The sequence below is a fragment of the Trematomus bernacchii genome, unplaced genomic scaffold, assembly GCF_902827165.1.
Source record: "Trematomus bernacchii unplaced genomic scaffold, fTreBer1.1, whole genome shotgun sequence".
NCBI classification, from domain to species: Eukaryota; Metazoa; Chordata; class Actinopteri; order Perciformes; family Nototheniidae; genus Trematomus; species Trematomus bernacchii.
Genome location: NW_022987469.1, coordinates 2,709,225 through 2,853,403, shown reverse-complemented (window position 1 = coordinate 2,853,403; position 144,179 = coordinate 2,709,225). Strand labels below are relative to the sequence as shown.

The 144,179-nt window shown below is 41.6% G+C and overlaps 5 protein-coding genes across 5 annotated transcripts in view; 2 read left to right on the top strand and 3 right to left on the bottom strand.

Annotated features, from left to right (window-relative positions):
- LOC117493999 (dihydropyridine-sensitive L-type skeletal muscle calcium channel subunit alpha-1-like) overlaps positions 1-2,910 on the top strand; it is a 73,825-nt gene extending 70,915 nt beyond the window's left edge. Inside the window, exons 40-42 of the mRNA XM_034144619.1 lie at positions 833-949; positions 1,477-1,622; positions 2,565-2,910. Coding sequence (XP_034000510.1) covers positions 833-949; positions 1,477-1,622; positions 2,565-2,574 — 273 coding nt within the window. The 3' untranslated portion in view covers positions 2,575-2,910. The remainder of the gene's footprint in view (positions 1-832; positions 950-1,476; positions 1,623-2,564) is intronic.
- Positions 2,911-3,235: 325 nt separating this feature from the next.
- On the bottom strand, positions 3,236-20,436 carry optc (opticin). The gene is made up of 7 exons (XM_034144413.1): positions 20,304-20,436; positions 12,702-12,923; positions 6,317-6,464; positions 6,022-6,180; positions 5,732-5,934; positions 4,913-5,008; positions 3,236-3,696 (listed from the first exon to the last, which is right to left on the bottom strand). The coding sequence occupies exons 2-7, from the start codon at positions 12,894-12,896 to the stop codon at positions 3,529-3,531; spliced, it is 969 nt and encodes a 322-aa protein (XP_034000304.1). The 5' UTR covers positions 12,897-12,923; positions 20,304-20,436; the 3' UTR covers positions 3,236-3,528.
- Positions 20,437-27,164: 6,728 nt separating this feature from the next.
- kiss1 (KiSS-1 metastasis suppressor) lies at positions 27,165-28,188 on the top strand. The gene is made up of 2 exons (XM_034144527.1): positions 27,165-27,252; positions 27,821-28,188. The coding sequence occupies exons 1-2, from the start codon at positions 27,165-27,167 to the stop codon at positions 28,054-28,056; spliced, it is 324 nt and encodes a 107-aa protein (XP_034000418.1). The 3' UTR covers positions 28,057-28,188.
- Positions 28,189-32,337: 4,149 nt separating this feature from the next.
- On the bottom strand, positions 32,338-35,542 carry golt1a (golgi transport 1A). The gene is made up of 5 exons (XM_034143697.1): positions 35,455-35,542; positions 34,429-34,520; positions 33,250-33,428; positions 32,851-32,914; positions 32,338-32,725 (listed from the first exon to the last, which is right to left on the bottom strand). Exons 1-5 carry the CDS (start codon positions 35,477-35,479, stop codon positions 32,696-32,698), a joined length of 390 nt encoding a protein of 129 aa, XP_033999588.1. The 5' UTR covers positions 35,480-35,542; the 3' UTR covers positions 32,338-32,695.
- Positions 35,543-39,267: 3,725 nt separating this feature from the next.
- plekha6 (pleckstrin homology domain containing, family A member 6) lies at positions 39,268-142,211 on the bottom strand. Its single transcript, XM_034143686.1, has 27 exons — positions 142,089-142,211; positions 116,337-116,417; positions 115,093-115,207; positions 114,409-114,525; positions 108,966-109,038; positions 78,040-78,140; positions 63,753-63,934; positions 61,009-61,524; positions 59,594-60,080; positions 59,126-59,212; positions 57,446-57,499; positions 57,108-57,188; positions 54,604-54,675; positions 54,205-54,285; positions 53,835-53,984; positions 53,587-53,682; positions 53,141-53,252; positions 52,885-53,024; positions 51,125-51,292; positions 50,148-50,196; positions 49,771-49,865; positions 48,942-49,100; positions 48,008-48,160; positions 46,650-46,783; positions 45,723-45,868; positions 43,269-43,373; positions 39,268-42,647 (listed from the first exon to the last, which is right to left on the bottom strand). Exons 1-26 carry the CDS (start codon positions 142,118-142,120, stop codon positions 43,276-43,278), a joined length of 3,579 nt encoding a protein of 1,192 aa, XP_033999577.1. The 5' UTR covers positions 142,121-142,211; the 3' UTR covers positions 39,268-42,647; positions 43,269-43,275.
- Positions 142,212-144,179: the final 1,968 nt, after the last annotated feature.

Genomic DNA, 144,179 nt, shown 5'->3' with positions numbered 1-144,179 from the left:
ACATTTTGCCACTTTGCTATTGTTCTTTAAAAATAAAATAAATGGTATCTAACAGGAATATTATTTGGGTACTTTACTTAAAATAATTAATAGGATCTTTAGAAAAATATGATTTGTATTAACAGTGTGAATCTCAGCAGTCACATTGTACTCGCTTAAAGGTTCACCTTCTAATTGATGCACTTTTCTCCATATACTGAATATATTTGTAAGTTTCAAGGTTTGCTAAAATATACATCATGTTTGTGATGGTCCTAACAAAATGGTCTGGTTTTGAAATTATTTAAATTAATAATAAAAAGGCTCTAGGATTGCTCTTAGACAAAGAATCTGAACGATGGTAAACTAGGTGGTTATATCAGTTGATACCAGGGAGTCACTCAGCGTTGGAGCAGCAGTACTGAGCAGGGCCTACAGCTGCAGAGCGCACAGTGAGGGCAGCTTATGGATCTGTTGCCATGCTTACTGTAGTGCTTCCAGTTTTACTTCAAAAGTAAAACAAATATCAGGCAGGCCTTCTGTGTATGTCCCCGAGCTCCCCTCCCCTCAAAGGCCCCTCAGTCAGACGGGTAGGTGCCATCTTTAAAGGATAAGCAAAGGTAAAAAGACTGAAAAGTCAAAGTAGAATCCACATGATGCTAAACAACTAAAATAAATATAAAGAAGAAGAGGGCATGTTTTATTTAACAGGGAATTTCAGGACCTAGTTTGGTCCTCTGCTCAAGACCCGCCCGCACTGCCACCCTGCAGATGATGGTCTGCACACACCCATTGGCTGGAATGACTTTGGTGGTAGTTTTCTTCAATGCATATGTTTCTTTGTGTCCACCAGGCAGGGTTGAGGAACATAGAGGAGGAGGCGGCTCCAGAGCTCCATCGGGCCATCTCTGGAGACCTTGTGACTGAAGAGGAGATGGAGGGGGCTGCTGACGAAGAGGGCATCTTCAGGGTAACAGGACAGGATGAAGGGATGACAGAACGAAGGATCAGCCTTCCCTGTCTTCACTCACAGTAATCTAAGAGATCTGATATGATACAGACTTTTAAAGTATGCTCCCTTACAGAATTCAACATCACTCCACCCGACTGACATTTCATTCCGACTCAATGTTTGATTTGAAAATCAAACACAAATCTTATGATAATAAATAGAGCCTCTTACACCACAAAACCAGGCCAGCCGTTAAAGGAAGACCTACAGATCTTTAACCCTTAACCCGACCTAACAACAATTATAAATGCAAAATGTATTGTTTTAATCTATAATTCATTCACGTTTTTGCAGCTTTAGTTGGGTGACCAAGAGTAAGTCCTTGCAAATAAATACACAGGGGCATAATGCAAATATAAATGTTGCTGTCATCTGTAAATACTGAAAGGTCAAATGTTTTTGTGTTCATTTGTATTGACATCATTTGACATATGTGTTAATTAAGAATATAGGCCACAATAACTGTGCTCTCTTCTCTAAAACAGAGACATGGAAGTCTTTTTGGAACCTCAGACCCTTTCTCTGCAGAGAGTGAGGCAGCCAATGGCAGCCAGGCCACCAGCCAGCGGCCCCTGCAGAGGGCAGGGGTCAACAACAGTTTGAACATCACCAACGGCAACACAAGTCCCAGGTCTGCGTGCTCACACTTATGTTTTGGCTGGATCCTTAACTGTAGTGCATTATAAGCACATGGCTTTGTACTGCTCTGGAGAGACAACACAGCACAGTATTGGTGTTGTTACTAATGAACACAACACAACTTTGAACAGGATTTCACTCGCTGCTTCGCTGTGTTACAAAACATTTTAACTGAAGGGATTTTACATATATATTAAATATATGTCAACAATCTCTGTGTGGGCACAATGTGACTGCTCCTCTTTTAACTGCAAACACTCACTAAACCTCTAATGTCTGTTCATAACAGCAAAGTAAAATAAACATATTTACAAGATAAAGGAGTGAAGAAAAAGATGGAAAAACACCCAACCGCTTTGCAAGAAAAGTCTAGGATGGGAGAGGATGGAAAAAGGAAGGAAGAAAAGCTTTATAGTAATAGAGTACATTTACTGTGTGCCTTCCTCTCTGCAGTCACGTACTCCTTGTGAGGATTGTGTTGACCACTGCCTGAAACTCACTGCAACATTCTGATCATCTGCACCATCATTCTTCATGTCCTGTGACCTAGTATTATAATAAAAGATATGTGGTATAACAATTGATGACACATTTGTTATTAGGTAAATAGTAAGGCCCTGTGTTGAAATCGATGAGCATTAGTAACCTGGTTGTAGCTAAATGAGACATTAGTTATTACTCCCAAAAGAAACGGTATTGTCCCAGATGTTTAAAACAATGTGCACAACATCACTGACTCACACCCTGTTGGAGGCCATGCTGTGTCATACTGTCTCTCTTCCTAATGTGTTGCGCTGTTCACACACAATGAGCACTGTCAGTTATATACATATATAGTGTTAATGTATTATCATCATGTAATCGTTATTTTATGTGAGATTCTCATATTCTGAGATGATTTGACTGTTAAATAGTTTTCCCTGTCTTTTTTCAGCCTTTATTAACATTAGATTAAAGATTTGATCCTTGATCTTGGTCTGAGCGCTTCAGAGCCGTGGAGGAGGAGCTTCTCACCGGATGCAAAGGAGTGATGCAAGGAGCTGCTAGGCTTAGAACCAAGAAAGCTCCAGAGCTGACCGTTACCTTGTCATGCCGCACAACCCCGCCTGTTACAGAAAAAGCGTTCCTTGTCTTTTGGAAATCACCAGCATGGTGTAACTGCAAACACAACATTCACATATCACTTACACACTTCCAGCCATACACATCGTGCACAGGATCCCTCTCCTGCAGGAAGTATCAGTTCTAACCTTTTGTGTGCAAAATAGCAATAAAGAATTGAACAGTACATAACTGTATCTATTGTTTCACTGTATCTTGTGGTGTTCACTTTGGAGTGTTCTAATCGTTGTAATGTTCTTACTGACATACACATCACATCAAGTCGTCTAACATCTATCCCGTATCTCAACAGTTGCATGCCTTGAGCCCTGGTTCACTGTTACTATAGAGCACTTCCTGTTTTAATCACACACCCACCAGCCCCATATGGAATCTGCAGTGCAAAACCCAGAAAAATATTCATCCAAAAATGTCAATACAATGGAACAAAGTAGAAAAAACCATGAACATTATTTTTTAATATTTATAATTATTTATGTTATTTCTCACTATCACAGTATTTCAACAGCGTGACAGATTCCCATTAACATGGGTCTTGTATTGCTGGAACACTAACACTTGCGTCTATCTTTGAAAATACAGGCGTTTTGTGTGTGTTGAAAAGTTGGTACACAGAATAAAATATATCCTAGAACATTCACTTACCACTGACATAACAAATAAAGGTATTTCTGAGTAACCGGACATTTTCCAACCCCATGACAGTATCTATAACCTCCATCCCTCCTCAGAGCCTCCTGGCCTCTCCAGGCTCTTTCTTTGGTTTCTGGCAGCTCTCAGTGGCTCCCTACAGGCAGGCGGGGCAGGCAGACGTAGGCCTGGGGAAATAGCTGGATGTTTAGGGGGTTGCCGTCCAGGCGGATATCCTCCAGGTTACGGCGGATGAAGTGGCGATCATGGCTGTTACAGAAGGAGTCCTCGTACAGAGTCTGGATGTTGTTATTCTGATTGGGGCACATGAAAGATACAGTTTATGTTTTAAAACCGAGAGTGTTAGCGTTCATCATTTGTGAAGGGTCTGCATTGAAGCTACATCATTCCCTAAAAAAATAAGAAACTATGGTTTGAGTTAAATGAAGTAAGTCTGCATAAGTTAGATTGCTGTCACAAAGTATTTTTCTAAAGAAAGTGCAAAGCAGATAATGCTATGCAAGTGATGCACTATCTTGATCAACAAATACAGATCATGTAAGTTACGGTGCTCATTCAGCATTTTCCATCTTATGCCCTATCTTGATAAAGTGCTTTTATATTTCGAACTTTCCATTTTTTTAATTTAAAATCTTTGTAGTGTTGTGTAGTGCGTACAGAGAGGAGGTCAGAACCCTGACATCTTGGTGCCAGGATAACAACCTCCATCTCAACATCAGCAAAACAAAGGAGCTGATTGTGGATTACAGGAAGCAGCAGGGAGAGGGACACGCCCCCATCACCATCAATGGGACTACGGTGGAGAGAGTCAGCAGCTTCAGGTTCCTCGGGGTCCACATCACTGAGGACCTGACATGGTCTCTTCACACCAACACCATCACCAAAACAGCTCGAGATATTATATTGCATTGTTGTCATATCATATATCATGTAGTTGTGTATATGAACCTTTTGAATTTGTTCTTGGCTTAGTCAACATGTTTTCTTTATAAAACACTTTCCTCTTTATGTGGCAATCTATTGTCTCAGTTTAATGGTTACTAGTTCTTTTGTTTGGATTTGGATTCCCATTTGGAATTGTTTTGTTTTGTTTTGTGTTGTTGTTGTTTACTTATTCAGTTGTGTGACGTGGAAAATTAGGTATGACCTACTGAATAAAGCAACGATCAATAAAACAGGTTAATGACAGAACGAACAAGAGGCCATTCCTTTTTTTAACAGCAACAGACCCCAGCTCTGTGTCACTATTGTTTCCCAGAAATGTGTTGGTCTAACAGTGTGATTGCAGAGCCATGTTGAGTTATCCTGGCATTTTGTAGCCAGGCTAGTTGTTGGTGAACTGGCAGTTTCTTTTTTTATCCATACTGTAAGTAATCTAGTTATTAATCACATCAATATTGAATTTACCGAAACCCAATTTCCCCCCGGGATAAATAAACTATTCACATTCTGATTCTTAATTTCCCTTTGAAGGCAACAAAGAAAAAGAGGCATGACATGAATGTGCACCTGCAGGTGTAAAACTCTCAGACCCAGTGGTAGTGGTACAGGAATGTAATCCAGTTTATTGTCAGACAGATAGAGGAACTCCAGCTGGCTCATGTCCTGCAGGAAAAAGAAACACACAAAGGTCTCACAAGAGGGAGCAACACGCCCACGTGATATTGACTGACTACAATTCCTTGAATTGACCAAGTAGTGTCTTAACATGTTCCCTGTTTCCCAACATTTTATTATTGTTTCATTAAAAAGCCTGGCAGCCGGCCTGTGGAGGAAGCAGCTGGAACCCAACATAATAATCAGAGACTGCTGGAACACAGATCCACATCAATCTCCATATACCTCCATGTATTGGGATTCACTGCAAGATAACACTTCATTGCATGCTTTAGACATAGATGTAGAAAGTTGTAATGTTACGTTGCGACTGATCTGATTATAACCGCGGTGTGTTACACCTCTCTTATACGCCACGCAGGAACGAGGAGGCAATACATTAAGAATAGAAACAGGTCTACAGTATCTTCCTTTGTGGATGCAGCTGTTGACTTGAACAACCAAAAATACAGAATTATACATGCTACATTACCAATTACAGATTTTTCTCTTTTGGTTATTTTCTAAATATATGCTTTTTAATTCCTTTTAAACTCATCAGGGGCCTCACTTATAATGTTCAAGAGATGGCATACGGCAATTTCTAAGCAACGTTTTTAATTTATAAAATGCAAAATTGATCCAGATCCACAAAACAGTGGTACTAATACAACAAATAAACTAATCTTCATGTGTAAAATAGGATTTTTTAAAAATGTATATGATATTTACCTTGAATCCCTCAGAATGTACCCCATTACTGATCAGCCTGTTGTTGCGTAGATCGATGTATTTCATGGTGATTGGCAGCTCAGGCATGCTCTGCAGGTTGTTATCAGCCAGCAGCAACTGGTGAAGCTGCGGCAGAGACAGAAACACATCCTCATCCATCCCTGAAATCTGGTTCCCTGTCAGATCAATGGACTGGAGTTGATCTATATAAAAAACAAAAAAATATCTTCAATCATACATCATTTATCTTAGAGTGTATGGTGGTTCAAATAATCAAAGTGATTCCTTACTGAGGTAGTTAAAGTCTGTGTTCTTGACATGTCGAATGTTGTTGAAGCGGCCATAAAAATGGGTGGTGTCTTTAGGAAGGAGTGGGATCTGATCCAGGCCTGTGTCATCACAGTACACACTCCCACCAATACACACACACAGCAAGCAGGTGGGCATACCTGCACATACAGAGTTTAGATTGTAATACCTGTGCACACACATCTAAACATATGCAGAAACACAACACAGCTCACACATTAATACTTGTATTTATTCTAACCTGTAGCTGAACACACAGTTGATGCTTTAACCTACCAAGGCCAGTATCAGGGCCAAAGAGACCCGGTCCCTTGAAGTCCAGAGTGACGGGAGCTGGGGGCAGGGTCAGCTCCTCCTCATGGTACTCAACTGTGGGCAAGCTTGCTGCAGAGGGGGGGTCTGGAGCTACGGTGCCCACCTCAATCTGTTCTCCATGGGCAGCAAGGAAGAGAGAGACCGTTTAAATACATTTTCATTTGAATGGTACAAATATATTTTAATCTATTTTTGTATTTGTTTTATTATTTTAAGTACCATTGTTTGGGGGATCAAATAACAGACATATAATATAATACTGATAACTAGTTTTCATTAGTGTAAAATTACAAAATAATGTTCAATTGAAAATAAGAATATTGTATTGCCATTAGCTTAGAATGAGCCCTTCTGCCACCGAGTCAGACATTGATGGAGTGCTCTGCCATCCGTCATTAGGCAAGAATTGCAAACCAAACTCTGGCTCTAAATACTGCACTTAATCCTACACACTGGAAACTCAGACTGGATATTAAAGCTTTCTGTGTCTAAGCTTTTTTTAATTAATATTCCAATTGAAATATTATCAGGATTATTGGATCGTATTATTGTTTGCAGAGATGAAATAAAAAAACACTGAAAGACAAGATAATTATTTATAATTATCGAGCCTTGCTATCTTCAGATTCAGACTTTGGCAATATTTTTGGAATTCATGAGCCGATAGCTAATAATACGGAGGAGCTTAGCTCCACATGCACTGCTGCTATTGACACTGTGGCTGCATTAAAAACCAGCTAACCTGAAACTAAATCTGAGCCCTGGCTGGATGACACGACTTGTGATGTGATAAATGGAAAAAGGACAAACTGCTGGTCTCATTTCAAATGTTGGGGAGTGTTGGCGTCAATCAAAGAGGCAAAAAGACATCTGACATCATTCGGTCAAACCGTCACAAGCCTCGCGTTCTGTTTCAGACTATCAATCTAGTTCCTAATGCCCCTTAGCCAGTTAAGCCCCAAGCCTGTTTTTCAGGTCTCAGGCTCGAAAATAACATATCTTCACTTCTAAAAGGGGTCAATTAATAATCTTTTTTCTCAAAGCAATGATAAACCTGTGAGTTGGATGTAGAAAAGTCAGAATCAATATAGAATTTTTTTATTTTAAAGTAAATTCAGTTTGAACATAGTAAAACATTTTTAATTATAGTGTCCGTCCAAAAAAAAAACATTACTTATAGTGAAAACCACCCTTGAATGATGGGATAGTAGACTAAAAGCTTAAGGAATCCAAACTATAACATATAATAAGTACCCTGTATCAAGATTGACGCAAAACAAGTGAAATTTGACCTTTTTAGAGAGGTTTAGAAAACAAAAAACACTTCTCAGGTCATTTGGGTGGATTTTTCATATCTCTGGAACCCATCGGTCGATTTTGATGATTGACACCTGTTTTGAACCGTTAGAGCCAATAGAATCGAGGGGAAGTTCCTAAAATCCATCTAACCATTACCCATTGGTGAATGAGTGACTTGCAGCCATAATGCCCTAAACCGGAAGCTGGGTTGTAGCTCTCATAGCTCTCATAGCAGCTTGATATGAAATCTCCGTTTTTGACATAAATCTTATGATGGATTATCAGTAATCATTTCAAAGTGACACAGACAAATTGGATTAACCTTCAGCAGCGTTTTTATCGTTTTAATGCCATTGAACACAACTTTTGATGAGAAAACAGCAAAAGTAAGACGTTTTTGCCGTTTTGGCTCCGTAAAGCTAAGTGGTGTGTTGTCTGGATTTGCCTTAGCTGCGGTGAGTTTTGGTCGCACAGTGATGATACTTATACCTCTGGAATCTGTGGAATCTCAACTTTCATATGATATCTTGTTTGTGCAGGTCCGATAAGTAATACAATATTTCTACCGTGAGTTCTGTGCTAAGTGCGTTAGCATATTTTAGCTTAGTGCTAATTCCGAGGCTTGGTATTACCCTTGTGTTTCGTTTAGCGAAAAATTGTTAATATTGTCTGATAGCTGAGTTTCTTCCCGTTAAGTGGGTATGACGCATTCATAACATAAATGTTAAGAAGCCCTCAGCTCAGACGCTGTTTCATGCAAGATGTTGCGTTTTGTCCCCGGTACCGGGGGCATGGGGCTTCACTGGCCCCTTAGTCTTCCTGTATGGAGACCTACCCGAGGTGTGTGAGGTAACTTCCACTAGGGCTCAAATCACTGCTACTGCAAATGTGTGCCCCTCGCCTTGCTGTCTTTGACCGTTTTGAGCCTATGACTCTGTGGAAGCATTCAACCGGGTTCAGGGGAACTATCTGTTTTGTGTTTTGGACAAATGTGGGTTTGGACCAAACGTTGCTTTGTCGATTAAACTACTACTTTTAAATCAGCAGGGCTGCCCCCTGAGCCCCATGCTCTTTGATCTAGCCATCGACGTGTAGATCATGACCATTTGGATTCCCTTATTACCAGTGTTGGGCAAGTTACTTCCAAAATGTAATATATTACATATGACTTATTACTGTCTTTTTAAAGTAATAAGTTACATTACAATATTACTGTCTCTGAAATGTAATGAGTTACACTACTTTTATATTACTTTTGAGTTACTTTACCAAAATACCGCAAAAGAATGGCTAGGTATTTTAAATGCTAAAATGTAGTTCAGTGCAGCTCATTATACATCCAGTGAAGGGCGATGTGGTATAGCATAACAACTGTGTAGGCCATTAAGGCTAGTAACAACTTGTATTACACGGCTTAGTTGAATACTCGATTCTGATTGTAAATTCTTAACATGTACACGTTGTTAATACAGTAGTACAGACCACTGTCAAGGACTATAATGAAGGTTGCTAAGGAGGATCAAGAAAGAGAAAGGAAAAGAGGTTAAAAGACGGAGAGCTGGATGTCAGATAAATCACCAGAAGAAGGCAGAGAGGAAGTAAACAATAACAGGAACACGGAATGGGCTCTGTTGTTTGTTTAGTATATGGCCATGTACGGTTCCAGAACAAAATGACTTGGGGTGCATCTGAGATTACAGGGGGTGCAGCAGTAGTAGGTTTACATGAGCAATAGTGGTCGGCAACAGCAATGAAAAATAGCATTGATGTTATGGTCCCCAATGAACAGATTATGGCATTTGTTATGTTTTGAAACCAAGCAAGTGAGAACATTTCAAGTGTGTTAAAAGTGCAATCCTGAGATATTTCATATAGTCCAAAGTGGACTATGGCAAGGAAAAGCACAAAAGCTTCAAAACTGTACAGATAAAACAAATGAGAACATATTTTAAATCAAGGCAAATATGATTTGAACCAGCTCATGGTTTGAAATGGCAAACATTGAAAAGCAAAAGTATTATTAAAACCAGGTACTTCATCATCACCTTGGTCCCATCATATACTCTGGGAAGAGAATATTCACTGTGCTTGAAAACTGGTATCACATCATCATGTGAGGTTGACTTTGTGACCTGGAGAACATTTCAGATGCAACATTAGCTTGTTGATAAGCTTGGGATATGAGATCTTTTTGTAGCCATTCGTGGTGAAGGCATCTGTGCTATTGTATATGCATTATTTTTGACCCAACATTTCTACAGGCATGGCAGAATATGGCACTATTTTTACATGAATATTCTAGCCATTGTCTATTTTTATACCACGAGCTGACCGCCTTACCCCACTGTACAGGCGGGTACTTGTTTAATATACCTGGGCAGGCTCTGTTTTGCCGTGGTATCCTGGCACCTGCGGGCCGCAGAGGGGCGGTGCAGTTTCGGGCGACGAAGACTGCTGCTCCGGGGGCGAGGGCGGCGAGTCAGGCGGGAGTGCTAGTGTCCACAACGGACAACGTGATGTCCCCATCTGACCTGTTGCTACTGTCTGCAGTAGATGCAGTGGTGCTGGCGTTTAGTGATGGTTGCTTTAACCATTTTCGTATAAATGATTATCCACAGATGTGTGTCACTGCTGTGGAAGCACTTTGGAAATGATGCACACGCAGCGGAGCAGGTCAAGCGCACCTGACACAATTTGTTGTTTGTATTTTTCGCTCCGTTCTCTTTTTTGAATAGAGGGTGCATAACATTCAACTGGGGGTGCAATGCATGCCTATGCACCCCCGAAGATCCCGACGCGAAGCCTGAAGGGTAAACACCAGGTTTACTAATCTACCCGCACAATTTTTCTCTGGTGTCGGAATGTCTCGCTATGTTAACTTAGTACATTCTTAAAAAACAAAACACCATTTAATTTCGGGTTAAAATGTGTTGTAACTGCTTTACTGAGCATTGTAACGGGTAATATATTACCCAAATGTCATTAGTAATGCGTTACATTACTTCGTTACAGCAAAAAGTAATATATTACTGTAACTCCGTTACTTTTGTAACGCGCTACACCCAACACTGCTTATTACTTCATATATATGGGTAATCTCAACAAGGCCCATCTGCAAAAAGGCAAGGCTAATGGGGTATGGCTCTTCCCAACTTCACAGGAGTTGCACTCAGAGGATATATTGCACTGCTTGGATCAAAACTTCCACTACCCTCCATCAAATCTATCAGAAACCCAGTGGTGAAACATTGGGATACATTTAGGAAGTACTTCGGCCTTTCTGACTTTTCTCTTCTGAGTCCCATCATACAAAATCATTTATTCAAACCATTCATTTTGAATAGTGGCTTTCAAGAATGGTTCAGGAAAGGAAGTCATCGTTTCAAGGATATTGTCATAGATAAAACTCTGGCATCATTCAAGCAAAAATCCAATCTCCCTAAGTCTGATTGTTTTAGATATCTAAAAGCAAGGCATTAATGCTCTCTAAATTACCCAGCCCTTCTATATCTACCGATGCAACCATTGTTGATACTGTCCTCTACTTAAACCCATCCCAGAAAAGGCTTATTTCAGCCCTCTAAAATAAGGTGGATGAACTGGAACCAAACCTTCTAAACCTCCCTATTTAGTGTTATATGAATGGAAATACAAATAACTGCAGAAGGATGGCAGTAGATCTCTGTCCTTTGCTCTCCTACTTGCTCGTTGAGCAATCCTGCTGAAGTGGAGGGACAGTGTCTTCCTACTAATTTACAGTGGTTAACAGACATAATGTCTAAGGGCGCCGGCTGCTGGTGTGAAGGGAGTGGCTCGGCCGGATAATCAGTCACTGAATAAAAGCATGTGGTAACCTGGTTCTGGTCTGTTTGCAGTAGGCGGGATCCTGGAAGGTCGCCAAAGGACCTGTGAAGGATCCCACACGGGCAACGTTTTGCAACCCGTGTTGTACACTTTGTTTTGGTGCTAATAAACGCCTGTGTTCAACCCAAACCCTGCTCTTTCCGTCCCTCTTTGAACCCTGTGTGAGCGGAGAGGCTCACACTCATCTATATTCAAACAGGACTTTTCAGGAAGCCTTGGACTCCCTTTTGCCTTCAGAACTGTCTTGTAAACATCTAATTTAATATGAATAAAACACTTTAAACACACCACCCGGCCACATCTGGTTACAATCAGCCCTGAGGACGTATAACTGGATGTGGATATCGAGTACACCATTGCACTTTATATGCTGCTGCTAATTGGCCGTCTTTGTCTGCTCGCAGACTTTCCCATTGGTTGGGTTTTATTTATAAATCTCTGCTTGGGTTGGTTCCCTCCTACATTTGCACATTATGTGTCAAAGAGAAAGTCTATATGGCCTGCGCTCCCAAGATTTGATTCAGATGCTGGTTCCTACAGTGAGAACAAAACTGGGTAAAACAGCTTTTAAATATGCTGCCCCCACAGCTTGGAACAGAAGGAGCTGAAACTCTCAGATGTAATCACTATGGGGGAATTCAGGTCCATCTTAAAGGACAGAGAACATGACACCATTGGTAGATGTGAGTGCTCGTATATCCTAAAATCGTTTTAAAATGTTGCCAGATTTTAATGATTTTTAATAGTTTGTTTTATTTCGCATATTGACTGGCTAATGTGCCATTTTATTTGTTTTTTACAGCTGTATTTGTCTGCCTGTCTTGTCTGTGTTTTATCTGTTGTAACTTCGTTCATGCTGCCCTTCTTGGCCAGGTCACTCTTGGAAAAGAGATTTTAATCTCAATGAGTCTTTTTACCTGGTTAAATAAAGGATATATATATAACCGTTATGTCGCCTTACAGATTATCCCATTACAACAGCCACAAATAACTCAATACTGCTCATATTATTAAAGGCAACTTGCATTCTCAGCATTTTGATCAGCTCCTTTCTCTTCTCATTTGACAGATGGACAATGAGCACAATGTTTGGCGAAAGCATTGGAATTTGAAAGTACTTGTTCTCCTCACTACTCATTGTATAGATTTATAACATATTGATTATATTTCATCCGCTCCTCACCTCTTGGTCCAAGTCATCATAATCATAACTGTCTCCGTAGATGTTGACGTCTAGGTTCTCCCAGTCCATCTCACTGTTCAGGCTGTAGTTTTCAAGGTCAAAAGCTTCATCATCTGTCACACCTGTAGGGGCTGCCATGTTAGGGGAGGGGCCCATGAAGACCACGGCCAAGACAAGTGCCATCATCAGAGACATCCTGAGTTCAAACAAGGGGGCTACCTGCTGTAATCAAAAGAGAATAGTGAAGGGTTTAATAAAATGCAAACTGTTCAGTAAACAAAAGATTAAATAAATATGGAAACTTAAACCTGTCCCAGAAAAGGCTCTAAAATAAGATGCTTGATTCAATTCAAGTGATACATAAAGCTCATATTTCAAAAGTCAAACTATCTGTCATGTATCCTGAAGTCAATCCTTATTGTTGGAACCCAAGGAACAAAAACTTGGAAAAAGTGATGTTTATTACTTCAAGACTGGACATTTGAATGTATACATTTTAAAGATAATAGAAGAAAAGATTGAAAATAGATAGAGGGAATAAACAATAAGCATTACATTTCATTTAGCTGACGCTTTTATCAAAAGCGACTTACAACTACTATCTGTCTATTCTGTGGGTACCACAGATGGGCAGACGTTACAGAGAGCACAGCAAACTGTTACCATCTTATCAAGGGGTATAGGCTTCTTGAGTGGCTGCTTGGCAAGGAGACAGCGGGATGATGTTCTGAAGGATTGTGTCTTTGTTCCTGAACTTCTTTATCCTCTGAGGATGAAGTTGCTCTGTTCCTGCATTTGAGATCAATTTCAATTGTATTTAACTTTCTTTATTACTTTTAAAAATATAACAAAGGACAAATGTGACATCAATCACCTTAGGTTAATAGAAAAAGGTTTTCTCAGTTCTCTTCTGATCTCAGTCACAAAACGGCCCTGTAAATATTAAAGTAAGACAATAATGGTAAAGTGTGTGACAAATGGAGTACCAGTACCTGATTGGTCAGGAGCTGGGGAGGAGCGTGCTGTTTATGTGATAAAAGCGTTCTAAACATTTTAAATGCTGTGCCTCTTTTATCTCAACGCTCGGATTCTATGATCCCCATAGGGGAACTCTCTCCTTCGGCAACCCTGTCTCCTAAAAAATACGTTCCCACAGAACTAAACTGCATTCTCAATTACGTTTAGCTAGAAACATATTTTCTCCCACGTTACGTTTGTTATGAACGTATCTTAAATACGTTTATTTTCTACATATCTTCTAGAAACATATTTTCTCCCACGTTACGTTTGTTATGAACGTATCTTAAATACGTTTATTTTCTACATATCTTTGCCATTTATTGTCTTGCTTATAATAATGATAATAGTCATTTATAAATATCATTTTAGAGCACACATTTGAAATCGACGATCGGGCTCGATATATGGTTAAATTAAAATCAGTAGGCGAGGCTGTAATTTCGCCAGCTGTTACTCTAACGTAAATTACATGCCAGTGTTTTATCTTTTTATTTAGCGATTTGTTTCTGTTGTTTAACTGGGAATGTTTTCATGTTCGCTGATTGGATGTTTTAGCCGCAATGCACGTTGGGATGTGGTGTTAATGCGATATGATATCCGAAAAAAATTCAGAGCTTAGGATGGCCGAAGACACTACACTACCCATAATCCCCAGCTATCGTTTGGGACTATAGTCCCGTTGACAGACCCCGTAATTAATCTTCAAGCTCTGGGATTGGATGTTGGAGTGGCAGTGCGCCAAGGTTACGCCGAGCGTCAAGCTCTTTGAAATGGAACGAAACCACGGCAGACTAACCAAAACTGGACTCGAACGCCCCCCCAGAACTACACATGCTGGCTATTGTGTTTCGCAACATGTTCTATGGCACGTCTCTACTGGGAATTGTAGTTTTAAAAGACGTTTTCGTTTTTCCCAAAATTAGAAGTTGACAGTATTAAACTGTGTACAGCCCTGGAGGTTTAGGAAACAAATGGGTGTGTACAAATGTAAAACATGTAATTACTAAATGGGTGAAAATCGCTTGTGTCCATAATGGGCAACATTAATATATACCCACATGACAGCTCATTGTTACTTTGCAATTCTACTTAACCTGGTATTTTTACTCCACTACATTTATTTGAGTTACTTTGCAGATTCTGATTAATGATGTGAAATATAAACAACCCTTAAATCAGACTTTAGTTACACCTGAGTAAAATTCAGGGAAAGGTGATTGTCAAGTGCCAACAATCAGGAGATATATTTGATAGTTGCTGCTTGAGAAGACTAAACATTTATCTGCAGATCCCTATAAAGTATATTCATTACTCGTTATTCTCTACTAATAGTTAATTAAAAACTGTATATAATGGCTATTTTGCATGTTACATCGTTTCAGATGTTATGTTTCAGTTGTGCTCTTGATAAGCCATTCAAACAGTAAAAACACGTTCAGTTTCCTTTTGCTTTTTGTGTCTCCTCTACACCAAAACATACCCATCTGTGATGGAAAAAGAAAGTAATCCAAAAGTAATCTAAAAGTAATCTGATTACGTTACTTTTTTAAGACACGTAACTGTAACTGTATTCGGATTACTTTCAGAGCCATGTAATCAGTAATCAGTAACTGATTACATTTACAAAGTAACCCTCCCAACCCTGACTATACACAACTACGGTGTAGTTATGCAATGAATGAACAACTTGGGTCGCAGGTTCCTCAACAGTGCATTACAAGACATCTATCAATATGTGTGTATACCTCCACCATTAAACTGTCAAATTCTGCACATGTCTTATACTATCTACATACATAAGAGTATAATTAATATATATATAATATCAGTTAAAATAAGTGCTTCAACACAGTTAACATAGCAGGAAAGCAATATATTAGACGTTAAGTACTTTGTCAGGCTTAATATGTATGTGTAGATAGATACCCCAAAGCTTTTTTCTTAGTTGAAAGAAGACCTTAACCTAAAGTATTCTTTAATGTGTTAATAAAGGTTAATTAGTTTGTCTGTTTTACACATCCTCATATTAATATCTTTGGACATCCGGTACTAAACTGTTTTATTGTAGAGATCACTTACAGTATCTTCTTGATTTTTTATATTCTATATTTCTATCATTGACCTTCTACTTTCCCCCTATGAAAGTATGTACTCTTAATATTTTTTTCATCAAATAACATTATTCAACAAAAATAACATTATTCAACAAAAATAATTCAATAACGTGCTTTAACCACTAGGCGGTGCACACAAGGTACACACAGCATACTAATAATAACTTTGTATTATTAGTGTAGGACACTTATGTATGTATAACATCTGAAGATGTGTAGTTTTATTCATGGTTTTACATAATTTTACAGCATATTGCTATATTATTTCTCATGTTTTACTTCTACACATTAATATCTGATTTGTAAAACATCACAGACAGAAAGGTATATCCGTCATTTAATGGTAAGCTATTGAAATTGTGATTCCATAGATGTGTCTCCCATCACCCAAAACCCCTGACTATTCTCTCAACTCAGTATTTACATTCTTATATTCAAAGAAAATCAGTAATATCTTTAAAAACTACAAGTCCTTTTCTATCAGCTGTGCACCGTTATGGTGTAAATTTAACCTATCTACCAATTGGATCAAATATAAAAGTCAGCCGAATTAGTATTGATACTGCAAGGAGACGTATTGTGTGAAAAGAAATGTAAGATGTTGTTTAATTGATGATATATTTATGATCCACGTCACGTATTCAGTTTCGGCGGCTGTTCTTCCAGTTTGTCCAGAAGTCTTCTCATCAGGGCTCTATAAATAAATAACTACGGCAGATATGTAATATTTAATGCAGCCGAACCGTGTATTACAATGCCGTTATGTGATGACTTCCAAAGAGAAAAGCAAGAACACTCGGAATAAAGTATTATTTTATTTTTTTTATATGTTTTCGGATTTCACATCGCATAAACACCAAATCCCAGCGTGCATTGCGGCTAAACCATCCAATCACCGAGCTGAGGATCTTTCCTACGTCTGTTTCCGGTATTGTTCCTGTAATGAGAGTTCACATTTATGCTACATTGAAGGGTGGACTTGACTACACATCTTCAGAAACATAATTTGCTACAGATATAACTCATAGCAATATTGTAACCATTAAGAAAAGCCAACTGCATTAAAAACCCAGTTAACAAACACTAGGTAAAGTATTTTCCTTCAGTAATGAAGATGTATTTCCACCTGGGGTCGCTGTTCAGTCTGTTACGCTGAGCCATGCATTAGGGCTGTCCCGAATACCAATTTTCGGGCTCCGGATATTCGGTAGTAATCAGCAGCGAATATTCGAATATTCGGCCCGCGCGGGGGGGGGGGGGGGGGGCGTAGTAATCAGCAGCGAACCGCTTCAACACGTGTATTTCGGTGTATGCACGGCATTCATTTTGTTATTCTACAGTATTGTTGTTTTATAGTTATTTGTTAATGTAACCCAATTTGTGTTCTTTGAAATTGAAAAGGATATCGCATTGTGTTTGTTACTTTCGTTGCAGTTGTATATGTCTTAAGTGTAATTTGGCTTGGCTTCCTATTTATGGACATGCTTTTATTAGAGTTAGCGCAGTTGACAGGAAGTTGTTGTTGCTTTGGAAACAACGTGACGGAGATTAACGGAGAAAAGTAATATCTACATATAAAGACGGAGAAAGTAAACGATAACGTTTATGGTTAAGTGTTAGCACGTTGATATTGGAGATTTCAATAAATTCAATTTGAAGAAAAAAACGGGAAAAAAAACAAAAAACAAACAAAATGAATATCCGAATATCGAAATTGAAACCCGAATAGTACTCCAACGAACGAATATTCGGATATTCGGGTACAGCCCTACCATGAATTGTCTGGAACGTAAAAGGGACGAAGAAGACAAAGTGAAGTGACGTACTTCCGGTTCAACATGAAAACATTCCCAGTTAAAGATGCAAAAACAAATCGCTAAATAAAAAGATACAACGCTGGCATGTCATTTACGTTAGAATAAATAGAATGGTTTTGAATAATAGATGAGAGTAAAATCTACGTCACTTTACTGCCCCGCCCACTTTTGGGGAAACCAACGCTGTCATTTGAACGGCGATCAAGCCTGAAGCCACAGAGCTCTACTGCTGTCCTTTCTTCTTAGAGGAAGTACAGAAACACGTAACTCTGGATTTGTTTTAATGTTTGAGGTGCAATAAACGACACAGCAGCTTTTTGGCATGTTACAACTATTATTTTCTGCCTCGCTCATGAGAGTAACAGCTGGCGAAATTACAGCCTCGCCTACTGATTTTAATTTAACCATATATCGAGGCCGATTCTCGATTTCAAATGTGTGCTCTAAAATGATATTTATAAATGACTATTATCATTATTATAAGCAAGACAATAAATGGCAAAGATATGTAGAAAATAAACGTATTTGAGATACGTTCATAACAAACGTAACGTGGGAGAAAATATGTTTCTAGCTAAACGTAATTGAGAATGCATTTAGTTCTGTGGGAACGTATTTTTTAGGAGACAGGGTTGCCGAAGGAGGAGCCAGCCTACGTCGACCACAACGTGGCGCTGCTTTGGTTCAGCAACATGCTAGCAAATGAGCTAAAAAGCTCGGCTGAAGAGGATCCAGAAATTGCACTTTCATTTTTTCTTTAATCATTTATTTCAGATCACCACCTTTTATTTATGAAATAAAAGATGACCCTGGCCAGGTGAATAAGATTAAGCTGTTTACCTTTAGCCACCAATATTGTTATATTAGTTAGTTAAGTAATTGTTGAATATGGCAAATATGGCAGTAATTTAATCATGACTTTATCATTTGATATTTATAATAAATTCTGTAATCTTTTTTTTCCACTCCCTGCTCCGTGAACAATACACAACTTTTTCTATGGCCTATTTTTTGTAGGCTGTTTAATTACCTGGATATTTCTTATTATTCCATTGTTTATTTACTACATGTTGTAAATAATGGTTAAAACCTCAGTAAATGAATTAAACAATGTATTTAACAGCTAGTAGTTTAATAACATTTTTCATTTTCATGTATTCATAAAGTAGAGGTAAGAATATATGCATCATCTGTCTGCAGCTTCATGTCTTCTATTATGAGCAGCATGGAATACTTTCATTTCTAAGACAGAGGAAATCAATCATGTCATTTAATAAGAACAGCAGCAAAACAAATATCAGCAAAAGTGGGTTTATTGCGTTCTTTATTTTTATTATGTGTGATGCAAGTATAGAGAAGCAGCTGTTTGATGATAAGAATGTTGGGGAATCAGACTCAAGCAATGCTCATTAAATATCTATGAAAGAAAGGACACAGAATACATCTAATTCTGAACCTAAGACAGAAAGAAGTGCAAGATAAAATATAGATAAATATAAACAAACACAATTTAGATTAAGTAATATAAGTGTCTAGACAGTATTGCAAATGTACAAACTGTTAACAGCTATTATAATAAGTATATACAGTATATTCATCATGAGAAGTACTGTATGGCACACAGATGTGATTTCTTTGAACTGGTGAGTCTGCTCTTTGTAGCTTCCAAAAGTCACCTGCGAAAGTTTGGGGAATAAATAAACTCCGTAGCCAGCGGTTTGTACATACATGTCATCTGTTTCCCCGATGTGTGGGGAGATCCCACGTTTCTTGTTCAGGTTTGTTTTTTGTTCTATTATTTTTTGCTTCTGAAAAGATCAAATATAGCAATACAGTTATTTTTTAACCTTTTCATATCACTTCATGTTATCTTTTGCACAAAATGATGGAGAGTAGTATCGATAAGGAGTATCAGTTTCGGTATACCCATCCCTGTTACAAAATGCTTTGCTAAATGCAATTGTTGCACTTCCTTTTCCAATGTTGATAATTCAATTCCATCATACATTTTGTGAAGTTTATGCAAGCTACTGTCTACCAATGCCAGTGCCGACATCACCATGGTATCCTCGCTTTATTCATTGTGCCCATTAATCATCACATTTCAAATGGCTGATTAGTGAGAAGCATTGTAGGCTGTTTGCTCATAATACCACAGGAATGTTTGCTTAGAAGGCTGGCAGCACTGTGTGAATGTTGGCCTGCTGGGACAGTTCTATGGTTACTGCTGGGTTTCACAAGAACTTTTTTACTACTCATGTCATTTTTTGTGTGTAATAATATAAGCACACAATTCTGTTTATCTGAATGGTAGCAATCAAGACCACTGACAACATAACTGCAGATAAATACCTAAAATGTTACACAACAATTATAGTATCATGCAATACACTCTTTTAGTTTGTCATAAAAATCAGAGGAATCCTAAATCTTACACCGTTTATGCTGTTAAGCAGTTTTAGTACACATAACTAATTAATTATTACACCAGTCACTGCAATTGAGGCAAATGTCGGTAATAGAGCAGAATCAATCTATTGTTTTTCAGGCAAGTGAATAACAGCAAATGATCATCACTAGACTCAGCACTTACCTTCCTGCATAACATGAGGAAACAAAAGAAAAAAATGTAATAATTGCATATAACTTACTGCCCTGTTTCTGCTGTATGTTGAAGACTCCACAGCATTCAGTTGTTCTGATCCTGTTGCTATTCTTGGCTGCTTTATCCCTGGGTGCTCAGACTGGTCCCAGAGTCCCTGCGGGCCCCTGTGCTTCACTGGGCTTCGGAGTGGCCTGTGGACAATGAGGTATTGTAAGGTTAGAGGAGGAGGATGACGTGGCAGAAAAACAGGGGGGTTGTGCAGGTCATTTCAGTCAATGTATACTCAGCTGTCCCCAGTGCCCCTTTCAAGACACAAACACACAACACACACTCACACACAGTTAGCAGACAGTTAGCAGACAGTCACCAGAATTAGTGCTAAAATCACAGTAGGTTTCGGATAACTAGAGCTTCAGTGGCCTCTAAGAACTCCTCAATGATCCAATAATAAATACAAAAATACACCCTCACTTACCAAAGTGTCCTCCAAGCTTACAGGATAGGTTTTTTTCTGGTCTATTAGGGATAGGGTTAGTACAGGGACACGTAAACAGCTAAAAGAAAATGAAACAAGTGACAAAAAACAGGACACCAAAGGGGTCTTCCATGTAAGAAATTAAGATTCCGTAACACCTGGATATTTCCTTTGAATTGCTATGTTTGTTCTCACTGAACAATAACTGGCCCTATAATATATTGTTCAAATATAGCATAATAGTCTAGCTTAGGCCCAGACACACCAGGCAGTCACCAGAGAACTCACCGACACCGACAGTTCCATCGACGAGTTCTCCTGCGTCTTGGCCATGTGTCGCACTGGAACACACCGCAAAGACTTCAGCCGAGCACGTACGAACTGCGCATGCGTGAGTGGCAATAACTCTCCTTACCAGCAGGCGGCGGTAGTGTGTATTCGTCATTCAAAATAGGCAACAACCGGAAGACAGAGAAGAAGAACAGACTGATATAAACAAACAACAAATAGCGTGTGCGTTCCATTTTCACTCTCGTCCATCGAAAACATGTTTTAGAATATAAAAATACATGAATGATGAAATGAGCACATAAAGTGCAGACATACTATAAAATCACAGTTAATAGACCTGCATCTGATGATCGCAGTGTTCTGGCGGGTGTGTAGTTTATTGAGTCAGCAATGTAGTAATGTAATAATGGCCACTTCTTGCTAAATTTACATTTCCATGTGATGCTTTTATCCGAGGCGACTCACAATAGGTAAATGAACAGCAGTAGACAGTATCTCATTTACTTAGACACTGTACTTAAGGACAATGTTGAGGTACTTGAGACTAATCCTGCAACTTTATACTGACAAATAAACCGATGAAAAACCGGACTTGACCAAACAAATCACGGAGCTCTCAGCAGAGGACAGCCGGGGACGTTCCCGCCAATATCAGAGATGTCCCTGCTATGTGTGGGAGGTAAGAGAGGACATTTAAGGGCTATGTTTGATGTCTTTAAGTATCACCTGCTGGGGTTTAGCTCCTGTCCTGTGCCTTTTTAAATCGTTTGTTTACGTCCCTCACTTCCGTTTCGCTTCTCATTTGCTAGCTGAACAGCTGATCAGAGTGGTTTCTTGGCCCGATAGCTTGTGTCGACCGTGAAAGGCCAAATAAGGCGTGTCACGGCCGAGGGTTCGGGACACACCAAATTGACTTTGGGCGACAGGGCACGCTTCGTCGCCAGACAACCGAAGACGGCCGATATCGGCCTGGTGTGTCAGGGCCTTTAAGCTGAAGTAAAAAAAAATCTGGTATAGAAGTAAACAATTGCTCTGCCTCCCCACACACACATACACAGAGTGGAGCAAAGGAGAAGAGGAAAATCTCCCTCACAAATGATAAATTGCCTCCAGAGTCTGCAGCATGTTTCAAATGAATACACGTCATTAAGGGCATAACGTTCATAAGAAATTGTATTTATTCAATATTAAACTCCGTAACGGTCCTCCTGTTTCAGACTGTAGGTTAAAGTATTACTCCGCCTCAATCGGATCACTGCTCCAGGTGCACAGAGTTCCTCCACCAACAGCATTAGTCCTCTAATTTAGATCAAAATGTGTCTTTACTTTAGAGTTCATTGAATAAAAGAGACAATGTAACTTGACTAATTAAAACAGGAATGTAATGTTTTACAGTGTATGTAATGCTCGAGAAATATCTCGAGCATTAGGTGGAGAGAATTTCAGCGAGTTCTCACGTCAAGAATGAGCAGGTGTTGAGTTAAAAAAAAGTAATCAGTCGTGTAATCTTATTCCCCCAAAATGAATAAGTAATGTCTCCTGATTACTTTCTGGTACTTTTGGATTAACTGATTTGTGTCTTTTTTTTCTGTTACTGTAAAATACTTCGACAATTGGGATCTCGATTTAACATGGTGTAGTTATATTCACTTGAAATGTATATTTTAAAATACAAATGTTAATACCTGAAAATGCTTACAGTACAATGTATTAGAAACATTTAATACCATTCACAAGAGTCAAATGAATGTAACGCAATTCAGTAAGTGCGCATGTCCCTGCTGTGTATATTTTTAGTTTTTTATTATACAGGCCACTTCAATATTACTTTGGGCTTTTTGTCATGACCTCCATGCCTTTTTCCTTGACCACAGACCTCATTTCAAGTCTATTATGGAAAGACTAAAATAGTGGCCAAACCAAATATGAGTGTGCTCATGGGAATACACATTTTGGAAGGTTACAAATCTTTGTACGATCAAATATCAAAATAAGTGGTGGATGAAAAGAAGGAAATAAGGGGTAATGGTGTGTTTGTTGGTGCATGGTATCACACACACACACACACATACACACACACACACACACACACACACACACACACACACACACACACACACACACACACACACACACACACACACACACACACACACTACCAACCAGTGATCAATGATGACGACGCAGGAGGTTCAACCTATAAAAGATCCCTCTGGCTCAGGATAGGGCAGGGGGTCTCGGTCAGTGCTCGCCTTCATCTCACAGGTAAGTCGCAGCATCACATTTCATATCCATTCATGTTCTGTTTGTATCTCCACAACATATGAGGATGTGGTTGCGGTCTTTTACAAAGTGCCTGTTGGTCTGAATGAAAAAAATGATGTATTAGAATTCTTATGCATATGAAGTCTATGTCTAATCTAACAGTGGTCAGTGCGACAGCAAACGTCAACATTATGAAGGAACTGAGGATGGAGGGTTTGGAAGGATCAGTCATAATGCAAAGTGCATCATTTGAAAATGACTGCAACCTTTTCAACAGCTGTTCAACATGGGTAGAGATTGATGATGGCTGTATCTGAATGGGAATAGATTTGAGGGACTAAAGTCTTCACTCTGCGAATGACAAAACAACAAAAAATGATATCTGTCTACAGAAGCAACTTGTTCCAGCTGCAATGTAAACAAAACTAAAATAGTTGAGGCATAATTGGCAAGAGGGTGGAGAACACATGTCAGACAGCTTTTTCATGTCTTTTTTAAAAGAATTGTGACTAAAGAGAAATGATCATAGATAGACGAGTGACTCACTGTGGAAGGTTACAAATGTCTTATAAGCTGTAGAATTTACAGGAAGAACCAAAAAACGTTGTGATTTATTAAATGTGTTATGTGTTCTATACACTTATTATTCAAACTGAAGTTAATTGTAAAAAGACATTTGATTTAAATGAGTGATGCTTACATAATCACTTTTGGTCTGAGCTAATACCCGTAAATGTATTAAAAAACTGATCTGTGTCATTAAACTGACAGTTTGTATTGTCATGTCCTCTCCCAACTCACCTAATACATGCATCTCTTCTGGCAGAACATTTTCCTGTGGAATATATTCAGCTTACATACCTCGATTCTATTATTATTGATGGAGTGTATGTTGTTTGCCATATGCTTATATACAGTAGGTCTAATACAGATCAAAATGAGTGAGCAACATGGCAAAGAAACATATGGTGTTAAAAACAAATAGTTACAGGTGATCATACAGTGTTGGGAAAGCTATTAAACTGTAGCATGCTTCAATACCACGAGGACAAAGGGACCACGTTCTCTATTTGTCTGGGTTCTATTTCTTTTTTTGTACATCTTGGGGGTGGGTGGGGTTCCGTTTTTTATGATGAACCCTTGGTCTGAGACGTAACATTATTTTGATTACTGCAACAACTCTTTGATAATGAATCCAACAATAATTAAATAAGCCACAATGGTACACACACACACACACACACACACACACACACACACATTCCTAACATCAACATAGAAGTAAGCAGAAGACACTGATGAATTATTGATCAACAAATAGCATGCTTTTCATCTCTGTGGGGTGTGTTGTTGCTGAGGTCAGAATGACGCGCTCTGCAGCCACAGGTCCCGCTGCCCTCGCTCGGCGAGGACTTCCTGCCTCTGTTTCAGGAAAGGGACATGGCATGGACATGTTTCAGTGCATAAATACACAAGATCCATTTACTTCCTCACTAGTTGATTGTGACAAATAAAGGTCTGATATTTCTTGAAACTGTCATCCACATAATGTCGATAATAACAGTTATTTGTTTTAAACATTAAAATAAATCTTTGTGGTTACAAATGTTTTTCCTGGCAAAGATCTGACATTTAATAAAGCTAGTTTAAGTTTGTTAAATACACTATCAGTCAGCTTTTTTGTGACAAGCTGTGGCTGACATGGAATCACTGCTAAATTTGATAAACTCACACAAACGTTTGAGCACTTCCTGTTTCTAAGCTGATTCACCGCTCTTAATCTATTGCCTATCAACACAGATACTGGCAGGGGGGAGATGGTGCGCGTCTCTGCTTCGATGATTCTGGTGGGCGTCGTTGAGGGACGGGGGTCAAGGACATGCTGCTAACCCTTTGTATCGCCTTCATATTTTCAGTGAACTCCAGGAAGGAATTGGTGGCAACCCTGTGTATTTCCTTCATGTGGTCATCGAACTCCAGGAGGGGGGGCGAGTGTGAAAGGGTGAGCGGAGAGAAGAGAGAGCTGGGGGGTGAAGGAAGAGTATCCTCAAAGGTGTTGGTAGGGGGGGTGAGGGGCGTTGGACACTCCTCCATTTGTGTCAAAGGTCTCCCAGAATCAAGACATTCCTCAGGCGGGTGCAGTGATACTTCTTCAAGGTTGTCTGTGCGATGTGTTGTGTCTTTCTCCTGTTTTGATTCCTCTTGCCGCTTGTCCTTGGCAGAGGGAACAGATTGATGACGCAGGCAGTTGAATATGTTAGAGATAAACAAGTTCACTCCTGCCTTGTTCAGGCAAACTCCATCTGCCTTAAAAATATGTCTGCGGTCCCAGAAAAAGTTAAAATTGTCAATAAAATGGACAGAATGGTCAGTACAACACGTGTTCAGTGCAAACAATCTGCTTTACATTAATTTCTCATCTTCAATCACCTTTCTTCATTCTCATAGTTTTCCAAAAAAGTTTTTCTGTACATCCTTTCCATTCATATATCATACTTGATGTCTGCAAACCTTTTTTACACATATTGGTGCACATTGTAGCATAAACCACAAATATCAACAAAAGAGGCAAAGTCAAAACAAGGTTCATTTAAATTATTTATTTAGGTGCAAAACGCTCTAAGGTCTCATTCAAACCTAATAGTCTTCTCTGGTGCGCACCAGACGACAGTTTGTTACATTGTTTCATTTTTCAGAAGGTTCGGTTTGTGTTCACACGGGCAAAACTCAAACGGACTATAAACTTTAAACACAAGTCATGTGCACATTTACTACGCCACTGAACATACTTACATTTAAATGTGTACTACCTGGATTCAGCCATTTTCCGCGCAAAGCATTGTGGGGCTTTTAAGACCGCGGAGGATACACATGTGCATCCTCGAAATTTCCCGCAACGAAGGACTCAGTCCTCGGTAGAATTCCAAGGATCCTGGACATTGGAACAGTCCTTCGGCGGGATTCGATGACGTAGCATCCTTGAAATAGTGTCTCTGAAGGATCCTTCCTCGACATTGAGAAACACCCAGGGACAAACAAACTTACTTGATCAGTCCAGCACAACGCCACGTGTTCAGATCTCTAGTCAATTTAGTTTTAACATTAAAATAGGCAGTCTTTCTCAGGAGGTTAACTTACCATCAGACACACACCTAATATATACTACGTAAGCTATTGAAGATTTTGAATTAACAGGCTCTGTCTTACCGTATTATTGGGCCCAGCGTGTGTGTCTGCTGGTTCGTAAAAACTCCTTCGAAGCTGCAGTTCCTCTCCTGGTATCTTGGTATCACGTCGGGGTTTCACTAATTTGTAGATAATGTTCTTTGTTCCAAGTCCAGGAGTAAGGTAAAAAGGAGACGAATGGAGTCTCAGAAAGTTCAAAAGAGTATTTAATAAAGTAGCGTTGTATTGGATCAAACAGGCAAGTATCATAGCGGAGAGGGTGAAGAGAGAACGATTTTCTACGTGCATTCGAGTATATCTGATTCCATCCTCTTCTTCTCATTGGCTGCTTCGACGAGGGGCGGGTCTTCCTCCCGGCTTCGTTCCTCTGTGATTAGTATTGCATCAAATAAGAGGATTTAGACGTTGTGTGTTTATTGTATAACTCCACAAGCCTTTACTCCTCATATTGTCATTCATGACATTCTGTTTACTTCTTTCTAACGGCTGAAAACAAAGATGACGTGCATCCGGAAGTGACGTAATGTAAACATCCGGGTTTACCTTCAAAATAAAGCTTTTCAAAATAAAATGGTGCATTTATTTAATATTCACGTAACATATTGATTTTATTTTCTTACAGATTTAACACATTTGATCATTTCTGTCTGCTTGCAGAGGAACTTCAGCAGCTGAAACAAAGTGACTGTCATGATGCCTCGACTCATTGTTATGCTGATGATGGCCTCTTTGTCAACAGAGGTCTACACCACCATCAGCTTGGAATCCCCCAGTGAAGGTATAGTCAAAAGCTTTAAAAATGTGTTGTTTGAACACAGCGGATATAAAGTGTTTATAGGTTGTGGCATAGGTTTTATCCCTGAAGGATTAAATACAATTTGGGCTCCAGACAGAGGAATATTGTATATCTCAAAAATAATAAGCTTAATACAAAGACACAGAGGGATAGCCCGGTGACCTAGCCACTAAATGTAAAAAATAAATCGAATAATAAAGCAATTTCTTTTCAACATAAAAGGTCTGTATTTTTAACCAAAATGATAATCAATACATCAAACAAACAAATCACATCACAGACTCATTACCAAAGAAAAAGCTTAAAAAGCCCAAAAATGCAAAAACCAAATAAGACTATTTAATTAACAAAACATCAATGAATTACTGGAATCAAAGAGGAATCATTCAATCCTGGGGAGTGAATGTGAATGAGTGTGTGGGGTGTGAGAAGCTTGTTTTGTCCTTTGTCACTGAATAATTAATCCTGTTGTATTATCTCTCAGTAATGGTTTAATAGTTTCACAATCAAAGGATGGAAGTCAGAGATCTTTGTCTTGTTCGTGTTTCAGATCAGGCAATACTCAAAGCCCTGAGAGATTTAAGCCACGCATCAATACTATCATCAGCAAAGACTTCTGGAAATATACCTTTTGGTAAAGTTCATTCAGCTGATGGACGTTTCCACGGGACAGGATGGTGGATCTCCAAGGTGCTCCTCCCTCAGATTACAGGGAAACGTCAAGACATGTCCTCTTACAACTTCAACTCGTTTGGTCTACGTTACGGAAAAAGACAGGAAAACTGATAGCTGTTGTTATTCTCTGTAAGATCTGATACTTTAACTTATTCATAAGTATTACATTTGTGTATTTAGATTGGGGAAATCAAATAACAATGTAAAGGTTAAAGGCTCAATGAAAACTCTTAAATATTATTAAGGGTATTTTTTTGTGTGCCTTTCATTTATTCTTTATTTTAGACGGACCAGTACACAAAGATTCTCTCTCTTTTTGTCCTGATTCATCTTTATAAAAATCTGTCTGAAAATGAGTTGATCAGATTTTGGTCACTTTGTGATGTCACAATGTTTTTTTGGGTTGTGCAACAATTAGTCAATAACCAACCAAGGTAACCACCTTATCACCTGAATCTCCTCCTAGAGCACCATTCTGTTTTGCTTTTTTAACCAATCATCTCTCAGAGGGGCGTGGCCAGCAGCAGCTCATTAGCATTTACAGCTAAGACCCCATTTACACGAAGACGTTACGGGTTGTATCCGCATAGTTTCTCTTGCATATAGCCCTTTCGTTTACACGAGGCCGTAACAAAACGATAGAAACGGACCCCTCAAACGATAACGGGTCCCAAGGTGGATAGATCTGCAAACGGAACGCTCTGGGGGGTCAAACGGCTCCGTCTGTACGCCTCTATACGATCATTTTCTGATAACGATGAAATAGCCCTGCCTCCCTCTCCCCACGTCTCCCTCTCCCCACCTCTCCTGCTCAGAGATCAGCTGCTGGGCTGTCAGAAGAGGGGGAGGAAAAGAGAGGCTCCGTTTATTATTCTTATATTATTATATAGAGTCGTTATCAATTTGTTTTAAAGCTCAATAAATAACGAAGAAGACCTCTGACCGGCACTTTTCTAATTTTTTCGGAAGATTTAAACTTTAACGGACATGTTGACCGGCGGAAACATTTTTTAACGGATACTCTGCCGCATGGTTCCCTTGTCCCTTGGAAGAGGCGGAGAGGTGGGTGTTTTTCATCTGCTGGTGGACTACCGGGGAGATTTACAGCAGGAGCACACGCCGTCCACCGCGGAGAATAAACCGAAGGGCAACCATGCTCCAGGGTCTTCTTCCCTGCTTTTGGTGTATTTTGTGGCGGCAGCAGCGCCATTTACAGGCCCGGCATATGTACTACAGCGTTTCCAGCGGGTCGAGCGGTCTCGTGTGAACGGACACGTTAATTGAGCCGAATGTGTGTGAACGGAAGACTTTTTTGAAAACGCATACGGTGCGTAAACGCAAACGTTCCCGTGTAAATGGGGTCTAAGACACAGGGCTGAGGGGTTTATGGGATGCTACAATGATCTGTTTGGTGTTTCAGCCAAACACTTCAGAGACATGTTCTGTATATATCTGAGACCTAGTATATTGTGGAAAAAGAGAATAATAGGGGACGTGGTGGAAATGTTGTTTGATTATTGGAGTATTGGTCTGTAATAATATTTAAATAGCAGGTCACCATAATTTTACCAAATGTTATAATCCTATTTCAGTTGCTCTCATGTGTCTCTTCATTATTACACTTTGTATTGGGGCCCTTGCTACCCTCTTTTATACAATTTGGTCTAATATTACCCCGGAAATATCACATTTGTTATAACTTCCCTTGTTGTGGGATTCGGCGCTCTCACCGGCCTGGGTTCCGTTCCCGGAGGGGAACTACTCTCCGGGCGGCAGTAGCTAAGTCTGTAGGGACTTTGCTCGGGAGCCAAACGGTTCCAGCCTCGAAAGGACCAAAATATGAGTGTGGACTGCTGGCTGGAGAGGTGCCAGTTCACCTCCTTCTCTGCCGTACAATGCCCTTGAGCAAGGCACCGGACCCCCAACTGCTACAGGCGCCGGACAGACTGCCACCTCTCCACTGTCGCATGTTGTCCTGTTTCTGCATGTCTGCATGTGTATATCAACTATGTGTGTATTGTAAAAATAACACCAGAATGGAACCCAGAATTTCCCCCTGAATTTAATTAATAAAGTATGTATTCTTCTTCTTATCTACTTGATATTACTCAACAACAATGACATAATTATTCTCAAACTGTAGCCCACTATTACATGTCTTGACTCAACTGTAATGTAAAGTGCTGCACATTCTCATCATGAGTTTAGATAAGTTACACTGAACACAGGTGTAACTTATGTGTCAATCTCTTTCCTTTGTGTATATAATGTGTTCTTCTGTGATTATAGCACAACCAGTAACTGATATTTTTAATCTCTCCCTGTCCACTCACACACTGCCAGCTGTGTGGAAGCAAGCTCTGGTATCGCCCTTCTTGAAAGCTGGTGATCCCACTGAGTTGAATAACTATCGTCCTATCTCAAATCTTTCTGTGTTATCAAAGATTCTTGAGTCCCGAGTTTCTACTCAGCTAAAACTTTTTTTAAATTCACACAACATCCTTAACCCTATGCAATCTGGATTCAGATCAAAGCACAGTACTGTGACTGCCAGTCTGAAAGTCTTAGACGATATTAAGGCTGCTTTGGATAAGAAATCAGTTTGTGTTGCATTGTTTATTGACTTAGCCAAAGCATTTGATCACCACATTATGTCTAATGTTATGTCGGTGTCTCGTTTCGGTCACAATGCCATTTGCTGGTTTCAGAGTTATCTAACCGACCGTACTCAATGTGTCAGGTTGGGTAGTACTGTCTCTGATCCTGTCACCTTGGAGAAGGGAGTTCCACAGGGCTCTATTTTGGGGCCCTTGCTTTTATTATATGTAAACAATATTTGTAATCAGATGCAATTTTCTACCTATCATATGTATGCTGATGACACTATTGTATACTCATGTGCTCCTTCTCTGGATATGGCCGTTTCCAATTTAAAATCAGATTGTATCACGCTGCAGCATGCACTTCTTGATTCGAAACTGCTATTGAACAGTAAGAAAACCAAAGCAATGCTTTTTGCTCCCAAGTCAGCGTCCTCTTGCCTCTCCATTGACACCCTTGATGGCGTCTCTGTTGAGTTTGTTGATACCTACAAATATCTGGGCTTTTGGTTGGACAGTAATCTGAACTTTAAACACCATATTGAAGTTTTAACAGAAATTGAAATTCACTCTTGGCTTCCTTTACAGACTCAAACGTTGTTTTTCAACTTCTTCCCATAAAAGGTTGGTCTCTGGCTTATTCCTGTCCCAGCTGGACTACGGTGATACCATTTATAGATTTGCCTGTCCCACAGTTTTGGCCAAACTTGACCCACTCTACCATGCTGCACTGCGTTATATATCAAATGCACCCTATAGGACTCATCATTGCACACTGTATAGCCTAACTGGATGGTCCTCACTTAGTATGCGTAGGATGCAGCATTGGTTTTTATTCATGTATAAAGCCATTTTAGGTAAGCTTCCACTGTACATATGTGCCAGATTTGCTCTAGTTTATGACTCTTACAACCTCAGATCCAGTGCCTGGATACGGTTCCAGGTACTGGAAAAAGGAGTCTTTTTTATTATGGTCCTTGGTCTTGGAATGACCTTTAATCACTCAAACTGACGGCACTTGTCACTATAGCCTGTTTTAAATTGAAGTTGTCTGAGGTCCTTACCACCAGCTGCTCTTGCAGTAATAAGTAGTGTACCTTTCTTACTGTCCTAATGTGCACAATGTAGTGACTGCTTTTTCGTCTTTTGTTTTCTTAGTTATGTTCTCTGTATTTTATATGTTTGTGTTATGTGTTATGTGTAACGTTGCTGCCTTCTTGGACAGGTCAGCATTGAAAATGAGATTTTATCTCAATGCTTTTTTATCTGGTTAAATAAAGGTTAAATACAAATAAAAATAAATACCTGTTAAGGTGTAAGGAAGTTTATAATAATGCTTACACATGAATGTTTGACATATTAATTACAATTTTATAAAATTACCCAAAATAAATGAGAGCTGCAATACATAGGTGTTTCAATTTTCTTTTTTAAATAAATACACATTTTGCATATAACCAATCATTTTAGCCGGCCCGGCTAAAATAACGGATGGCCTACCTGCCTGTCAGCCTTCCATCTGTGCACAAACTTATCTCGTGCCCTCATTGGTCATGTGCGCGTTCGTGTGTGTTGCAGGAGGGGCTCTATAAGGAAGTGGCAGATTTTCTCCGGTTGTGTATTTTCAAATTCTAGCGATCTCGAGCCGATTTCTCAAACTTACCTACCACACCTTTAAATATATAAAAGTATTAATTTTAGAAACATTCTTTAAAAGTAAAACCTAATTTAACTATATTGCCTTAGTTATTCATTTAGATTGACCTTATTAATATACAATAAATTCAGTATGTATTTCCTCGTTTATTTATTTCAGTACATGTGTTATAGGCGTATTTATTTATGTGTTATTGACGCTATTTTGACTGGTTATCTATACATGTATAATGATCCCTGTGTGATATTCTGGTATTGTACAGTAAGTCGGACAATATGGGAATATTTATTTGTCTCAATGAAACAAACAACAACACAATATAAACAATCTTAAATAAAATGATAAATGATGGAGATGGAAAACATCCTGTACAACAGCATGATTTCAAATAATACGTTTGTGTAGTTTCCAAGCAGCTGTTACTCTGCCCTCAGTCTGTGCTGTAATGTCTAAAGACTTCTGGCTTTCCTCCTGCTGCATCATGTTCTTCTGATCACACCATGGAGGGGCTGCTGGAGAAATACTGACACAAACATGAGAGTTCATTAAGACTGTTAAAATCCTGTAGTGATATTCCTGAGGTATTTCAAACAAAAAACATGTAAAAGCCTTTTTGGTTGAATCTACTAGGCAAATAGCAAAACGTACTGCACTGAGGAAGGGGATGTTCACAGCTGACAGCAGGAATCCCAGTGCCATGGGGAAGAAGGACCTACAGAGGAAAACAAAAGAGTGTGAAGAGAAAAAAAACGATCTCTGTGTTCACCTCTTGCCAAAGTGCATCATTCAAAATTTCCAAGAAAAACAAACGTAATACAGAAATCAATCCATTAAACTGAGATAGACTAAGCATAAACAGCACACACCAAAATATTTGCATTGATTTCAAATACACACATTTTGTTGTTTATTACAATGTTATTATTACATTAGTATTACAAAAATTTCCCAAATTGGGATCAATAAAGTTCTATCCTATCTTATCTTAATATTATTATTATGTTAGGGGAAAAACAATTATTGGGCTCCCTTGTTTTTCTGTCTTACCTAAATAAAAGCACAAAGCCATAACTCTCCACCAGCATTCCAATGATTGCCCAACGGCACAGCACCAGAGTCACGCCTCCAAGGAAGAAGAAAGAACCCCGAAACTTCTGTCTTTGGAAGAAGAAGTGGGCTGTCCTCCTGAAGCCGATGATGAGAGCCAAACCAGTCAGAAAAAGAATCTACAGGGAGTCATTCAACCAAAACAAGGGAAATATTTAACACATTATAATCAATGTTATATATTGCTATTTGTGTTCTTTCTATAGATGGATCCACACAGTCCTGTTTCAAGATTTGGTCCCTGGTTTATTTTACAAAAAAAAAACCTGGTCTATTTCACCGAAAATATACCAGGGTGTATTTTACAGAAAGTAGAACAGGGGCAGGTTGCCAGTGGAATAGCCTCAGGTCCAAGCTCCGGGGCTTCTGAGTCCGGCAGGTCCTGCCCGATGGCCGGGGGTTTGAGGGCATGATGGGCGAACACAAGAAACTGAACACCGTACCATCCCATCTAGTGCTAAGGAGTGCATCCCAGTCACATGCCATAGCTTCATCGGTATTTTAAATTAAATTCTTTGATGATGGCTTGTGGTCAGAACGTTGGAAGACCTAAGATAAAGGTCGGGAGTTTATTTAATTGATTTCCTCCATTTTTCTCCATTTACTGTGAGGTTTCTTTGGTTTTGTCCGTCCACTTAGATGCACATTGGTCATGAGTCTTTCTAATGTTTAGCCTGACACTTTCTGTTTGATTTTTGTGAACCAAATCAATTTTGGAAAGTATTTAATCAATCATCTTTTTAAGAAGAGTTTTGAGGGAACTTTAGAACAGTAGTTAAATAGAATATATGTTATACTTATACTCCTCTAAATTTCAAAGGGAAATACTGTATTACACTTTTAATTTCAGTACATTTAGTTGAATGTTTATTTACAGATTAAAGCTGCACTAATACATTTTTAAGATGAATGAATGATTCAAAGTGTGATAAACTAGGTCAACTATTGTCTGAATGTTAATATGAGTCAGTGTTGGTGTGAGGTGTGATATGTATACTGGTGTGTGTGTGTGTGTGTGTGTGTGTGTGTGTGTGTGTGTGTGTGTGTGTGTGTGTGTGTGTGTGTGTGTGTGTGTGTGTGTGTGTGTGTGTGTGTGTGACACACACAAATATTACTCACATTCCCAAAGGCCAGCAAGACTGAGTCAAAATACAGCAGCACACCAAAAAGCAGGAAGAATAAACCGAATCCCATCACACCAATGCCAATCTCTGGAAGACACACACACACACGGGGACGAAAACAGAACACAAACATAATCAAATTAAACAAAATCTTGAGATGCAAACAAAGACATCCAAAATAACCCCTCAAATATGTTCTGTAATGATTATTATACTGCGCTCTAGGACGTGATGCGTTGCACGTAAAAAGGTATGAAGACAAACATTACATGTTTGGGGGAAATATGGAGCTAGTGTGCACACACAGCTGATTGAAAGCTGGAACCCCCAGCACAAAATAAATTGAAATATTTTGTTGTGAAAACTTTGAACCTATTGTTTTAGTACAGCAATGCGTAAATACAAATTAAATGCATTTTTTTATTTCTTAAAGAGTGATCCCTTTTCGTATTTAGCCTTTCTTTAGACTTTTAAGCAATCCAAATTTAAGCAATTGAGAAAACATTAAGATCTCATCATGCATTACATCACACAATTGTGTTATGGCAGAGGGTCATCAGCATGAATGGTCACATTCATCATTAATGAATACATACAGTAGGAGGTCTGTCATTAGCTGATTCAGCGTTTTAGGGAGGGTGTAGGTAGAAACATGTTTGTTGTCCTTACTTTACAACACAACGGTTACATACTGAACAGCAGCTCAAGTCAGGTTTATCCTCTTTAAACAATGCTCCTCGCTCACTATTTAAACCATTTGTTCAACACATTGGGCCAAAGATTAGGACCGATATTAGATCACTGCTGAATAGTTTTAAACATACCAGCACTGCTCCTTCATTTAACACACTTCTGAGTGATTATGTGACACTCATAGATAAGAGGAACTGATCAAACTGAACATTTTCACAACGCTTTAAAAAGCCCATTTTTGTATTCTGAAATCAGACCACTTCTCTGTGCCATGACTCACGGGATCACAGCTCCACCCTAACACTTTACAAGAAATGGAAACACTTACTCTGTAACTCTGTGATGGCCAACATGGTTAACACTTATGTCCCCCGTCCTTGTGTAACCAGCTTAGTCTCTCTGTGCCTTTCAGAAACAAATGAATCCCTTCCTTTGCTCAGAAGTGACCTTTGTGCACTGATGTGTAAGTTGAACATTAACCATAGCAGGCACACGTCATGATCCCGGAGATTCTCAGGTGAAGGGTCAATTTCCTGAGTGATATCATGACCTTTTTTGAACATTTAATGGATTAATGCTTTATTTTGTGTTTTGAAAACATCAGACTGTTTTAGAAAGTTCAACTGCAAGGTTTACATATTTTAGTTAATTATTCTCCATACCATTCACCATCCATTCATCCAGGTCCGGAGCCCGAGTGAAGAGAAAGCTAACATGTATTAGTTCATACAAAAATAAGAAAATAAGCTTATTATCTCCATCCTCTCTTCTTCAGGAGTCATTTCAGTTGTGGTGTTTTCACACGAAGGCCAAAGGAAGCCAGGCTGCCCCTGTGTTTTTAGGCCTCAGTTGTAATTTTAATAAAAAGCTTTGTCTAGTTTTAGTAGTTCTTCTGTGCTGTGTGATGCTGCCGTGTCTCCCTTATTTTCATTGAGTATTGTGTTCAGAGTGAGACAGCGCCCTTCTAAATGTCATGGTAACTGTGTGGTGAAACACAGTATGTTCCTCACTCCAGACTGATGTCAGGTAGATCAATTTTTTTATATTAAAAAAAGTCTCAAGTCCTCATTTCTTTCTTTTTTTCCGTCTTTCTTTCAACATAATTGAGAACCTTCATAATGCCACAACCATACAGGCTTGCAATAGTAAAAAAAAAGATGCCCCATCCCCATAAATAAATAGCCTGAGATGATGCAGAATATTTCAAGGGTCGTGGTCGAGGTCGTGCACCCACCAAACATTGCACCTGTAGAAAATGCTTGTTTCACTTTCTGTATGGTATTACAAATGATTAGACAAGCTCCTAAACAACTGAAACATTTAATGTTCGTAGTAATTTGTTTGGTCTGTGCTATATTTAAAATGAATGATAGCACTTATCAAATGGAACTGTGGCCGGATAGTTCCTGTGTCACAACTTATTTTTATTGTACGGTATGGTGAAAACTTTTGCCAGCATTTTAACATAAAATATTAACTTAAAGTGGACCTATCATGCTATATTTGAATAATATATTGTAGGGCCATACCTATATAAAACATGTCTGTGAAGTTTTTTTTTCAAAATACCAAACAGATCATGCATTTTAGCCATGCCTCATTTTGCTCTATTTTGCTCTCCGCCAGCCTGTCTTTGCATGAGCTGCAGCTGAGCACGCCCCCCCTGCAAAGGAGGGGGGCGAGGCACGAGCGTCATGTTACCATGCTGTTACCATGCTGTTACCATGCTGTTACCATGCTGTTACCATGCCACGGCAACCTCTCATTCCCCTGATAGGTGGAGAGTTGGCCATATAGGCGGAGCTCCTCCGTCCTGACGTCAGAGAAATGTTCAAATCTGGATCAGTCTGTATCAGATCCGTTGCAGCCCCCTTTTTAGAGATTTTGGGTATGGAGCAAAAGAGAGAGTGTTGTGTTTTCTGACACTTGGTGAGTTCCCTGGAACACCGGGGACACATATTCATGTATAAAAGACGTACAAAAGTGCATTTTGCATGATAGGTCCCCTTTAAGTATTCATGATAGATGTTTACACTTTTCTTTTTTAATACATTAATTAATTCTGTATTACAATGTGTACATTGTAATAGGCGATATGTGCTATCTTTAATAAATAACTGACTGTTGATTTGTTCCTCTAAGTCAGGGGTTTTCAAAGTGTGGGAAGGTGAGCCTCCCCTCAGAGAACATAAGAACAGCCGCGCCCCCCCTCCCAATTATTTAGTGGGAATGCTGATACAGCATTCCCACTATATGTTATTCTACGGACAAAATTATTATTATTCCGCCGGAATTTTGCACCTCTTCTCCTTCTGCATTCAACATCGCAGAAACTCCGTTCAAACATCAAAACGTTCAGCTCGGTCGGGAATCGATGGCTATCATTTGGATTATTCATAACTTTCATAATTCCAGAGATACATCCCATAATTCATCACATTTTTAACCATTGAAGTCAATGGAGAAAATCTTCAGACTTGAACAATCTTCATGCGACTTCAACTGCTAACTGTTCATTCATACTTTCACTCAGAAACCTCATTCCAACTTTAAAATGTTACACATCTTTCTGACATTATTCGTGTAACACAACTTTTAAATCTGATTCTTACTTTTAGAGATATTAAACATTGTTCAGACCTTGGTAAAGAGGCTTTCTTCAAATTTTAACATTAACTAGAGTGTGTGATGTCACAGCTAGAGGGTAGGAAATTTGAAATTTGCCTTCATATATTTTTTTTAAACTGCCATAATTCCCAAACCCTACATTCCTGAGACATAATCTTTCATGACAAACGTAGGAAAACATCTCGTAGCTTGAAAAATGACAAATAATTACGCCAAAAATAATTAAACAAAATGCCTCTTGAGGGCATGAAGTGACAAAAACGTTCAACATGTCTCAACCCATTGTAATTTCAGGCTGATATTTCCTCACAGCAGCAGCCGCACACCTTTAGAATAAACTGCCAAAAAGGCCACATTATTAACCCGAAAGTACACAAAAATTACACTTCAGATACTCAACTTCCTTGACATGCTTCACGTTTTGAAATTTCACAGATATCTGTTATGGTTCTTCCACAAAACGTTCACATGTAAGAGGTTTATCTCTCATTCAGAACAATGCAAACCTTTGATCTCTACAGAGCTCGTTAGCTCAACTATAAACACCTGTGTAATGGAACACGATGATGTCATCACTCCAACTGACAGCAGTCAGTTCTAACTGTTCATTTCATTCAAAAAATATATTTACACACGTAAGGTCATCATCTTAACAGTTTGTTATGCTCATCGAGTCATCCGTGAGCAGAGCATCAAGTTGGCATGCCTATAACAGCTGAATGCGGCGATTACCATCTTGTTCAGCAAAACGCCTCACAAACTGATTAAGATCTAAAGCTTTAGTGCGTTTTGATTCAATGCTGAGTACAGCCAAACTTGACAGTCTCTTCTCTGCCATTGTAGACCGCAAATACCTCATTCCTTCCGTCTACTTGGGTCCGAATGCTTCTCGTTTTGCGCCGTCCCGTTCAAATGAACTCGCCGCCAATCACATTTCCACGCTCGCGCCAGGGCCGGGGGGGGGGGGTTACAAGGCTTGCGTCTTGTGCTGCATTCACTTGGACTCGGACAGTAGGGATTTTCTCTCATAAATGTCCGATGAGCCACAACTTTTTTTTCAAAACAAAGCTGCCAACTGCGGTGGCAGATGGGGTGGCAAGGCCTATTTTTAGGGTGGCAGTTGCCACCCCATGCCACCCCGGTAGATCCGCCCCTGCTTAACCGGTACTTGCTTTTGATCAAAGTCAATGCGGAAAACCCGCACTCACACAGGTAGGCGGAGGTGAAGGGAATGAGCACTTTTACAGACTTTTTGGCGAGGTGGGGGAACTCGGTCTCCACAACAGCCAAAAGTGTGCAAGTGACGTTTTCTGCCAGACGCTGTCTCCTCTCTCACTTTAGGTAACTTCACTAAAAATCGATCCATGTTGTCTTGAATTTAACTAGCTGAAATTCTCGTTATTTTTTTCTCACGCTGCACCTCCCCTGAAGCTCTCTGGCGCCCCCCCGGGGAGGCGCGCCTCACACTTTGAAAACCGCTGCTCTAAGTGTATGTGAAAATAATCAGTCGGTCTTTAGTTTGCACTTTATTCATTCAGAAATACAGTTTGATCAAACACAGACTGTAGGTATCATCAGGGAGCCTCCTGACAACCAGCGGCTGGACCGCAGGAGTCTTTGTGGCAGTGAACGTCAGCAGGTGGGTTAAACTCAGAGCAGTAAATATATCATCATTCCAGGCAGCCATATATTATTCTCCAAAATACTTTGATAAATCCAGAAGCATGTAGAGAAACACATTATTTGTATACATTCACTTTATTGCATTTTTTTTTCTGAAGCAAGCAGATTATGTGTCTATAAATTTTAAATAATTTGCATAGTTCAAGCAGAGTCTATTTTCCAGCAAAATAGCAATGGTTATATGTGATAGTAGGATATGCTTAACTGAAATAAAAAATAGTACATTAAATAATGTACGTGTTTATATTATTTTTCTTCTTAATCCACAAATGCTACATCTAGTATCAAATATTGGTCACCACCTGTCATTTCTTAACACATCAGATTCCAATTTATCAAAAAATATCTATGTTCTGCTCCTGAAAACATTCCTGCAGAGCAATAAAATAAAGTATTTTTCGTGAAAAATGTAAAACGTAATTAAGTGTAAAAATGTTACCTGTCAACTTGTCATTGAATATCCATGCATCTAAAAAAATATGATCTGCCTCTTTTGAATGCATTCCCTTTCTAAAAAAAACATAACACAAGAAAAAATAGAAGTGTTCTCTTAAATCCGTGTTTCATTATTTGCGTAGTGCTTTTAATGGTTTCAGCGTAAAAGTATTTTTAAAATGTCTTTGCCATATTGTCTCAATAAGAACAGCTTTATACAAAGGCAGGTTACTTGAACCTTGAAGTGTGTGAGGGCAAACATAGCATCAATAACATACACATCAAAAAGAGAGGTGTGTGTGTGTGATTGTGTGTGTGATCAAAGTCTTCCAATCTGGAGGAAGTTTAACGTCGAGGCATGGCCCAAACTTAAGAGTTGTAACATTTGAATAAAGACGTTTAGAAAATGTTTGGGCCTTTCTGTGCGACACACTGAAAAATAATACAAATAAATTACCAGCACATGTAGTGTAGTCACCAGTACCACCCAGTCGCGTCATTAATCTGTTGTATCAGTGGTTTAAAATACACACAAGGAAATGGCATTAAAACATGATTGGCGAATGGAATTATTGAATTTGTAAAAAAAGTGTTTTAACATTAAATGTGTCATTAAATAGTAATGAACTCCAATAAGTACTTGTATAGTTAAGAAAAACAAATGAAATGAGTGATTTTCTTATTAATTATTGGGGTTCCACTTAAAGCCACTGTGTAGACATCATTGCATTTCCTCCATGTCCATAACATGTCCATTCATCATGTTCAGATGTATGGCACTGCATGACTGGATGACATGTTGTTGGGATATGTTACATGACATTGTTTTCCAGCATATCATTCCTCTGACTGCATCATCAGCTAACTCCTCTCAACACAGACAAGTGCTTTCTAGCAGAGTTACTCTTCTAAGGTCACTTCTATTTTTACTTTCCACATACACGGTACAATTTATAAGCAACATACTTTACCTATACATCTGCAGACAAGCGTTTGGGAATTTCTTGAGCACTACGTGAAGGCCCACTGAATTTGATCACAAAAATCTTCCCGATATTTCGTTCCAACACAGGTCAGAACTACCATGTTCATGTCGAGCAGGTTACAGAGTAGAGGTCCGTGTGGAGCACCGCTGTGTCAGTGTTCAAGAGTCCAGGATCTCATCACATTTCCTGCTGGAATCTGTGCACATGTTTCCTTGTGTAACCAGATGACCACCATCTGTGTGTGTAGATGAGAGAGGTTGGATCATCTCTGTCAAAACTAAAGTTATAAACCAAAGTGCCATGGTTGAAGGTATCCTGAAATGTTATATAAGGAAAAGGCTTCTGGACTCATATGAAACCTTGTCTTAGAGCAAGTCCTGTCTCTCCTTTGAGGGTCAGATGTTGCCTACATCCAGGGGAGAAGATTGTGTCGGTTTTATGTTTTGAAAAAAGCTATTGTAAAAGTTAATATAGTATACCTAAGAATGTAATCTACCTGGTGGTAGGCTCTTTATCATAATGTGTGACCCACAACATTGGGGAAAACATACAACAGTAGATGTGTAAACTCCACCATGCACAGAAGACAAATCAACCAATCTGACTGGCTTCCACACTAAAGAGCAGATAAATAGGGCACAGAGCAAGGTGATTGTTTCCCAGCCTTGCTGTGCACACTACTTTGATGTTCCTCCTTGGCAAAAGTACAACTAAATGTAATGTGACCTACAAACAGCCTACCTGGATCAATGGCACTGCAGCGATGGCAGTGAGCAGAGAGTGGACTCTTTCATGGAAGAAAAGGGTTCAGCCTACATCATGCTTTCTGTGTGACAAACATTTGATCAACCGCATGTGTCCGGCCTGATCTGAACAGAATGCAAGCGTGCCCACTACACCACATCTGCTTCACCTGATGCCTTACAGAACTATTCATCTTGGAATATATCAGGGACCTAACACTTCTACCAGTACATGAGTAAAGGGCTTCCATAATGTTTGTTTAATGTAATGCTAATGTTTGCACATACGCTTATATAACAGCAGAGAAGGTTTATAGATGTGTGTGTGTGTTGGGGGGGTCGGTGGAGGTCTAGGTAAACAGGCATCACAGTGAGTTTTCAGCTTCTTACAAGAGAAGGGAGGATTCACTCTTATTTTGCTCAGTTCTCAAAATGTCAGTATATTTTGTGTAGGGGAATGCCCTCAGTCTGTCACTAGTACCACTCCTCACTGCGCCTCCAGCCCTGGTGTGTTTCTCCCAGGTTGATATGGAGATTAGAAGATAATGAATATTGTCCAGAAGCAGGTTCAAAGCCTCTACTACTGGTCCACCTCAGTCCTGGTCGCTGGCCTCTACCTGGACTCGGTTATTTCTGCAGGTCTTTCCTTGTCCCTCCTCATTGGGCCTCTCATGTGCAGTTTCCCTTGTAAAATGATCAACACTGAACAGTAGTACTGACATGTTGTCCTTATGAGTGTAAAATATATCATTACCAACATGGTCATCCTTAATATCTACTTTGTAAAATATGTCCTGAGCACAATTATTTAGCAATATTTTACACCTCAAGGCTGGCGAGAGATCTGGAGCCTTCCACAGTTCCACATAGCTTCCTCTCAGCTTTGCATTAGCTCTCTTTCCTCCTTAGACAACGTTCCCTGCTTTTGTGGTAGCTCAGTTTAGGTGACAGAAAAAAGTCATTTGTCCGGGGGCCATCTTCATTGTTGTGTTTGTGCAGTCCTCAGAAAGATGCTCCATCAAACTTGACAGCCACCAGGGCTTGAGCTACAGACAGCAGGAAAGCAGAGCAAAGTTAGAGAAATACAGATCTCATTTGTGGTGATTCAAATTAACTGGCTCTTGTCATATTTCAATAATAGGATTTGTGAGCCATTTTAAGAATCACAAGCAAACAAAGGACAGCTTATTTTTTTTTCTCAAATATCTATGCGAGTAAAAAACATTTTGTCAATGTAATTTATATCTGGAACTCACCCCCCAACACATCCATGACTGCACCAATCTCACCATGTTCAAATTACAAATCAAAACTCACCTTTTCAGAACTTTTAATCTGTAATTAATGTTGTGTTTTATATAATTTGTTGTTTTAATTAAATTTGTATACATTTTGATTCTGTTAAGTGTCTTTGAGTTTCTTGAAAAGCACTCATATATAAAAGGTCATATTATTATTATATCCAATTAATGTTACAAAGTTTTGCTGAAATGGAGCAATTGGACAAAAACTGGGTCATCGGCATCTTTGTGTAATCAGGTCCAATATTAGTGAAACACCATGTGGTATCATAAACTCCAGTAGATGGCATGAGGAGAAACATGCAAAAGAAGTCTCAGAGAGGGAAGCAGGCACAGGGCGGGGGGGCTGTCGGATCAGAGACTCACCTTGTACTCACGCCTTCATGGTGTGGGCGGAGTTAGGGACGTCAGCAGAGGAAGGGGGGTGGGCCAGGCTGGTCGGGGAGGTGGGGGGACTGGGGGCGCACTGTGCTGGAATGAGATGGGGGGGTGAGAGGAGTGAACACAAGGCAAAAGTGAACCAATCAAAGGGAGAGTACAGTGAGGAAGAGAGGAAGGGAACCTGAGACTTGTCATAGATGCCTGGCTCAGACTGTGAGCCTCTCTGTCTTTTAATAAATGCATCCTTCCGATCTACCGCTTATCCGGGGTCTTGTCGCAGAGGAAGCATTTCCAGCAGAGGGCCCACAACTTCCCTTTCCCTGACCACATTAACCAGCTCTGACTATTTTCACAAATCAATTTCAATCTAAATTACACAGTAATACAGTTCCTAAAAACAAAAAACAAATGCTTCTTTTAATACAAATCCAGTTGTTTAGCAGGATATAGGCCCATGCATTGACATGTGATGCATGATGAAGTGGAATACTGAGCATCTGTTACTTCTAAAGATGAGCATTAGTTTTCAGATGTGAGTAGAGTTAGTAATGGAGGTATATGTGCACGAGGCAGTGTGAGGGGTGAGTGCAGTGTGACTGCTGAGCAGTTAGTACTCTGTTTGCAGCTCAATGAGCCCTATTGTGAACCCAGAAATGAAGGGTACCCCAAAGTTTTATGTTAGAAATGTATAGTACGGGTGCCCAGAAACTGCCAGATTCTAACTTGCAAGTGTGGGCAATTTGCACAATTAGCATTAAAGCTCACCTATTATGCAAAATTCACTTTTTGATGTATTTTATACATAACTATGTTTCCCCGGTGTGTAAGGAGACTCACAAAGTGTCAACAAAATAAAACCCTTCTTTCCTTTCCTCCTAACCCACATCTCTAAAAAGGGGGTACAACGGAGCGGATCCAGATTTGCTGTGTCATGACGACATTACTAAAATGTGGCAGGCTTTATGTCCACGGCCCTATCAGAAACATCGCTATCAGAAACAATGCGCGACGTGTTTTGGAAGTAATAAGGGTCTGCGTTTACATTAGCAAGCATTGCTAACACTCAGAGCTAACGCTGTACTGGAGAGAATATGTGTAAAAAAACAGGATAAAGGTTTTCACCTTGTAGTAAACCCGCGAGAGAAAAAGCGTTTGAGCTCCACACTGTTTCAGAAATAATGCTTGATGTGGTTTGGAACATAATATGGCGTTTAATCACGGCAGCGTTTAGCTGAGTTTCTGCTGGTAGACAGCCTTCTCTTCACAGAGCTCACTGCTTGCATGCGGACGCTCCAAAGGGGTGTGGCCAGCAGCAGCACCAAAGGGGCGTGGCCAGCAGCAGCTCCAAAGGGGCATGGCCAGCAGCAGCTTGGTTACATTTAAAGGGCCAGACCCAGAATCAGCACTTTAGTAACAGGGCTGAAATAGAGGCGTATGAGGCATGCTACAATGGGTGATCTGTTTTTGAGCAAAACACTTCAGAGACATGTTTTGTATAGATATGGCCCTATAATATATCAGTGTTTCCCCTAGGTTTACTGGGGGAGCATTGGGATATTTCTTTTTAAAAATCCTCTGGAGCAGAGAGGGGAGCTGTGGATTATTGTTATTGATTAATGCATCAGTGTTTCTTAGGGTCAAAAACACTAAACTCACAACTTAAAATGAAAGCGTTTAGTTTATTTAATAAAAGAGCACATGTTCAATGCAAAAAGTGACAGTAGATATAGATTAGTTGCAATTTGGTGCTATATATATATATATATAAAAATAAAAAACACCTTGAATTTTAGGGGGAGCGCGGGGCTCCGTTGGCGGGGCGCAGCGCCCCTCCAAGACAATGGTAGGGGAAACACTGATATATTGTTCAAATATAGCATAATAAGTGACCTTTAAATTGCATTATAACCCATGCAGACAATAGGTAACAAAATAGCTTGGCCCATTTGGACAATTTTGGAGTGGTTTGCGGGTGTTTGAGGATGTTGAATCAGTTTCTGACATCACAGTATCCAAAATGGCAGATTTAACCTGAAAGGGGCCTTGTTTGTACTCCCTGTGGGCTGCTTTTGAAAACATTTTTGGTCGATTTTGAAGTTTTAGGGGACAGATTGCTTACTTATTTGAAAATAAATTGTTCACATTAGCGATAATCATTTTCATGTTGTGCTCTCTATATCCAAGTGTTGCAACACTACTCATGGTAGTCAAAATCAGCCCACCAGGGGTACAAATATGACCCATGATTCAACAATAACAATACAATAACCCCCAAAACCACTCCAGAGAGTTTAACTATTGTCTGCATAGGTTATCATAATTGTAATTAACACAACTTATGCTAATTGTGCAAGTTGCCCAACATATGCAAGTTAGCTCAACAATTCAGGGTTCACAGTTCTGGCCACTAGAGGGATGCGGAGGTGGAGCGGTCCTCACCGGAGAGGAGGCGGCTGCGGCGCGACGCCTCGGCAGCCAGGGCGCAGGAGATCTCGATGCGCTTCTCCTGCTCCTGCAGCTGCTGCTGGGAGCTCCCCGCCCCCCCCTCCACCGGCCCGTCCAGCAGGGGCACCATGTTCTGCAGACTGCACGGGGTGGACGAAAAGAGACACGGAAGAAAAAGGTAAATAATGGAGTATTTGTTTGTCATAGATCGTGATACATCTGACTTTTTTAATACACCATCATCTGCATACTGTATTAGGAACTTGTGTATTCTTTGTTATTAACATTTATACCTTTAGTTCTATCTGATCTTTTCTGTAAGCAAGCTAAAATGAGCCGTAATGAAGACAGGGGAAACACTTCTTAGTTCCTCGGCAGTTAAACATAATGTGAGCTCTGAGAGATGGAGGCTGCGTGTGAACCCACAATACAGATCCTGCTGAGTGAGCACTTTGTGAGGGTTCATTTAATGCCGCTGAATGCTATCTTGGTAACTCATGCATAAGGTTTCTGCTGAATGATTAAGCAGCATTGATGAATAAACTGCATTTATTAGATCATGTTTAGAGAAAAAATAATTATATTAAATAATTTACCTTCACTTTGATATTACATTTTAGCTGTTGCTTTTCATTTGAATTAAAACATTCATCTCATTATTTTTACAAAAACTTTATTTGTATGGTTACATTCTTTTATAATTCTTCTCAATCTACTTCAATGTAATTGACAATGTAAAACACGTTAAGGAGCCACACCGTTGCCTTAAGTGACATATTCTTTTATCACTGTTTACACACAAGGTGCACTTTACAGAGATACGAAGACGGAGGAGCATGCTTTATTTGAGCTGAGGGTTTATAATGTTTAGAAACAGGCCAGAAGCACAGCAACAATGACGGATGTATGAGTGAAACCCACTTGGATTTAGCGATGAGGGTCTTGATCCGCACAAGTTTCTTCTGCTTCTCCCTCTGCTCCTCGGGGCTCAGCGGGGGGCTGTCCTCCACATCCAGGTAGCGCTCCGGGATCAGAACCTTGTCAGGAGTCAGAAGCTAAAAAAGGTAATCTAATTAAATATGGATCCACACACATATATCCTACATGCACATAGAAACACACACAATTACATCTAATTATATTTTAGAAACATTTTAGAAAAATATGATTGTTTTGGAATTAAGAAATGATGTATCAACATGTCTCCTCTTGAGCTACGACCCAATGTTCAGCGAGAATAGGCCGACACAAGAACAACAGCAGCTGAAATCATTTTCCTATATACAGCTCTGGAAAACTTAAGAGACACCACTGCAAAATGATCAGTTTCTCTGGTTTTACTAGTTATAAGTATGTGTTTGAGTCAAATAAATATATTTGTATTTTTTTCTCTAAACTACTGACAACATTTATTTTTGTTGGAATTCAACAGACACTGGAATGGAACGGCTGCCATCCATGTAGAGATTGAGATTCAAGAAAATGTGGAGAAAAATCGTCAAGTATTGTGTTGTAAAATACTTTTGCCAACACTGTTGATCATCTGTGTTTTTGTATGCTCAAACACCCCGTGGTCTGTGCCATTATTAAGGTGTGGACTGGTACCTGGAGACGTGCCCTTGAAGAAGGCACCGAACCCCCAGCTGCGCCCTGGAGCCGGACCGACTGGCTGCCTCCTGCTCTGGACCTCCCCAAAATGCACGTGCATGTGTGCACCTGTGTGTGTTTGTACCTTGTATCTGTATAACAAAAAAGTGTGTGTGTGTGTGTGTGTGTGTGTGTGTGTGTGTGTGTGTGTGTGTGTGTGTGTGTGTGTGTGTGGGTGTGTGTGTGTGTGTGTGTGTTTCTTCTTATCTATATTCCCATCTCTGGGCTCTACCTAAAACTAGCCACAATGCATTGGCACTCGTGTAGCAGAGTAAGGCGGCAGCCATTTATGTCTCAGTCTTTCATGTAGTCTATGATGTTTACTGAGAGCATATATTTGTTTTCCCTTACTTGATGCCTCCTAACAGGCAACATACAGTAAGTACCCAAATAACACAGCATTAATCATGGAAAGTGCTGACAGTGCTTTGTATTTTAACAGCTATTATTTATTTTTGTTTGTAAAACCTAAATAAATAATCAGTTGTTGGCGGTCAATTTTTAAATGTTGCTGAAGCAGAAGTATGAGTCTGGCCCAGTTAAATACACTGCCTACATGCACCTAGTTACATTCCACATTACATTACATCAGAGTAAACACAATGTTCATTTGGCAAAGGGTAGCCCCTCACCTCCCTACTGATGTCCAGGTGGTACGGCTGGGCCTCCCCCTTCACCTGCCTCAGGCGAGCGATTTCCTCCCGAGGAGACTCCAGACCCTGACCTCGCACTGCCAACTCCAGGTCATTAATGTCAATCTCATGAGCTGTCAGCCGCCTTCGAATCTGTCACACAAACACACACACACACACACACACACACACACACACACACACACACACACACACACACACACACACACACACACACACACACACACACACACACACACACACACACACACACACACACACACACACACACACACACAAATACAGTTACAATTAGCAGCTGTGGCTCGGAGGTAGATGGTCAACCTCAAGCCGGAAGCCTGTGGTTCGATCCTGAACCCTGCTGTCAACATGTCGATGTATGGCAGCCTCTTTCTCTTTGAATGTGTGAATGCTGATTTGTAAATTGTAAAGACTGGAAAAGTGCTATATTAATGCAGTCAATACACCATAAATGATGAATAGCCTGTTAAAAAATATTTGGTATTGATTTGTATTTGTATATGAATGCCAAGTGTGCTGTTGACCTGCTACCTCTGAAACGCAGGGTGTCAGCAGGGTGTAACACATGACGCTATTCACATTTGTATCTGTTCATTCCATATGAGATAAAGAAATGCGGTCCATTTTCAGTCAAGTTTCATGCTGTCATGCACAAACAAGTTGATATGGGTAAACACCTTAGTGTTTGCTCCGTATGGATGTTGTGTACAAACAATTAGCCAAATGACTTTGATTCGTTAAGAACATGTCTTGTTCTCATAATTAAAAGACATGTGGTTAACACAATTGTACATGTAGGACTACAATACCCAGCTGGAAGCACCTGTTAGGTTTTTCCTTTCTGGCACTCAGTGTTTTAATGCTTGACAGGATAATCAGATGTAGATCGTACCACTTTGTAGTTGGCTGGAGACTGGCCTCCGGAGAGGATCAGACTCCTCCTCTTGTCCCTCACAGAGCTGCTTTGGTTTCGTCGGATTCGCTCATTCTGCTCCTCCACACTCATTTTGGATTTGAGCTCTGCAGGAAACACAGCGCTCTTTGGACGCTCCTGTGAAAAAGATGTGGCATACAAACACACTTCAGTTCAAGCAAAATGTCCGTCGTAGTCCTAATGGCATTTTCTGGTAACTTTAAAATGTTTGGCCCTTCAATAGTACTAGCTAGAAAGCAACTAAAATGGACAGAGAGCATGAGGTTCAGGTCCTATCAGCATAATGCTGCACACTGTTAAAAACATGACTTACAAATATGAGGTCATTAAGTTTAGAAAACCCGTTAATAGGAGAGGAAGAAAGAATACTGATAACATGGCAGATATTTGACCAGGACCTTCATGACATTCCTTGACTTGTTGTAGATGCTCTATCGTAAGAATAATATCCCCAATATCTAAATATCAACTTCTCAACCCCTGAGCAACTTCAACGTGTGATGTTATTTCTATCATGCTGGTTGTTGGTGTTATTCACAATGCTGTAAGACTGTTTCAATTTTGAACATATCTTATGTTTACATAACAACAAAATATTTGAGTTCAAGCTATCAAAAGTTATCTGCAGTTATCAGAAAATAGTAACACAAGACTTATCTAAGTGCTCAGAAAACCTGAACATGGTCACCGTGCACACTGAGAAGGGTTTCATTTCTTCACAGGCTGTGCTTGCAGTATTTAAGTCAGACATCTGGATATTCTTTACAAGTAGTTTGGGTTGACATACCCTCGATATTCCATTGGGAACTCTCCAGCTCACTGCAGCAGAGCGGCTGTGGGACTCTGCGGTCGGGGACTTTGTTCTAGGAGGCACAATGCCAACTGGCAAAGAACAACAGATGTTGAAACCATGGGAACAAAGATGGGGCTTGATTCTCAAAGGTAAGACTATGGCATACATAACACTTCACAGACTGAAGTCTGAACTGCATTATGGTGCTTCCTTCATCTGTCATTTAAACATGTCAATAAGAGTAATATCATCAGTATAATCCTATGCGCCAAGAGGTTCTGTATACCATACCAAGGGTTTATTGCTAGATTTTGATCATCAGCAGAAAGGATTATTATTATTACATATAACTAGAGTTTAGATTGTTTTACCTTTATTCATAGTGGATTGTCTGTCCTGGTCCTGCATGTCACTGATGAGCTGCAAGGCAGAGAGCTGAGATGATTTCACATGTATGAACCTCAAACCTGAAGATGGTGACAATAATCCAGTACATCCAAAGCTGCTGAGCAAACAGAATGCACTAGGTAATGCTTTGGTGTGTATGGTGATTACTATGTCACGTCTTGGTAAACTTGTCAGGGCAGGATCAATACGTCACTTGCAAACAAGGTACTGATCCTGATCACACCAGCAGGTACAGCAGTGAAATGTCACACCAACGTCTTCTGTTGGCCATTTCCTAACTGTCTTCACTGTGCTCACCTTGAGGGACCAATGGCAACCTGAGAGTCCTGTCCCAGCCTAGTTATTGCACATTTTGGAGCGGTGGTAGAAATGTGTTGAATAAATGTAATCTGGTTAGAGAGTCACAACAATGTTACCAGCAGGACCTGTTACCATGACAATTTGTGAATTCATTTCACTGTGCTGCTTTCTGGTGTGACCCTGTACTAACTACACTTACTACACAGCTACCAGACACACAGATCGGCACATGGAGGGTTTGACTGATGATCATTGGCTGTAAAGAACTGAACACTAGGATTAATATCAAGTTTTAAGTGCTGCTCGTCCTTGGCAAAGCAATTGAGTGCATTATAAACTGAAATGTACATTTGAAAAAAGTACACTTCTGGTTACAACATGCAGCAGGCATGGCTTTTAGTGGCAGATGCACTAAAAAGAGCGAAGGCAGAGCAAACACTTACGGAATATATCCTATACAGGACAAATACAGCCTGATATGACAGAGGGGTAATCAAGGGGTGAAGTGCTTGAACAAATGGAGGAACAATGAGTGTTCTCTGGTGGTTGACAAGGTTAAGATGTTAATAAAAGATGAAATTGGACAACAGTTAAGACGAGGTGAAACGAGGGCAGGACCGGGGCAGAACCACCCAAATACCTTTCTGCTGTGACAGTCTTCACCATCAAGATAACCATCGTCGACGCCCAAGCTGCGCAGCCAGGCGGTGCTGTCAAAGGGCAGGGGGGGGATGGAGGGGGGGAAGGTGGGGGAGGGTTCCAAAGGGTAATAGGACTTAGGGAGGGGAGGCCTTGGGGGAACACTTTCCTAGATCACCATAATGGCAGGTGGGAGGGAGGAAGGGAGGAGAGAAAGGATAGGTGGAATAGAGAGTGCTGCACATCAGGAGTGACAATCAGCCAGGCAGAGCAGAGAGAGGGTCCCGTGTGAGGCCCACCTTCTCATTAGTTCCCTACAGTACACTGAAGAGGGCCACTTTAGTCATGTATATTTGAACAGCATTGGATGAATTGATAAATGAAAATGCATTACAATTGTAAAGCTATTTAAGAGAGAAGGTATACTGCAGTCAGAAAGATCATTTCACTTGAAGCAGTTCAAGTGCCTCCTTAAGTAAACCAAACCAGTCATGCACAGTCATGCGAACAGATCAGCAGGAAACCTCACTCCATACCATGAAAGGTTTTACAAAGGATTGAGAATCTATGAGAGAACATGCCAGCACAAGTGAACCCTTACAGTTCCACACCCTGGCCAAATATTATCACTTCAAGACCCCCGCAGAGCAGTTCATGAAAGTGCTCTAAAACTGCCAAGTTAGATAACGTTGTGTCTGCAAAGGAAGCTACAGCCCCAATGGCTTACTTCAGTGTGATGCCAGGATGACGTTATGCAAAAGCAACATTAAAAAAAGAGTCAATCTCTTTACAGTATTACAAATCCAAACAGTTGTAATTGGATGTGGAATTGTAAGAATTAACTATTATGTGGTGGATTTATTTTTAAAGGTGGGTCTGCATGAACACTTTACTTGAGTGACTACTTGGGGATTCAGACTGTGTTAGAGTGCAGGCCACTGGATCAATGTGAAGTCCGCTCTGATTGTTGGGGTAAGTGAGGGGCCTGGCAGCTTGACATGATGACTGAGAAACTAGCTGACGATGGACTGGGGTGTCATGGCCAGCACTTTTTAAACAAGCTACTGAAGATGTTATAAGATCTGGGTTGTAGCATAATGATAAAACATCAGTCCGATAAGAGTCCTGGAGAAGCAGGATCTGGGATTCAGGAATAGAAAAACATTTGTTGGAGTGCAGGTCTCCAGAGCCACCAGCTGAGCCATGATCCCAGCTGGACTCTGGATAGACATCCTTTCTGAGGCCAATCTTGACTTCTTGGCTGCAAACATTTGAGGTTAACCAACCTACTTTCTGTAGGGGCGATACGGTTTGGACTCTGTCTGAATGCTGATTGTCCAGCCATTTTTCTAGGATATTCTCTCCTGCCCTGGCTTTGGCTGCGTTTAAAGGTTGGTCAAAGCTAGAGTTAGTTCTGCAGTGGAAGTGTTGGTCTGTTTCCTCTATCACAGGGTCTAATCTACCCAAAGACTCCTCAAGGTTTTGTAAAACTTCGGAGAGCTGAGGGAAGGTGTGTTCGTGGCTTTCACAACCACAGTAATTCATATTTTCTGCATGCAGGCATGTGTCAGGTTCCCGGTAGCTTGTGGGTCTACATCTAGGCTTAGGGTCAGAATTGAAATGAGGGACTATACATGAATTGGGACGGGGTTTAGTGCTTGATTTTTTACGCACTTCAGGGATTGTTCTAGAGTCCGAGCATGGACCTGTACTAGGTTTTGGATTAGGGTGGGTCTCTGGCTGGGTGTGTCCGGTGCTTACCTCCGGGCCCAGCTGTTTGGTGGGGGAAGCCTGGGAGCCGGGCACTGGGGAGAAGGGGCTGAGTGGGCTGGTGATGCTTACTGAGCTCAGGGGACTGGCTGGACTATTGGTGCTAAAGGAGCCTGAAGCACCGCTGGCCACTGCGAGAGAAAGACAGGGAGGTTGGGTGGTAGAGATAAAGTCGTTAGAATATACACGATAGAGACACTGGTATTTAAACCAAACATGTGAATCTTCCCTCGCAGCACTGTGTTACCTCTGTGCTTGGCTGTGTCAGTGCCTCTGGATGAGTTATTCTTGTGCAGTCCCTCTAACACATCCTGGACTCTCCAAAACTCTTTCTGGATGTGCCGACGAACCAGCTCGCTCTGCAAATACACAGACAAAGTCATATGAGAGAGGGAACGTTAACTACTATGTTTAGAACCCATTGGATGTGAGGACCATGGATCCAAAGGAACAGAAACTTTCTTTTCTGGAAGGAACTTTTGCTGACCTATTCTATTTTTTTGTATTCCTGAGCACCAAAGAACAGATTCCAATCATTTCTATTATGATGCAGGCAAAGTTCTAAGCAAGAGATATCTGATCATCTGGACAGAATATGAACAAGAAGACATATGTTGTAAACAGTCATTCCAAATTCTCAAGGTATCTCTCTGGGAACATGCTTTTCTTTTCTCTTTATGAGAGAGCCTCTACCTGCCCTCCTGCGTTCAGCTGCTCCCAAAGATCTCCATGAATGGCATTGGCCTCATCCTCTAACGCTTCAAACTCCATACGAGTGGTGGTTAAAGCCTGAGTGAGATACAAATAAAAGCAGTCACTCAGCAAATGCAGTATTTATGAAAAACAAAGACCAAACAAAATATGTTACAATTTAAAGTTCAAGGCTCTTTACAACTGGGCTCTTGTTCTGTGTTTGGAGGCGGTGTTCTGCAGTGACTTACACTGGAGGCCTGAGAGAGTTCCCCTCTGATGTTGATCAGTTGGTTCTGCAAAGTGTCCTTTCTGTAGTGCAGCTTTTCAATGGCCAAAGGCTGGTTATGATACAGCTCCATCTCTTGACGTGTCCCAACCAGCGCCTCCTCTAGGCTGTCCTGGGAACAGCAAGCAGGGGAGGCAAGAGAGCAAGCGTTTATTGGAAAGGAGCTTCCTTCTCCTTTTTCCTCAAATCAAACAACAGGTGAAGAACTCTCAGTGATAATGTATATTCCAGTTTAATAAAAGGGTTGTGGATTTTATTGGAAGAGTACAAATTCAGTTAGCTTTCCAAGACATTTCTTAAACACATGGTATATTTTTGTGAAAATGAAGTACCTTGTCCATTCTCAGCCTGTGAACAACAGCCTCGTGGTCTTTCAGAATTCGGTTCTGCTCACACAGCCTACCCAAGAGTTTCTATTTTAGACAGGAAAACAGGTAATTATCACATTTTTATAGAAATAGATAACATGTATATTTTACATGCATAGGGCAAAAAGTATATGGACGTTAGGACATTTAACCCATATGAAATGACCGAGGAGTATTCAGGTTGTTTCGAACCAAAAGAGCAATTAAAAAATAATCTGTTACAAGTGTTGCATTAATGATCGTTAATAACCAAACTGAGGAAAGATTTTCTTTGCGGAAATGGCTTTCTTCCGTCAGGTGGGCAGATCTGAGCAGGGTGTGAGTGTATAAATATGTTTATTGTGTGCATCAAGTGTCTCTTACGCTGGTTTCAATCTCGTTGAGCTTCAGTGTAGGATATAACTCTCTGCTGTAGACATCATGGAAAGGCGGCACCTGTTCAAACAAACATTGATAACATTTTCTAAATCAACATTGATCCAACAGTGGCGACACCAACTAGCCTAAAGAGAGGAAAGCAACATTCAATGTTTACTTATGTTCTTTATTCTGAAGAATATAAAGCTTCATTTATTCAGAAAATCAGCGAGAAAATATAGCTTTGTTTGGTAGAGAAATAATCATCAGTCCTATAACAAAGCTATTATTAATTATTGTCATGGCTGATTGTTCATGTTAGCATATGGCAGATGATTACGTTTTTACAAAATACAGCATTCCAAATCTGCAATCAGTAAATGGAGGGAGAAGAACTTCACTCTCACACCTGATAGAGACAATGTGTTGGCATACTGATAATGCATCCCTGCACATCGCCTCATTTATAGATGTCCAAGCTCTTTGGTTAATGTCTCAGAATGAAGAAATACATTGAAATATTTCATGCTACAATTTGTGAGTTATATACATAACTGATAAAAAATAAAAGTAAAACCCAGTACATCTCTGCTACGACCTGAACACTGCTGCTGCATCAACAATGTGTCCACACAAGAACTGTGACCCAATGGGAATGTGAACATAATGTTGAACACAGTAATGCCTGAGGTGCTGTTTACACGAGAATGCAAACGGTTGTATCCGCTACTTTTCTCTTTCGTATAGCCTGTTCGTTCACACGAGGCCGTAACGGAAACGCGGAAACGGACCCCGCAAACGATAACGGGTCCCAAGGTGGATAGATCTGCAAAGTGCAAACGGAACGCTCTGGGGGGCCAAACGGCTCTGTGTGTACGCCCTATACGATCATTTCCTGATAGCAATGAAGCCATAGCCCCACCTCTGCTGCTCATGTGTAGCATGGTCAGTAGCTACTGTCAGTAGCTACTGCTAGTGCTACTGACCATGCTACAGATGTTAGTGCAAAATCTACAGCTCCTCTTCCACAACCATCAGCAACAAGTGGACATGGAGAACTACATTAACTACATGTTGCTAAATCTACCGCGGGGCATAAACAGAAGGGCAACCATGGCAACCATGCTCGGGGGTCTTCTTCGCTGCTTTTGGTGTATTTTGTGGCAGAAGTACAGCGCCACCTACAGGCCCGGCATATGTACTACAGCGTGTCCAGCGCTTTTGAGCGGTCTCGTGTGAATGGAAGACTTTTTTGATATCGTATTCGGTTTGTTTGCGTTTCGTATGCGTTTGCGTGTAAATGGGGTCTGACACCAATCATTACACAGCACCATGTACAGTGGGAAAAATGATTGTACACACTTTATGGACCTCACAAATGAGCTTAATTGGTAGATGTTAACAAGGCTGTACAGAAAAGGGATGCACAAATGACGATGGGATGTGGCCAGGACAGGCTCCCTTGGGGAAACTCCTTTTGTGACGCAGCTTTTTCGATTGTAGGCAGACTCTTAACTAAAATACAAAGTAGCTTATAAGTTTACCAACCACCAATATTGCAGCTTTTTTCTATTGATAATAAAACTTTGTAAATGTAAAATAACCTGCTCTGTAATTGATCTTAACTATTTATATTTTATTAATGTCTAAATTATGTCATGGCAGATATGTGGCTCACAACCTAAGGAAGGACCCAGTGTGAGTGTGAAGTTCTAAAAAACAGCAGAACTGGAATGGCCCATTCTGAAATGCAAACGTCTTTATCTTCCCTTGTCTGCGAGGATCTTTAGGTGTCACATGGGTGTCTGTTCAGACTTCCACATTCCAGACAAAATATGACTACACAGTCCAAGCATTTTCAGGGTCTCTTGACGCCTCTTAAGGGCCCAGAAATACTCCAAAATAGACAAGGGACACATAAGGGAACAGCAGGACATACTGCCAACAGTTCTGTTAATACAACACTACGTTATTGGACACCTGTATTCTGCGCATCTTTTCTGCATATTTACGGTTCACACAGTCATAAGATTATGGCTGAACATCGTCAAATATATGCAAATGGTTCCTAGCAGACATGAGTAGATGAGACAATTAATGTCACACAGATCATCCAAGCAAAAGCACATAGTATGATATGAGCTTACAAATGAGTAATGCAGACTATGAAACTGTTTGACTGTGAGTGATATTATAGACCACATGCAGACGACACAAGGACTGAAAAAAGAGAGGCAGGCTTGGGTATTGAATATCTATCTATATACACTGTATATACTGTATATATATAAGACTTATTGTCAACAAGAGGTCTCTGCAGGCCTCGGTAAATTGGGACTAAATTGGACTAGACTGGACTAACAAACAGTGGATTAGAAGTTCCATAATTATTCTTAGAGTCAAAAATACAATCCAGAAGACAGTCAAGCAGGAAAACGGAGTTAATAATTGAGTTGTGATAAAGGGCTGCTAGCTGAAGCCTGCCTCCCTGTGGGTCTCTCCTGTCTTACTTGTACACAGAGCTTTGCTGCTGAGGACGAGCGCTTCACCATTCGAGTAACCGTGCCAATTAGATGGCTTCCCTGGAGCACCTGAAGATTTAGCTCAGATTACAGAGACCTGACAACAAGTGGACAGGATGACTGAGATATACTTTGTTAAGGTAAGCTGAAAACATTTATTTAAAACGACTTTAAGGGCAAGCATCCTTTAGAAGGAAAGACAACATCAGCTAGACACAAGACTATTATAAGGAATAAACAAGGGAAGGAACACCAGGCGCTGGGCCACACTGACTGGGAATAGCAGCATGTCAATGATAATCAGCTCTGTGTGTTTGTCCTCTTACCTGCTGGTCTAAGTAATCCAGGTTACGCTGGAGCTGAAGGTCTAACATGTCCTCCTGAACCAAGCAGCAGTAACAGCAACACACATGAAAATCACACAGACTGTACAGACAGAAGTATTTCAGCGGAGACAGCAGCAAGCAAATCCCCCAACCAGCCTCCCAAGCACACAGGGTCTCGAGCTCCTGGCCCTACGGCTGGGTCATTCAGAGCTCCAGAACCTTCTCTGGGTATGCTGAGGCAGCAGAGTCCAAATGCAGAGAATCTTCAAAACAACAGGCTCTCGTTTTAGTTTTTCACAGCGTCAGATTGGATTTACAAAGGTTTTCCTCAGCAGGTGGAGTTTGATGAATTGTTTTTATTTGATTAGGTAAGTACAACGTTTCTGTTGTGAACGTCCACCCTGATCATTCTTCAGCCATCCACTAGTCCATGACCTTTGACCTCTACCAGCAAAGGAGGATAGTTTATAGTTATTGTACCACACAGGGTTGTGCAACTGAAGGCAGTTATAGTCCCTTGATGACTCTTTATTTAGGAGATCAAAATGATCATAAACCATGTTGAGCTCATCTGGCAACATTGACTTACACAACCTTGGGGCGCTGATATCCTGGATTGCCTGCAACCTATCTTTGTGTTGAGTTTCCTCCAGCTTCACCTCCTTTATGCAAGCTCTCAGTCTCGTTCTGGCAGTGATGTATGCTTCCATGTCATTTTTCCGAAATGCAGCCTTTTCTTGATCTTCCCTTCTCATTTCATCCAGGTTTTTAGGTTGGGGGATGAGTCCATGGTCCACTGATAAGATGCTGATATCTGTGTTACACTAATTCTTTTTGTGTGAGTTCTCCTCCCAGGCAGGCATAATGTGTTGGATGAAGTGGGAGAATTAGGTCAAGTAATAACAACCACGCAAACTCCATCCACTGAGGAAAAGGACTTGGGGTAAGATTATTTTGGTCAAACTGCCATTTGAGAGTGAATAAACAGTAGGTAGAGGTCAAGCTCAAACACTGCTGCTTACTTATCAAAATAACTTATGTATAGCTTTACAAAATGTGCCTCATAATACTTTCCATCGATCACGAGTGTAGGTAGGGGAGCCCATGGAGGTTACTTGTCTCTTTCATTTAGTCATGTTGTTAATATGTAAACTCTCACAAACACATTGATTCGTCCATTGGCGCATAACAGCATCCCCAGGCCCATATTAGAGACAGGACAGCAGCAGAGGAGAAGAAGAAACACAGGTCGGGGGAGGGACAGACAGACAGATGTAAAGCAACATACACGTGTGTCTACAGGTTTAGAGTGTGTTAGATTAGATTAGAGTCAACTTTATTGTCATTGCACAGAGTACAGGTACTAAGACAACGGAATGTAGTTAGCGTCTAACCAGAAGTGCAAACATGCATTAGAATACACTAGAGTCCACATCCCTAAGCCAAACCCTAACACAGCTGAACATCTGACAGGTTCGATACAGATATAGAGAGCCAGCTAATATAACCTACTAGTCCTTAGAGACTGCTGATCATGCTCACCCTGGCCTGACACCAATACCCCCCCCATTCCCCCTATTAAAAGTGTTGTACTGTTGATTCAGCTGCCATAACTACTCTAGACTGTGCCTAGCACCAGAACTGTGTGTGTGAGTTGTACAGCATATTAGCAGAACCTACCATTTTATTGTGGATGGAAGGGGATACAGGGTAGTTGTAGTGGTATAATCCTTGGCTTAAGGACCTCCTTTCACCAGGGTAGTCATACTGAAGGAGGGAGGGAAGGTAATAAGGAAAGAAGGAAGGGATGAATGGAACGAAGAACGAATGAAAGTTGTTAGAGTGGAGGAAGATGAAAACTAAACATTCATCTGTTATTCTCTCTTTCAGCCTCAGTGACAATCTTTTTATTCGGCCTTATGTCTTTCCCTCAATGAACGTTTTAATTTATTAGCTTTCCTAAACTCAAAACCTTAATTTATTGTACTAGGAAAACGTAATAAAAGCTTGTTACCATGAAATTAAGATATTGAATCCCCTACGCATGAGTCGTGGATTTAACTAAAACCAATATAAGTGAGTTGTGGCCTGTGAAAAGAAATTGTCAAGTTGTGAGGTGGCAGTTACTTCTACATCCACTGTATTTACCTTTGGGGAGCTCAGAGACCTCCGCAGGCTGTAGACCGAGGGGTCAGCGTAGATCACGTCGTCCCTCAGCCGGGCCGGGAGCCGGTCGAAGCGAGCAGAGGGCGAGCGGCCAGGCGAGGCGAAGCTGTGCGGCACCGGGGAGTAGGGCCCCCCACAGGACGAGGACGGGGACCTGGGGACAGACCTGGAGCGGGGCTGTACAGACAGACGTCTCATGGATTTTTCCATTCCACCAAAGTAGGCCGGCCCCCATTGGTCCCGCTGCAGTGGGGCTCCATACAGCTGATGGGGTACATCCCTCAGTGAGTGCCGCTTCTCCTCCACGGTCCAGCGCGGGTCGTATCCCCCCATAGCAGAAACAGAGCAGATACTGTCTGGTCGGACCCCTGGCGGGTAAAGAGGGCGTTCCTCCATATACTGGGGGCCACCAGGGTAGCCATAGTAGTCCGCCAAAAGCCCCTGGTTTACTGCGTAGTAATGAGATGGGCTGGAAGGAAGGACAGGAAGGTTTAAGAAATGTTTAGCCTCCGAATTCTGTTAAGGCAAGGCTTGAATAAAGAATGAGACTACATGTGTTCTGTATCCTGAGTTTCATTTCACATCACCCTAACTCTACCATAACTTGTATTAACCGTTCCAGTCCAACAGCTCCAGCTGGATTGATAGTCCCCTTGTGTATTAAAGTTGCAGGTTATAAACTGTGCCTGCGATTGAACCTGCAGTCACTTTGTGTGGAAATGTTGTGCCACTATAACATCTTCAATAAGTCCAAAGCATGTTTTTTCCTGTCTTGAGAAAATATAAAGATTCTAAAAATTTTAAAAATGTGATTACCAGAGACTAACACCAGAGGTGTTCTAACGAATAAGGGCTTTGAAAGTCTGTCAAGCCTGAAGGTAGGTGCAAGGCCAGAGGTGTAAAGTAAGTACATTTACTCAAGTACTGTACCTAAGTACAATATTGTGGCACTTTACTTGAGACAAATATGTAGACATTATATGATTGTGAAATGAGCCAATCTATTCGCATAAATATATCTGCATAATGAGTACTTTTGGTACTTTAAGTATATTTAGATGCCAATACTTTTGTAATTTACTTGAGTAACATTTTCAATGCAGGACTTTTAATAGTAACAGAGTATTCCTACACTCTGGTACTTCTTCCACCTCTGTGCAGGGCTTTGATAATAATATTTCTAGATCGTACTGTATAAAAATAAAAATTAACAATCACATGCAGAAGGTGGTAGAATGTTGATATGATCACATCATTGTATATGGCGCACAGTACAGTATATCCTAATGACCGCTAAAGCATGATCTGAAGCTAGGAGCAAGAACAACGCTGAGATAGAGTGTAGAGAGGGTGAGGGTGAGAGGGGGGGGGGGGGGGGGGGGGGGGGTCTGGTCTACCTGTTAAGGTCCTCCTCGGAGGCCATGCCTCTTCGCTGGTTGACCCAGTGCTGCAGCTGGGCCATGGAGCTCTTCCTCTGAGCCACCCTCTCTGGAGCCGTCCTGGGCACGAAGCCCCTCCTCAGCACAACGTTCTCCTGCTGCTCCCTGCTGTCCTGCGGGGGGCATCCCCCCCCCTCCGGGTGGCCCTGGGGTGCATGATGTCCACTGGGACTCCTGGATAGAGGGGGTTTGCTGTTCCGAGGGCCGTTGTTGCCCCATCCATTTGGATGCGGTCTTGGATGAGAGGCGGGGTCCGGACCTGTTCTCCCCCCTCCATCCTCACCTTCTCCTTGTCTTCCGTTATTATTCTTTCCCTCCTGATCGGAGCAGGGGGTGGAGGGTGGGGGTGTCTGAAGACTGTTGACCCCGTTGGCCTTAGGGTGTGGTGGGGGGTCACTGACAGTATCATTGTGTGTTAGTGTGTTTGGTGCCTTGGTCACCATAGTGTGGTTTGGATCCACTGTGGGGTTTATTCTGTGAATGTGAAGAAAAGAGAAATAGAGAATAGATTGACTGTTTTTGTTTGTTTCAAAACGGTCAGAGTGGCCATTTGAAATCAGAAAATGTAACAGCAGGTCAAGTATCTGATCAGTAACAATTTCTGTATTATATTATTATGAAATCTGAAATATGTAGACCATATTCAAGGAATAAGTATGATGTATGGAAGAATTGAAGCTGTAAATACCAACAAGTGTCTTATTGCCATATATTGCAGTTGATTCTAGTCTCTCTGACAGCACCACCAGAGGGCAGCAACAACCTCAGAGTAAGTCATACTGCTTCATTCCTTTAAGATAGAAATAGCACATACTACCAGTGACGTGCAGTCAGGGGAGGCAGGGGAGGCAGAGCCTCACCTGTCATACTCCAATGTAACGGAAAAACAACTAAAGAAAAACTAAATAGTAATAATAATAAAATGTCTCCACTGATCTGTGTTGTAAGTGTGATTTCTGTATGATTCCAATCGCTTTTTATAGTCAAAATCAGCAAATTTGCCGAGCTCCGCTACGGGAGCGATGACAAGTGAGGCAGGGACGTGCTCTGCCTCTCGTAAGCCCACAGTAACTTGCTGGAGCACGGGCACTAATTTAGCGCGGGCACTTATTTTGTGAGCGCGCTCAAGCCAGTTACTGTGGGGTGAGGTGAGGCACAGATGAGATCTGCCTCACTTCAGAATGCGTCACCCCACAGAAACTGGCTGGAAAGCGGGCCCTAAGCGCATGCCTGTTCCCATCTCACTGTAGGTCACCAATGTAATGTTTGTAGATCCCTTTATTACATTTATCCTCGCCATCCATAGTCTCTAAATAACTTATTTCACGTATATATGATATTTAGGCTCACTGGTCTCAACGGCAATGAAAATGCACCAGGGGAGGCAGCCATAACCTCTGCCGCACTGAAGGGGGCGCACGTGAGCCCACAGGTTCTTGTTGCTACTGTAATTCTACGCAGAGACGGTAGACGCAAACAACAAACTAGACTTTTGAAACTACAGGAAGATAAGGAGGACTTTTACAAAAAAGTAAACGAGATTGTTGTCCAGAAGGATAGCATGGACTTCATCTTCAAGTCAAGGTAAGACCACATTTGTAATGAACATGGGATCTTACTAAGAAAGAACAATCCAATATTTAGATTTTGGGTATCCTTTTGTTGAACAGTCTGTTTAAAATGAATCGAAGCATCAGACTAAAAAAGCTTTTGAAAATAACCGAATATTTCGATTAAGGTCAAAATATAATATTTGTCAATTTGACTCAGTGAGTCAGTGCCTCACCAGCCATGAACCTCACCGCACGTCACTGCATACTACCATTAGGGGAGCGCTGGCTCAAAAGTAACACTTTTTAGACAAAAGTCATTTTAAAAGAAAACTTTACAGATATAAACTTTTTTCCTTGTTGTCGTCAACTCACATGTGTTTTGTGTCAATAACAGAAGTTGCACATTGATACTTTTAAACCCGGCAGTGGGACCGATAGTAACACAATGGTATTATTATTATTACTTATGCTATTCTTGTGTTAATAAAATAATTCTAAAAAGGTTGTTGTAAATATGTTAATAAAAGCATATTATGTAGTTTATCTCAGTCTGACTTTGTTCATTGACATATTAATATAAAGTATGATTGTACTGCTCTTCTCACACAAGTGTCTTTGAGAGATGACACAAAAACATCTCACTGGGTCAACCCGACCCCCCTCAGTCGTTATTACCCTCTTTCTTGGACTATTCTATTACAAGTATATGACTTACATAATGTTTTTCATTAAGTGCTGACATGCACAGTGTGACCACATTAACTACGGGGCGAAGCAACACTAAAGAGGAGCAAAGAAACAACAATGGTAGCAGCCCTGATCCCCACAGTTCGACTGACTCGCTTCTATACCCTTTGAAGCAATGCACTTCTTTAAAACCTGTTTCTGGTGTAACTTCTCAACCCTGTGATGTAACCACATAATATGTTGCAGTTCTACTTGGTGTTGCATGCTGAACCTGCAGACAAAGTTCTGTGTGTTACAGTTCTGTGTGCTCGGAGGAAATCACCTTGTTATTATTGTCCCGGTCTTCCTCCTACGATATCCCCTATTGACAGGTCCCATTAAATAGAGAATATAACTGGCCTACGTGTGTGTGCAGTATGTCCCACATGGCGGTGTGTGTGTGTGTGTGTGTGAGAGCAGCACCTCTGTGACGGCTCACTGGGGACCGCTGCAGCCTGGCTCATGGCTCTGATCCACTGCTCCTGGTCCTCATGGCTGTCTGCGCTGAAGTAGTAGGTCCTGGTCCCAGCGTGCCCCGCCTGCATGCAAAACACAACTGGATCCTTTAGCTCCCCTTCCTCACCGTCCTCCCTCTCACACCTCACCTGCGGGGGGAGACAAACAAAGGAAAGGTGAGTTAGTGGGCACAACATCAGGCTCCTCATCATACTCAGCGTCCCCATCAGCACCAACTTCACGACCGCATGCATAGAAGAAGCATTACCGATCAAACACTTTATTTGTGAACATCCTAGTGAGTACAACCTAATCGTTAACTGCATAAGGAATAGTGTGAGCATTACAGCTGCACAATTAATCAAAATTGTATTTAAAATTGCGATATGGACTAGTGCAATATTTAAGTCACCAGAAGCACAATATTTAAAATGTCTTTAAATATGATAAAAGTATCAAACAAAACATAATGATCCTCTTAAAAACACTCAAACAAAAACGAAACATACTACCAATATAAATACATTGCTTCTAAAATCGTTCTGTGTCAGAATACTTAAATCTGTATTTTTTTAAATGTCTTTTTCCTTCTAATTTGTTATTATTTACATTGCTTTTAAAATCGTTCTGTGTGACACGAAAAAAATGGCGAAATCGTGTTGGTGAACACGATTCAATAGATTAATTTCGTGACTATAACACGAAATGCCGTGAGACTGTGTTGCCCCAGCAGAGTGGATTTAAAAGCAGCAGCAAGCGGAGGAATCACTAATAAATGTGAGTATTGGGTTTTAACTTACTTTAAATTAAACGTCACACACGTCAAACCCAAGGGGCATTAAAACGTACATTTTCATTAAATAATACGGATACATACGTGACGTTAGTGACGCTAACTAGCTAGCTGGACGTACTGCACTGTTGTTTACACTTATTTTCAATTCAATTCAGAAGTTTACTAAAGTCATACAGAGATCTTGGCTCTGTTATAGATAAGTTATACTTTATATTACATAAATAGACCAAAGTGAAAACATTTAGACCGGTATAGCCTACAGTACGGTGGGATTTATAAAATGCTACCCTGACATGTAGCTGCTGTTTGCTTTATTTATTTCTCTGACATGTTGCAATGTTTTACTGTTTATTAAACTTTGGGACAACATTACAACCTTTTTATTCAGCTCATGATGCTTTGAGGTAGGGCTAAATAAAAGAGCCTATTTTAAATATTTCCACCAGATTTAAAAGTAAAGTTTCTGGATCCTTTTCAGCTGAGTTAGCTTGTAAGCTAATTTGCTAGCAGGCTGCTGGAGCAGCGCAACCGAACAGCGCGTAACACGTGACGTAAATACGAAGCGCTCCGTAGGCTAGACCGTCTCATTTCGTAGGCCGCTCGGTCCAGCCTACGCGGTCTACGTGGGCTGGGTCCTCTGTGGACCGCGTAGGCTGCGTACTCCGAAGGGTGCAGCCCCTGAATTGAGACACGGCCAATAAGACAATCACAGAGAGTCTCTTTGAAAAGCACATTTGACAAGCAGTTGGGTAAACAACCCAAACAGAACCAGACGGGTAGAATGAATCCTCAGGTAGGATATGCAGGACAGGAGACATTAGCATGCTTTCCTTACAGACAGGACAAGGAATATAAAGAAGGGTGATAAAATACGAACACTGTACCTACTGTACTTTCTACCACAACGGGACACAGCGAGGGCCAGCAGAACTCACAGGGACGGACAGATGTGGGAGGGAGAGGACACAATGAAGACAAGTTAAGGGTTTTGGTGTTAAAGGTCACAGGTCGCTGCAGGCTGTCAGGGTCTGATCCTGTGAGGCTGTTCCGTAGTGGCTGTCTCTAGAAGCATACTAACTGAATGAATTGTGTTCCAGGGCTGGCTCCCTTCTAAATGTGATGTGAGGATTAAGACTTTCTGATAAATTATTAAATAGTTTTGGGTAAACTCTTTATTCACAAATTCATGTATTTAAAGGTCCATATTAACGTATGGAAGAATGAACACAAAATAAATACAAAATGCCTTCAATACACGACGAACAAGGAATACTCTTTTTTCATTAAAGGTCACCTATTATGCAAAATTTTTTCATAGACATGTGTCTCTGTGTAAAGAGACTCTGAAAGTTTCAGGAACAAAGATTCTCTTACTTTTTGTCCTGATCCATTTATATAAAAACCTGTCTGAAAATGAGCTGATCAGATTTTGGCCACTTTATGATGTCATAACGATGTTTTTTCTTGTGTAACCATTAGCCAATCAGCAACCAAGGTAACACCCCCCCCCTCCCCACCTTATCAACTGAATCTCCTCCTAGAGCACCATTGAGTTCTTTTTAACCAAATGTCTCTCAGAGGGGCGTGGGGAGGGGCTCCTTATTTTCATCTAAAGTAACAGACAAAGAATCAGCACTTTGGAAACAGGGCTGAAACAGAGGGGATTATGGGATGCTGCAATGATATGTTTGGTGTTTCAGAAAAACACTTATGAGACATGTTTTTTGAGACCTATAATATATTGATGAAAAACAGTATAATAGGGGACCTTTAAAGGACTTATAGAGCAGACCCTTCCTCTTTGGTAAAGAGATAATTAACTGTGTAAATATTATTTTAGTTTGATGTTGCTGTATCAACACCATTTGACGTTTCTCCCTTCTGAATTGAGCCTTAAAGGTTTGTTTATTAATTGAATGAATAAAATAAAAAATAAAAACATACAAAGTGAATAAGGAGCCTACATACACGTATTACCTTATTGCTCTAACACAACATAAAGAATTCTAATACAAATCACAGATAAACAGGAATAAGAGTAGCTAATGACATGTAATGTAGCCCAATGATACCACAAGAGGGCAGCACAAGCAAAGCAGTGGGAGGGAGATAAACTGATGTAGTGATACAAGATCCCTGGGGGGGGGTTTCATAATGATGGATCATCAGGTGGATCATTTTTATTTCATCTCTTTCTAATACAGTGCTTGCAAATACTTAAACATGATATATAAACCTGTAATTTTAATCAGCTATTTAACAATAAACCTTATTTCTATTAAAACCAAAATGTTTAAAGATTATATATTTTGTGTGTGCCAGTGGTAACGTGAACAATGCTCCAAGTGTGAGACAGATCGGTCCATCTGTCCATGGATGCTGTGGAAAGCAGTAATGAATGAAGGCATGTGTGTGTGTGTGTGTGTGTGTGTGTGTGTGTGTGTGTGTGTGTGTGTGTGTGTGTGTGTGTGTGTGTGTGTGTGTGTGTGTGTGTGTGTGTGTGTGTGGGTGTTTCTGACAAGGAGGAGGAACAACACTGCCACAACATAGCAAGAGGAAATGATATCACTGATAAACAGGAGTCACTTCCTTCCACGGTGGAGCACTCTGAGGCCCCGCCTCCAGCAGTGACACGAGGTGATTCAATTGGTTGAAATGACTGTATAGTACAAGGCAGCAGTAACCTAGCAACAGAGGTGGGGCTATGGGATAGTGTGTGTGTGTGTGTGTGTGTGTGTGTGTGTGTGTGTGTGTGTGTGTGTGTGTGTGTGTGTGTGTGTGTGTGTGTGTGTGTTGTACAGCCTTTTTCCTTTGTTCATTCAGGTAGTCAAATGGAGAAGGACGGATGAAGGAGAGATCTCTTACACTTCTATTTTTTCAAATTACACAAATAAAATGAATACGATGATTACTTTTATTTTATTATCTTTTGGAAAAAACGAAGGAAAGATAGAAAAAAGCACAAGCAATGAAGTATAAGAAAAAAAATAAGAAAGGAAATAACATGAGAAAAAAAAACAAAAAAAAGAGCGATAAAGTGAGGGAAGGAAACCAGAAGGCACAAACTAAGGATGGAAAGAAATAATAGCAGAAAACAGATGGAAGTAACTAACACCAATAGTAAAGAGTCGATCAATAAATACATTGACAAAAGGAAGAGTGAAAAATAGGGTTAAACAAGGGTGGAAGAAGAGAGGACAGAGGAAGCAGAACCCAAACCAAAAAACAAGAATAGCAACCATGATCAGAAAAAAATAAAAAGAAGAGGAAAGACATAAAGAAAATATAGGAAGTAAAAAGTTAAAAGCAGATATTTATGATATATTTGTAAAGATTTGTAAAATGAAACAATAAAGTCAACCAAATGTATTTCCGTCATATTCAATCAAACTCTGTTAAATCAAAGCCCAACAACTCCCATGATCCCACACACACATGACATCACCAAACTCTATCTGTTGTTATTGATTTGATAGATTGCAGATGGCAGAAAATTACATATCATGTATTATTAACATGCACTAAAACTCTCAAATAAAGGCTGCCCAGTAAACGGCTTCATAACAGGATTAACAGGATTGTGCGTTGATTTGTTTACTGCAAGAGAGCGTCTCCTGTCAATGGAGGATCTTTGCTTTACATTGCTACGGTACTTCTCCGAATGTACATAACCTGCAGCCTACTATATAGTTCACTATATTGACTTTCAGTGTTTCCCCTATATACAAATAGTGGCGGCGCAGCGCCGCTGCTGAAATATGTGCGCCGCTGCTAGGGGGCGCCAGCCAGGTACCCAGCGGTAATTAGAATTTCAAAGTCTCAAAAATGCTACAACTACTGTCACAAACTGGATGAATGTGAAGTATTTTGTTAAAGGAGGATGAAAGCGTAATTAAGGAGGACTATTGGAGTGACTTTGATGGCTATTGGACTCAGGATTAATTCATTTGGATTCCCGCTGTATGAAGAAATTAAAGGACGGCGCAAGTGGAAACAATTCACAAAGGGATTAAACTGTTTCAAACACATGCTCAAAGTAAGCCGGATTTTGCCGATGTGTTTATGTGGATTCAAAAGTCGTAAATAATCTACAAAATGGAGGAGACCGATCTGATCGGAGCAACTGTGACAAATAATCCACTCGAAACCGGCATGGACAATGACTATGTTTAAAAATGCGCTTATCCAGACAAGCCTGGTTTGGACACTTTACGGGCAGAAGAAACATTTCTATTAACACTAGAACCACCAACGGGTACATTTTACCCGCAGCTGTTTTTTGATTGTATGTAACTTTTTTTCAATAAAATATTAAAGTCTCCCAATCCGTGACCTTTCCTGAAAGTGTGTTATGTAGCACCCTCTGTTGTTAAAAATTGTCAATATGAAGTCAGATTGAAAAAATCGCCAAAAACATTGCCATTTATACCTATATCCGCCAGCGGGTAATATTTACCCCGTAGAAAATGCAGCGTAAACATGACGTGTTGCTATAGCAACGCCTTTTGTCTACTGCGGTTCCTTATAGATAGAGAGATATATTGAGAGAGAGAGAGAGAGAGAGAGAGAGAGAGATAGATAGATAGTTATAGATAGTGTAACATCTTGGAGAATACAAGATCTTGGATGACTGAGCTCACGTTGAGGACGTAATGCATGTGTGCAGGTTACGTGCCAGTTAAATAAAGATGGACACTCGGAATGAGAGAAGTAGTCCGCGTCGTCTGTTTATGTAGACAATTATATGTCCATAGAACAGAACATTATAGATAGATCGATAGATAGTTATAGATAGATAGAGAGAGAGATAGAGAGATTTGTACCTAAACAAAACACAAGTCTAACACCAAGCGTTTAAATCAGCACTGGTAGCGATATTTTATACTTCATGCTATCTGCACAAACTATATCATATGAAAAGCTGAGAGTCCACAGATTATATTGGTATAAGTTTCATCCCTGTGCGATCAAAACTCACTGTTCTGTATGATAAATAAAAGAACATTAGACGCGTTCACACCGCAGTACTTTTCCCACTTTAGTTCCGATATAATTCCGAAATGTCGCGTTCACACCAAAAAGAGCCGGAACTAAAATGAGTTCATGAGAACCTTTTTACCCCCTTTTCCGTCCCTGCTAGAGAGCAGGTACTTTGGTGGGAGAAAAAGGTTCCTATGTCTGATTGGCTGGGCGGAATGCAAACCACGCCCCGTAAAACTCCCAAAAAGTTTTGTGAAGCCGCCATTTTATTATCCTCGCATTAGCATTAGCATTAGCCCAGCGCAGAAACACAGAGAGACTAACTTATGGCAACACAAAAGAAAACATGGGAGCGGTGGAGATGAGGAGGTGTCGGCATTCTGGCGATTTACTCGGAAGGCTTCAGTAGAAGCCGCTGGGAGTCCCAGCAGCTTCTACTGAAGCCAGTCCCCAACTCCGGGGACTTCCGGCCGGGGACTTTGGGCGGCAGTATACGCCGTGAAGTTGTTTGCGGCCTGCCAGTAAACCCAAAGCAGAAGAAGAAGAAGTGACGTCAGCGGCTTCATTTGCCTAATCCTCCCCCAGGGACTTATTCTGGTGTGAACGCGATCTGTACTTAGTTCATGAGAACTAAAGAGTTCTGATGAACTAAGTTCTGATGAACCTTTGTGGGAAAAGTACTGCGGTGTGAAAGCGCCTATTGTACCTTGAAAATCAATAGCGGGTACATTTTACCCGTTGGCGGTCTAAATATGATATTTGGCCTCAAATCATCTGAGGCCTGGCGCACCCCTGCAGGTTGGGAACCACTGCCCTAGAGGATGTGACGTCCACCCCCCAATTCAAACATGTTCATACAATACTGAATACATTTGAAGCCATTTTGACGTCTATTACCTATGTCAATAAGTTTCTGTTTTTGTAGTGTATTTGTCTTTTGTAGAGATTTTTAATTTATTCTTTTTATATAAAATCTCGCCTAGGGCAGCAAATTGTCTAGAACCGGCCCTGGTACTAGGCCTCAAGAGCCTTTCTTGTGCTGGCAGACACATAGAAACAAGTTGGCGGGGCGCACTTCGCACGTGCACACACTAAAAAATTCCATGCGCTCCGCGCTCACATTATGCTGGACCCACGTGCCTTAGCACCGCTGCTATGACTACATCCTAGGGGAAACACTGACTTTAGGGTCAAGTATGTCATTTACAACATAATAAACCAACCATTGTGCCAGTGATGGGATCTCTTTCAGAAAATCAGTAACCCAGCCTTGAAATTCTTTTTGGAAACTTTGTAAAATAAATTCCAAATGATAAATCCGTACTTTTTAAAAGCAGTGAGAGTTATTTTGAGGCCTTTACTAGCTATAATTAATGCCTTGGTTTGGTCTGTCAACCAATGAGAAGCTGTGTTCCTGAGCTGTCAACCAATGAGAAGCTGTGTTCCTGAGCTGTCAACCAATGAGAAACTGAGGGTGTTTCTCAATCGTGAGTAAAGCTGCTGCAGAGCCACTATTTCAAGCATACTACGTCATCGAGTGCCGCCGAAGTACTGTTCCAATCTCCAGCATACTTGGAAATCTACCGAGCCCGGCGTACTCCGTTTGGAGAAATATCGAGGCTGCACATGAGTAGACTCCGCGGTCTTAAAATCCCCACAATGCTTTGCGCACGGACCAATTTCCCCAAATCTGTGGCGGAAAATGTAAGGAGGGGCCTATCATATGACGCACACCTGCACACTTGCTAGCCTGTTCCACTCTTTGTTTTCCAAATGTCAGGAAGTATTCTTGACTCGCTTCTGAAGCAAGATGCTCGACAGACATGTGCTACCAAGCAAGCGTACTCGCGATTGAGAAACACCCTGTGTTCCTGACTTGGTCTGCAAATTCAGAGCCTGTGTTTTTTTGCAGCTATAATAATATAATATATAATATATAATAATAATGTGTGATGGAATACCCTGAGATTTTTGTCAAAAATATATAATGAAAACTGTGGTCTATATGACCAGGCTGGCAGAGTGTGTTTAGCCTGGTTCAGTCTAATTCTAAACTCTGTTTGCACCTGGATTACTCCATCCTCTGTTTGGAAGACGATAATGAACACAAGAAGGGAGAGAGCAGCACAAAGGAATGAACCTCTTCTGCTCATAGCCACCTGATAGCTCTGTTCAGGAAGGGTGAGGCTGAGCTCCACAGCACACTTCACATATACACACCCATAGGTGTAACCCTATGACTCTGGCTGTCGAGTCACAAACAACCACACTCACACACCGTAAGTTTAATAATTTACCCTATGATCAGTAGAGGGAATAAGGAACTCAAGTCTTTAAACGTTTTAAAACAATGTTTCTTGGTTTTCTAGACAAACACTCAGAATTATTTAACTAACAGAACCAGGTTTGGGTTCTATTTACAGACTGACTAACAGCACAAGCTTCAGTTGGACAGTGATTTCTCTCATACTGTTTCCTGACGCCGGCCACACCTCCACAGTCAGGTGGTGCAGCTGCAGGTACAACAGGTTTGGACAGCTCTCTGACTGAGCTGGGAGGAAAAGCAACACTACAGAGCAGAGAATGCTGCTGTGGGTGAGGAACTGCAGTTATATACAGACACAGTCTGGATGAAAAAAAAGTTGTACAAAAGATGTAGGGCTGTAAAAAATAAGCAATCGTAATCAACAGTAGTTAGCTATTTAAAAACACTGGCTTTGTGCAGGATGTCCAATGACGCACTAGTGTCAATTCTCTCTGACTAATGAGAATTCTGCAGCGTTAACATCACCTCTGAGGACAACCTCAGCCGAGATGGTACTAAAAAACGTGCACTGGACTTGCCACACTCTTTTTTGGTTATTCATTAAAGAATAACCAAAAAAGAGTGTGGCAAGTCCAGTGCAGTATCAGTCAGTGGTAGGGTGAGCATGGGTAACATTTTGTGCAGGACTGCAAAGCATTTGTATCACTTTCCCGCCTGCTGCAAATCAGACGATGTTGCACATTTGATTGACAGTCACACTTCTAAAACTTGGCTAGAAAGCAAGAGAGTGATATCCCCATTGCCTGTGTCAGATGTCAAACAATCAACACACGTGGTTGCGGTTAAAGGCTAACCGCATGCACTTTTTGGTGGAATACGATGGAAACTGTGACAGAGATGCAGCTACACCAAAGTCTGGAAATGTTTTTATTGATGGGTAAAGCCAGTGGAAGGCGATTCCCACAGAGTTTGTTTTTGACATTTGCCAGAATCTTTCTTCAAGACTCACAAGAAATGTTTGGCTCATAAAGAATAATGGCGATCTATTGATACATTACTTATTAAACCAAAAGAGGATTACTAAACCGATATATATATATATCAGTATAGTCAGACACCAGCGTATCAGAGGCACTGTGGGTCATTTTGAAGCAGCAATTGTCGTGCACATGAGCTGTTGGACAGGAATCAGCAGACAGCTTACAGGAGGCATGCTGGGGCAGGACCACAGAGGCTCCGCCCCACCTCTGAGACACCCTGAGGGAGCTCCTCTACTCCGACGAAAACAAGACGAGTCCACCTCGGAAAACAGTAACACACACACTGCTTTTCACTACGATCTCTTTAGAGCTAGCTATACTGTAGATACCAACACTATGAACTCTCACCGATAGAACTCTCTTCACTGGCATGCTCCCATGGCTCATGATTAGGAAATGACAAAGATGGTTCTTGCAAAAAGATATGAGCTTTGTTAACTTTTGCCACATTGCAACACAACATCAAATAGGGCACTGCATTTACCAATAATATACATGCAAGCGCACAATCATTATGGTGGATTCCTTTGGCACGTGAATGGTATATTTAATTACATTTTTAACTTACAGATGTCAAAATAAACAACAGTTACAGGCGAGGATAGTGAATAACTGAAAATGTGGAATGAAAGTCCAGGAACATGGGAGGAATCCCAAGAAATCCAAATTAAAATGCTTTTTCTGGTGGAAAATTACAATTATGTTGTATCCTGTGCAACTCGCATAGTGTGTGTGAATGTTGGCATGTTGTGTAGAGCCCTTTAAGCAGTGATTAAACATGCTGAAACAAAACTGAAAAGAAAAGAGAGAAACAGAGAAATTATACTCCACTTCCTGAAAAAAATAAAAAGGTTCCACTTAAGCCCTTTCCCACATAGCGTTGAGTTTTTTGTTGTATGACTTTGGGCCAAACAGACAAAGAATCACATCGCTGCACCGCATTGACTTGATCAACCGCTGATACCACTGTGACCTGTAGAGCAGCTGATTTCATCCTCTATTCTTACATTTAGTGCCATTAAAAAGTAATCATGGGACATTGGGAATTTGAATTTTTATTTAATTTATAATTACCCTACATGTTTTATTTTATTTGAAGTAGCGTGTTGAGTGTTTTAAACTAAACAGTGTATTCTGTGACCTGCTGCTTTCTACAAAGACAAACTGTGGACTGTGGGCTTCTCCAGGTTGTAGAGGGAACATCACAACACAGATAATGTGATAACAATGTTCTGCTTAGTCTTTTTAGTGGTAACTTCCCATGCTTATTTTTACAAAGATTCCCTTGGACCTTAAATCAAATCAACCTGGTGGCACTGCAATGTTCACACAGGATGAAAAAGGTTTCATGAAGAAGGTTTAAGTAATGTGGGTTATGAGGGCCACTGCTGTTATTTCTGGCCTGTGGCTGCCTGGGGACCATGGTTTATGACAGGGTTCTCCAGCTCTGTGACCTAGTTTTCACTTCTGAAATGCTCATGATCCCAGCTAAAAGAAGTACACAGAGAAAATGTGTCATTTACTTTTTGGCAGTTCTCTTATTTTAAGATTGTATAGAGTTCTGAATGAATTATTAAGTGTTTCAAACATATACATTGCTATATTTAAAAAATCTATACTTTTCTAAATAGATAAAGACAATCTGAAAGGGACATGAGAAAAATCAGCCCAGATACAAATGCTGCCATCCTGGAGAGACCAAAGCAGGAAGAGAGCACTGCAACTAACAAACAGCCTTATTCAAAAAGAATAGGCAGAAGAAAGAATGACATGAGACCTCTTCCTGCAGCTGACTCAGGACTGCTCACCATCCTCATCCTCCTATACCTCACAGCTGCACATCTCCCACCCACTACTCATCAAACGCCTGGCTGACATTGGGACTGGGGGGGCACTTACATCATATCTCGCTGACAGACAACAATATTTTCAACTCAACAACCACAAGTCAAGATGCTCTGCTGTTTCACAAGGTGTTCCACAGGGATCAGTTCTAGGTCCACTCCTCTCCATCGTCTCCCTCCTTCCCCTTGGCACTGCCCTCCCTCACTATAAGGTCCTCTTCTACTGCTATGCGGCTGACACACAGGTCTACATCTCCACCAAACCCAACATTGTCCAGCCCCCACCTCTCTCACCACCTGCCTCCAGGACATCAGGAGCTGGATGAAGCTCCATAACCCCCCTCAACAAAGCTCAATCCTCCACCACTCCCAACATCATCATTGATGGCTTCTCCATACCCTCAAGTCAAGAGCCTCGATGTCACTCTGGCGCTCCCGCTCCTTTGCACCTCACATCAAAACCATCAACCACACTGCTCTCTTCCACCTATTTCCAGAGTCCGCCATACCTGTCTGAATCCAGCACTCAAATCCAGGTCATTGCATTTGTCACTTCCCGCCTCGACTAATGCAATGCTGTCTCCGGCCTCCCCCCCTAACTTCTTAACAAGCTACAAATGATACAGAACTCTGCTGCCCGGATCATCACCCGCACCAAATCAACTGACCACATCCTCATCCAACTACACTGGCTCCCTGTTAAATACCGGACCAAATAAAAAAAATTATCCTAATCACCTACAAAGCCCTCCACAACCTGGCCCCGACCTACCTCATCGACCTCCTTCAGGAAAAGTAATTTATTATTATTATCATCATTATTATTAAGGGGCAAAAAGGATCACACCATACCTGCCATTATAACTTTTCAACATTAGAGAAGCATAGAATAAATACAACGCAATGAATATAAAAAAAAAAATACACTTATGTGTACAACTATCACCACAGCCTGGTGAGCCCCCCAGAGAGAGGTCAACACTCTTCACTGTGGCAGCATGCTCTGAGAGAGGGCCAAGGTCAACGGGTGAGCACATATTTCATTTGATGTCCACAGGCAGGCTGTCTGATGAACAAGCTTCTTGACGTTGGCCAGAGTTTTACAATAGATTTACTGGACAGTGAATGTGTCAGCAGGGAAATCAGGGAAAAGGTTTAGCCTGACTGTCAAAAATAAAAAATAAACCATCTTACCATAATATTTTGGAAATTACATCTGCTATTTTTGTGAAGACAGGAGATGATTCTCACTGTGAGCCTGGCAGAATCAGTGTGCTCTCACTTCTTCAGAATAGCTTTGATACCAAGGCCTTGTCAAAGTCTGTAATGCTTATCTTTCTTTGAGATATTTTAGGTGTAGTGCTTATTTTTATATGTATCCAATATATTTATAGCTGAAATGCTTTTGCTCTGTACTTGCAACATGATTTTGAAGGTTTGTTAATATTAACTCCAGAGTGACATTGGACAGGAAACAGTACAGAGTCCAGTCAGAACATGAGCTAACAGGCAGCACCCTAACCCTTGGCAGGCTCTCAAAGCCACACTGTGCATATTTACTCAGTCTGACTCCACTGCAGGTGTGTGTGTGTACAATATTATATAAATGTGTGTGTGTGTGTGTGTGTGTGTGTGTGTGTGTGTGTGTGTGTGTGTGTGTGTGTGTGTGTGTGTGTGTGTGTGTGTGTGTGTGTGTGTGTGTGTGTGTGTGTGTGTGTGTGTGTGTGTGTGTGTGTGTGTGTGTGTGTGTGTGTGTGTGTGTGTGTGTGTGTGTGTGTGTGTCCGGAATACACTGTGTACATGCCCTGGACTTTGCACCAGAGCTTGCACTGGACATGCAAATAGAGAACAACAAGGACTGAATGTTCTGAAAAGTGAAGAAAGATGATAATGGCAAACAGTGAGAGAGCGAGAGGGCAGCAAAGAGAGAGGGAGAGATAACAAAGAGCGATATAGTCAGAGATCTGGAGACAGAGAGCTGTCACTGTTTGTGTTTCATGCTGAGGCTGATGAGGAAACAAGGCTAACTATCCAACTTATATAAAGCCTCACTCAGCAGATTCAGACTCAGCTAACCTACATTACATCCTCATGGTCTCATCTTTATTCAGCCTGACACACAGCTCTGTCTCCGCTGAGCTCTGTCTCCGCTGAGCTCTGAGGAGACGCAGCCTTCATTTGTTTAGGAACAATAAGTATACAATTAATATACTTTCTGTCTTATTACCTCCCAACAAAGGTCTATGAATGTTTCAGATAAGCTGCCCTGTGTCTTTGGACTACACAGTGATTTGGGACATGGTTCTACTGTACTTGTTGGACAGATGATGCTAGTCAATAGGTTGTAGGTGGCAGATAAAAAGTGAAAAATGTATCCATTCACTAATGATATTGCATTTCATTAAGCTGCTGGTTTTATCCAAAGGTACTTGACCTTCAATACCATAGACATTTGGAATACAGTTTCTTGCCCAAGGACACTTTGAAATGTTGACCGCAGGGGCTGGGGATCGAACCACTGACCCACTGAGCGGTGCCTCAGTGGGTCTATGTTTGCCTATTTGACTCTGAGCCGTGGTCGCCGTCATCAGTCAGAATGTTGTTGGTAATTGTTAACTTAAGCAGATCCTGTCTGGGTTGTTTAGGAAGAGGCTAAGAATGTCAATGGTTGAAATTAATGTTTTAGCCACTCTCACTAAATATCCACAATATTAAATAATGTTAGGTTTCACAAATTGCAAGGGGATTGGTGCATTGTAGATGAGAAATGAAATGATGACATGACTCAATGTCAGCAACATAATAAACACAACATATAAAGATTTGGGGCTCTTTAGCTGATCACATATTAAACCCAAAGTCATACAAGTTCTACTAGTAGGCTTCCGCCACAGCTACAACATCAACCCCCCCAACCTGAGTAACTGAGAGCCTGCAGAGTCCCTGTGAGGCTCTTAACTACCATAAATAACATCATGTGACTCATGATGCCAGTCAGCTTCTATCAATCAACTAAAACCAAACCAACACCCTTCACTAAAGCACAGCGATGCAACCAAGGAACAAGTTCAAACATCATAAATCCTGCTTTTGCAATAAAGGTCACATTGCACAAGGATGAGTCTCCTATGGTTAGAGCAACAGACAGCCCTCCAATCCCCCTGTTTTGGAACATGTTTTACACTTTCCTACTTACGGTATTCATTTCTTAAGGTTTGGCCTAAACATAAAAAGCAATATGCACTTATGATGTGGCCTCCCCTGCATGAAATGCAATTACACACAGACCTCCCAGCACCCTCTGCCCCTCCACCAGGATGTTACTGACCTTAAAGGCAAACCTGCGGGTGAGGTTATCCGAAGGCTCCACTCCTCCGACTCGGAAACTGAGCAGCGGCAAACTCCCTAACACTGTGTCCTCGTTTTCATCTGTGGAGGGAAAAATCAAAGTGAGGAACCATCCCAGAAAGAATGAGAGGAACAGAAATACCATCCAGAGCACGGCTACAACTACTGTGAGAAAAATAGCAATTACAGGCTGTCAGTCAGTTCATTGAACCTGCAGGAGAAAAGACAGGCAGACAGAGGAGGAGTGTTCACAGTCCAAACAGCTCTCCTCCCAGCACACTCTCTGCTCCCACGGTGACAGCTTCCTAGAATAGATATCCATTATGGTCCGAGGGTCCCTCTGATAAGCAGCGGTAATGGCTCACACACACACACACACACACACACACACTAGGATCCAGCGCGATATGCAGCAGTGCAGTAGAAGGGGGAGCACCATCTGACTGAATAATGGAAGGAGGTATGAACATTTCAGCAGGTTGAAAGGGATACACTCCTCTCTGTGACCTCCTACCTCTTATTTTCCAAACGTAGCTCTGAAACGACGCTCTCTGCAGAGTGCGTTTATGTGTGGGTGTGTGACAGAGAGAGAGGGAGAGAGAGGGAGAAGGAGGGGAGAGAGAGCAAATGAGGGAGAAAGGGAGAGAGAGGAGATCTGGAGAGGGGGAAGGGCTTGTGCAATCATACAATACCCTGATCCATGCTCTGTGTGTGTGTGTGTGTGTGTGTGTGTGTGTGTGTGTGTGTGTGTGTGTGTGTGTGTTTGCAGGAGATAATGATCAGCCCATGTGAGTCAGTGTTACAGGAATCTCGGCACTCGGCCAACTGTACCTGCTGCTCGTCTGCACCATTGACACACCCCCCCCCCCCCCCCCCCACACACACACACACACACACACACACACACACACACACACACACACACACACACACACACACACACACACACACACACACAAATGGACAGCAGGTAAATATAAACACGTCTCTCTCCTGTTCATGTCTCCCTCACACATTTGAATGATTTATTGATGGCTGTATTTATAGACTGCAGCCATGAACATGCCTTTCCTTTGACTATCTGAACTGAAAACCCAATTCAGCTTAGGGACTTTAAATGATGAGGAATGACCTAAAATAATCATATATATTATGTTATTTTTAAAACTGAGTATCTATCCATGCAGATACGTTTGGTCTTAATTCTCCACATCGGAGATATATGTTACAGCTGAAAATGTATTAAAAATAATTGAAAATATACTGTGGTTTAACATATTATTATAGTATGCGGTCATGCGGGGGCTGGAGGCTGCTCCATGCTCAGCCACAGAACATCCCACACCTCCAGTGTTCATCCTCTCCTCTGGCACACCAACAAGGATTTTCAGAGGGATTCCCTTCCCCAGCACAGGTGAAGCTGAAATCCTCAGCTAGAGACATAAAAGCAGTCCAGTTATTGTAAGGTTCACTGGCTTGGACTGTAACTAGGCTCCTCCAAATCTCATCACATCTCATCACCCACAACAAAAAGTGTTCACTTCATAATGTGTAAAGGACTGTCAAACTTAAGAGGAGGTGTGGAAATATTGGCTGGCTCAGGACTTTTCAGAGTTGGCTGCAAGAAATACAGTTGAAAGCAAAATGACGATTCATTTTTAATTTAACCTATTTTAGGATTTAGAAAATGGCAAACAAATTGTTTGGTTCTGATGATAGCGATGGAGAGGGAGAGGACAAACAGACAGAGGAACGTTATCTGCTGGAGGAGCATGAGAGGACGACGAGGAGAGATCCAGGTCAGGCACGGTGAGAGTGTGTGTGTGTGTGTGTGTGTGTGTGTGTGATCTAATCACAGAGCCTGCGGAGGCTATAATTTACTTTCATTTGTTGTTTAAATAGTTATTATATAAATATTGGCTGAACTGATTTTGGTCCTCTGTTAATGTTAATATTGTGGTATTATCTGGCTCAGAGAGGGATAACTTGTCATATCTCCTGAGACTAATGAAAAGGGCCTACATTTGCCCTGTAGACAGAATCAGATTTGTACACATTTTTATTGTTAGAATCCATTCAGGGGGCTACAAAACTAAAATCAGCCCCAGGGCTTGATGGCAGGTTAAGGCGGCCCTGGCTATGAGGTATGATTCCTCCCATTGGAGAGTTGCATATTTGGTGTATATATTGAGGACAATTTGTATTATTTTTTTTCGATTTCCAATAACAGGGTAAGCCACAGAGAGGCTGTAATGTGTGTTTAACAAATGCACACAGAAGCACAATGCCTCTGAGACAGCCTGTAAAACATAACCCAGACAACAAAAGTCCTGTCCTTTTTCTCCTACCCTGGTGCCCATTTCTTGGCCCTCGGTCTCTGCTGGCATAGTAATCGCAGTGGTAAACTGCATAGTCACAAATTCTTCCCCCATCACTCCCTCTTTCTAAGCCTTCTTGTTCAAAACACAGCTGGGCCAGGCAGACATCGAGCAGGAACAAAACAGACGTGTTCAGAATAAAGAGTGCAGCCCCAGCACAGGAGGAATTTACTTCACAACATGAGAGAAAAGAAAAGCATGGGCATTAGAAAGCAAGTTTAAGATCACAATCTTAACCTAAAAAATGTAATTAAACGGTTCCAAGAGAAAGAAAGATAAAGAGACAAAGAACTGTGCATTATATCTGCAGTAAAGAAACATATGTTTCTTCCATTGTTCTAGTCTATCACTGTGTTTTCTTTGCACATCTTCTGGGACTCTGTTGGTTTTAAAGCTGGACTCCTGCATTGCTCGTGGCTCTGATGTAGAGCACAAGCAGAACGGACAGAACAGACCCACAGTGTTCTTGAGTCATTGTGATCCTGGAATCCTCTTCACACAGTGGCGTTTTCTCCCGAAGGCTGACAATAGCTGTCTTTTCAGGCCGTGATGACATTTTAATTAAAAAAACTACGTATTTTAGTTTGGTTAACTCTTCTGTGCTGCCCTTTCTCCCCTTTTGCCATAGAATATTTTACCAAGAGTGAAACAACACCCCTCTAACTGTTATGCTGAATGGTGGTGAATCACAGTATTGCAATCCGTGTTTCACCACCATTGGTGCCCTAAGAGTAAGAGACAGGTCATGTGACCTGTTTTGACCCCCTTAAAGACTCAAAAACAACACGGAAAATAAATTGTTGGAGCTATATAATGCTTTATATTATTTAATAGTTAAAGATGTATTTTGTAGCATGTGTATTAGCTGTAATTAAACGAGTGATGTTCAGAAGAACTAGGAACGACTATGGAGCTCAATGTGTGTGAAAAACAACACTGAAACAATGTATGCTTTCCAAAACAAAATATTTGTATTCAAGATATACGTTATCACATTCACATGATTATTTTTCTGGGGTTGTGCCCAGTAAAGGCAAAAGACAAAACAAAAAGGTTCCCGGGGTAAAGTTCAATAATTTCTGTTCAATCCTACCACACCATGTGGCAGGGAGGGTAGGTTTATTCCAATCTTAGCTCGCCATCAAGGTCCAGAAAAGGTCATCAGGTGCGACAAGCACCTGGCAAACAAAACATATCCGCACAAAAAACCTGACCTGTAAAAGGTCACAAGGAATAATTAGTATCTTTCCTTTAAGCACTTAAATACAAATAAATCTCTTAAATAAAATAAATACATCTCTTGTATAAAATAAATACATCTCTTGTATAAATAAATCTCTTATAAAATAAATACATCTCTTGAATAAATACATTTCTGGTTGTACAACATTTCTATATCCATTTATATACAAAACATTAATCTGTTTCAATTCAGCCAGTAAACAGCAAAACAATACTTCAGGGCTGATAGCCAAAAGCCCACAAGGTTATACTTAAAGTAATATGGGTCAGTGAAGACCAAGCGGCAAACTCTGGGGAAGAGCCGGGACGCCAATACGGAAGTGCCACAAACTGCAGTTCATATATTGGCCGATAGGCGATGACTGCAGAAAGGAGCAATTTCCATAGACCCCCATGTTAAAATGCCCAATTTTACAGCAGAAAAAAACATGTTTCTACCCCTGGATGCAATACATATTATTATGGATATAGTTAGATTCCACCTTCATGATTATGAATCTGTGAGTGAATTGTTTTCTAACATGACCCTTTTATTTATATTAGGTCTTAAAGTCTTTGCATAAATTAGGGCGTGGTCACTTTGATGGACAGGTACGTGCCTCACTGTCAGCTAACAGCAACTTGTCCACTCTGCTAGGCTACAACATTAGTTAGTTGTAGTTACTGTACTTGACCCTTTAGCCGTGTCCGTGGTGATTGTGCCTTTTAGGGAATATTGTTACAAATACCAGACAATTAAAATGTCGTGCTGTGCGCTTGAATGTACTAACAGAACTTCCAAGAAGTCTAAAATGATAATATTATACATGTTAACCCCTTTAGCAGGTGTTTGTGTGCTTGTTAGCTTAGCTTGTTATGTAGCTTATTAGCCAGCTAAGGACGTAACCATTTATACATGTATATATATATATATACAGTTTAGTTTATGATTCAGCCTTGGGTAAGACTTTTATAGTATATGGCTATGACGCCCATAATGCTAAACGGGAGCAAATGTTAAAAGGGGACCCAATTATCCCAGTGCTGGCCGCCGGAGCTAACGGAGCCGCAGGGGGCTAGCTCCAGCCGGCGTCCAGCTCCAGCCGGCGTCCCGGAGCCCCCTGCGGCTCCGTTAGCTCCGGGCGGTGGAGTCCGGCGTTATAACTGGAGATCAAGGAATGCAGCGAAACGCGGACTTGGTTCGCCTGCAGCCCGCTGTAGTATTAGCTAAATAAATTATGTTGAACAAGGCTTATTAAGCTGAACATCGCCACAATTGTTCTGCTATGTATCGGTACTTCTTTTATTTTATTAACGTGATGACAAGCATTAAGAATAACAAAAAATAGCTAATTCTCTTTCAGATTGTCTCGTTTGATTATGAATGTAACGTTTATATAGGGGAACTACACTGTTTTATCAAAACCAAAGTGCCACGCAGTAACTTGGTATGCATGTATTTCATGTTAGCTTAGCTTCTTAGCCTGAGCCAGAGCCGTATAATAGAAGAGTTACGACGTCTCCGTTCACTCCAATGGACCAGTTTTTTTACAGCAATGGCGGATCGTGCAGCCGTCAATAGTTCCCCGGAAGTTAGCTTGCCGCTGACTTCCGGGGAACTTTTGCGACCAGCAACACAGTAGAGTTGCAGCATAATAGACCGTTCGTGATGGACTTTTAAAGGTAAGAAGACGTTTAAAGATTTATATTGCAGATATTATCAGCACATCTGAGTCAAATGAACATGTGTATTAAAGGATGTTAGTGGATTATCCCTAAATCTACTGATTTAGGGAACGTTTACAGATAACAGATTAGGCTAGGATACCGGATAAAGTTAGCAACACACGGTAACCATGAACAGCCTATTAATCCGTTCTCCTAATGTTATTTCATCCAACGTTGTGGAATTAGAGAAAAAGGGCTTCTAAACGTGATTTTTTTGTGGGGTGGAGGAATATAATATTAGTTAAATATAACATTGGGGCACGTGTGATTGTAATGAGTGGAGGTGGAGAAATTACGATCTCCATTTTGGAGTAGGCCTACAAACTAGTATAATAAAGTTAACGTTACACAATAATAAGGAAGAGAGCTATTTGTGTGATACATCGCTATTGATATTAATTTAGAGTGCATATTTGAGACTTCCAAACAGTAAACAAAAACGTAATTTATGGGTGAGTGTTTTTAGTGTATTCTGTTGATTATTACCTGTGTATTATGTTGCAGCTCAGCTGATTTTGAAATGATGGCAAAGTGAGAGTGAAAACACAAGGTACATTTAATACTACTGTTGTATATAAGTAAGCATACTAAACATGTATTCTATCACTGTATTATATAAGTAATCTTGTTAGTGTATATTAGTAACCTACTGTATGGCAGGTGGCAGTGATGTTACAGGTGGAGGACTTACTGGACATGTATACACTCATTACATACTGTACGTAAAATACGACCAAGAATGTGAGACAACTTTATACAAATTCATATCACATCCATTACTGATGCCATTTGTCATACTTTGTTAAACTTACAAATAATAAAGTTCCATAACTTCAGTTGGAAACAAAGACCACACCTTATCTCCCCAAGGCAATTTCCCATCCAATAGGTGTGCTATATAGGTGTGTATAACCCTTTCTCCTGTCTGTTTCTCCCTCTTTCAGCACAAGAACCAGAGGGGGATTCAATAGAGCCTGAATACCTGCACTGAGACCCTCACCCTGCACCCTGAGTCTCAACTCTCAGAGTTTTTCAAGCCTTTCCCTGTTATTTGTATTAAACCAAACATTAAGCTTCCCAATGGTGTGGTCTTCGTTTTGTGGAAAAAGTGCAAATGCAGTGTTTGAATATGATTACCTCACATATTTTGTTGCGGCTGTCTGTTTTGATTGTTAAATTGCTCCTGCTGACTTGAGCTAGCCATTTTTTCCTCCTCTCTGTGTCAGTGGGGAAGCCGTACATTCTGATTCTTACTCCTTTCTCTGAGCGATTGGAGCATCCCCAGGCAGCACAGCAAACCATGGTGGAGACGATATGCCAGGACAACACGGAGGAAAAGGCACAGACAAACTGCATGACATGCTATTCAATGTTTATTGAATTCCATGTATTTACAATGGATGTTCCTAAAACAACACTTTTAACGTCATAATCATGTTGCTGCTAGTCCATTGATAGTCACCTGTTGGTCTCCTGTCCTTTCTGAAAGTCATAAAGATGACATTAGTCATTTAGATTACTTATGTCCTCAAGTACCATGGGATTACTGAAACCACCATGAATTAAAAAAATGGTAGAAATTAATCTAATCTAAATTTTGAAGCATTCCTTGCCATCCCCTCCCTCTAAATATATCAATAAACATTTGGAAGTGATGCTCCTGACTACCATACCTGTTTAAGAAGATAATATTTGTTTTAAATAATTCAAAGCAATACACAACAGCAACAGGCTCTTTAACCAAGGCAACAGCCTAACATGTATATGTTAACAAGTAAACTAGCTGTTCACACTATTCCTAATATTAACCATAAATATTAGCAGATTCTATTTATTTTTTAAAACATATTGATGTAAATACATACACATATCGGTATGTTGTATAAATATTGCAAATCAAGACCTTTATTCACTACTTATTACCAAAAATCGTAGTTCTATCTCCGGTAATCATGCATTCATATGTCCCGCCACGAACTTCCGGGGAACTATTGACTCTCCCTGAACCACGTGACGATCAAGCATTTTGGACTTCCGCTGTCGTAACTCTTCTATCTATATGGCGCTGGCCTGAGCTAGCTCTGTTTACTTCCAGTTCGGAGGAAGCAGGTCCTGCCTCGGCTCCGCCTCTTTGCCCTTATTTGGAGCAGGCTGGAGCAGGCTGGAGTTAGACTCTGACGTCACTGTCGATCCGTTAGTGGCCGACTCCGCCTACTAAGGGCTTCTCGGCAACTCTGCAGAATCCTATGGGTGACGTCATGGACACTACGTCCATTTATATATACAGTCTATGGTGAAGACCCATGCATAGGATATTTCTGCGTAAAATACTAATAGCATTCTAACCGCTAGTTGCTAAGCTAACGGGAGCTATTTCTATGTACATTTCCATTGAAAATGCTAACTGCTAGCCGCTAAGCTAGCGGGGCACATTCCGGGCAGTTTTCAATAATTCTAAACATTTTAAATACATTCTGCTAACACAAGGGTCACCGCTGATTGCAGCAATTGTTAACAAAACATGAATCATTGAGGAATCGTGGAGGGATCACTGTGTGTAGCATCTAGCATCAATGTAGCAACTAGCATCACAAACGCCGACCAGCAAGGGAAGCGGAAGTGACCTGACTGCTATTTATACTGAGCTACGGGAGCCTGCTAGGACTGACTGTGCAGTGTGTTTTTCACCTGGGTTACAATTGCCTTGCTGTTTTTGTTTATAGTGAATGTATTATTATCGAGTGCTGTTATTTAAAGGGGACCTATCATGCAAAATGCACTTTTGTACGTCTTTTATACATGAATATGTGTCCCCGGTGTTCCAGGGAACTCACCAAGTGTCAGAAAACACAACCCTCTCTATTTTCCTCCATACCCAAATCTCTAAAAAAGGGGCTGCAACGGATCTGATAAAAACTGATCCAGATTTGAACACTTTCCTGACGTCAGGACAGTGGCGCTACGGCTATTGGGCCAACTCCACCAATCAGGAGGAGACAGCCACGGCCATTGCCGTTCGAAAGCGCTGGAGACGCTGTAGTACATATGCCAGGCCTGTAGGTGGTGCTGTTCTCACAGAATCAGCCCTTGCAAAAACAGGGGTTTAAAAGTGCAAATTGAGCGAAATGAGGCATGGCTAAAATGCATGATCTGTTTGGTATTTTGAAAAAAATATATATAAATATGCCTTATATAGGTATGGTCCTACACTATATTATTATAATATAGCATGATAGGTCCACTTTAAGTGAGTTAAAGTAGTTGTTATGCTTTTATTTTGAAGTACTGGGTAATTGTATATTGGAGACAGGTGATGGGAGCAGAGCAGGGACGTGCACAGACATTTTGGGGGGCGGGTGCTCAAGTGAGAAAAAAAGGGCACTTCCCATAATCATTTGTAAAAAAGTGTTTTAAAACAAAAAGTTAAATATAGTTGCACATCTCTGACTTACGGACCGATTTATTTTAATACCCTCACACTCAGGCAATTGTTTAATACTCAACATAATTCTACAAAATAATCAGCTAACAGAGACAATGGTCTTCTTTAGTATTCACAATGCACAAGAGCAGACAACAAACTAGTACAATTAATAGTTATTAAATGAGCAGCCAACAATCAAAATTATGAAGTTACTGTTTAAGGACATTACAGGCAAAAAGATCGTTTTTTCATGTACTTGTTATTTTGGTCTATTTTGCTCCCATGTTTTCTTTCACTCTAATGGAAATACAACTTCCAAGAAGCACATATAAATGGTGTTCGTTTTACTACCATGTCTGAATTCATCTATAGATTTAAAGCTAATCTGCATATTTAAACATAACATTTCAGGGGAAAATACTGACTTGACGTAAAGTAACTGGGGAAGTTGTGAGGTGATATGTTTTTTTGTTTAATCCTTTTCACCTGCAATGCCTTGGTAACTGCATGCAAATTAGCGCATTTTAACTAAGCCTAGTTAACGCCTAATTTGCATATGAATGTGGCGATTGTGACTTAGACCCCATTTACACGGGAACGAAACGGGTTGTATCCGCATAGTTTCTCTTGCGTATAGCCCTTTCATTTACACGAGGTCGTAACAAAACGATAGAAACGGACCCCGCAAACGATAACGGGTCCCAAGGTGGATAGATCTGCAAACGGAACTCTCTGGGGGGTCAAACGGCTCCGTGTAATCGCCTCTATATGATAATTTCCCGATAGATGAAGCCATAGCCCCGCCTCAACCCACCTCTGCTGCTCACTGCTGTAGCATGGTCAGTAGCTACTGTCAGTAGCTACTGCTAGTGCTACTGCTACTGACCATGCTACAGATGTTAGTACAAAATCTACAGCTCGACCATGCTACAGATGTTAGTGCAAAATCTACAGCTCCTCTATCACAACCAACAGCAACAAGTGGACATGGAGAATTACATGAACTACTACATGTTACTAAATCCACCGCGGGGCATAAACAGAAGGGCAACCATGGCAACCATGCTCCGGGGTCTTCTTCGCTGCTTTTGGTGTATTTTGTGGTGGCAGCAGCGCCACTTACAGGCCTGGCATATGTACTACAGCGTTTCCAGCGGGTCGAGCGGTCTCGTGTGAACAGACACGTTAAATGAATCGAATGCGTGTGAACGGAAGACTTTTTTGAAAACGCATACGGTGCGTAAACGCAAACGTTCCCGTGTAAAGGCAGCCTAAGGAGCTGGTGGTGGACTTCAGGCGGAGCAGGAAGAGGCCTCTGACCCCCATCACCATCAGGGGGGAGGATGTGGAGGTGATGAACAGCTACAAGTTCCTGGGAGTGCACTTAAACAATTAACTGGACTGGACAGACAACACTGATGCTCTCTTCAGGAAGGGACAGAGCAAGCTGTTCTTCCTGAGGAGGCTCAGGTCATTCAATGTGTGCACGAGGCTGCTGCAGATGTTCTACCAGTCTGTGGTGGCCAGTGTGCTCTTCTTTGCCGTGGTGTGCTGGGGTGGAAACACAAACACTAGGGACACTGGCAGGCTGAACAAGCTCGTGAGGAAGGCTAGCTCTGTAGTTGGAGTACAACTGGACAATCTGGAGGAGGTGGCAGAGGGGAGGACGAGGAGGAAGCTCGACAGTATCCTAGAGAACCCCTCCCACCCACTCCATGCAGAGCTAGTGAAGATGAGGAGTACGTTCAGCCACAGACTCATCCCTCCACGACACAGCACCAAGCGCCTCGGACAGTCCTTTGTGCCTGTAGCCATCAGGCTGCACAACAAGGGGTCAATAATGTAAAAAAAAATCAAAAATCACTGGACATAAATATACACTATTTCAACAACCCATGTTAATATATTAGTAGTAGACCAAATATGTAGATAGATATGTCACTATATGTACAGATGTCCATTTTCACTTTTCACTTGTCACTTTACAGATGGAGCGTCTTATTTTGGACAGTTTGAAACGCGAGGGTCGTGATTGGCTCGTGCACGGTCCGTGATCGGCCCGTGATCGGTTCGTGATGAAGAGCCGGCCCCCAGTCTGACTTGATACCGCCTCCGTGATAAATAAATGTAATTATTGTGAAGCCAGCTGCAATGGATCATTGATCCACCAGGGGGTGCAGTGGGGTTCCACACTGGAGCTCATGTGAAATCAACTTCGATACAGTAAGCTGGATGTACAGTATGTCTGGTACTAATGTATAGCGGATCTTTGTTAAGATCCATATGTCACGGATAGGATCATAGTCTGTGCTAAATAAGACATGTAATCATTTACAAAACATCACCATGTTGTTATTTAACAAAATAATGTTGTTTAGTCGAAAAAAACGAACGAGAGGAAATGCAGCCAGCTCTCCCGATTTTTAATCCTAATTTAATCATCATCTTCACCACGATCATTTATGTTTATGTTCGCCGAATTGACATGAAATCACAGACAAATATGAATATTCTGTATTCAACTTCATTAAAACGATCAGGATCCCTGGGTGTTATTTTTCCCCACAATGAGATATAGTCAGAAAAGCAGAAAAAAACACTCAAACCGAGAGATGAGTTATTATTACAACGTGACTTCACTATTATTTAACAACTGTTTTTATTGGGTTCTTTTATTTGGGGTTAAGTATAGGTGAATTGCACTAATGTGGGAAAGATCGTGATGTCTCCTCCGATCTGCTTTATGATCTTCTTTCTCCCGCTGTGTAGATTGGGGGACCGCCGTCCTCTGTCTTCAATGTTCGACATCGCGTGAAACAGAGGATTTCGACATTCTGTATTCCTTGCTTACTTCCTTAAACCTTTTCTCCTCCTTATCTCTTTCATGACTTTTTATTTAATGCTTTATAACAGCTGTAATAGTTCGTTTAGAAATCCTAGAAACACTTTTACGGCAGCTCTCATTTACGGTAACTCCTTCTGACGTCATAGCTACCCACGTGTAATATATAAACAAAGTCTTGGCTTTCAGAATATGAAACTTTTATTTCCAAAATCACACGATAAATACATTTGTGAAGCTTGTAAAGGGAAGATGACAGGCACCTCTCACTCGCAATCTGCTCTTCCACAGCGCCGCCCCCTCCCTCCGGCTGAAATTATGAATGTACAGTAAGGCATATAGTAATCATAGATAACACGGCAGGGTCCGTTAGTTTGTTTTCATCTGATTTCAAATAAACAAAGTCTTGGCTTTCAGAATATTAAACTTGTTTCGGCAAATTTAGATGATAAATACAACTATGAAGCTTGTAACGGCATAATTACAAGCGGAGAACGGAGTAATTTAACGTTACAGCAGGCATAACAACAGCCGGTGTTTATTTTATTATTATATATAGTCGTTATTCATTTGTTTTAAAGCTCAATAAGGAAGATTTAAACTTTCACACACGTTGACCGGCGAAAAACTCTGCCCGGTTCCCTCGGCCCCCACCACGTTGAATAAACAGAAGGCTGCTTTTGTGGAGGAAGTTACAGCGCTACGTACAGGCTCGGCATATGCAGCTTTTTCCAGCGGTATCCATAAATCTCTTAATTTTGACCTCAAAGTGCACCAGATTGATGCATTTAACTTCAATATAAAGAAAAACATCTTCTGTTGTAACAACAATAACATTATAAATAGTAACATAGCTGAACATGGTATTGCACATTTAGCTTTCAGTGTTACTGACCTGAGATGTTTTTATTACATGAATTAAGGTGACTGAGGCTTTTTAACATAGACTTTTCAGATGTCTGAGTGTAATATCTGCATTTTCTATTTTGGTTTGATAAGGACACATCCTGGGGATTGTGTTTACAAACATTGACCATACCGTTCACCATCCCCCACCCCCCTACTGTATGTTGATTTTTGACTTTGTTTGCCTACATGTAAATGGGTGGCATTTAGTACCTACCCCCCTCTGAGTGAATACCTGCTTAGCTACTTGGCACTAAGTACAGATATGTCTACCCTTTCTTCTTAGAGTTAGCCAAGAGGCTATTTTTCCATCTGTAGTTAGTTAGATTTTAAAAGTCAATCTAAAACACATTTCATTTTAAACAAGTAAAGACAATACATTTAAAACATGCAACATACACTGTAAACAAAATCTGTAATCTAGGCAGTAAATTGCTGTATTACCCACAGTCATTTACTTTGAATTTGTAATACAGTGTGATACTGTACATTATGCTGCACTGTGGGAATATTATCCTTAGGTGGGAAATGTATGTAAGCTGGAGTCTGAAATAAGCTAAAAATATGTATTTCTTAATAAACTAAATAGGCCACCATTGGTAGCAGTTCTCATTATATACTTCTCAGTAACTGCTCCCCTTAAATTAAATGTATTCTGTAGATTTTGGGGATTCATTAATGCATTTATTGCCATCACCATGCTTTTTCAAGACTCTTTTAAATTCTATCATTTTATAGGCCTATTTAAGTTTCACTTTTCTGAAAATAACAAAGCAGGGTTGAGGAAATATTCCCAACTGCATCTTCAAAGGTAATCCAAATAGCTACATCAGCATCTAGCAAATGAAAAGCTTTCTTTGTAGACACACAGATCAACTGTAGTGGCACAGTGGCAAATCCCTGCTGTGATTATTTGGACGTTTTAGGAATATTTTCCTATACCTGTTGACTTCACATCTTGTACACATTTAATTAGGAGCAAAAACACACACTTCAAGTCAGATCATCACCCTTAGCTATTTTAATTACCTCTCAAACAACCTAAACTAGTTATAAATGTTTATTTTTACTGTCGGCCGGGTCAGCTGCTGCATGAGACAGACACTGAAAAGTATTATCATCTGAAATTAATCATTATGTTATTAGTATTAAATATATATAAGTATTTTTACAGCTTGTATTTTTTTACCAAGTGTTTTTATTGCTCTTGGGGCATTAAAAACAAGATTTTAACTTTAGTTTTTTATATAATATCTGCATTTTCTCTTGTGAAAAACTAAGTCTTAGTTTGGCCATAGTTATTTAATATATAAAGACTATATATTATTGAATTAGAAGATTAGATATACTTTATTTGATCTAAAATATTGATGTGTTCAAATGCTCTTCTAAACAAAACTGAAAGTCCATGAAAAGTTGTCTTCCTGTTTTTGTGAATGAAGCGCCATCTCTTGGTTAAATCCTGAAATTGAAAATCTGGCAACGCCCTCTTGGAAAATAGTGGGAGGGCTTAACATTCCCAGATACTGGTCTTTGGCAGGTCTTAGGCAGGCAGGAAGCAGTAAGCTGGAGTCTGAAATAAGATGCTCCATCTGTAACAAATTTCGTACTTCATAATTTATATGACCAAATATGTATATATGCTGACAGTTATTTTACTCTTATTTTTACTCATCTCCTATTTCATAGTCTTTTATTATTATTATTATCATTATTATTTTTAAAAAAATCTTGATTTTATTTTTGATTTTATTAATCTGTGTGAATCTGTGTTGTCCTGTTTTTCACGCTTACCCTGTTGCTGCTTGTACAACTGAATTTCCCCACGGGGATTAATAAAGGTCCATCTTATCTTATCTTATTAGATACACATGTTACTGTATTCACTTTAAGTGTCTCCCCTTAAGTACAGTACATTAGCCTGTATGCCCATGATAAATTGTTTTAGCTAAACCTTGAGCTAACTTATCCATTAGCTAGTAGCCATACCATAGTTAACTATATTAGTTATTGTCTTTTAGCTAATTAGCTGTTAACTCGAGGCACTGGCAGTTTAGTAATTTGTTCATCACCACTCACCTTCAAAATAAGCCAAGAAAAGCCGGCATACATGAGAGTAACAAATGCGTCACTTCCGGGCAAAAAGTACAGCTCCGCCCACTTTTGGGGGAAAACAACGCTGTCATTTGAATGGCGGTCAATACTAATCCTGAAGTTTTTGCCAATCCGATCAGAAATTTAAGAAAACCGTGGATTTTTGGATCTTCAAAGAGCCCGATTACAATGGCCAGTCAGGCAAACAATTACATTAAGCCATTGGAAATCGACGATCGGGCTCGATATATGGTTAAATATAGCAGTAGGCTATCGATTTTCAGAGATGAGAGTAACATCTACGTCACTTTACGGCCCCGCCCACTTTTGGGGGAAACCAACGCTGTCATTTGAATGGCGATCGAGCCTCAAGTCACAGAGCTCTTCTTTTACTGTCCTTTTTTCTCAGAGGAAGTACAGAAACACTGAACTCTGGATTTGTTTTAATGTTTGAGGTGCAATAAACGACACAGCAGCGTTTTGGCATGATAAAACTATTATTTTCCGCCTCGCTCATGAGAGTAACAGCTGGAGAAATTACAGCCTCGCCTACTGATTTTAATTTAACCATATATCGAGACCGATTGTCGATTTCAAATGATTTAATGTAATTGTTTGCCTTACTGGCCATCGTAATCGGGCTCTTTGAAGATCCAAAAATCCACGGTTTTCAAAAGATTCTGATCGGATTGGCAAACACTTCAGAATTTGTATTGACCGCCATTCAAATGACAGCGTTGTTTTCCCCCAAAAGTGGGCGGAGCCGTCATTTTCGCCCGGAAGTGACGTAGGTGTTACTCTCATCTATAACATGGGACTGTAAAGTGGGAGGTGCTGCTACCTATCTGTCTGAAGTGACTGCCGATGACTGTCCGCACCGCTGTGCAGGAGACGTGGAGGGAGGGTAGAGAGAGCATCGGAAATTCAGTCTAATTTCCCGACCTGATATTTTAATTTTGTATTCAATCAATATATTTTTGGAAAGGGAAACTGTGCACAAACAGCAGTAGATATATATTCATTTACAACAATTAAAAGAAAGGGGCACTTTCTCTGGAGAAAGAAAAAGGGCAGGGGCTCAAGCCCACTTTGATGTCTATGTGTGCACGTGCCTGGAGCAGAGCACCAGTATGGCATGTGTATGAGGGGCCGTTTAGGCCAAAATTCAAACTAACCTTGCACACACACTACTGAAAACATCTGGCCTTGCACACACACTACTGAAATACTCTCACATTCACTACTGAACACCTCACACACCCACTACTGAAAACATCTGGCCTTGCACACACACTACTGAAATACTCTCACATGAACACCTCACACACACACAATTGAAAATTAAGCCTCACACATACTACTGAAAATTAACGTCACACACACACAACTGAAAATTAACCTCACACACACACTATTGAAATCCTCTCACATTCACTACTGAACACCTCACACACACTACTGAAAACATCTGGCCTTGCACACACACTATTGAAATCCTCTCACATTCACTACTGAACACCTCGCACACACACTACTGAAAACATCTGGCCTTGCACACACAACTGAAATACTCTCACATTCACTACTGAACACCTCGCACACACTACTGAAAATTAAGTCTCACACACACGCAACTGAAAACATTTTACTGAAAGGTTCTCAGTAGGGAATGCGCATGTGTTTCACCTATGTGTGTGAGGGGGATTCTTGCTGTAACGGAAGTCATTGTAATGAAACGGAAGTCATTGTAATGAAACGGAAGTAACAAAGAACAATGCTGCAGTGATACAGTAGGTGGCGATAATTTTCGTCTACTCTGTTTGGAAGTCGCAATTAAAGAAGAAGAATGAAACAGGTCCAATTCAGCATGGATTTATAGAGAAACAGCACCCCAGCCGTAGGCTGGAGCCTGGACCGAGCAGTCTACAAACTGAGACGGTCTGGTCTATGGAGGTGTTCTTGTTTACATCACCTGGCGCAGCTCGTGAGGTGGCCTAGCAACCCGCTAGCAACATGCACAGCTGCAATAAGCTAACAAGCTAACTAAACCGAAATTGAGCCAGAACCTTTCCTTTTTTGTTTTACCATTTATTGAAGTGATTGATATTTCAGGCTGAGAGGACAATGGCCAGTTAAATATGGTTGATTAAGCTGTGTACTACTAGCCAACAGTTATGTTAGCATTAGTTAGTTAACAGTAAGTAAATAGTAACCGATGTACTCCAGCCTGATCCAAATAAGGCTAACCTACGTCTGTTGCTCCCGGTCTGCACATTTTACGTTGCTTAAAGTGGACCTATCATGCTATATTTGAATAATATAGTATAGGACCATACCTATATAAGGCATATTTATACTTTTTTTTTTTCAAAATACCAAACAGATCATGCATTTTAGCCATGCCTCATTTTGCTCAATTTGACATTTTTTAGCTCTGTTTTTGCAAGGGCAGATTCTGTGAGAACAGCACCATCTACAGGCCTGGCATATGTACTACAGCGTCTCCAGCGCTTTCGAACGGCAATGGCTGTGGCTGTCTCCTCCTGATTGGTGGAGTTGGCCCAATAGCCGTAGCGCCACTGTCCTGATGTCAGGACAGTGTTCAAATCTGGATCAGTTTTTATCAGATCCGTTGCAGCCCCTTTTTTAGAGATTTGGGTATGGAGGAAAATAGAGAGGGTTGTGTTTTCTGACACTTGGTGAGTTCCCTGGAACACCGGGGACACATATTCATGTATAAAAGACGTACAAAAGTGCATTTTGCATGATAGGTCCCCTTTAAGGTAAGTGAACATGAAACTATTCAGCAAAATGGTATTGAGTGTTTTGGATAATACTTGCATACAAATCTATAAATGCCTTCAGGTTTATAAAATATATAATATGTGGTAAATTCAACAGTGGATCCAGCAAAGATTCACATTTTTGCATGATTTTAGTTATTGATTTGTTGCTGTTACTTATTTGTACTTTTAATAAATTAAAGGCAAGCTTAGTTACATGTGATGGTAGCTAGTTAGTGCTCTTACCTGTGTGCCTCCTCCGCAACCAGACTGTATTACAACTCTTAACTACCAGTTCTATCTACTTTACTTTAACCTGTAAAGCCAGAGAGACCCCGGTACCGGGGCACTGCCGCAACATCTTGCAGGAAACAGTGTCTGAGGGCATGTTCATTTAATAAACTATGAATGTTTTATATCCATGTAACGGGAAGAAACTCATCTCACTGATCTTTTTTTTTTTTTTTTTCCAAAAGAAAACCCACAATGCCAACACTGAGCCTCTGAATTAGCAACGAGCGAAAGATGCTAACACCTTACTGCACCGAAAATCACTCACAAAACCTTATTATTTATCTCTTCTCCACATCCATGACATCGATTCACATCGTGAGGTGACACAGAATCGATGGGTACCCTCATTATCACTGAATTATACGGATTTGCGACGTTATAAACAAAAACAGACATCAAAACAGGTGACGCTAGGTAGCTAAAAATGCTAACATTTTTACCTTGGCTCTGTAGTCTCTCCAAAGTGGTCTTCAATGGCATTAAAACGATAAAAACGCTGCTGAAGTTAATCCATAGGTTCATCTAATGTGTCTGTGTCCCTTTGAAATGATTTCTGATAATCCATAAGCATTAAAACTGCTTTTCCGTTTCCAGATGTCAAAGCTAGAAATAGGTTCGCTCTGATGCAAAACTGCATGAGCGAAGCCCCCATGTACGACTGTTCCACTGTCTGTGTGTGTCTGTCAACGCATTGGTCCAATCACATTCAGCATCCCGTCAGCGTTTTTTCCCCCCACCAACAGTCTGCGAATCAGAGGCACAGTAGGGCGGGTCTTCGCGGAATGCGGGTGGGAAAAATGCGTGTGTCGTGTCGTCTCTTTCAACCTGTCTGAGTCAGAGCGAGAGTTTAAAAAAAAAAAAGTCAGAGCGAGAGTTAACAGCTCATCTAGTTGCATCTGTACTGTAGCTAGTAGCCTAGTTTCACCTACCGAAATACCGGAGTGGCATGGGGTGGCAACTGCCACCCTAAAAATAGGCCTTGCCACCCCAGCTGCCACCCCAGTTGGCAGCTTTGTTTTTGAAAGAAAAGTTGTGGCTCATCTGACATTTATGAGAGAAAGTCTCTAATGTCCGAGTGCAAGTGAATGCAGCACAAGATGCACGTCTTGTAACCCCTCCCCCGTCCCTGGCGCGAGCGTGGAAATATGATTGGCGGAGATTTCATTTGAACGGGACGGCGCAAAACGAGAAGCATTCGGTTCCAAGTACTGAAGGAATGAGGTATTTGAGGTCTACAATGACAGAGAAGAGACTGTCAAGTTTGGCTGTACTCAGCATTGAATCAAAACGCACTAAAGCTGTTGATCTTAATACGTTTGTGAGGCGTTTTGCTGAACAAGATGGTAATCGCCGCATTCAGCTGTAATAGACATGTCAACTTGATGCTCTGCTCACGGATGAGCATACAAAACTATTAAGATGATGACCTTACGTGTGTAAATATATTTTTTTCTTTGTGGGGGTCTGCCCCCAAAAGACAGTTTTAAGTCCTGAGAAAGTCAAATAAGACGGTGTGTAAAACTACACTGCCCAGCCAAAAAGAAGTAACCACTTTGATTGAACTAGGCCAGTAGGTAAGGGCATTCCACTGGATAATAACTGAAGTATAAAAGAATGCATGACTGAAGTGATGGAGACCATGTTTGAAGGCAAACAAAAAGAGGAAATAACAAGTCAAATCAAGCAAATCCCCCTCTCAGATTCCACAGCAACCAGAAGAACATAAATACTGGCTGGTGATTTGATGAATCAGCTTTGTGATGGAATAAAAAATGCACAGTGCATTTCCTTAGCTGTGGATGAGTCCACTGACACCACTGACAATGCTCAGTTGCTGGTGTTTGTGAGTTTTTATGATGAGGCAAAGGGGGAGTTTGTTGAAGATGTGTTGGGCCTGACGAACCTCAGTGGACACCAGAGGTGTGGACTCGAGTCACATGACTTGGACTCGAGTCAGACTCGAATCACCAATTTGATGACTTTGGACTCGACTTGACAAAATCACAAAACACTTGCGACTTGACTTGGACTTTTATTTATTTTATTTAACCTTTATTTAACCAGATAAAAACATTGAGATAAAATCTCATTTTCAATGCTGACCTGGCCAAGAAGGCAGCAACGTTACACATAACACAAACATATAAAATACAGAGAACATAACAAAGAAAACAAAAGACGAAAAAGCAGTCACTACATTGTGCACATTAGGACAATAAAAAAAGTACACTACTTATTACTGCAAGAGCAGCTGGTGGTGAGGACTTCAGACAACTTCAATTTAAAACATGATATAGAGACAAGTGCCCTCAGTTTAAGGCGTGATTGAAGGTCATTCCAAGACCAAGGACCATAATAAGAAAGACTCCTTTTTCCAGCCTCAGTCCGTACAGTAGGTACCTGGAACCGTATCCAGGCACTGGATCTGAGGTTGTAAGAGTCACAAACTGGGGCAAATCTGACACATATGTAGAGTGGAAGCTTACCTAAAATGGCTTTATACATTAATAAAAACCAGTGCTGCATCCTACGCATAGTAAGTGAGGACCATCCAGTTAGGCTATACACCAGACTTGAACACCAATGACTCGGGACTTGACTTGGACTTGAGCCGTCTGACTTGAGGTGACTTGATAATTTAATTCAGGGGTCTCCAACACGCCGATCGCGAGCTGCCGTTAGAAGAGCAGACTCCCGTCGGGGAGAGCAGAATCTTCAGCCGCTGCAACTCTTGCTGTGAATCCATGCAGGCAGGGGCGGGACTTTATTTTGCTGAGCCACCATGCAGCCAATCATATGCGAGGACACACTAGGATTATACCATTATGTGAAAGAAGGGTGGGGGGCAGACGCTCCAAAGACAGCAGGTGTAGTGGTACAGGCCAGCTACAGAGCCACGGGGAGACGGATTTAAATGCAAGCGCGTCGGAAAAAGTCAAGAGATTTGCGAAAACTGGTAACCACTCAGGATTTATTGCCAGAGGTGGGAGAAGTTCAGATCTTGTACTTGAGTAAAAGTACCAGAGTGTAGGAATACTCGGTTACAATAAAAAGTTCTGCATTCAAAATGTTACTCAAGTAAAAGTACAAAAGTATTATCATCAAAATATACTTAAAGTACCACCTGCAGAGGGATGTAGATTCAGGTTTTTATCCGCATAAAGACCGCCTCGCTGCACATTATCCCTTGCATAAAGATAGATCGTGGGTCCCTTATAACATGTACACAGTGGAAATAAACATTCTGGATACCTTAACATCAGGGATCTTATACATTAAACTCCTTCTGAATCAAACCGTCACGGTAGCCTTACCTTACTGATCCCTCTTAAAATAGAAGAAAACACGTTACTTTACCAGCAGAGAGAAAATGGATTATTAAATGATTAATGTGACTAATAAAGAGCAGTTTCATTATTAAGTATTATTCTGTTGATCGATGTCATTACATTTGTTGAAAAGCACATAATGACTTGTTTAAGACTCGTTTTGTCAAAGTTTAGGATTTGGACTTGACTTGAACTTGCCCATCCTGACTTGAGACTTGACTTGGACTTGAGCGCAAAGACTTGAGACTTGACTCCGACTTGAGCGCAAAGACTTGAGACTTGACTCGGACTTGCAAAACAATGACTTGGTCCCACCTCTGGTGGACACACAAGGGGGCAAGACATTTATAAAGCAATAATGGGAATGCTGAATGAAAGAGGGTGCACCTGCCTTTATTCATAACTGTGCAGCTCTTACACTGTGACTCTGAGGGATCAAGCACAGACACAATAACAATGAAAACTGCTGCATACAGATTATTTTTGTTTTTGCAACCTCGTGTTAAGAATCTGGTTGCAATTGTTTAAAAGTTTGAATGACCGTAATAAACGGACCTTTGTCTTATTGAAACATTTTTTTTGGACCGTTAAGATTTGTATTTGAGTACCCCTGCAGTACACAGTCACCTTGCTAACTGAATCATGTTGCTAACTGAAGGTCCACCATGTGCTCCTTATATGCTAATATTAGCCAAAAATGTCCACCCTGTTATTGTCCACCCTGTCAGCAAGCCTTCCATAAATAATATAAAATGTACATTTTCAGAATGCCATGAAATTATGGCAAACTATTTGTACCATTGTCCACCCTGTCAGCAAGCCTTCCCATGACAGGGTGGACATGGTACAAATAGTTTGCCATAATTTCATTATTATCCAAATACTTTTTCCATTAACTGAAATATATTGTTGAGAAAGGGACTATAGCTTTCTGAAAATGTACATTTTATAATCACTATGTAATTACAATGTATTTATTCTTTGAATTGTGTCCATGACAGGGTGGATACATTTTGCTGTTTGCATGTACTTGCAGTTAATTTATAAAAAGTGTGGGAGCTTGACCAACATCCATTTCTAACAGCATAACGTATATTTGATACAATGAATATGAAGTTTAACCTGTTAAGCCCCAAGTCTGTTTTTCAGGTCTCAGGCTCGAAAATGACATTTCCAGAACAAATGACCATAACTACACTTCTAAATAGGGAAAATTAATAATCTTTTTTCTTAAAGTAATGATAAGCCTGTGAGTTGGATGTAGAACAGTCAGAATCAATATAGATGTTATTTATTTTAAATAAAATTCAGATTGAACATATTAAAAAAAATGTAAATTATAGTGTCCGTCCTAAAATTCTTTTTTACTTATAGTGAAAACTGTGTGATCAGCTGTTTTTGCGCAGTTCTCCAGTATGCGCAGGGCACAGAAGGGGGGGGGGGGGGGGGGGGGGGGAAGTCTCCCTCCGCAGCCGGTTGGCGTAGTTTTGGCACAATTCCGTTGTACAGACCGACGTTAACAGCAGCCCCGTCTGTGCACACGGAGACCGACTCTGACGTTCGGTGATCTAACCGCCTTCTGGAAAAGCTTCACAAGTACGTCGGTACGCAAATGCGCTAAGCATTTCAGATTTTTGCCGCGCATGCGTAGCTGCGTACCAGTTATGTGCTGGTACCAGTATTGTCAATTGTTCTGGGAATGTCATTTTCGAGCCTGAGACCTGGAAAACAGGCTCGGGGCTTAACAGGTTAGAGGATTTGCATACATCTGCCCTGTTTAAAACAAAAGGACAGGGCTCCTGATCCTTCTGTACCTCCACAGCCTGGCTGCTCTCGAATCGTGCAAAAAAACTGTTCAGCTCATCTGGGAGAGATGCACACGCAGACAGTCCCGCAGCACCCCCCGCTGCTCCTTTGTAATCTGTCATTGTTCTTAGTCCCGCCCACATGTTCCGGGTGTTACAGCCTTTGAAGTCAGACTCCACTTTGTCTCTGTATTGTCTCTTTGCACTGCTAATAGCTCTCCGGAGTGCATACCTAGATTTCTTGTACACCTCTGAATCTTCACCTCTGTGCGCTTTCAGCTTGGTACGCACCTTGCTGTTTATCCAGGGCTTTTGATTCGGGAATGTCCTCCGGTACCACGTCATTGATGCATTTCCCAATGTAGCAAATGACCGTGTCCGTGTGTGTATTGATATGTGTCCTCAAACACACACCACTCAGTAGATTCGAAGCAGTGCTGCAGAGCTGAGTCTGACTCCTCACTCCAGCGCTGTATAGTCCGTGTCACCGGTCTGTCCCATTTCAGTTTCTGCTTGTAAGCAGGCAGCAGCAGCAGTGAGATGTGGTCTGATTTGCCGAAGGGAGGGCGAGGGAGAGCATGTCGAAAAGGGAAAACAACATGGTCCAGTGTATTTCCGCAGCTGATGTGTTGATAGTATCTCGGCAGAACTCGGCAGCTGCGGCTCCGCGGATTTCTCAGCCTGAGACAGCGATACACCGCGAAACTTCAGTTCAGGCTGAGTTCAGGTGAGTTTCGCGATGTATACACATACTATACAGAGATGCTGTATGAGAAACCAATGTGATTTTGGAACATTGAACAATGTAAATATATTCTAGTAGACCTCAACAATGGAATTATGATCAGTATAAATGGCCATGTCATGGGACCTTTAAAATCCCCAGCCACAATGAAAGCCACCTCCGGCCGTGAAGTCTCTGTCCTGTCAATCACTCCAAACAGCTGACCTAATGCTGTGTTGTTGTCAGCGTGTGGCGGAATGTACACTGCTGTAATCACAACCGATGTAAATTCTCTTGGCAGATGAAAAGCCCGGCATCTGATCATGAGGTGCTCTAAATGAGGGAAACAGTCCGAAGAAATAATCCCCACATCTGTGCACCAGTTATTATTTATCATGACGCACACACCTCCTCCCTTGCTTCTCCCTGAATTAACAGTCCGATCCTGGCAAAATATAGTGAAGCCGTCTGGAACAATGGCGGATAGCGGAGTTGAGCCAAGTCTCCGTGAAAATTAACACGTTACAGTTCTTAATGTCCCGTTGAAAAGCAATCCGACTTCTGAGTTCATCTAGTTTGTTTTCCATCGACTGAAGATTAGCCAGAAGAATACTCGGAAGAGGGGGTCGGTTTTCTCGTCTCCTCAGTCTCACTAGCAGCCCGGCCCAAGACCCTCGCTTTGTCTTCCTCCTGCGTCTCTCAGGTAGGACAGCAACAGGCAGCCATGGCGGGTCCCCATTGTCCAACCCAGTCTCACGGCATTTCGTGTTATAGTCACGACATTTCATTTATTGATTCGTGTTCACCAACACGATTTCCCCCTTTTTTCCGTGTCACACAGAACGATTTTAAAAGCAATGTATTTCTATTGGTTGTGTGTTTCGTGCCTGCACCACGTCTTTTTGTCCGGTCGGGTCTTGGAAGACCGGAAGCTGTGTGGTTCATAAAAACATGTTCTTACTCAATATAAAGCCACGATTATTGTTTTTATTTTAGATCGTATAATGTCGGACTTTCTTTGCCGTCTGTGAGGAAAATAAATGGAGCTCAGAGCCTCAGAATACTGAAATATGTATTTTTAAATATTTTTTTCCTTCTAATTTGTTATTCTTTTCTAAATAACACACTGTTATTTACTCAACAATAACACACAATTATCCTTGTTTTATTTATTTGTTTAATTCTATAATCTCTGGCTTTTTTGGCGTCCGTCAGGAACAGAATTTCAAAATAAAATAACCGGAAACAGATACACACCAACTGAACTGATTACCCAAGATCCTCAGCTATGGTTTAAGCTCGGTGATTGGATTGTTTAGCCGCAATGCACGTTGGGATATGGTGTTAATGCGATATGAAATCCGAAAAACATTTCGGAGTTTAGGATGGCCGAAGACACTACACTACCCATAATCCTCAGCTATCGTTTGGGACTACAGTCCCTTTGCTTGACAAACCCCGTGATTAATCTTCAAGCTCTGCGACTGGATGTTGGAGTGGCAGTGCGCCAAGGTTACGCAGAGCGTCAAACAGCACTTTGAAATGGAACGAAACCACGGCAGACTATCCAAAACTGGACTCGAATGGGACCAGCCCCCCCCCCAGAACTACACATGCTGGCTATTGTGTTTCGCAAAATGTTCTATGGGACGTCTCTACTGGTAACGTTTTCGTTTTTCCCACAATTAGAAGTTGCCAGTATTAAACACATTGGTGTTATCAAATTTAAAACATATAATTAATAAATGGGTGAAAATTGCTTGTGTCCATAATGGGCAGCATTAATATATACCCACATGACAGCTCATTGTTACTTTGTAATTCTACTCCACTACAATTCAGAGGTTAACCTGGTATTTTTACTCCACTACATTTATTTTAGTTACTTTGCAGATTCTGATTAATGATGTGAAATATAAACAACCCTTAAAGCAGACTTTAGTTACACCTGAGTAAAATTCAGGGAAGGTGATTGTCAAGTGCCAACAATCAGGAGAGATATTTGATAGTTGCTGCTTGAGAAGACTAAACATTTATCTGCAGATCCCTATAAAGTATATTCATTACTCCGTTATTCTCTACTAATAGTTAATTAAAGACTGTATATAATGGCTATTTTGCACATCCCTTTCAAGATTTCAAGATTTTCAAAGGTTTATTGACATATCATATACACAACTACAGTGTAGTTATGCAATGAATGAACAACTTGGGTCGCAGGTTCCTCAACAGTGCATTACAAGACATCTATCAATATGTGTGTATACTTCCACCATTAAACTGTCATATTCTGCACATTTCTTACATAAGAGTATAATTCATATTATTATTACATGGCTTTTATCCAAAGCGTCTTACATACATTCAGTACTGTGGACAATCCCTACAGGAGCAATTTGAGGTGAAGTGTCTTGCCCAGGGACACAACGACATGCTGACTGCAGTGGGACTCGAACTTGCTATCCCCTGATTTGAAGTCCAGCACACCCCCCACTGAGCCACAGTCTCCCCCACTGAGCCACAGCCTCCCATATGTATAATATCAGTTAAAATAAGTGCTTCAACATAGTTAACATAGCAGGAAAGCAATATATTAGATGCTAAGTACTTTGTCAGGCTTAATATTTATCTGTAGATACCAGAGGTGGGGACTCGAGTCACATGACTTGACTCGAGTCAGACTCGAGTCGCATATTTTTTTACTTGAGACTTGCTTGACTAACATTGATAAAAGACTTGACTTGACTTTGACTTGGTATTCATGACTTGAGACTTGACTTAAGCTTGAGACAGATGACTTGAAAGGACTTGACTGTTTACAATTAAATATTTGCGTTTGTTTTTGTAGTGAGATATTACGTTTAGTTTTTTCGAAAAACGTGATTGGGTGATTATAGCGCCGTGCGCGCAAACCTGGCAACCCACTATACGGCAGGAGTGTCAGTTAACATGGCAGCGGCTAGCGTTACTCCAAAAATAGTGAAGTTTGGATTCAAGGATTATGTTGTCGATGACGCTAATAAGAAGAGAACATCGGTATGCAGGGTCTGCAGCATAAAGATCAGTGACACGACCACCACAACATCCAACTTCATTCGTCACTACAAAAACAAACTCAGAGAAAGGTAAGTGAATGTGTTGTGTTAGCTAGAAAGCTAACGTTAAGTTTAAGCTACGTTAGACTTGGTTTCAAATCGATTAAGCATTGCAAAGAGAAGACAAAATGGTAAATTAACACTAGAACCGCCAAGGGATTCATTTGTACTAACCCTGATACTGACGGGCTGTCAGGAGAGGGAGAGAGAGAGAGGAAAAGAGATGCCTCGTTTATTTCCCCTGTGTTATTATCAGAAGTTACTGTAAACTTGAATAATGTAGTTCATCTACTTTTAGTAGTTTGTTTAAATGTTTTAATTATGTTGTTTTTGTTTGTAGAAGTGCATCATTCCTTGATTTATTGTAAAATGAATCTGAACTTTTTGATCTGTTATGATGATAAACTGAAGCAATTTCTAAATTAACCCAATTAACTGAGTTTTAAATCGTCCTACTTAGTTTATAAGGAAATTATGAAGAGGAACAAATTAAATGATTTGAAAATGATATCTATGTAGGTGCTGACGCTGTTGGCGGTTCTAGTGTTAACAGACATTTAAATTAAATATGTGTAATGGCAAATGCCATATATGATTTTCTTAACTGGAATTCTGCCTTTTTGAACAGACTTTTTGATTGAGTCCTAGCTATATTGTCTGCAGTTCTAGGGTTAATATTAATCGAATATGATTGTCATCGGTCTAAATTAGATTTTAAATGATTAACTGTGTATGTAATGAAGTTCATAGTGTGGGTTAAATCCATTTTCATAACCACTGTCTTTTAACTGATTTAAATGCGGAAACTGGGCTTATTCATCAGAATTTTGTATGACTTGACTTGACTTGACTTGACCTGAGCAATGACTTTACTTGACTTGCTTGACTCTCACCACAGTGACTTGGGACTTGCTTGATACTTGTAGGTCAAGACTTGAGACTTGCTCATGACTTGCACATGTAGGACTTACTCCCACCTCTGGTAGATAGCCCCAAAGCTTTTTTATTATTTAAAAGAAGACCTTAAAGGTGGGGTAGGTAAGTTTGAGAAACCGGCTCGAGATACACTTTTTGTTATATTCCATGGAATGCTCTTAACATCCCGATAGCAATGAATATCTTAAGTGCTTTGACAAAAAATCCATACAAAAATGTCATCTGTGGAAGCCGTAGTACTGTAAAAAGCACGACCAATCATTTTAGCCGGCCCGGCTAAAATAACTGGATGGCCTACCTGCCTGTCAGCCTTCCATCTGTGCACAAACTTATCTCGTGCCCTCATTGGTCATGTGCGCGTTCGTGTGTGTTGGAGGAGGGGCTCTACAGTATAAGGAAGTGGCAGATTTTCTCCGGTTGTGTATTTTCAAATTCTAGCGATCTCGAGCCGGTTTCTCAAACTTACCTACCCCACCTTTAACCTAAAGTATTCTTTAATGTTTAAATAAAGGTTAATTCGTTTTTCTGTTTTGCACATCCTCCTATTAATACCTTTGTACATCCGGCACTAAACTGTTTTATTGTAGAGATCACTTACAGTATCTTCTTGATATTTTATATTCTATATTTCTATCATTGAGCTTCTACTTTGCCCCTATTTTGTATGTACTATATTGTTTTCATCAAATATAACATATTCAAAAAATAATTCAATAACGTGCTTTAACCACTAGGCGGTGCACACAAGTTACACACAGCATACAATGCCATAATAACTTTTTATTATTAGTGTAGGACACTTATGTATGTATAACATCTGAAGATGTGTAGTTTTATTCATGTTTTCACATAATCTTACAGGATATTTCACATGTTTTACTTCAACACATTAATATCTGATTTGTAAAACATAAGGCGCTTTCACACCGCAGTACTTTTCCCACAAAGGTTCATCAGAACTTAGTTCATCAGAACTCTTTAGTTCTCATGAACTTAGTACAGATCGCGTTCACACCAGAATAAGTCCCTGGGGGAGGATTAGGCAAATAAACCCGCTGACGTCACTTTTTCTTCTTCTGCTTTGGGTTTACTGGCAGGCCGCAAACAACTTCACGGCGTATACTGCCACCCGGAGTCCCCGGCCGGAAGTCCCCGGAGTTGGGGACTGGCTTCAGTAGAAGCTGCTGGGACTCCCAGCAGCTTCTACTGAAGCCTTCCGAGTAAATCGCCAGAACACCGACACCTCCTCATCTCCACCGCTCCCATGTTTTCTTTTGTGTTGCCATAAGTTAGTCTCTCTGCGTTTCTGCGCTGGGCTAATGCTAATGCTAATAATGCTAATGCGAGGATAATAAAATGGCAAAACCTTTTGGGAGTTTTACGGGGCGTGGTTTGCATTCCGCCCAGCCAATCAGACATAGGAACCTTTTTGTCCCACGAAAGTACCTGCTCTCTAGCAGGGACGGAAAACTGACGGAAAAGGGGGTAAAAAGGTTCTCATGAACTCATTTTAGTTCCTGCTCTTTTTGGTGTGAACGCGACATTTCGGAACTATATCGGAACTAAAGTGGGAAAAGTACTGCGGTGTGAACGCGCCTATAGACAGAAAGGTATATCCGTCATTTAATGGTAAGCTATTGAAATTCTGAATCCATAGATGTGTCTCCCATCACCCAAAACCCCTGACTATTCTCTCAATTCAGTATTTACATTCTTATATTCAAAGAAAATCAGTAATATCTTTAAAAACTAAGTCCTTTTATATCAGCTGTGCACCTTTATGGGGTAAATATAACCTATCTACCAATTGGATCAAATATAAAAGTCAGCCGAATTAGTGTTGATACTGCAAGGAGGCGTATTGTGTGAAGAGAAATTGAAGATGTTCAATTGCTGATATATTTATGATCCACGTCACGTATTCAGTTTCGGTGGCAGTTCTTCCAGTTTGTCCAGAAGTCTGCTAATCAGGGCTCTATAAATAAATAACTAAGGCAGATGTGTAATATTTAATGCAGCCAAACCGTGTATTACAATGCCGTTATGTGATGACTTTCAAAGAGAAAAGCAAGCACACTCGGATTAAAGTATTATTTTCTTTCTTTTAAAAAAATGTTTTTCGGCTTTCATATCGCATAAACACCATATCCCAACGTACATTGCGGCTTAACAATCAAATCACCGAGCTTAAACCATAGCTGAGGATCTTGGGTAATCAGTTCAGTGGGAGTGTATCTTTTTCCGGTTATTTTATTTTGAAATTCAGTTCCTGACGGACGCTAAAAAAGCCAGAGATTATAGAATTAAACAAATAAATAAAAACAAGGATAACTGTGTGTTATTGTTGAGTAAATAACAGTGTGTTATTTAGTCCTCACGGACGGCAAAAGAAGTCCAACATTATACGATGTAAAATAAAAACAATAATCGTGGCTTGATATTGAGTAAGAACATGTTTTTATGAACCACACAGCTTCCGGTCTTCCAAGACCCGACTGGACAAAAAGACGTGGTGCAGGCACAAAACATACTACCAATAGAAATACATTGCTTTTAAAATCGATCTGTGTGACACGAAAAAAAGGGGGAAATCATGTTGGTGAACACGAATCAATAAATTAAATGTCGTGACTATCACACGAAATGCCGTGAGACTGGGTTGCATTGTCTGACGGTGGGCTGTTGTCCACAAAGTGTCTGAACTGTAGAAGTTCCTCTCCATTTATATTGTATAGCAGAGTTGGTGCGGTCGGCTCGCATGTTGCGGACGAGGTTAAAAGCACACGACAAAAAGTAAATAAACACTGAAAAAATACGAAAAAAAGGCCAAGTTGGAGAGGAGCTAAAGACAATGCAGCCTCTTCACGGCGCAGGTGTACTTGTACTGTACTATTTTTTTGCTGTTGTTCTCCAATACCTGACAAAATCGATGTTTCTGCCTCTTAATTTAAAACGTTGTTTCTGTGATGCTCTGTTATTGCTTGTCACATCTTTGGTAAAAAGAGAGGTACAGTCATGAGAGCAGAGCCACAGCTAATCTGCATGTGAGAAATGCCTCTGATGAGTGTGAGCACATTCATACATCTTCACACACTACTGTACCAAACAGACACACTGCACTCCAAACAAGCTCTGGTGATTTATATAAGATATTTGTACATGTTATAAAGTCAAACACATCAGATGATTTTCAAGACTTGCAGACATCTAAAGTTCTGATTGAAGTTGTAATTATCATCAAGCTAGTAACACATTAAACACAACAAGACAGCTACTCAACAAAAATCATATAAACTGAAAATCATAGAAGTAGATATTCAAGATTCAAAACAGAATGAAGCACAAACCTTTGTAGTAAAAGAGACATCTGTCGGTGAGGACGAACCACCTCTTGTTCCACTGCTTCACCCCACTGCTGGCCTGCAGGAACAAGATTCAAGATTTCAAGATTCAATGCTTTATTGTCCTGTGCACAGTAGCTACAGTAGATATGCCAATGACAACTCAATTCACAGGCTCCTCCAACAGTGCAACATGAATATATATAGGACAAATTAAACCAATACAAATTGTGAAAGAAATAACAATAGAAATAAAATAGTGCAAGAGAATGTTTTTGAGATGTGGCAAATAAATACAAATAAAATAGAAGTAGTGCAAGAAGGGTCTATATACAAGTAAATGGGACATGATATATATATATTATATATATATATATATATATATATATATATATATATATATAGATATATATATATATATATATATATATATATATATATATATATATATATATATATATATAAATACATTGAAAGATGCAAACAGATGCATGTTTATGGATGTTCTTTACAGAGTTTAGGTGTTTAATAGGCTTATGGCCTGTGGGATGAAACTGTCGGCAGCAGACAGAACAGTTTGTTGCTGGGGTGATGGGGGTCTTTGATAATCCTGTGGGCTTTCTTCCTGAGCCGCTGGGAGTAAAGATCCTCCATGGATGGCAGCTCCGTCCTGGTGATGTGCTGTGCAGTTTTCACCACCCTCTGTAGAGTCTTACGGTTGAGGGCGGTACTCTCTATGGTGCACCTGTAGAAGGTCAGGATGCTCTCTATGGTGCACCTGTACAAGGTTCAAGGTTCAAGGTTCTTTATTGTCAAACTAACATAGTTACAGAGTAATTATGTTGTTGAAAATCTTATGTCACAGGCTTCTCCAACAATGCAACATAATAATAATACAGATAGTAAAAGTAATACAAAAAGAAAAAATAGTTCTAAAATAAAGTGAGTATGTGGAATAGTGCAGTACGAGTCTATATACAAGTTATTGGAATGATATATATTAGATAGTAGATATATATTACTAAGTAGCAGATGAATGTTTTGAAATTGTTTCAGCAGTTCAATTGTCTCACTGCCCGCGGGAAGAAACTGTCTCCGAATCTTTTTGTTTTTGCCAGGATGCTGCGGTAACGTCTGCCAGACGGCAACAGAAAGAACAGTTTGTGGCTGGGGTGATGGGGGTCTTTGATAATCCGTAGGGATTTCTTCCTGAGCCGCTGGGAGTAAAGGTCCTCCATGGATGGCAGCTCCGTCCTGGTGATGTGCTGTGCAGTTTTCACCACCCTCTGTAAAGCCTTACGATTGAGGGCGGTGCAGCTGCCGTACCAGGCCGTGATGCAGCCAGTCAGGATACTCTCTATCGTGCACCTGTAGAAGTTGCAGAGTATCCTGGAATCCATTTTGAACCTCCTCAACCTGCGGAGGAAGAAGAGCCGCTGTCGAGCTTTCTTGGTGATGGTGGTGGTGTGAAGAGTCCATGTCAGGTCCTCAGTGATGTGGACCCCAAGGCACCTGAAGCTGCTGACTCTCTCCACCGTAGTCCCATTGATGGCGATGGGGGCGTGTCCCTCTCCCTGCTGCTTCCTGTAATCCACAATCAGCTCCTTTGTTTTGCTGATGTTGAGATGGAGGTTGTTATCCTGGCACCAAGATGTCAGCTTTTCGACCTCCTCTCTGTACGCCGTCTCGTCGTCGTCTGTGATCTGGCCGATGACGGTCGTGTCATCAGCAAACTTCACGATGGTGTTGGAGCTGTGTGTGGCCACGCAGTCGTGAGTGAACAGGGAGTAGAGGAGAGGGCTGAGCACGCAGCCTTGAGGGGCACCGGTGTTGAGAATCAGGGTGGAGGATGTGATGTTTCCCACCTGGGGTCTGCCCGTCAGGAAGTTCAGGATCCAGTCACAGAGGGCGCTGTTGAGCCCGAGCTCTCTGAGCTTGATGGCCAGCTTGGAGGGCACAATGGTATTGAATGCTGAACTGTAGTCAATGAACAGCATTCTCACATATGTGTTCCTGTTCTTCGGGTCCAGGTGTGAGAGGGCAGTGTGGATGGTGAGGGCTATGGCGTCGTCTGTGGACCTGTTTGCTCTGTAGGCAAACTGCAGGGGGTCCAGAGAGTCAGGGAGGGAGGAGGTGATGAATGATTTGACTAACCGCTCAAAGCACTTCATTATGATGGAGGTGAGTGCTACTGGGCGGTAGTCGTTGGGGCAGGTGATTATTGTCTTTTTTGGGACAGGAACGATGGTGGAGTGTTTAAGACATGTGGGGACTACAGACTGCAGCAGGGACCTGTTGAAGATGTCTGTGAACACCTCTGCCAGCTGAACTGCACACACCCTGAGAACACGGCCAGGGATGCCATCAGGACCAGGAGCCTTGTGTGGGTTAACCCTTTTAAAGGATTTACACACATCTGCCCTGTTTAAAACAAAAGGGCAGTGTAGCTCCTGGTCCCTCTGTACCTCCACAGCCTGGCTGCTCTCAAAGCGTGCAAAAAAAACTGTTCAGCTCATCTGGGAGAGATGCGCACGCAGACACTCCCGCAGCACCCCCCGCTGCTCCTTTGTAGTCTGTCATTGTTCTTAGTCCCGCCCACATGTTCCTGGTGTTACAGCCTTTGAAGTCAGATTCCACCTTCTCTTTGTACTGTCTCTTTGCATTGCTAATTGCTCTCCGGAGATCATACCTAGATTTCCTGTACTCCTCCAAATCTCCAGCTCTTTGTGCGATAGTGCGCGCTTTCAGTTTGCCGCGCACCTCGCCGTTTATCCAGGGCTTTTGATTTGAGAATGTTCGTACAGAAACCTTCGGTACCACGTCATCGATGCATTTCCCAATGTAGCAGATGACAGTGTCCGTGTGTGTGTTGATGTTATTGTCCTCAAACACACTCCAATCCGTAGATGCAAAGCAATCCTGCAGTGCTGAATCTGACTCCTCGCTCCATCGCTGTACTGTCCTTATTATGGGTCTGTCCCTTTTAAGTTTCTGCTTGTACGCAGGCAGCAGCAGCAGTGAGATGTGGTCTGATTTGCCGAAGGGAGGGCGAGGGAGAGCCTTATATCCATGTCGAAAAGGGGAATAAACATGGTCCAGTATGTTTCCCCCGCGCATCGGGCAGCTGATGTGTTGGTAATATTTTGGCAAGACCTTCTTCATGTTGGCGGTGTTGAAATCCCCGGCCACAACGAACGCCGCATCTGGCCGCGAAGTCTCGGTCTTATCAATAATCCGAAACAGCTGATCGAGTGCCGTGTTGTTGTCGGCGAGTGGCTGCGGCGGGATATACACTGCTGTTATCACAACAGATGTGAATTCCCTCGGCAGATGAAAAGCCCGGCATGTGATCATGAGATGCTCTCGATGAGCGGAACAGTCCGAAGAAATAATCTTCACATCTGAGCACCAGTTGTTATTAGTCATTACACACACACCGCCTCCCTTACTTTTCCCCGAGTTAGCAGTCCGGTCCTGACGAAAAATAGAGAATCCATCAGGAACAATGGCGGAGTCCGGGATTGCGGGGTTGAGCCAAGTCTCAGTGAGAATTAACACGTTACAGTTCTTAATGTCCCGTTGAAAAGCAATCCGACTTCTGAGTTCATCTAGCTTATTTTCAATGGATTGAACATTAGCCAGAAGAATACTCGGAAGAGGGGGTCGATTATCTCGTTTCCTCAGTCTGACCAGCAGCCCTGCCCGGCACCCGCGCTTTGTCTTCTTCTTGCGTCTCTCAGGTAGAACAGCAACAGGTAGCCATGGCGAATCTCCATTGTCTGTCGGAGGGTTATTATTGTCCACGAAGTTTCGCAATTGAAGAAGTTCCTCTCTGCTATATTGTATAGCAGAGTAGGTGCGGTCGGCTTGCATGTTGCGAACCATGTTAAAAGTAAGACGGCAAAAGTAAAATAAATACGCACAAAATACGAAAAGGGGCAAAGTTGGAGAAGAGCCCAAAGACGATGCGGCCATCTTCACCGGCGCATCTCAAGCGCTAATCTGACTGTAGAAGGTCAGGATGCTCTCTATGGTGCACCTGTAGAAGGTCAGGATGCTCTCTATGGTGCACCTGTAGAAGGTCAGGATCCTCTCTATGGTGCACCTGTAGAAGGTCAGGATCCTCTCTATGGTGCACCTGTAGAAGGTCAGGATGCTCTCTATGGTGCACTTGTAGAAGGTCAGGATGCTCTCTATGGTGCACCTGTAGAAGGTCAGGATGCTCTCTATGGTGCACCTGTAGAAGGTCAGGATGCTCTCTATGGTGCACCTGTAGAAGGTCAGGATACTTTCTATGGTGCACCTGTAGAAGGTTAGGATGCTCTCTATGGTGCACCTGTAGAAGGCCAGGATGCTCTCTATGGTGCACCTGTAGAAGGTCAGGATCCTCTCTATGGTGCACCTGTAGAAGGTCAGGATGCTCTCTATGGTGCACCTGTAGAAGGTCAGGATGCTCTCTATGGTGCACCTGTAGAAGGTCAGGATACTTTCTATGGTGCACCTGTAGAAGGTTAGGATGCTCTCTATGGTGCACCTGTAGAAGGCCAGGATGCTCTCTATGGTGCACCTGTAGAAGGCCAGGATGCTCTCTATGGTGCACCTGTAGAAGGTCAGGATCCTCTGTAAACTGAACTACACACAACCTGAGAACACGGCCAGGGATGCCATCAGGTCCAGGAGCCTTGTGTGGGTTAACCCTTTAAAGGATTTGCACACATCTGCCCTGTTTAAAACAAAAGGGCAGGGATCCTGATCCTTATGTGCCTCCACAGCCTGCCTGCACTCAAAATGAGCATAGAAGCTGTTTAGCTCATCTGGGAGAGACACACTCACAGACAGTCCCCCAGAATCACCGGCTGCTCCTTTGTAATCAGTCATTGTTCTTAGTCCTGCCCACATGTTCCGGGTGTCAGAGCCTTTGAAGTCAGATTCCACTTTGTCTCTTTGCACTGCTGATAGGTCTCTGGAGCGCGTACCTTGACTTCCTGTACTCTTCCAAATCTCCACCTCTGTGCGCGATAGTCCGCGCTTTCTGCTTGGCAAGGACCTCACCGTTTATCCAGGGCTTCTGATTCGGTGTCACAACGTTTCAGGTTAGAACACACAATAAATAAAGGCAGCCCAAGACAAACAGTACAACAACATCGACATAGTATCAATAACACATTTCATATGACCTTAGGGTTATGTAAAACAGGAACATTTGTAAAAGTCCCATGAAGGTATTGAACAAACTGAAGGTTTTGACATTGTGCGGCTCAGGAGAAGACTTCCTCAGTGTCATGAATTTGCAGGGTAACAGTGTTTATTCAGACTTCTATCATGCAACATGCAATGTCCTCTAAGATTACAAGATTGTGCTTCAAATCATAGTCTCCAAAAATAGTCCTTAAAAAATGTTTTTAACACAAGTTTAATTCTTCATGAGAGGAGAGGAAAAAGGCTTCACCTGCTTGTACAGCCATCCCTGTTTGCTGACCTCTGCTTTGGGATTTCTGCGCATGGAGTTTGAGCGCTTCCCAAACGTAGCTGCCGTTCGAAGAGAACTCCTGGGAGTACGAGACGCCTGCAATTACCAAGATATAAAATAGAGGTTTAGTATAAAGGTTATGGAAATGTACACGTTGATAGTGGGGTATAGAGGATTACAATTATAGGAGTATTTTTTCGAATTATATTACATGAAGACCATAAAGTGATCTTCCACTTATAGGTTCTTAAAGAATATGCACAATGGGCATAAACACATATAAATGTAGCAAATACCGGCTCATCATTAACTGCAAGCTAGGATTTGATTTGAGGAGTTAAAACATTTTAAAACAATGTTATGAATAATGATAAATTTGTTAATTATTTTCTCAATGAGGGAAGTCAGGTCTAACAGGATGTGACTGAGAACTTGTTTACTTAGCAAAGACCCGTTAAGCAACAATGGCGAGTTTGATCACACTACTTCCTCAGGCAGATGAAACCAAAGACTGCTTGCTCCCCCACACACAGCATATCTGTTTACCATGAAAGCATGCTGCAGTAGCGCTGATATCCCAAAACCTTTTCTCATTGTTTAAATTAAGTATTTCCTGGAACACTCCATCTGCCATGGATGGGTGAGTCTTTGTGGTGTGCTCACCCTGGTGTAAGGCTGGCCTTCTGGGGACAGGTTTGACACCATATTGGCACTTTTGGAGTCAGTGATCTTCTCAGCAGTAGGATTCACTTTCCCATTCATTTCCAAATCACAGTGCCTGGACAGAAGAGCAAAGACATGAGCTCCTAATAGTGCAACAGTGCATGCTGTGCACTTCTACCACTTATTGTCTAGTAGCCTGCCAAGAGCAGTGTGTGATGGCAGAGTAATTACTTTGCAAAATTACAATTGGTACAACTCAGATCTGACCTTGTTTAATGAGGTCTAATGTGTAGCACCCTGCAGACTTGTCTCAATGTTTGTGTTTGCCTGAGAAGGACCTCTGGTGGTTGTGTGTAAAAAGACTCTTGGCTGCCACACGCACAGGTGGAAAGACTGTGTTGTTACAATGTGAGACTTCAACACTAGAGGCAGCTAGTATAGTTTGTTCATTATTACCAAGACAAACACACACTCTCTGTATACCCAGTATAGCTCTTACTTTAGCCCAATGAAACCAACAAGCATGTTGAAACATCCTACGTTTCTGTCTAACTTAGTTATTGTTGATAAACTCTGATTGGACAATCTCTGATTTGTTAAATGTAGGTACAGTATGTTGACATATACTGTATATTAACTAACATTACTGTGGTTCCACATATTTTCCTTGTTTTATTTTCTCTTTGGGAAAGGTGAAATTAGTTAACATAAGACACCAAATACATTTTATAAGGGATTCAATGACAATACATTACATATAGTAACTAATTAAACCAGCAAAATACACCCATATGCAGGGTAGGAGAGTGAAATATCAAACGAAAACAGTGACCTGCTGGTGCCAGTTTACAGCTGCCATGTTCATGTGGGTCAAACATGTGTTAGTAATGGATGATTGGAGTTGGCCACCAGTCATATCGATCTACTGACAAGTATTAATGCATGTCATTTCCATTCTCTCTTTGCTCACCTCCTATAATTTCCTTATACATGCAGTAACATCAGCACCACCCAGAGGCGTGTGCAAGTAACCTGCTGTGCACCAGCCAAGTGTTGTTTTTCTAAAACTGATCGCCTACTTTCTTTCTGTTTGTGCTAACAAACAACACAATTATTTTGATAACACAGTGCATGTTTGTGGGGTAATAACTACATAATTTGTAGAATTTTGTGTATGCATGTAGGTGTACAGGATAGGAGCTGAACATATTATTGCTGCTTAGTTCAGTTCAAAGGTCACTTACTGCAGATAGGAGTGTAAGGTGGGCTCTTCCAGCTGGAGGGGGCTCAGTGCTGCTCCAGCTGGTCCACTGGGGTCATGTTGACTGCAAACACACAGAGGAAGGACACAGAGGGGACAGATGGCGATTACTTTTCTTAATGTGTCCATATTACAAACACAGGTGAAGATAACTACAGTTTACCCGAACCATGGTCTTAAGTTCACCGTTTCTTCTATCAGTTATGATACAGTAGGAATAATGTTTGGCGCCTCAGATGACAGCAATTTACTTTAAACATTCAATGGTCGTACTACATAAAGTATGTATAATGCAAAGACATGTGCATCCTAAATCTGAATTTTCTCTTGCTATAGTCCAACAAAAAGTACATTGCCATACTATTTGACTTTCACATCTGACTATAACTCTACTCACATGTCTGTGTGATAAGTGCATCTGTGAGTGTTTGTTGTTGATTTGAAAACCACAAGCAGAGATATGTTTGTTTTTAGTGGCAATGACAACCCAGGTTCTTCCTTTTGGCAATGAAATTACAATAAATGTATGATATAAGTACATTTACAAGTGTAAGTATAAGAGTACTATGCAAACATTATCCTCCCCCAATTATTCCTGACTCGTCCTGACTTTTCTTTGTTTAAGTGACCTGTTAAGCCCTGAGCCTGTTTTTCAGTTCTCAGGCTCGAAAATTCATGAGATGTTTAACATTGAAAGAAAAGTGCAGGCGACAGTCACTGACAATGGCAGTAACTTTGTGAAGGCCTTCAGAGAATTCGGACAGGGGGAGGAGGTTGAAAAAGGCTATCAAGATGGCAATGAAGATGCTGGGTTTGAGGATGTCGGTGCCATTCTTGAAGGTGAGGGACTGCAGTTTTTTCTGCCTCCACACCAGCGCTGTGCATCACACACGTTTTGCTATTAGGCGCCGTGCTGGTGGCTGCCTGTTGCTTGCAGCTCCCGGTGTTTTATTGATCTTTGTCTTTTTGTTTACTTTTATTCTCTTAGTTGTACTTTTTTCTTTGGATATTTATTTTGTCTTGCAGCGAACTATGGCCACGTTTTACTTTGAACGTTTTCTGGTCATTCTTCTGCTACTTTTTTCACTTTTTGTGTCGGAGAGCCATGCTCAGAGGAGTGATGGCATTGTTTACTCGCGTGAGCAGCTGATTGCGCTGTGCCGACCCGTGCTGCTGCCCGGAGCCAGGCATGACATCCCGGAGGAGCTTCGGAGGCTTAAGCGGGGCTGCAGAGCTGGGGCCAAGCTGAGGATGAAGAAGAAGATGAGATACAAACCCTGTGTACCGGCCATCATAATGGGGAACGTGAGGTCTTTGGGGAATAAGATGGACGAGCTCCGCGTGCTGACGAAGACGCAGTGGGAATACCGTGAGTGTAGCATCATGTGTTTTACCGAGACTTGGTTGCACACGCTCATCCCGGATAATAACACGGCTCTCCCCGGCTTCACGAGTGTTCGGGCGGACAGGGACGTTATTCTGAGCGGCAAAAAGAAAGGAGGAGGGATTGCACTGTATGTGAACGAACGATGGTGTAATCCTGGACATGTTACTGTGAAGGAGCGTTTCTGTAGCCCGGACATTGAACTGCTAGCTGTGGGATTACGTCCATTTTATCTACCTAGAGAACTTTATTCTGTCATCGTAGTTGCTGTCTATATTCCACCGAACGCGGACGCAGAGGTGGCTGGTGACGTCATTCACTCCTCTGTGGCCAAACTCTTCACCCAAATGCATTCATCACAATAACTGGGGATTTTAACCGTGCAAAACTGGACAAATCTCTGCCTACATTCACTCAGTATGTGAAATGCCCCACCAGGGGAAATAATACTCTGGATCTTTTATATGCTAATACCAAGAATGTATATTGTGCCACTGCCCTCCCCCCCCTGGGCTGATCTGACCACAACCTCGTCTTTTTGGCTCCTAAATATGTCCCTCTGGTACAGAGGCAGCCTGTATCCACCAGGACTGTGAGGAAATGGACTCCAGGGGCTAATGAGGCTCTACAGCAGTGGTTCCCAAACTTTTTGTGCCCAAGGCACACCAAAGGACAAGTAAAAATCTCAAGACACACCTATTGTGCAAAATAGCCCTTATAACACGTGTTATGACTCATATCATGTAAAATATCTGTAAATGTGCATAATCATTTACTAATGCCAAATAAAATGTGACAAAGACAACTATATTACTATATATATATATATATTTATTAACGAAATATTTCAGAAATTAATTTGAAACTTTATCAAATTAGGCTTCATCAAAGCAGCACACTCATTTAAATCAGACAGGTCACAAAATTAAAAATTGTGGAGGATCAGGCTTTGGTGGTCGGCTCCCATCTCGGCGCACAGCTGGGAGAAGAGGCGAGATTTCAGGGGCCTTGATTTGATGTAATTCACCATCTGCACAGCCTGATTCAGCACCTCAGTCAACTCCGGGGCCATGGTTTTGGCAACTAATGCCTCTCTATTCAAAATGCAGTGGTTTGTCACGATATGTGGGTTTTGTGCTCTCACCTTAGCAATAAATCCTTTCTCTCCCAGTCATGCTTGCCGCGCATCTGTGCAAAGACTGACGCACATATTCCAGGTCAGACTGTTCTCTTTTAAATAGTTATTAGTTACCCTGAATATTTCTTCTCCCGTAGTATGGCTTTCCATTTCTTTGCAAAAGAAAAACGTCTCTTTGGTAGAGTCAGCATCAACATATCTGACGTTTGCCAGAAGTTGGGCAGCCCCACTTATGTCAGTAGATTCGTCTATTTGTAGGGAAAATCTGCCGCTCGCCTGCAGTGCCATAAGACAGGTAACTTTCATGATACTGTCTGCTGACAGTTTTTTTCCTCTTTTCTTTCGGTGGTGGGTTGTCGGCAGTCTGCACTGGTGGTTGGTGGTTTGCTCCGCACAAGAAAGCGCTCCATTTCCCCTCTTGCGTGTTTCTCTGTTTTAATGTTGTCCTTCAGCCTTCGATGTGTCACGGTCTTATAATTCCCACCTGCAACTGCGTTAACAGCGAAATATGGGGTTCTGTGAGGATTTTTTTTTAAATAATTGTTTTTAGGTATAGAGTTTGCCTCTGTATTATGAAATGAGTGCATACAAAGTACTGATATAGTAAATTAAAAAATAATTATTTTTGTGTAGTTGTATATTGCAATAATAACGTATGGTTGTCACAAAATCCCACGGCACACCCGGACTTGCCTCACGGCACACCAGTGTGCCGCGGCACACCGTTTGGGAACCACTGCTCTACAGGACTGCTTCGAGACCACTGACTGGGACGTGCTTTGTGTGCCACATGGAGAGGACATCAATAACATGACTGACTGCATCACAGAATACATCAACTTCTGTGAACAAACAATATTACCGGCTAAAACTGTCAACTGTTTCCCCATCGGAGTAACGCAAACGCAACCGCAAAAAACCTTCCGCCCACACGCAATATACACCGGATTGTGTCAAACTCCACGAGACGGCTCCGTTTACATCCAACCGCTGGGAAAGCTGCAGTACATATGCCGAGCCTGTACGTGGCGCTGTAACTTCCTCCACAAAAGCAGCAACTTCCTCCACAAAAGCAGCGAAGAAGAATGGTTTTCATGGCTGCACTTCTGTTTATTCTCCGTGGTGGGGGCCGAGGGATCCGGGCAGAGTTTTTCGCCGGTCAACGTGTGTTAAAGTTTAAATCTTCCGGACAAAATTATAAAAGTGCCGGTCAAAGGTCTTCTTTGTTATTTATTGAGCTTTAAAACAAATGAATAACGACGATATAATGATATATGATAATAAAATACACAGAGCCTGTCTCTTTTTCCTCTCTTCTCACAGCGTCAGTGTCTGTCTCATGCAGCAGCTGATCCAGTAATGATGACTCGACAGTAAAAATAAACATATTTATAACTAGTTAGAGGTAATTAAAATAGCTATTGTTGTTGTTAACGAAACACATCAGCAATGATGCGGGGTACGCGGAGAGGTGGGAAGAGGTGGGGAGAGGTGGGGAGAGGCGGGGCTATGAAACGGATGACCGTATAGGCGACCCCACGGCCCCGTTGGACCCCCCAGAGCGCTCCATTCCCAGATCTATCCACCTTTGGACCCGTTGTCGTTTGCGGGGTCTGTTTCTACGTTTCCGTTACGGCGTCGTCGAGCTTAAAGGGCTATACGCATGAGAAATATGCGGATTCAACCCGTTTTCGTCCCCGTGGAGCCTAGGCCTAAGCTCCAGCAGAACAATAGCAGGGATGTCTGGGCTGGGATGAAGGCTATCACTGGCTTCAAAGGGAGAGACAGACTGACTGTGGGCACCCTGGAGAGGGCCAACGAGCTGAACACCTTCTTCAATAGGTTTAACTCTCCGCCCGCTGCTGTCTCCTCCACCTCCACTTCTCACCTCACCTCACCTCCTCCTCTCAGCCTGGCGTCAGCATCCCCCCTCTGCTCACCACCTACACTTCACACCTCTCCTCCACCACCCAGCCTGGCTTCTGCACCCCCCCTCTGCTCACATTGCCGCTGACCCCCCCCCCCCTCTGCTCATCTTGCCTCAGACCCCCCCCCCCTCTATCCCCCCTGCCATCAAGCCCCCCCCCCCGCTTCACTGTGAGCACAGGACAGGTCCAGAGTCAGATGGAAAAACTCCACCAAGGCAATGCTGCTGGCCCTGATGGTATCAGCCCCAGGGTCCTGAGGACCTGTGCACGCCAGCTGGCTCCTGTTCTCCAATATCTCTTCAACCTCAGCTTGCACCTGGAGACCATCCCGGTGCTGTGGAAGACGTCCTGCGTTGTTCCGGTCCCTAAAAAGACCACTCCTTCTGGGCTCAATGACTATCGCCCTGTAGCACTCACATCTCATGTGATGAAGGTGCTTGAGAGACTGGTCTTGGCCCATCTCAGACCGCAGGTGAGATCATTCCTTGACCCTCTGCAATTTGCCTACCAGCCTCACCTGGGGGTGGACGATGCCATTATTTACCTGCTGCAGCGTGCTCACTCATACCTGAATGGATCGGGTTGCACTGTGAGAATCATCTTTTTTTATTTCTCCAGTGCATTCAACACAATCCAGCCTCGGCTACTGAGTGACAAGCTGCAGGCTATGAGGGTAAACTCGTCCACCATCTCCTGGATTACCAACTACCTCACGGACAGACCACAATACGTCCGGCTGGGCAGTGTGCTGTCTGATGTGGTGGTTGGTAGTATTGGAGCCCCACAGGGGACTGTGCCGTCTCCTTTCCTGTTCACCTTATACACCTCTGACTTTCTATACAACTCAGAGTCATGCCACCTGCAGAAGTTTTCGGATGACTCTGCAGTGGTAGGGTGTATAAGGGATGGACGGGAGGAGGAGTACAGAGCGCTGGTGGGTGATTTTGTTGAGTGGACTGGAAGAAATCATCTGCTTCTGAATGTGGCCAAGACCAGAGAGATGGTCATTGATTTCAGGAGGAAGAGGACATCTCCTCCTCTGCCCCTGTGCATTCTGGGAGAGGATGTGGCAGTTGTGGAGGTCTACAAGTACCTGGGAGTGCACTTAGACAATGGGCTGAACTGGAGGATCAACACTGACGCTGTGTACAAGAAGGGGATGAGCCGACTCTATTTTCTGAGGAAGCTGAGATCCTTCCACGTGTGCAGCAAGATGCTGGAGATCTTCTATCAGTCTGTTGTGGCTAGTGCACTCTTCTTTGCTGCGGTCTGCTGGGGGGGCAGCATCAGAGCCGGTGACACCAGCAGGATCAATAAACTGATCAGGAAAGCTGGGTCTGTCATCGGCATCAAGCTGGACCCCTTTGAAGCTGTGGTGGAGAGGAGGACACTGAACAGGCTGTTGTCCATCATGGATAACCCCACCCATCCTCTCCACCTGCAGCTGGACAGTCAACGGAGCTCCTTCTCCAACAGACTGCTGCAGCTCCGCAGTGCCATAACTCTGTACAACAAATCACCTCTGGCTGGAAGATAACTCTCTGCTCCATAGTTTCTCTAGAAATAAAACCACGTTGTACATTTTACTCATACATAATCTGTTTCATATTTAATACTCCATATTCCATATATTTTGAATATATATATATATATATATATATATATATTTGTGTATATATATATATATATATATATATATATATAATATCTGCATGTATATTTTCTATTTCGACATGTATATTTTATATTTTATTTTAGTATATTTTGTAGTTTTGTTTTATTGTAAAATGCCTTTTATGCTGCTGTAACAAAAACAATTTCCCAATTTGGGATCAATAAAGTACGATCTATCTATCTATCTATCTATCTACGTTAAACCTCATTGCCTCTAAGGATCTGGAGCGGGCTGTGTCACAGGGGGCAACACGCAAACTCTTCTACAGTGCCATGGCCAAGTGTTCTGCAATCTGGAATAAGGCTCACAGATCACCTTTGGCTGCAGAGACAGTGGAGGAGATTGGGAAAATGAAATTGGTCACTCCCTGTGTGACACGGTGGAATTCGGAGTACAATGCAGTTCAGAAGATTGTGTCACTTACAGATGCACAACTGGCAGAGGTTTGTGAGCGCCTTGCAGTTCCAAAGCTGCTAGCAAATGAGTTGGCATTCCTAAATGAATATGCAGAAGTACTCAGGCCACTTGCGTGTGCCCTTGACCTTCTTCAAGGGGAAACAAAGTGCTTTCTTGGACTTGTAATTCCAACATTGCAGACCTTGAAGAATCAATCAATCTATGTCAATCAATGTTTATTTATATAGCCCAATATCACAAATGTTATATTTGTCAAACTTCACAGTTTGTACAGAATATCAGTATGACAATACGACACCCTCTGTCCTTAGACCCTCACATCGTACAAGGAAAAACTTCCAGAGAAAAACCCCACAGTTTAAAGGGGAAAATGGGAGAAACCTCAGGGAGAGCAACAGAGGAGGGATCCCTCTCCCAGGACGGACAGACGTGCAATAGATGCCGTGTGTAACTCGAAGAGATAATACATTTTACAGCGTAGGTAGACCAAATGTTTGGAAGTGCATGTGTCTATAATAAGAAGATGAATCCACGAGGATGTCAACAATCCTGTGGGAGCCATCAGGGAAGTAGTATGATGAGAGTCAGGCAGGACCGCAGAGATAGGTTCAGCCACGACTCGAAGTCCAGGACTCAAATCCAGAACTCAGGATAGAGGATCCAGGACACAGGACCACAGCAACAGGATCAGGATCTTAAAAAGCACAACCTCGATCCAGAGGTTTTAGCCAACTATAGACCTATTTCTAATCTTCCGTTCCTCTCAAGAATTATTGAGAAAGCAGTCGCAAAACAGTTGTGTGATTACTTAAAAAACAATGATTTATTTGAGGATTTTCAGTCTGGCTTTAGAACACATCATAGCACAGAGACAGTTCTGGTTAAAGTCACAAATGACCTTCTAATAGCCTCAGACAAAGGACTTGTCTCTATTCTTGTTTTGCTCGATCTCAGTGCTGCATTTGATACTATCGACCATGATATCCTATTGCAAAGACTAGAGCGCTTAGTTGGCATAAAGGGAACTGCTTTAGGCTGGTTTAGGTCCTATCTATTTGAACGCTCTCAGTTTGTGTGTGTCAACGATGAATCGTCCATGCAAACCAAAGTTAGCCATGGAGTGCCACAGGGCTCAGTGCTTGGACCTATTTTGTTCACATTCTATATGCTTCCGTTAGGCAATATTATAAGGAATCACTCTGTACATTTTCATTGTTATGCGGATGATATTCAACTATATTTATCCATCAAGCCTGATGAAACCAATCATCTAAATAAAATTCAAGACTGCCTCAAGGACTTAAAAACGTGGATGACCTTAAATCTTTTGATTTTAAACAAAGTTATTGTACTCGGCCCAAAGACTCTACGAAACAAACAATCTAAAAGATATATTAACTATGGATGGCATTCATTTTGGCCTCCAGTGAGACTGTAAGGAATCTTGGTGTTATATTTGATCAGGATTTATCCTTTAACGCCCACATAAAATCAATCTCAAGGACCGCCTTCTTTCATCTACGTAACATTGCAAAATCAGGCATATCTTGCCTCAAAACGATGCAGAGAAACTAGTCCATGCATTTGTTACTTCAAGGCTGGATTATTGTAACTCTTTATTATCAGGGTGTACCAAAAAGTCAGTTAAGTCGCTTCAGCTAATTCAAAATGCTGCAGCACGTGTACTAACCAGAGTTAGGAAAAGGGACCACTTTACTCCTGTTCTGGCTGCCTTACACTGGCTCCCTATAGAACACAGGATAGAATTTAAAATTCTTCTTCTCGCCTACAAAGCCCTTAACCTGTTACGCACCATCCCCCCGGTACCGGGCGGATAAACGCGTCATTTGCAGGAAACAACGTCTAAGGAATCTTAATATTTAATAAACTATGAATGTTTTATATCCATGTAACGGGAAGAAACTCAGCTAACTGATATTTTTTTTTTTTTTTCTTCAAAAAAACCCCACTATGCTAACACTCAGCCTCTGAATTAGCCACGAGCGAAAAAATGTAACCTATCTCTGCACCTAAACTCACAATAACTCCCTTATTACTTATCTTAGATGCACAGCCAACCACTCGTTTTGCATCAGCTGGAGACACAGAATCTGTAGGTGCCCACCTCAACACTCAGTGATAAACATTTGCGACGCTATAAACGAAAGCGTACATCAGAACATGTGGAGCTAGGTAGCTAGAAACGCTAACATGGCTAACCTTGGTCAAAACTGGTCTTCAATGGCATTAAAACGATAAAAAAACGATGCTGCAGTTAATCCATAGGTTAATCCACTGTGTCTTTAATTATTATTTCTGATAATCCAAAAGCAATAAAACTGCTTTTTCGTTTCCAAATGTCAGAGCTAGAGATAGGTCCACTCTGCTGCAAAATTACATGCGCGCAGCCCCCACCTTTTCTCTTCACAACGTGTGTGTGTGGGGGACTCCCCCTTCGATTCTATTGGCTCTAACGGTCAGAAAGAGGTGTCAACCATCAAAATCGACCAAGGGGGGCCAGAGATATGGGGAAAAAAACATTTTCACCCAAATCACCTCAGAGGTGGAGTGGTTTTGGCTAAACCTCTCTAAAAAGGTCAAATGTCACTTGTTTTGCATCAATCTTGATATAGGGTACTTATTATATGTTGTACTTTGGATTCCTAAAGCTTTTAGTCTACTAACCCATCATCCAAGGGTAGTTTTCACTATCTGTAAAAAAGAATTTTTGGATGGACACTATAATTTAGTTTTTTACTATGCAAAATCTGAATTTTCTTTAAAATAAAAAACATCTATATTGATTCTGACACTTCTACATCCAACTCACAGATGTAACCTTGCTTTGATAAAATTAATTATTCATATAACCCTTTTAGAAGTTAAGTTGTAGTCATTTGTTTTGGGCATGTCATTTTTCGAGCCTGAAACATGAAAAACAGGCTTGGTGCTTAACAGGTTAATGGGCAGGCGCCATCTTACCTTAAATAACTCATTATACCCTACTGTCCAACTAGGCCATTGCGTTCCAAGAATGCAGAGTTGTTGGTTGTTCCTAGAATCTCTAAAAGTACAATGGGAGCCAGAGCCTTTTAGGAGCAATGTGCTCATGGTATAGATGTGGCGCATACATCTTAATTCCTACTCTTTTCCCTCACCCTATCCTAAGGGAGTGCATGTACGTAGACACGTTGTGCCTCTCCACCTCTGTTCCTTACTTCTTACTTGCTACCCTTTTCCCTCAATCTATCCTAAGGGAGTGCATGCAAGTATTCACGTTGTGCCTCTCCAACTCTGTTCCTTACTTCTTACCTACTACCCTTTTCCCTCAACCTATCCTAAGGGAGTGCATGTACGTAGACACGTTGTGCCTCTCCACCTCTGTTCCTTACTTCTTACTTGCTACCCCATTCCCTCAACCTATCCTAAGGGAGTCCATGTACGTAGACACGTTAGTTTAGCTGCTATAGGCTTAGACTGTCGGGGGACACCTTACTTCTTCCTTCTGTCTGTTTGTACCTGTGCACTCTCCTGTTCCGAATAACCCAGCTTCCCCCAAATGTCTTTTTGTTGTCTATATCTACGCCGGGATCCTGAGTCGTGGCTGATCCTGTTGCTGTGGTCCTGTGTCCTGGATCCTCTATCCTGAGTTCTGGATTTGAGTCCTGGACTTCGAGTCGTGGCTGAACCTATCTCTGCGGTCCTGCCTGACTCTCATCATACTACTTCCCTGATGGCTCCCACAGGATTGTTGACATCCTCGTGGATTCATCTTCTTATTATAGACACATGCATTTCCAAACATTTGGTCTACCTACGCTGTAAAATGTATTATCTCTTCGATTTACACACGGCATCTATTGCACGTCTGTCCGTCCTGGGAGAGGGATCCCTCCTCTGTTGCTCTCCCTGAGGTTTCTCCCATTTTCCCCTTTAAACTGTGGGGTTTTTCTCTGGAAGTTTTTCCTTGTACGATGTGAGGGTCTAAGGACAGAGGGTGTCGTATTGTCATACTGATATTCTGTACAAACTGTGAAGTTCACTGAGACAAATATAACATTTGTGATATTGGGCTATATAAATAAACATTGATTGACATAGATTGATTGATTCTTCAAGGTCTGCAATGTTGGAATTACAAGTCCAAGAAAGCACTTTGTCACTGCTACTTTGAATGATTGTGGAACATAGCCTGATAATAAAGACATATTCATAATATTTAACCTGTTACGCACCGCCCCCCCGGTACCGGGCGGATAAACGCGCAGGAAAATTTGCAGGAAACAACGTCTAAGGAATCTTAATATTTAATAAACTATGAATGTTTTATATCCATGTAACAGGAAGAAACTCAGCTAACTGATCTTTTAAAAAATGTTTTCCAAAAATAACCCACAATGCTAACACTCAGCCTCTGAATTAGCCACGTGCGAAAAAATGTAACCTAAAACGGCACCTAAACTCACTCATAACTCCCTTATTACTTATCCTAGATGCACAGCCAACCCATCGATTAGCATCTCCTGGAGACACAGATACTGTGTAAAAAACCTCAACACTCAGTGATAAACATTTGCGACGCTATAAACGAAAGCGTACATCAGAACATGTGGAGCTAGGTAGCTAGAAACGCTATCATGGCTTACCTTGGTCAAAACTGGTCTTCAATGGCATTAAAACGATAAAAAAAACGATGCTGCAGTTAATCCATAGGTTAATCCAATGTGTCTGTGTCCTCTTTGAAATGATTTCTGATAATCCATAAGCAATAAAACTGCTTTTTCGTTTCCAAATGTCAGAGCTAGAGATAGGTCCACTCTGATGCTAAATTACATGCGTGAAGCCCCCACCTCTTCTCTTCACAACGTGTGTGTGTGGGGGACTCCCCCTTCGATTCTATTGGCTCTAACGGTCAGAAAGAGGTGTCAACCATCAAAATCGACCAAGGGGGGCCAGAGATATGGAAAAAAAAACATTTTCACCCAAATCACCTCAGAGGTGGAGTGGTTTTGGCTAAACCTCTCTAAAAAGGTCAAATGTCACTTGTTTTGCATCAATCTTGATACAGGGTACTTATTATATGTTGTACTTTGGATTCCTAAAGCTTTTAGTCTACTAACCCATCATCCAAGGGTAGTTTTCACTATAAGTAAAAAAGACTTTTTGGACGGACACTATAATTTACAGTTTTTTACTATGCAAAATCTGAATTTTCTTTAAAATAAAAAACATCTATATTGATTCTGACACTTCTACATCCAACTCACATATGTAACCTTGCTTTGATAAAAGAAATTATTCATATAACCCTTTTAGAAGTTAAGTTGTAGTCATTTGTTTTGGGCATGTCATTTTCGAGCCTGAAACATGAAAAACAGGCTTGGTGCTTAACAGGTCAATAAAGAAGTGCTAATTAATGGAAAAACTTCCTTTAACAGCTTAGTTGGAATCGGGTCTAAGATACACGTTGATGGTTTAGAAGAAAGAATCATTTAATTCAATTGTTCAAGGTTTATGGGTGTTCTAAATTACTATCTAGTGTAATATTAGAACTTACGTTTCCGGGAGCTGTTGATAACACTATACTGGTCAAAGGCAAGAGGTCATTAATTTTGTTTCTAAGAGTAACAATTTTATCATTAAAAAAGCACATCAAATCATTACTACTGAGTGCTATGGGAATAGAAGGCTCAATAGAGCTGTGGCTCTCTGTCAGCCTGGCTACAGTGCTGAAAAGAAATCTTGCATTATTCTTATTCTCATCTATTAATGAAGAATAGTAAGCTGCTCTCGCTTTACGCAGTGCTTTCTTATATTCATTGAGAGTAATATGCCAAATTAAACGTGATTCTTCAAGTTTAGTGGAACGCCATATCCTTTCAAGTTGTCTCGACTATTGCTTTATTTTGCGGGTTTCGGCATTATGCCATGGAGCTAGTCTATGTTGTTTTATTTTCTTCTTTTCCAAAGGAGCAACAGAGTCTAAATTTGTTCGCAGCGCATCTGTAGCACTATCAACAACATGATCAATTTGGGGTGGTGTACATTTTGTATAAGTTTCCTCCCTTACATACAGACAAGCTATCGAGTTAAGTATTGATGGAATCTCTTCCTTAAATTTGGCTATAGTACTAACAGATAGGTTTCTGCTGCAGGAACTTTTGACTAATGGTTTGTAATCTATTAACAGTACTTCAAAAGTTACTAAAAAATGGTCGGATAAAGCAGGATTATGCGGTTCGACTAATAGTTGCTCAATTTCAATACCATAAGTCAGAACAAGGTCGAGAGTGTGATTATAACAGTGGGTTGGTTTATTTACACTGACAGAAACCAATATAATCTAATATAGAGTTAAATGCAACAGTAAGGCTATTTTTATCGTCGTCAACATGAATATTAAAGTCACCTCGATAATTACTTTATCTGTTTTAATTACCAAAGTTGATACAAATTCAGAGAATTCTCAATAAGGACCTGGTGCACAGTACACTGTAACAAATAAGATTGGCTCCAATGTTTTCCAGGTCGGATGCGTAAGACTAAAAATAAGGCTTTCAAAGGAGGTATAATTTAATTTTGGTTTAGTATTGATAAGTAAACTTGAGTCAAAGATGGCTGCAACTCCACCTCCTCGGCCTGTGCCTCGAGGAATATGAATATTGATATGGCTGGGTGGACTGGCCTAATTTATACTGACATATTCTTCATGTCTCAACCAAGTTTCAGTGAGACAGCATATATCAATATTATAATCTGATATTAAATCATTTACCAATATTGTTTTAGATGCTAGGGATCTTATGTTTAAGAGACCACATTTAATCTTCCTGTTTTGTTGCACTGTAGTAGTTGTTACATTTACGTTTATTAGATTATTATGTATGACACCTCTATTAGGTTTTGCTTTAAATTGTCCTTGGGACACCGTTAATATTGGGTATTTTATTGGGTTCGGGATTCCTATGAATGACTGCCCAGGAGAGAGCGCAGAGAAGCGTGCAAGACTGCGACTCCGCCTCCTGGTCTCAACTCCAGTTTGTCATGGATTAAGTCCACAAAGCCCTGAAATGTTTGCCGAAATGAGATGTGCACCTTCCAAAGTAGGATGAATGCCGTCTCTCTTAATCAGACCAGGTTTTCCCCAGAAGGCTGTCCAATTATTTACGAAGCCCACATCGTTTGCTGGGCACCACCTAGACAACCAGCGCTGAAATGATGACATGGGCTATACATGTCGTCATTGATCAGATTGGGGAGGGGACCAGAGAAAACCATGACGACCATGCTTCTTCGCTGCTTTTTCTGGAGGAAGTTACAGCGCCACGTACAGGCTCGGCATATGTACTGCAGCTTTTTCCAGTGGTTGGAGCTAAACTGAGCTGTCTCATGTGAACAGACACTATCCGGTGTATATTGCGTGTGGACGGAAGCTTTTTTGCGATTGCGTTAATCCTATGCGTTTTGCCGTATGCGTTCCCGTGGGGCACCAGCCTGAGTATCACCACTATCCCCTCCCTTCTTTCTTTATCACTCCCTGCCCGGCCCCTCCATTATCGCCCCCCTCATCCTTTGTTGGGCAACCGGGCCACCCCCCACCTACCTTAGGACTTGCCCGCCCCCCCTCACTTAGACCTATCCCCCTAACACGGGCCCCTCCACCACCCAGTGGACCAGACCTTACCCCTTCAGTCCTACCTGCCTCTCCACCATCTAGTGGCCCTGGCTGTCCCCCCGTACCTAACAGGTGCCTTCCCACCCCGACAGTAGTTCATTGCAGCCCCACCTTGGCCATCTCCTCCCTTTCCCTCACCACTACACCTACTCCTATCACCGACCCAGTTACTCACCTACCTGCTTTAGGTCGACCCCCCTGTCTCCTTCAATCCCCTTTTCCACCAGTGGGACCACTTACCGCAATCATCCCACCACCAGTTCACAAGGCCCCGATTACCATAGCTCAGGTCCATGCCCACCCCCTCATCTCTCCCCTACTTAGCCCTAATACGTTTTTGGCCACCTCCACTCTTCAGGATTTAGATTCCCACCCCTCACCTGAACCTCATTTTACTCCATCTCTTTCTCCCCCTTCTCCTCTGTCATCCACCACCTCTTCACCCCTCAACCAATCTGGGACAACCAGAGCCACGTTCCCAAATGCCAAAATATATGTACCGCTCTTAAATTATTCCAGCAATCTTCTCAGAAGCCAAATCTTGTGTCCAAGCTTTTAACTACTTTGTGGCGAACTCTATTAGTGCCGTGGTTCCCCATGTAACATACCTCCCGATATTACCATCCCTCCTCTTCTACACCCATAGGGATCATATCCATTGGGTCCGCAATACAGCGTAGGCGATGTTAAAACATTGGATAAACTACCTGGGTTTACTCTACAGCCCATAAGCGCAGAGCTGCCCTCTCCATCTTCACAATCTGACATAACCAACCTTTCGTCCTTCCGGCTTTCCCCTTCTGAGCAGGCAGTCCTGGAACTTGGCCTAACTTTTATCCCCACGCCCTCACTTCCTGATTGGGAATTGCTAAGAAGAGACGTGCATACTTATCACCGTCGCCTTAAAATATTAGACCATTTTCAATATAATACAACATTTACCCACCTACCTTTCACCATGCCATCGACCTGGGAACCAACTTTGTAGTCTGTTTCAACACCTTTACAGAACCTTATCCACTCCAATACCCGAAGCCTCGATCACCCCGCTGCCAAAGGAATCAATCCAACATTAAATCCGACCAGCCTTGAAGTCCTTATCTGCCAAATATGAAATTATTATCAAACCTGCAGATAAGGGCGGACAGATAGTGATCCAGGACAGAACCAACTATATCCTCGAAGCAACCCGTCAATTAAACAACCCCATCTACTACCAGCCACTAGCTCAACCCCTTTATTTTGAAACACGCAGCATTATTAAAACCTTAGTTAATCAGATGAAAACCAAACGCCTTATAACACCTAAACAAGCACTTTACCTCCTCGGCCCACGTCCCAGACTTTTTTACCTCCTTCCAAAAATTCATAAACCCTCCGCTAGTTGGTCGGTCCCCTTTTTAGTACCTCCAGGAAGACCCATCGTTAGCGATTGTGGCTCCGAATCCTACCAACTAGCGGAATTCATCGATCACTATATCAACCCCCTTTCCCATAACCACCCCAGCTACATTAAAGATACCTTCACCTTTGTTAAAAAATTAAAACCCCTTTCTGTTCCTTCGCACACCTTTATTTTTTCCATAGACGTGGACTCTTTGTACACCAACATTTCTACCCCCCTTGGTCTAGACGCCGTAAAAAAAGGAGCAAATACTAAAGCTGACAGGCAATGCATCTCATACCAAACATATACAGTAAGAAAATGTAAGGCGCATCTTAAACTGCTGGCTAAGGATAAACATAAATACAGTAGGATTGTTATTCACGTCGGTGGTAATGATGTTCGTTTACGCCAATCAGAATGCACCAAAGTTAATGTGGCGTCGGTATGTAGATATGCAAAAACAATGTCGGACACCGTCATTTTCTCTGGTCCCCTCCCCAATCTGATCAATGACGACATGTATAGCCCATGTCACCCAAGGAGTGTCCGAGTCGAGTCCGAGTCCGAGTCATCATTACCTGTGTTCGAGTCCGAGTCCAAGTCCGAGTCACCCAAGGAGTGTCCGAGTCGAGTCCGAGTCATCATTACCTGTGTTTGAGTCCGAGTCCAAGTCCGAGTCACCAAGGGAGAGTCGTGTCCGAGTCCAAGTCCGAATCACCCAAGGAGTGTCCGAGTCGAGTCCGAGTCCGAGTCATCATTACCTGTGTTCGAGTCCGAGTCCAAGTCCGAGTCACCCAAGGAGTGTCCGAGTCGAGTCCGAGTCCGAGTCATCATTACCTGTGTTTGAGTCCGAGTCCAAGTCATCTAAGAAGAGTCCAAGTCAAGTCCGAGTCACAAGTCTTCATGTATTAATCTTCGTGGATATATGTGTTGAAATGTAGCTGCTCCTCTACATTGCTTTTATCCTGTCATGTCCTAATCTGTCTATTGAACTGCTGTGACAATTCTTGTAATAGGTGCTATACAAATATAAAGCTTATTACTAATATTAATATTATTATTATATATAAATAAACTATATTTAAAATTAGTTACCTTTTAGAGAAGTGATTATATTTGTATGCCAATATTTTCCTATGGTAAAGTTTTCGTTTTGCACTTTTATTTTGATAGTAATAAGATCGGGACTCTTATTTTGAAGGAACTTTTACCGGTTAAATCGGTTTACTGATAAAGATTTAGCCCCAGAAAGCACATGGCTACTTAGCATGCAAAATGACTTCATTCTGCATGTTAAGTAGCCATGTGCTTTCGTGTTATCGGCTGAATCTTTATTTATTTATTAGATCACGTTACTCTGATGATAGTGTTCAAGACAGTCTATATGTCTGAACTCGATGTTTAGAGTAATGTGTTACGGAGCCTTCTCTTCAATATTGTTTCCACATAGAGCATTTTGCGCTGCTCTTTTCCAATGTGGAAGCAGAATGTGTGAAAGCATACAGCACGATGCGGGGTGTGTCTCTAGACATCTTTAGACTGGAATAGCGGGGCCCAGTACGTGAACTCGCCTCGCAGCCGGTGCACACGCCAGGATAGAGGACATCAGACTCCATAGAAAACTTGCTCGAGTCCGAGTCCAAGTCAGTGTACACGATAATTCACCCGAGTCCAAGTCAGCGTACGCGATAATTCACGAATCCGAGTCCAAGTCATCGTGCGCGAGAATTCACGAGTCCAAGTCCGAGTCGCGTCAATCAGTGCGCGAGTCCGAGTCGAGTCACGAGTCCCGAAAATCGGCACTCGACTCCGACTCGAGTCTGAGTCCAGGACTCGAGTACTCCATCTCTGACGTGTGTTAAAGTTTAAATCTTCCGGACAAAATTATAAAAGTGCCGGTCAAAGGTCTTCTTTGTTATTTATTAAGCTTTAAAATAAATGAATAACGACTATAATAATAAAATACACTGAGCCTGTCCTCTCTTTTTCCTCTCTTCTGACAGCGTCAGTGTCTGTCTCATGCAGCAGCTGATCCAGTAATGAGTGACCCGGCCGACAGTAAAAAATAAACATATTTATAACTAGTTTAGGTAGTTTGAGAGCTAGGCTAATTAAAATAGCTAAGGGTGATGATCTGACTTGAAGTGTGTGTTTTGCTCCTCCCGCTGTGATGCAGCACACACAGGAGCTGCGTGTCTCCGTCCTGTCAGATTAGACTTCACTCGCGTTTATGTCCATATCGAGAGAAAGATAAATAATCTGAATTCAGTGTGCAGTTTACTTTGACGCGGGGGTGAGCAGCAGAGGTGGGGGGAGGCAGGGCTATTGCGTAATCATTATCACAAAATGATCGTATAGAGGCGATCACACGGAGCCGTATGACCCCCCAGAGCGCTCCGTTCCCAGATCTATCCACCTTTGGACCCGTTATCGTTTGCGGGGTCCGTTTCTATCGTTTAGTTACGGCCTCGTGTGGCAAAAAGGGCTATATGCAAGAGAAATATGCAGATACAACCCGTTTTCGTCCTCGTGGGGCACCAGCCCTAAAGGTAGGGTAAGGGTGTTGGGAAGGCTACGGGGGGAGGAACGTAATAGCTGAGGGGGTTGAGGTCTCTGTGGCAGTGGTGGAAACGAAGTAGGGTTGGTGATGTCAAAAGGAGGGGTAGGTGGGTGGGGGTCTGAGGGGTTTAACAGGGAGTGTAACGTGGTAATAGGGCCCTGTCATACGTGTCCCTGCTAAAGGGACCCAGATTGAGACTGAGGTCCTGGAGGATGTTAGCATAATGCTGTTTCAGGATGTCCAGATTTCGGTTCATCCAGAGTTTTGTTAGCTTAAACCAGATTTAAAACTGCACTATTAGGAGCTGCTGGTTTAATGAATGAAGTTAAAATATGGACTTTCCTAGCCATACCGGTTGGTGGAGATCCAAGGCGAGCTGCCTCGTCGAGGATCTCCACATGGTGGATAGCCTGGAGGAGTTTAAAATAAGTTTTAATTAAATCAAATCAAATCAAATCAAGTTTTATTTATAAAGCACATTTAAAAGCGATTTTTGGTCGAGCCAAAGTGCTGTACATGTACTACAGAAAAAAACACATTACTACAATCACAATAAAAGACAATAAATTACAACAGATATATATAAAAAATAAAAATAAAACACAAGGAAAAGTCAGGAGTCGTACTCCGCTCTAACTAGAAGGCCAGAGAGAAGAAGTGTGTTTTTAGTGTAGATTTAAAAACCCCTAGGGTCTGGGCCGACCTCACATGGAGGGGCAGAGTGTTCCAGAGCCTAGGGCCAGCTGCTGCGAAGGCTCGGTGCCCTCGGGTTTTAAGCCTGGTCTTGGGCACTACCAGCAGCAGCTGGTCAGCAGACCTTAAAGCTCTGGCTGGGGTGTAGCGCTGGAGGAGTTCAGCTATATAGGCCGGAGCCAGCCCATTTAGTGCTTTAAAAACAAATAAAAGGATTTTAAAATCAATTCTGAACCGAACTGGAAGCCAGTGTAGTGAGTCACGCAGAGCCTGTGATGCCAGCAGACTGTTCAAGCCGTGACAACAGGATGCTATGGTCCACAGTGTCAAAGGCAGCTGTCAGGTCTAACAGCACCAAGACAGCGGAGCTACCTGAGTCGGCAGCTAGGAGCAGATCATTAAAAACTCTTAAAGTTTCAGTGCTGTGCATGGGTTTGAAGCCAGACTGAAACCTGAATTAAAAGAAGATCCACAGGGGCCACAGGTTCCTCAGTAGGGGCCCTAGGCAGAAGGGGTGGTATCGAGTGATTACGATAAGAGCCAGCCATATAGCTGGTTGGTAAGGGGAAGGGAGGGGAAGGGAGAACAATGGGCAAGAAAAAGAGAAGAGAAAGTACAATGCTACAATATGCTTTAGGTAAAAGAATATAAAACCATAAAAGTTCACAATTATATATTTATTTGTTGGTGGAGTAGTTAGAACAATAAAAACATGGAGATTTTCCATTTGTTAAATAGCAATAACGATTGTCAGGGTGGACAGGTAAAACAGTGGGAGTCCAGGAGGTGATGAGGTAGCTTGTGAGGAGTACTTAATCTTCTGTGTGCACACGTTTAGATTTTGAAGTAGGTACTCACCAAGCTAGAGGAGGTCAGAGGAGAGGCCACAAAGTCCTAATGATCTTGTCAGACCCCAACCAGTATCCAAGGAGCCAGAAATCAGGCTATCCAAGTGAATTGCAGGGCTAGCTGGTTAGCTAGGGGAGGCCCGGCGAGGGCCGCGACGTCCTCTACTTTACAGTGGAACCGAAAGGCTAGCTGGATAGCTAGGGGAGGTCCGTCAGGGACGCGATGTCCTGTAGTTTGAAGAGGAGTCCAAAAAAAATAGAGAATAGTGTGTCCCTGTGTGTCCCTGTTTGTCCCCCTGTGTGTGTGGAGGGGGTGTGGTTTCCCTTGCAGGCAGCAGCCTGATTGCACTCACCTGGCCGACCGACTCAGCTGTCCCTCATCAATCCAATCATGACACAGCATATCTACTCCAGTCTCCCAGTAACTCACCGCCAGATTGTTTTCTACACCAGTGGTATTGCATCCTCCTGGCTGCTCAATTCAGTTATCCTGTCTGCGTGTTATTCTGTACTTTATGTAACTAGTTTCTCCTTGTGCTTCCAGTGCGATCCCTCAGCCATCGACCACCAGAGCTTCCAGCCAACCTGCCTGCTTCTCCCTTCACCATACCTGCCTGCCTTGTTCTCAGTCCAGCCTGAACTGCCTACCTCCACTCCGGACCTCCATAGTCTCCAAACCTGCCTGAGTCTCCGAACAATAAACCATTTAAACATCTTAAGTCATTGCCTGGGTCCTGTTTAAAACAAAATCCTAACAGAGTGTGTGTGTGTGTGTGTGTGTGTGCTGGCAGGATGGGGCCCTCCTGCTCAAAGATAACCTACAAACCTACATAGAAGGAGCTCTTGAGCAGGATAAGCAGATAGCAAGACAGCGTGTGTGTGCTTCACGACAAAGAGCTCATCAGACTGTTAGAGCAGGGGTGTGGCCACCCCCATAACCTAATTGGCCAACGGTACGTCCACACGGTTCCGTCGCGTGCTTCAACGGAGACGCTTCCCATTCACTTTGAATGTGGTGACATCAAGCTTTGCCGAACTGCATTGTGGTTTCGTCGCGTCGATTTGCCTCCGTTGCTCGCTTCGAAAGTTGAGAAAAGTTCAACTTTTGAGGTAAAGGACTCTGAGGGTTTAGACAGTTAACTTGTCTCAATCAGTTTGATCATCATTTGGGTAAACAAATATTTCCAAGGCACACCTTTATATAATTGTTATAGTTATAAAAAATAACAGAATAAATAACAGGTATGAAAAACTATAGGACAGTAAACCAAAAATACAGTTTTAAAACGGTAGTGATTAGTAAGGAGGGAGAGAGGAGAGGATAGGAAGGAGGGAGAGAGAGGAGAGGAGGGAGAGGGAGAGGAGTGGAGAGGAGATGAGAGGGAGAGTGAGAGGAGGAGAGGGAGAGGTTGTTTTTGGTTGTGGCAATATTCTACGGATTTTTCGATTGTTGAAATATATACAGTTCTGTTTTATATGAGTGTTGAGAGATGTATCCATAGTAGGGATGTTAAGATTCACCGATTCGCATCGGTGCACCGGCATAAACGTTCAAGATGCGAGTGCACCGGTTGAAAGAGTGCACATCGGCTACAGGTTGGGTTGAACTCGCGATGAATCGATTGTAGCGTCTTTGCATCGGTAAAAAAACGATTCATTCACATAATATCCTCATCTTGTCAGCACTCAGCAGAGACGATCTTTGATCTTTGCTTCGCACTACGGAGGCCGAGAGTCTCAGTCATCAACACACATGGAAGTCGAGGAGAAAGAGAAACACAGCGCACCGAAAAATACCTACAAATCAAACGTTTGGCAACACATTTTTCAAGAAAGACGGTCAACTTGAAAAATCGCTAGCAAATTGTAAACGATGCCGTGCCGCTTTAAAGTACACAAGTAGTACGCGGAACTTAGCGACGCACATAAAGAGGCGACATGGGGTCTGCGGCTGAAAAGAGAAACCTGAAAGTTAGACATATGAGTTCAATCACTCAGTGAGGTGTTATGAGAGTGGTGTTTACTTTACAACAGCCTGTGACAGCCAATAATAGTTTAAATGTCTTCCTAAGCAGTTATGAAATACCTGTTTGTGAAAGGTTATTTGTATTCTTTATTGTTCATATAGAAACCACTGCTTTCTGCTCACTGGTGAGTTAGCCTATGGATGAGTGTTAAGCACATCAGGCTGGCAGTTGTATGGGCATTGCATCATTGTCTATGTGCACATTGTTAATCCTGGGCAATGCATCCTTAAATTGTTAAACTGTGAGGTGTTATACAATTGTACTGTACTCTGGAGAGTTTTTTTAAGGTAAAAAAGGTAAAAAAGAAACAGCATAATGGGATTGTGCAGTACTAGTAGAGAGAACCAAATATGTAAAGCACTTTTTTGTTAATTTATGATTTGCTTAATATAAGGAATAAAACAAAAATCCTCTGTCGTACCATATTGAAGTATCATTATTTTGCATCGTGTTGAATGGCATCGTATCGCCCTGAATCGCATAATGTTGAATCAAATCGTATCGAACTGTATCGCAACAGGGGTGAATCGTATCATATCGCATCGCCTGGTGCTTCAAATGTATCGTTAATGTATCGTATCGTTGGCAACGTATCGAGATGCGCATCGCATCGGCCTCAGTGATGGAGATGCACATCCCTAATCCATAGACCTAGTCTCCTAATTTTGCCCTCAAAGTGCAACAGGTTGATGCATCTTCAATATTTTCCCGGGGGAGCATGACCCCGGACCGCCCTAGAGGATGTGAGGTCAATGCAGAACTGCACCTCAGACAGCATTCCTTCTCGCCTTCTCAGAGATGTTTTCAAATCAGTTGGAGCAAGTATTTTATTACTAATAAACACCTCTCTTACCTCAGGATGTGTCCCAGCTGCCTTCAAACATGCCGTGGTGCAGCCACTACTTAAAAAGAAAAATCTCGACCCTTCCATTCTCGCAAATTTTAGGCCCATCTCCCAGCTACCTTTTTTATCTAAAGTCCTGGAGCGAGTAGTTTACGCCCAGCTGCAGTCTTTCTTAACCACGCATGGCATCCATGAAAAGTTTCAGTCTGGCTTCAAACCCATGCACAGCACTGAAACAGCCCTTTTAAGAGTTTTTAATGATCTGCTCCTAGCCGCCGACTCAGGTAGCCCAGCTGTCTTGGTGCTGTTAGACCTGACAGCTGCCTTCGACACTGTGGACCATAGCATCCTGTTGTCACGGCTTGAACAGTCCGCTGGCATCACAGGCTCTGCCCTTGCATGGTTCAGGTCCTACCTGACAGACCGTAGCTTCTCAGTGCAGCTAGGTGCCTTCTCCTCTGCCAAAGCCCCTCTTACCTGTGGGGTTCCCCAAGGCTCGATTCTGGGCCCCATCCTTTTTCTACTGTACATACTGCCCCTAGGTTCAATTCTCACAAAACACAATATTCCCTTCCATTGTTACGCTGATGATGTACAGATCTATCTGCCTCTCAATCCAAATGTCAACTCATTACAGCTATTGATGGACTGCTTGACAGAGATCAAATCCTGGCTGAGCCAAAATGTCCTTAACCTCAACGAGAGCAAGACCGAGGTCATCTTTTTTGGACCCCAACCTCCAGCCTCTCCCGTTGATATTCTGGGCTCCCTCAATAAAAACATCCTCCCCTCTGTCACGAACCTTGGAGTGACCTTCACTAGTGCTTTTAAATTTGATAAGCAGGTCAGCACCGTAGTCAAGACCTGCTTTTTTTAAATACGACTATTAGTAATTTCTATCTTTTAAAGACCTAGAAAGGGTTATTAATGCCTTTGTAACCACGAGGCTGGATTACTGCAACGCTCTGTATGTGGGTATGGACCAGGCCTCAATTAGACGCCTTCAGCTAGTCCAGAACGCAGCTGCACGTCTTCTCACTGGCCACAAAAAGCGTGACCACATCACCCCAATTCTGGCCTCACTGCACTGGCTTCCAATTCGGTTCCAAATTGATTTTAAACTCCTTTTATTTGTTTTCAAAGCCCTAAATGGGCTGGCTCCGGCTCATATAGCAGAACTCCTCCATCGCTACACCCCAGCCAGAGCTTTAAGGTCGGCTGACCAGCTGCTGCTGGTAGTGCCCAAGACCAGGCTCAAAATCAGGGCACCGAGCCTTCGCAGCAGCTGGCCCCAGGCTCTGGAACACTGCCCCTCCATGTGAGGTCGGCCCAGACCCTAGGGGTTTTTAAATCTACACTAAAGACTCACTTCTTCTCTCTGGCCTTCTAGTCAGAGCGGAGCATGACTCCTGACATTTCCCTGTGTTTTATCTTTATATTTGCTGTTGTAAATTATTGTCTTCTGTTTGCTATTGTAGTAAAGTGTTTTTATTGCATGTACAGCACTTTGGCTCGACCAAAAATCTTTTTAAATGTGCTATATAAATAAAACATGATTTGATTTGATTTGAACCTCCCACATAAAACATGTTCACACGTCATATTATTGGATACTCTTGATATATACAGTATATACTTTTGAATGTAAAATGGTCAGGTTGGGCTAAGCCCCCGATGTTCCAAGATCCAAGCAACGCCCCTGTCTGGATCTGGTCTGTCATTTTACAGTTCTGTGCCCCAGGTTGGCCACCCCAGCAAAGAAATGGTAGACTCTGTGCTAGAGATAAACAGGCTGTTAGATCCCTGACGGAACCACCATCACCTTTTAGGCTCTGCTATGCTGCACATGCATATAGTCTTTTCAAAATAAACGTCCAAATACGGTTTGCTTAGTTTTTGGTTTTATATGCAACAAAAGCACTTGGTGAGGTTTATCTCACAAAAGTACTCGTTTAGGAAAATAAAAATTAGAGTCTGCTTATAATAATTAGACTTTCCATTGCCGACTGCACAGCTACTTTGGCTGTTCAACTGAAGCGGTTCCCAGGTGTCCTCTACTCAAACTCAGTCACTCAAAGGAACATTTTTCCCATGTAGCTCTCTTCCACCGGCTGTTCTGTTCTGTCAAAGAATACATTTCATATTCAAGGCACTCATTAGAAGCAAGCACTATCAGATAACTAAATACATTTATAGAGATATGTATTCATGATAATAATTCAGTGTAAACATGAACAGAGGTAGAAACAGCATGTCTATGCTTCAGAACACTCCTTTCTGACGAGCTGCAGTAATATGGTTAGTTATCGAAGTGAGCTGAACGAAAGCTGTCAAATGTGGTTATTCTCTCATCTGTCTATCACTTTAACCAGATTGTCAAATAACTCCTGCCAGGCATACGGCAGGAAAGATGGTGGCGGGCCTTGATGATTGAACCAATCCAGACCAAATAGAGTAGAATTCATTCTATCAAGATACAGTTTTTAGCTACACAAGACCAGTTACCCTTAGCTGACCTACTGGATCATGTGATCTCCTGCTCACCCCAGTGCCTCATGGCTGAACCACTGGCTCAACCTACCCCACAGCCACTTGTTTGGAAAAAAACTGTCTAGCTTAGTCCTTCATGCTAATCTTTAGCTAAATGATTCACATGGTTTTATATCTTACTGAATAACCAACATGTATGATAAATATTTTCAGACCTGGTTAATTTGATCTATTTCACCATTACTGCATCAACGTAATCTGACACACTGAGTGTTTGTGACCCGTGACACTCAGGCACAAACAGAGCACTGCACCACACACACACACACACACACACTGTGTCACATGGTTTCCACACACACACACACACACACACACACACACACACACACACACACACACACACACACACACACACACACACACACACACACACACACACACACACACACACACACACACACACACACACACACACACAGTATTCTATACAGTATAACAGCGTATGGTTTCCTGTGTTTCCTGCCTGGCACTGCATTGCAGTACTCTCTGACCTCAAAGCTCCTGACTGTCCACTCCTCCATCATCCTCCCCTCCTCCTCCCCTCTCTACCTCGTCTTGTCCTAACTCCAGCCCTGCGTTTCAGTCCCTTCCTTGTCCTTTACCTACCTGGCTCTCCTGTCCACACGGAACTTCAGCATCCTCCTCCGGATAAGGCATGTACCGACAGAGACGGGATGCTAGGACGGACGGGTGGAGGGGAGATGGAGCGAGGAGCAGAGAGGGGGCCGATGGAGAGGGGAAGGAAGACGCTCGTCGCTGTCCTCTCCTTTAGACTGCATGCCTCTCTCTCTGCCTGTTTCCCCACCTGTTTCACCCTCCTCCTCTCTCTCTTTATCCCCTCCTCTCTCTCTCTCACACACACACATGCCTTCCGGCTGAGAATTGCAACACTCAGCTTATTCAGTCCCCTCAGTCTGGGTGATATACGCTCTATCTTTATTTAAGTCTCTCTCTCTCTCTCTTTATCTAATTTGCTGTCCACCTCTCTCTCTCTCTCCCTTTCGCTCCATGCTTTATTGGTGTACAATGGTAGAAACATCTGATGTGGCCAAAGACCAAATATATATATATATATATATATATATATATATATAAATATATATATATATATTTTTTGACTTTGGCCTTCTGGGCACTGTTGTACAACTATCCCCTCTTCAACACACAATATACCAAATAGCTAACATATGATGCCTCATGGGCTGAGTCACATGCATTTGTTGAGGTCAGCATTAAAAGCTGATTGAGTGGGGGCCGCTGGGCCTCATATATTACCATGTCTCCTGTCAACATGAACCTGAGGATCCTGCTCTGCTGCTTAGTTACCATGCGCTGCACCTACAGAGGCTGTCACAGTATGTGTGTTGCTTTAACTAAACTAGAACATATAACCATGTTTCCTGCTGTCCATTCTGGGACACCTATTGTTAATGGTCACCAGCACTATATTATACAAAACCAATACCAACTGTACATTGTGCATCATAACATTAACCAGTTGTTAGTGTTGTCACTTGCAAAGCCCAGTGCTGAGGTGAGAGCTGCTGAGCATGTGTGTGTCCTGGTTGTGTGGCACAGAGCCTCAGAGAGCTGGCTGCGGTCCAGAGCTGAGCCACAGTATATGAAGCTCTGTTCCACGCTCTATGAAGCTCTTCAATGATCTATAAACAATACATTGGATGGTCTTGAACAAGGCCAACTGAGCATTACATCTGATTTCAACAAAATGTGTGTGGTTTTCTACTTGGATTTTCTCTACATTAGCCATTCAACATATTCCCACAGTCAGAGGTTAGGGTTACGTTAGAATTTTTGGTCAAGGTTTTACCATGGTACTGCACCTGTTTGTCTTAATTTGTTGTCATCGGGATGTATTTGTATTTCAATATTTATGAAAAATGATACAGTCAGTGGCAGCTGAACTCATTGTGAAAACATCCACCAGCCTGATCAATACATCAGAGACCCTGCTGACCATGCCTCCATCACTATGACAACAAGAAAACCAATAGCAGTATAACAGTGTACGCCACAGTACACTACACAGAGTTAGGCAATGTGGAGAATCCATGATAACCACCCCCCCCCCCCCACAGGGTCTGTGACATCATACATCACAGACATCGTTATGACATCACCATTAAGGCACCATCATTATGACCGTGAGTGCAAGAAGCCTGATAAACTGACCATTTTCATCTGCATTGACTTGTTTTCTTAGGAGGCATTCATTTAAAGGAGAGGTGTCATGGCCATTTCTACTCATCATAATTCCATTGTTGAGGTATACTAAAATAGATTTATACTGTGCAATTTTCCAAACACACATTGGTTTCTCATACAGCATCTCTGTAAAGTGTGTGTATTCACCGGTATTCACTCTCTGTCCTAAACGGCTTGTTGGAGCTCCTGCCCCCCCCTCCCTGTGAGCCCAGTGTGCTCTGATTGGTCACGCGACGTGCAGCTGCTCGTGAGGCTGTAACCCCTAGATTCCGCCGCATTACGGCCGCGGTTTTGGTCCGGCCTCCTCCGGCGTCATACCCTACCAGGCGCGTTTCAGAAGCATTTCAGAAGCGGAGCGTCTTGCCTGCCGGCTCGCAGTTTTTGTTGATTTGGGCATATTTCCTGGACAGGCTACTTTGTACAGACAAAGTTAATAATAACTGTAATATTCCAGTTATAAACGACATTAATCAA

Excerpts from the sequence above, each read along its gene's own strand:
- optc (XM_034144413.1), bottom strand. The coding sequence starts at position 12,896 with ATGTCTCTGATGATGGCACTTGTCTTGGCCGTGGTCTTCATGGGCCCC. Across the intron at positions 6,465-12,701 it reads ATGATGACTTGGACCAAGAG|ATTGAGGTGGGCACCGTAGC; the intron begins GTGAGGAGCGGA and ends CATGGAGAACAG. Across the intron at positions 3,697-4,912 it reads TGAGAGTTTTACACCTGCAG|AATAACAACATCCAGACTCT; the intron begins GTGCACATTCAT and ends TGCCCCAATCAG.
- kiss1 (XM_034144527.1), top strand. The coding sequence starts at position 27,165 with ATGATGCCTCGACTCATTGTTATGCTGATGATGGCCTCTTTGTCAACA. Across the intron at positions 27,253-27,820 it reads CTTGGAATCCCCCAGTGAAG|ATCAGGCAATACTCAAAGCC; the intron begins GTATAGTCAAAA and ends TTCGTGTTTCAG.
- golt1a (XM_034143697.1), bottom strand. The coding sequence starts at position 35,479 with ATGTTGGCCATCACAGAGTTACAGA. Across the intron at positions 33,429-34,428 it reads TCTTGCTGGCCTTTGGGAAT|ATTCTTTTTCTGACTGGTTT; the intron begins GTGAGTAATATT and ends GACTCCCTGTAG. Across the intron at positions 32,915-33,249 it reads GGCTTTGTGCTTTTATTTAG|GTCCTTCTTCCCCATGGCAC; the intron begins GTAAGACAGAAA and ends TTTCCTCTGTAG.
- plekha6 (XM_034143686.1), bottom strand. The coding sequence starts at position 142,120 with ATGCTGAAGTTCCGTGTGGACAGGAGAGCCAG. Across the intron at positions 53,253-53,586 it reads AGCTGAACGCAGGAGGGCAG|AGCGAGCTGGTTCGTCGGCA; the intron begins GTAGAGGCTCTC and ends GTGTATTTGCAG. Across the intron at positions 48,161-48,941 it reads CTCCAGCCAACTACAAAGTG|ATTCGAAGGCGGCTGACAGC; the intron begins GTACGATCTACA and ends TTTGTGTGACAG.